Source organism: Anomaloglossus baeobatrachus, chromosome 5, assembly GCF_048569485.1.
Source record: "Anomaloglossus baeobatrachus isolate aAnoBae1 chromosome 5, aAnoBae1.hap1, whole genome shotgun sequence".
In the NCBI taxonomy this organism is placed as follows: Eukaryota; Metazoa; Chordata; class Amphibia; order Anura; family Aromobatidae; genus Anomaloglossus; species Anomaloglossus baeobatrachus.
In genome coordinates, this window is record NC_134357.1 from 409,708,969 (window position 1) to 409,853,147 (window position 144,179).

General features: G+C 49.2%; 1 protein-coding gene across 3 annotated transcripts; it reads left to right on the top strand.

The window, feature by feature from the left end:
• Window positions 1-1,229: 1,229 nt before the first annotated feature.
• On the top strand, window positions 1,230-82,731 carry SLC35B1 (solute carrier family 35 member B1). 3 transcript variants are annotated; one of them, XM_075350227.1, is made up of 10 exons: window positions 1,230-1,372; window positions 14,570-14,785; window positions 18,124-18,227; window positions 35,062-35,195; window positions 46,578-46,608; window positions 49,938-50,098; window positions 52,137-52,263; window positions 79,818-79,924; window positions 80,321-80,474; window positions 82,485-82,731. In XM_075350227.1, the coding sequence occupies exons 1-10, from the start codon at window positions 1,245-1,247 to the stop codon at window positions 82,535-82,537; spliced, it is 1,215 nt and encodes a 404-aa protein (XP_075206342.1). In that variant the 5' UTR covers window positions 1,230-1,244; the 3' UTR covers window positions 82,538-82,731. The 3 variants fall into 3 exon arrangements, with proteins under 3 accessions (XP_075206342.1, XP_075206345.1, XP_075206343.1); XM_075350230.1 differs by having other exon boundaries at window positions 1,290-1,372; window positions 14,565-14,785; XM_075350228.1 differs by lacking the exon at window positions 1,230-1,372 and adding an exon at window positions 14,223-14,462 and having other exon boundaries at window positions 14,565-14,785.
• Window positions 82,732-144,179: the final 61,448 nt, after the last annotated feature.

A 144,179-nucleotide genomic window follows, 5' to 3' on the forward strand; every position in this document is an offset into this window, starting at 1 on the left:
ATATGTGCAACGTATCTCTTTTTTTTAAATATTCCTATAGCAGTAATGCAATACCAGAGTTCTCTTATTCATTGTTAGCATTTTAGAGTGCAGCTGTATGTGTTTTGTATTGTGTTTTCAGCTGGCACCTGTTCACACCTGTTGGATGTGTGGGTCAGTCTTGTTGATATATTTACAATGCATTTCTTTCTGATTGAGCACTCTGCTCTGTAACCAGTTGTTCATTCCCCTTTATAGCTGGATCCTACCTGCCCAGACATGTAGGTTTTTAACCCAGATAAAGGCATTTGAGTTAGGGTCCAGATATATTGAGATACACCTTGTTGCTGGTTACCGGGCTCACATGCATTGGCCAATACATAAGCTAAGTATTTTTTTTTTTTTTAAATATTCCTATAGCAGTAATACAATACCAGAGTTCCTTTATTCATTGTTAGCATTTTAGAGTGCAGCTGTATATGTTTTGTTGTTCCTCTGTCTATGACACAGAGGTTGAACCCCCATCAATACCAAGAATGGGAGTTGGCGCATCCCTGTCTGAATGGAGTAGAGGTGGGCATGCCAAGCTCACCTTAATTTATTGCATAAGAAACTAACAGAAATGGCTGGACGCTCTGCTTCGGTTTCTCCGACAATCCTATAGACAATTAATGGATCAACCACGGTTCCCAGGATCAATGGGGTCCCGGTGGTCACATCATTAATATAATTTCTTTATTTAGAGGTCACTTGTTATTTGTCTAGCTGCCAGGTGCACCGTTTTCCATTACTTATTCTCTGCCAGAATAGAAGATTTCTGAAATCCAAATATGTGGGCATACCCAAATGCCCATTTTATCCCAGCTGCTTATTGTATCCGTATATAAACTTGCTTGGGGTGAAGTCACGGGTTAATGGTTCACATTACGTCCCCTTTGCTCAGCACAGTGATACAAACATCTCCAGCGCCAATTCATGTGTACATAGATTTCCATTTATTCCCGCAGCTTGCTGTTTGCTATTATCTGGTTGGCAAGATATTCTCGCGCCCTTTGTAAACAGGAACAACACTTGCCAAAGAAGAGTTACACAGTGGGTTCTGAACTGGATTCCCGCAGCTAAATAATGGATGGGTTACTGTCTGCAGGCAAATGTTCACCCCCACTCAAATACACTGTTTACTTATCCTCGTGCCTCTATGACTTTCCTTAAAGTTTCCTGGCAAATAATCGGTTAGTTTGAGTGTATATAGAATCCCTGTAATTATGACGGACGGCCTCTTCTCCGGCAGCCGCTGTTCGCTTCCTGTTCAACACGGAAAACACATTTTAGACGGAATGGATGGCAAAGATGTAGATCTGGGAGACTTGGACCCGGCGGGTGGTGATGTGAGGTGAGTGGCTGGTTATCAGCATGACTTGAGTAGCTTTTTAAAAACTTTTAGGGGTTAGATAGCTCAACGGAGCCATTTGTTCTAGAAATCGATAGTAATCCAAGATTATCGACGTCACCAAACCCCTTTAAATTGTTGGAAAGCAGGACTAGGTGCAAACACATGGACATTTCATTGTCCTGTGGGGGGAGTCCGCTCATGACTTTAGTGGGTTCAGGGGATGCAGTTGCACCCGGGCCCTGGCGCCTAGGGGACCCAAAGATAGCATTTGCCCATATTTTTCTACTAAAAGTATTAGACCCAGACATTATTCCACACATCCTCTTGCCTCTATCTCTTTTCTCCATCTGTTCTCCACGCACGTGCGATCTATGGCGTCCCATGGACAAATTCCCTCCCTCTTGTAAATATACTTAATTATATTTGTTCATGTAGCCAACACTGTGTCCCCTGCCCACCGTACCCTCGCCAGCGCTCTGCCTCGTCTTTCCCCCTGAGCTGCCCGAGTTTATCCATGCAACCCACAAAGGCTCAAATCAATTCTCTTGTCAGCGAATTGATATCTGCATGATCCCGCTTTCTCAGGATGTGCATTTCAGTTTCAATTAGACAGCTCCTTAATGTGCCTTCCATGAAATCACCAGGTTTATCTGCTGGCGGCTCACAGATGGCTGCTTAACTACAATGGAATGAAAATTGGTCTAGGCGATGTAACGAGAGACCTTGCGGATTAGAATCGTATTATTTTAATCCAGCGGTGTAGGTGTAAAAGAGGCAGAAGTTGCAGTTATAGTCAGTGATCAATAGGGGGCCCCGGTGTTACATAGCTAGCTAGAACGCTAAGTAATAATGGTAGTAAGAGCCGTCTTCATCCTGTGGATATTATAGATAAAAAATCGATTTGCAGGACTCTGGTTCAGCGGCCCTGTCATTAGTCTGTAGCCCCCAGACAGAAGCTCTGCAAACCTTCTCATACATGCCAGCCTTCCTGATGCCTCTCCTGGTTAGTAGGCCCACCACCAAGTCATGCCTGCATCATCACAGGCCTACTAGCCAGAAGAGGCACCGGAGATGCCATCAGGTAGGACTTGGTCTGCAGGGCGGCCACAAAATATTAACATGTCTACTGGACCAGAGTCCTGAGGCTCGATTTCCTTATCCATAAATGTTTGTGATGGGAATACACCTTCAATGCTCGTACTTGTTCCCTCTACCATTACTCCAGGTATATAAAGTAACACTCCGGTGTCGGCTGAGATAAAAGGACATCTATGTGTACTTTCATAAGCATTCTGATTTTTTTCCTCTGAATCTTTTTTTATCAGTTTAAGGCTACGTTGACATATTGAGTATTTGGTGAGGTTTTACCTCAGTATTTGTAGCCAAAACCAGGAGTGGGTGATAAATACAGAAGTGGTGACGTGTTTCTATTATACTATTCCTCCTACTGTTCCACTCCTGGTTTTGGCTACAAATACTGAGGTAAAAACTCACCACATACTGATTGTGTGATCGTGGCCTAACAATGAAGAAAACGCTAGCATGCTAAAACACTTATAAAATACTCTAATAGATGCCTGGGTGTCTTTCAACCACCACCATGATTTGTATAGTAAAGTACAGAGCAGAAAACACCTGAAGAATGGACAGGTTCTTTTAAAGGGAATCTCTCAAGTGAAAAAATGCTAATAACCTGTCGATATGAGGTTAATCTGCAGTTTAATAGCTTTTGAAACCTGCCTGGTGCCGGCACACTGAACCATGCTGTCGGGAGGAACTGAACTTTATCCCTCCTGGCAGCGTTCAGGTTTTAGTCACGATTATAATAGTGTTTCAAAAAACACTATTATCTTGCAGATATGGAGTTAATCCACTGGCGGATACAGACAAACAGTATATGGGCCTTTTCCAGCGCAATATTTCATGATAATGCACAATTCCACCTGCTTTGGAGGTAGAAGTGACCCCTTCCCTCTTAACGGCCGTAACCGCATCCACGGCACTGACTGACTACCGACTCCTCAGAGCATCTGAGTGACTGAAACTGCTCCGGCCCCTATGACTGAAAGGCCGAAGTTGTCGGAATAATGTTAATTTCCTCCCAGTAGTGGCACTTTAAGCTGGGCAGTTTGGGAACGCTATTAGCCTGCAGTATAACCCCATATCTGCAAATTAATAGCGTTTTTATTAACAGAATTTGAAAAATGGCAATAAAAGCAATTTTTTTTTATTTTATTTTTCAAATTTTAGATATTTTTTACCATTTAATTAAAAAAATCTATACATACCGTATTTTTCAGTTTAAAAGACGCCCTGGATTATAAGACGCACCCCAAATTTAGAGGAGGAAAATAGGAAAAAATAAATTTTAATGTTAAAATGGTTGTCCAGTTTATAATCCTAATATGTCTTAATCCTAATGCTCACTGGGGGGGAGCGGCGGTGGTGGAGCAGCTCAGGAAGGTCAGAGGAGGCAGGGTGAGCGATGTTGCGGGCTCCGAGGAGGGGGTGTTGCGGCTCAGGAGGGTAAGTGGACGGAGGGTTGACGATACTGCAGCCTCAGGGGTGTAACGGCAGCAGGCGCCATTGATCTGTCGGCGTGCTGCAGGGGTGTCACTGCAGTGGAGTGACTCAAGAGGGTCACAGGACTGGGTGTTGGGGTGTCGCTGAGGTGATGACCACCTGATCTGAGTGCAGGTTTCATTGAATTGTCCGCGGTTGACACATTGAACTTCAAGAAAATGAACACAGAGGAGGCGCGTGCGCAGAAAGGCCTCCGCGGCCATTTTCTTGAAGTTCATCGCATCAACCATGGGCAATTCAATAAGCCCGCAGTCAGATCAGGTGCCTGCTGCCTCCTCAACAGTGTAGTGAACCTGCCTCCTATGACTCCGCACCACCACCGCCACCCCGGTAAGCCATATCCGCATTGTAAGATGCATCCCCATTTTAACCCCAGTTTTGGAGGGAAAAAAAGTGCGTCTTACAATCCAGAAAATATGGTATTTGGTACCTGCGTTACTTGTACTGAGTAGTAATCTTGAGAGGTTAGTTTTACTATATAATTAACATGGTAAATAAAAAGCGTAAAAAAAACCCCAAAACCTTGTGGAATTGCACTTTTTTAGCAATGTCAACACACTTGGAGTTGTTTTCCTGTTTTTGTTTTCCATTACAAAATGTGATAGAATAAATGGTTTAATTCAAAAGTGCAACTCATCCCGTAAAAAAAGAAGCCCTCCTATGGCTATGTCAATGCAAAAATAAAAACTAAGTTATGGTTATTGGAAGAAGAGAGGAAAATACAATAACTAAAAATTGGAAAATTGAACGTGAAAGTGTTAAAATCCCTGTAATCGCAGGAGAGTTCCCTACATTCTTTAGATGTTCATGATGGATTTACTAATAAACTAAAAAATAATCATATCTATAAAATTTAATAAGGGTTAGGTACCTCCTTGATTCCTAAATTAAAGAGCTATCAGGCAGGCAGAACTTACAAGGCATTAAGTTCAACATTTCCACTTGTGACCACCCTAGTGACCCCATAACAGCACAACATAGGAAGTGTTTTCATAGGGATTCCGGAACATCAGGATGGTGCGTAAAGGGAATCTGTCACCAGTTTTTTACTCCCCCATCTGAGAGCAGCATAATCTACAGACAGAGACCCTGATTCCAGCGATGTGTCACTTGCTGAGCTGTTTGCTATCATTTTTATATCATCAATGTTTTCTCTGCTGCAGTTATACAGAGCTCATGAATATGCCGGACTACCTAGCAGCAGGTCCAGTAGTCCTCTAATGATAATCTACTGCTGATTTATCAGTGATTTTATCAAAACTACACTAAGCAGCCTAGTCAGTGACACATTGCTGGAATCAGGGTCTCTGCCCCTACTTTATGCTGCTCTCAGATTAGGTGGCAAAAACCTGGTGTAACTTTTTATGTAAAAATAGACTTTAGCATGCATTATATGAATGCTTTGTTGAAAATTAAATTTATCATATTTTCCGGACAATAAGATGCACTGGACCATAAGATGCACCTAGATATTCGAGGAAGAAAATAGGAAAACTAAATGTGAAGTAAAAAATGTTCTAATTACACTGTTATGGGGTATCTGCTGCTGACATTTTTACAGGGGTAATTGTCCAAGTTCTGTACTAATGTCCCCCATATGGCTCTCATCATGGCCCTATCCTGACACATGGCTCCATCTTGGTACATATGGCCTACATCATGGCCTCATTCTGGTACATATGGCCTCATCATGGCCCCATCCTGGTATATATGATCCCCATGATGCCGCACACATTGAAAGCAAAATGATTATAATCACCTTCCCTCCACTCCCTCGCTGCGCGGTGTCCTCCTCTGATGCCGGCAACTGACTTCATCGTGTAAGTGTCGCGAGCGGAGGAGGGGACGCTGCGCTCACCCACTGCTCGGGTCCGGCTACTGCTGCTGCTGCTTGGTGGTGGCTCGAGCGGTGGGCCAGATCCCGGGGACTCGAGCGGCGTTCCTCGCCCGTGAGTGAAAGGGGGGTGGTGTGTGGTTTGGGGATATTGTCCGTGACGCCACCCACGATAGTGGTGAGGTTGTGACACCACCGCTGCTCTGGACGGGGATCTCGGGAGAGATGACAGGGAGCAGCTTGGATGTTGGTTCTCCCCTCCGTGGGTAGGGGGTTGGTTGTCCAGGGGCCCCGGTGAGGGTTTTAGGGATGGCAGGCGGGTTACGGGGCCTGGTGAGGTGCAGGGTCGAGGGGGCAGCGCTGTGCCGCATGGCACGGTGGTACTCACTCAGCCAGTAATTCACACAGAGTCTCTGGTCAAACAAACGGCTGGATGGACGGGTCCCACAGGCGGCTGCGGTTGTTCTCCTCCCGGTAGGTTGATAGTGACTGCCTTTCCCTGCACCTGTGTTGTGTTTACGGTTCCAATGGCTTCCCACCGGTTACCCGCTCCCCAGCTTGGATGGATGCTGAGGAAGCCCCTTTTGCCCGCAGGCTCTGGGCTTGGGAACTGTAGCCTTGGCGGTGACTGTGTTTCCCTCTACGGTGTGAGCTGTTGCCTTCAATCGGGTCTTGACTGCTGGGAAATCCCGGAGGTTCCCTTCGCTAACGTATTTGACCGGTTTTACGGCGACTCCTAGCCTGGTCGGGGTCCGTAGGCCCTGCCGAATGGTGCTGGCTTCTCTTCACTCCCCGATTCGGTACCGGCGGGCCCCAGTCCGTACGGTTCACTCCAATCAGCCACTCCTGCAGACGGCCACCACCGTCTGCCAACCTTGCTGTGTGCCCGGGCCACACACCTGGACACGGTCAGTCTCCGCTACTACCACTTCCCTCTCCAAAACTGTTCTGAAACTCTTCCCGCCTCCAGGACTGTGAACTCCTCGGTGGGCGGGACCAACCGCCTGGCCCACCCCCTGGTGTGGACATCAGCCCCTGGAGGAAGGCAACAAGGATTTGTGTTTGACTTAGGTGTGCCTAGCCGGGGTGTAGGGTGTGTTGGTGTAGTACCTGTGACGACCTGGCTTGTCCATGGTGCCACATAAGCAGCATAGGACATGACGTCACTGTCATGCGCGCCTACTTAAACTGACAACAGCTGCCAGCATGTTCGCTCCTCCCTACGCCTGGGGTTATGGGCGTGGGTAGCAATTAATATTTATTCTCTTTAATAGCAGGCATATGTGATCGGCCAGCAGCTGCACTAAGCAAGAAGCTGGGTGATCACGTGTGCCGCTATTAAAGAGAATGAATATTCACTGCTCTCCACACCCATAATCCCTGCCCACCTCTCTTCACTGAAGCTGGCGTTGAGAGGTGGGCGGGATTATGGTTGTGTAAAGCAGTGAATATTCATTACCTTAAACAGCTGACACACGTGTTCACCCCAGCACCAACTCCTGCCTCCAGTGACCATGCGCCACTGACGCCACCGCCCCCCAACCCCATCCAGCCACAGTTAAGTATGTCCGGATTATTAGATGCACCCCCCACATTCCTACAAAATTTGGGGGAAAAATCGTGCCCAAAAAATACAGTAAGTATATGATCTTTTGAAAATGTTTTTCTTACTGACTCTCCAGTTTATAAAACCTAATTTATTAAACATTTCTAGGTAACTCTAAATTAATATAAGGAGCCCTGTGTTCAAAATCCCCATTTCTTGGTCAGAGTATAAATGGTTATGAAGAACTCTTTCAGTGGAGCTCCCATCCTGTATGACACAGACAGCCCAATGATCTGAATGGACATGTGTGTTTGTCTGAGTTGGTGGTTGTCTAGAATGTATTGTCTCCTGGTGGTGTGTATGTATATATATATATATGTATATATATATATATATATATATATATATATATATATATATATATATATATATATATATATATATATGTAGATATATATATATATATATATATATATATATATATATATATATATATATATATATATATATATATATATGTAGATATATATATATATATATATATATATATATATATATATATTTCTATTTATAAGGACATATGTGTATGTATGTGCTCAGTGCATACATGTGTGTGTTCAGTGTATATATGTGTGTGTGCCTGGTGTATACATGCATGTGTTCTATGTGTGTGCCACATACTGTGTATATGCAGCATCCACATTTATAAATCTCGGCAGAACAGATAAGAGTTCATAAGTATAGACATGTCAGTAATCACCCAACAAACTAGTAAAATGCCTCTTGTTCATCTGGTGAATTGGTTTGTTTATGGCGGAACAAAAATCCTTGTTCTCAGCAGCTCATCGCCCGGAGCAAACTACAGAAGTGCTGCTGATAATATGATACTGTAGGGGGCAGACTGCTCTATTAAGCCATGTGCGCACGTTGCGTACTGTCCCTGCAAAAATTTCTGCAGCGATTTGAACAGCACACGTGCGCTTCAAATCGCTGCAGAAACAAAAGCCGATTCCATGCGCTCTGAGTGCAGCCCCTCTCATAGACAGAGCGGGGACTTCATGCAGAGCGCAGGAAAGAAGTGACATGTCACTTCTTAGAACGCGCGCCTCGGGCAGCAGCCGAAGTGCTGTGCTCTAATACGCCACGTGCACACGGCTCCTGCATAATCTTCATAGATTATGCTGGGAATGCAGGATGCATGCAGTTACGCTGCGGTGCAGATCGCAGCGTAACTGCATGCAATTACGCAACGTGCGCACATAGCCTTAGTGATCGTCCTGTGCCCATCATTCTTTTTAACCTGGTGTAAAAAGGCCGGAAAAAGGACTGAAGAACTTTAATATTGTCGGTCACTCTCATTTACCAATCTGAACGCATAAAAAAATGCATACAAATGTGACCTAAAGGGCTCATGCGCACGTAACTGCTGAATATTCTGCAGCGATTTGACAGCACATGTGCGCGTCAAATCGTTGCAGAAACACTGCATAATGGATGCAGTTTTTTTGTACAAAAAAAGCCGATTTCATGCGCTATGGCTGCTGCCCCCATTATAGACAGAGTGGGAGCTGCATCCATAGCGCACGGAATAATTGACATGCTGCTTTTCTGAGCACACGGATTTGGGTCAAAATTTTAGCAGTCAAATCGCTGCGTTCATAAAAGCAACGTGCGTGCGCACATCTCATGCACAATCTTCATAAAATTGTGCTGGGGACACAGGACGCATGCATTTACACTGCAGTGCTATACGCAGCGTAAATGCATGCAATTACGCAACATGTGCACGAGCCCAAATGGTTGTGTGTGATAGTGCAATACGTCAGTATTAACTTTTGCTTGGGCCCAATTTTGTCTAACACCGGCCCTGTATATATGTAGTGCCCCTGAAGCCATCAGGGAGCTACAAGGTACTGCATCCCCCCAGGAGGCAGGGCCTACCCCCCTAGGGACCCAGTAGACCAGTGCTGGTAACAACCAAACACTCCAGATAATCCCTGTTTTTCGCCAATTCCCCCATAGACTGGTACCAGGCTAGGGTTGGACCAATGGATGGCTGCCTAGAGGTGGAGCCACTCTAGTCCACTAGATGACCAGGTGAGAGGGGCAGACAGTAGACAGTCAGTCTGAGGAGTCAGTGACAGAGAGAGGAAGTGAGCAGACGCACTGACAGGAGTGTGACGGTGACCTGAGGGCCCAGGTGGTTAGTTGCCGGTGGAGTACGGTGGAGTACTCCCGGAACCACAGCACCAACAGGGTACAGAATCCTAGGTCAGACAAACGATACAGGCAGACCTGATAAAATCTGCACAGTCAGGGGGACCATCAAGGACCCCACTGACCTTGAAGTTCGGAACACAGTAACAACAGGAGAACCGGAAAACAGGACCAAAGACCCCGACCTCACAGGGTTCACACTACCGTCATACGGACTACCGTTAAGAGACTACCAGGAGGGGACCCCCAGCCGCTCCAAGCCACGGGGACCCACCAACCAAAGACAGGTGCAGGGAAAAGAAGTCACCAGGTCACTAAACCGGCACTGGGACTAAGTGGACCTGCGGTTGAGACCAGCCGGCCTCGAGTGACCAGTTTCCAGCTTACTATGAGTAAAGGAACCAGTTACACTGCAACCCCTTGTGTGGCCTACCTTCTTTCAACACCCATCTACATCACCTATCCTCTGGGGCCTGGCCCTGCTTGCGGAGGGCCTAGCAAACAGGCTGCCACTAACACCAGCCCCAGTAGCAAGAACTGTGCAGCGGCGGCTCCATCCACATAGCCGCAAACCGCAAGTGGCGTCACGTGATAAACTTTCATTTATTATTCCCTGTAAATATTCCCCTTTTAAAAAGCACCCAGGGCACGGAACCGGGCAACGGCCACCAAGTGACATTTTCCCAGTTATACACTGCCCGGGACTGAGTACCCCATATCCCTGGGCGACACAGCTTTTTCCTGGCGTCACGAACAGGATTGAACTGGACCTGGTTATACCGGGTGACGTGTGCCTTTATAGTATAGACTGTGTTTTATGGACTGTGTTTTACTGCTTGAAAAACCGCCGCCATTGTGGTGTAAAAAGTAACTGCGCCACAGAAGTGAAAAAGGCGCGAACGGGGATCCCGCCTACAACTCCTGTTAGTGCGGGCAGAAGGGGGCAGTAACCTGATTCAGAAGTTCCTGAAGTGCTCCAGTCCCACGAGAGAGTAGTGAGAAACACCAAGGGGCTGCACCATGGAACGAGACAACCCTAAGCGCGCGTGGTGGGAGGTAGATGATCCAGCCGAGGATGAGCAGGTCGTACCAGTCCCCGCCGCCTCTCCTAACTGACTGCCACGCCTCTCCTAACGATTCTTTCCATGCCTGAGATCCTGGAGCCGCTGGAACCAGATGAGGAGCCTACTGCCAACTCCAACAGCATAACATTCCCGACCTACCGCCAGTATGACAACCAGGACACTCTGATTGTGTGTTCAATGGATGTCCAAAAGCCCGAAGCTGAGACTGGTCACAAGGTACAGCTTTACGTGACGGCAGAGATCGCTGCGGAGCCACCAGCCTTCGCTCCCACTACAGCACTAGTTCCCCAGCTGCCACCAGGAGGCAGTAGATATGCACGGGACCAGTGTACCCAGACTGTGAGTGCTGATCTCAGGAGGCCAATTGAACCAGATGGCCCCTTTCCAATACCCTGGTAGCTACCACCTGCTAAGTTACCAGATGTTTATTGTTTTCTTTGTTGACTGTTGCAGTGTGAAATGCAAATGTTTAACTTGATTTTGAGTGTTTGATAAAAATGGACAATAGAAGATAAAAGTTTAAAAATGTTGCCGTAACCAGTTTACATGTTTGATATGAACATGGACCCAGGTTGCAGGACTGGCAGCAGCCAAAAATGTTACTTGTAAATAGTTGCCCCAGTTGTGCAAAACCAGAGTACAAACAGTGGACCCTGTTTAACACCGCCACTAAGGAGAGGTCGGGTGCAGGAAAGGTCTGCGGCAGGGGCGGCCGAGACCTGGTCACCAGAGAAACCGGTAACCTGCCTCCTAGAGGGTTTTGGAACCAGGACCTTTGGGTTCTGGGTGAAGGGAGAGGGGTACTCCAGTTACATAATGTTAAAGTCTGAACCTCCCCTGCGTAGGAAGATTGGTTATGTTTTCTTTTATGATGCAAAAATAAAAGTGTTAACCTGTGTCACTTTGCAGCCCGAAGACGTGCTGGAATTAACCAAGGGGGGATGTAGCGCCCCTGAAGCCATCAGGGAGCTACAAGGTACTACATCCCCACCAGGATGCAGGGCCTATCCCCCTAAGGACCCAGAAGACCAGTGCTGGTAACAACCAAACACTCCAGATAATCCCTGTTTTTCCCCATTTCCCGCATAGACTGGAACCAGGCTAGGGTTGGACCTATGGATGGCTGCCTAGAGGTGGAGTCAATCCAGTCCACTAGATGACTAGGTGAGAGGGGCAGACAGTTTACAGTCAGTCTGAGGAGTCAGTGACAGAGAGAGGAAGTGAGCTGACGCACTGACAGGAGTGTGACAGTGACCTGAGGGCCCAGGAGGAGGTTAGTTGCCGGTGGAGTACTCCAGGAACCACAGCACCAACGGGGTACAGAATCCTAGGTCAGACAAACGCTCCAAGCAGACCTGATAAAATCTGCACAGTGAGGGAACCATCAAGGACTTCACTGACCTTGAAGTTCGGGACACAATAGCAACGGGAGAACCGGGGAACAGGACCAGAGAGTCCAACCCACCGGGTTCACGCTACCGCCATACAGATTACCGTTCAGAGACTACCAGGAGGGGACCCCCAGCCACTACAAGCCATGGGGACCCACCAACCAAAGACAGGTGCAGGGGAAAGAAGCCACCTGGTCACTAAACAGGCACTGGGACTAAGGGGACCTGCGGTTGAGACCAGCCGGCCTCGAGTGACCAGTTTCCAGCTTAGGCTAAGTTCACATTTCCGTTGTTTTGTATCAGTCACATGCGTCGCTTGACGCATGTGACTGATGCGCTGTTCAACGCTGTACAACGGATGACAAAGAACAGAATTCTTTGTCGGATTCCGTTGTGTGCGGGGGACGGAGTTCGGGGGGGAGGGGAGCCGAGCGGGGCCGTGGCACTGAGGACGTCAGTGCCGCAAGGACTGCAGGACAGGTGAGTGAGTGAGTGAGAGAGTGTGTGTGTGTGTGTATACACACATGCAAAGTGCGGGAGGGGGCGGAGCCGAGCGGGGGGCGGGGCCAGGCGCTGAGGATGTCAGTGGAAGTGCTGCGGTCTGCATGGCTGGGGACAGGTGAGTGTATGTGTGAGTGAGTGTGTGTATGTGCATGTATGTATGTATGTATGTGTGTGTGCACATGCAAAGTGCGGGAGGGGGCGGAGCCGAGCGGGGGGCGGGGCCAGACGAGGGTGTCAGTGGCAGTGCTTGTCTGCATGGCTGGGGACAGGTGTGTGTGTGTGTACATACATGTGCGGAGTGCGGGAGGGGGCGGGGCCGAGCGGGGAAGTGTCGGCCTCCCTGCACACGTATCCAGCCTAAATATCGGGTAACAGCAAAGCACCCGATGTTTACCTTGGTTACCCGATATTTACCTTGGTTACGGGCCTACACCGCTTAGCGCTGGCTCCTTGCACCGTAACCAGGGTAAATATCGGGTAACCAACCAAAGCTGGTGACGTGTGCAGGGAGCCAGAGAGCATGCGCAGCGAAATCCGACGGATCTCGCTGCTCAAAAAACGTTACATGCTGCGTTCCCCCCGCCCGGCGGTCAGTCGTTCCACGACTGATCAGTCGGGCGGAGGGTGCAACGCAGCATCATCAGTCACAATCCGCTGCTCATACAAGTCTATGGGAGCAGCGGAATCTGCTAAACGGATTCCGTTGTTTACAAGAGCAGCGGATTGTGACTGATAGATTTTAGCGGAAATGTGAACTTAGCCTTACTGTGAGTAAAGGAACCAGTTACACTGCAACCCCTTGTGTGGCCTACCGTCTTTCAACACCCATCTACATCACCTATCCTCTGGGGCCTGGCCCTGCTTCCGGAGGGCCTAACATCCAGGCTGCCACCAACACCAGCCCAGTAGTAAACATTGTGTAGCAGCGGCTCCATCCACATAGCCGCAACCGTCACGTGATAAACTTTTTTTTATTATCCCCTGTAAATATTCCCCTTTTAAAAAGCACCCAGGGCACGGATTTGGGCAACGGCCACAAAGTGACATTTCCCAGTTATACACCGCCTGGGACCGAGTACCCCATAACCCTGGGTGACACATACACACTGCTAGTCATTTTCCTATACAAACTAACAGAACTATACTATCAATCATTTTGTTGGAGGTTTTTGTGCCAATTTTTTGAGGACACTACAGAAAAGCAGAAAAAGAGGCAGTGTGAACATAACCTTAGGCCATGAGTACATGGTATTTGGTGAGCGTTTAACCTCAATATTTATAGCCAAAACCAGGAGTGGGACAATCAGAGGGAAAGTATAATAGACACACGTCACCACTTCTGTATTTATCACCCACTCCTGATTTTGTCTTACAAATACTCAAGGTGTGTACGTGGCCCCTGCAGGTAGAAAAGAATGGGGCTAAAGCAGCTCATTGTCCACGGAAACATGTCTCCTCTATAGGAGACACCGCGCACTTCGGCCTCTAGTGATTTGTTTCTATCCTCCGTTCATTTGGGATAACAGCCGCTACTGGGGCAGTTGGTTCGTTACACGTGTACCCAATAGCCAATCAGAGCTCTCCACATGCGGTTACGTCACCACACGTCTGAACTGTAGCGGTACGGTCCTGTGATAGGCGGCCATGCTGATGCCTGCTCACTGTATTCTGCTCTATACTATGGGGAATTTGGAGTCAGTCACCACAGCCACAAGTTATAATGACGCTTAGCGCCTCAGGTAGTACAGTGCCAGGCGCCTCACCACATCAGGGGCCACACAAATGGCGCAGCCTTTATATTGTTTGATTAACTTTTACATAAATTTCTCAACTGCCGAGTATACCAATATGGCCGATGGCGGCTTCACAAGCGTGGTTTCACAAAAGGAGTCCCATCATGGCTGCCAGTGTCAGCTTATCTCTGCCTGAGGTAATTTACTCGTCATGGATCCGTGTGAGTTGTGAAATCAGTGATATGTGAGCTGGACTTCATCCCATTGATGTCATCTCCCCTTGTGTTTTCTTCCGGCAGTGCAGTGGGCAGCCCCAGTCGGGTCCTTCCGTGGTGTGGGCACGTTGTGGGTGTATGAGGTCCCCGGCGGCGGAGAGAGATGTGCGGCTGGAGGTGCCGGTGACAGCTGGAGGAGACATGGACGGAGGGGGAGTGCTCGGCCACGGGGGGCTGAGGCTTCTGGCCTGCTTTCTGGGGGTGTTTGTCTGCTACTTCTACTACGGGATCCTGCAGGAGACAATGTGAGTGCCCGGGGCAGTGTACTGTATAGTACCTGAGCAGCAGCGCTCTACTAGAGGGACATCATCTGTCCTGATGACAGTACGGAGCGTATACATTACTTATACTCTTGTGTTATGTACTCCAGAGCTGAACTCTGCCAGGATCAGAAGCTGGTTCAGTGTCTGCACGGAGATTATGGTGCTAATTGTATGTACAGGGCTGAACCAACAGGGTGACTCCACCAGCAGAACAGTGAGTGCAGCTCTGGAGTATAGCACAAATTGTAACTCAGGATATGTAATGTATGTAAGCTGTGACTCCACCAGCAGAACATTGAGTGCAGCTCTGGAGTATAGCACAAATTGTAACTCAGGATATGTAATGTATGTAAGGCTGGTTTCACACTACGTCTTTTTAACATCCGTCCTTAACGTTATTTTAGCGGACAAGCGGATCCAGTGCAAATGCGTTTTCATTTCAATGCATTTGCAATGGACTCGCGTTAACATGCGTTCACCTGCGTTTGCGTGCGTTATAGTGAGGATCCAGCGACTTGCAGTTTTTTAACATGTTTCAAAAACGCTACTTGTAGCGTTTTTGAGCTCCGTCCAAATACTGCAAATTGCTGGATCCTGACTATACAGCACGCAAACGCATGTGAACGCTGCGTGCTGATAGACAGGATCCTGCTTTTGTACTGAGCATGCCCAGAAAGTACTGAGCATGCCCAGAACCAGTCTCGCGTGATCTGTCTATCTCTCTACTCCCTCCCTCACCCTCTCTCTCTCTATCTCTGTCTTTCCCCCTTCCTCTCCCCCACCTGAGAGCTGCGGACACTCGTAACCAAGGTAAATATCGCGTAACCACTTCTCTTAGTTACCCGATGTTTACGTTGGTTACGTGTGCAGGCGGCCCTGCTCCTAGCAGCTGCAGACACTCGTAACCAAGATAAATATCGGGTATCCAAGGCCGATGTTTACCTTGGTTACCAGTGTCTGCAGCTGTCAGAAGCCGGCTCCCAGTCTAGTTCCCCTCACTCCCGATCACATGACTCCAATGCCCGCCCCTAAACATCCAGTGCAGGATCCTGCAAAATAACATATGCGTTTGCATACGTTATTTGCTGTAAAAGCAGGATCCGTACTTCCGCTAAAAAAAACGTTTTCAGCGGATGTTAAAAAGACGTAGTGTGAAACTAGCCTAAGCTGTGACTCCACCAGCAGAACAGTGAGGGCAGCTCTGGAGTATAGCACAGGGTGTAACTCAGGATAGGTCGTGTATGTAAGCTGTGACTCCACCAGCAGAACAGTGAGGGCAGCTCTGGAGTATAGCACAGGGTGTAACTCAGGATATGTAATGTATGTAAGCTGTGACTCCACCAGCAGAACAGTGAGGGCAGCTCTGGAGTATAGCACAGATTGTAACTCAGGATATGTAATGTATGTAAGCTGTGACTCCACCAGCAGAACAGTGAGGGCAGCTCTGGAGTATAGCACAGGGTGTAACTCAGGATATGTAATGTATGTAAGCCGTGACTCCACCAGGAGAACAGTGAGGGCAGCTCTGGAGTATAGCACAGGGTGTAACTCAGGATATGTAATGTATGTAAGCTGTGACTCCACCAGCAGAACAGTGAGGGCAGCTCTGGAGTATAGCACAGGGTGTAACTCAGGATATGTAATGTATGTAAGCTGTGACTCCACCAGCAGAACAGTGAGGGCAGCTCTGGAGTATAGCACAGAGTGTAACTCAGGATATGTAATGTATGTAAGCTGTGACTCCACCAGTAGAACAGTGAGGGCAGCTCTGGAGTATAACACGGGGTGTAACTCAGGATAGGTCATGTATGTATACAGTAACTCCACCAGCAGAACAGTGAGTGCAGCTCTGGAGTATAACACGGGGTGTAACTCAGGATAGGTCATGTATGTATACAGTAACTCCACCAGCAGAATAGTGAGGGCAGCTCTGGAGTATAACACGGGGTGTAACTCAGGATAGGTCATGTATGTATACAGTAACTCCACCAGCAGAATAGTGAGTGCAGCTCTGGAGTATCATACAGGGTGTAACTCAGGATATGTAATGTATGTAAGCTGTGACTCCAGCAGAACAGTGAGGGCAGCTCTGGAGTATAGCACAGGGTGTAACTCAGGATATGTAAGCTGTGACTCCAGCAGAACAGTGAGGGCAGCTCTGGAGTATAGCACAGGGTGTAACTCAGGATATGTAAGCTGTGACTCCACCAGCAGAACAGTGAGGGCAGCTCTGGAGTATAGAACAGGGTGTGACTCAGGATATGTAAGCTGTGACTCCACCAGCAGAACAGTGAGGGCAGCTCTGGAGTATAGCACAGGGTGTAACTCAGGATATGTAAGCTGTGACTCCACCAGCAGAACAGTGAGGGCAGCTCTGGAGTATAGCACAGGGTGTGACTCAGGATATGTAAGCTGTGACTCCACCAGCAGAACAGTGAGGGCAGCTCTGGAGTATAGCACAGGGTGTAACTCAGGATATGTAATGTATGTAAGCTGTGACTCCACCAGCAGAACAGTGAGGGCAGCTCTGGAGTATAGCACAGGGTGTAACTCAGGATATGTAATGTATGTAAGCTGTGACTCCACCAGCAGAATAGTGAGGGCAGCTCTGGAGTATAGCACAGGGTGTAACTCAGGATAGGTCGTGTATGTAAGCTGTGACTCTACCAGTAGAACAGTGAGTGTAGCTCTGGAGTATAACACGGGGTGTAACTCAGGATAGGTCATGTATGTATACAGTAACTCCACCAGCAGAATAGTGAGTGCAGCTCTGGAGTATCATACAGGGTGTAACTCAGGATATGTAATGTATGTAAGCTGCGACTCCACCAGCAGAACAGTGAGTGCAGCTCTGGAGTATAGCACGAGGTGTAACTCAGGATATGTAATGTATGTAAGCTGTGACTCCACCAGGAGAATAGTGAGTGCAGCTCTGGAGTATGTTACAATCTGTAACTTAGGATAAGGCTAGGTCCACACTCTGTACCCAGACACATACACTGAGGAGGTGTGCGCCCAATAGTGGGCACAGTCAGGGTGAATGCTAAGACCTCATCCACAGTAGGGACCCACATGGCACTTTACTGTACAGTTTACAAATGCTATGCAGTCCCTTCCTGGCCAGATGGAGGCCCAAATATCAGTGTCGGCCTCCTTGCAGGGAACGGTCACCTTTGGAGATGATCCAGCATATGTCAGGGAAGGCTCCAGGTGAATATTGTATGCTGTGTACAAACAGTGATTCCAGCTCTGGAGCATAATGCAGGGTGGAAGTCAGGATTATACAATAAGTATTTTACGTACTCCTTTTCCCTTTTCAGTACCCGGAGGACGTATGGTGAAGGCGAGAAGCAGGAGAAGTTTCATTATGCACTGTCACTGGTTTTCGTTCAGTGTGTGGTTAATGGTCTATTTGCTAAGTTATGTAAGTATCGTTGCTACCCACAGCTGTGTCCAGCATCACTGGAGACTACCGAGCGACAAATATATGCTCATAGGGGAGCTGAGAGTTTGCTCTTCTTAAATCATATCCGTTACCGGATTACTCCACACAGACTGCATATGTTATTAAATCGATTTCTTAGACCTGGTGAGGCTGATGTACTTACTGTGAAAATGATGTCACAATTGCAGTATAATCCTCCTTCTATAATGAGCATTTTATTAGTCCAGCTGTAGCGGAAGAGTTTGAGGCCAATTGTACTGTCTCCACCAACCTAGTCTGATGGATAGCTTTCACACTGGATTATACAACCATTCGGACATGGAGTTTCACAATAAATACTCCAGCCTCACCAAGTCTGTGATCGTTCCATATGTTATTATTATTTATTATTATAGCGCCATTTATTCCATGGCGCTTTACAAGTGAGAGAGGGTATACGTACAACAATCATTAACAGTACAAAACAGACTGATATAGGAGGAGAGAGGACCCTGCCCGCGAGGGCTCACAGTCTACAGGGAATGGGTGATGGAACGATAGGTGAGGACAGAGCTGGTTGTGCAGTGATCTACTGGACTGAGAGCTATTGTAGGTTGTAGGCTTGTTGGAAGAGGTGGGTCTTGAGGTTCCTCTTGAAGCTTTCCACGGTAGGGGAGAGTCTGATATCCTGAGGTAGAGCATTCCAGAGTATAGGGGAGGCACAGGAGAAATCTTGGATGTGATTGTGGGAAGAGGAGATAAGAGAGCAGTGGAGAAGAAGATCTTGTGAGGATCTGAGGTTGCGTGTAGGTAGGTACCGGGAGACTAGGTCACAGATGTATGGAGGAGACAGGTTGTGGATGGCTTTGTAGGTCATGGTTATTGTTTTGAACTGGAGTCTTTGGGCAATGGGAAGCTAGTGAAGGGATTGGCAGAGTGGTGAGGGGAGAGATGGATTAGGCGGGCCGCAGAGTTTAGGATAGATTGGAGGGGTGCAAGAGTGTTGGAAGGGAGGCCAGAGAGCAGGAGGTTGCAGTAGTCGAGGCGGGAGATGATGAGGGCATGCACTAATGTTTTTGCTGACTCTTGGTTAAGGAAAGCACGGATCCGGGAGATATTTTTGAGTTGTAGTCTGCATGAGGTGAAGAGGGCTTGGATGTGTGGCTTGAAGGATAGAGCAGAGTCGAGGGTTACTCCGAGGCAACGAGCTTGTGAGACTGGGGAGAGTGAGCAGCCATCAACTTTGATGGAAAGGCTTGTTGGAGGAGTTGTGAGGAAGAGGAAAGATAATGAACTCTGTTTTGTCCATGTTAAGTTTTAGGAATCGCGCAGAGAAGAATGATGAAATAGCGGTCAGACATTGTGGGATTTTGGTTAGTAGAGAGGTGATGTCAGGTCCAGAGAGGTAGATCTGTGTGTCATCGGCATAGAGATGATACTGAAAGCCGTGGGACTCTATGAGCTGTCCCAGGCCGAAGGTGTAGATGGAGAACAGCAGGGCTCCAAGAACTGAGCCTTGGGAAAGTTTTAGTAAAATCTGGTGATAGACCCACCTTTTAGGCTAAGTTCGCACACTGCGTTTTTTTGACGCTGCGTTTTTGGCCGCTAAAAATGCACAAACGCACCAAAAAACGCATGCGTTTTTACCGCGATTTTAGTTTTTGGCTACGTTTTGCTGCGTTTTTGATCTCTGCGTTTTGCTGCGTTTTTCCAATGCATTGCATGGGGGGAAAACGCAGGAAAGAATTGACATGTCAATTTTCTTCGGCGCTCCATTGGGAGACCCAGACGATTGGGTGTATAGCTACTGCCTCCGGAGGCCACACAAAGTATTACACTAAAAAGTGTAAGGCCCCTCCCCTTCTGGCTATACACCCCCAGTGGGATCACTGGCTCACCAGTTTTCTGCTTTGTGCGAAGGAGGTCAGACATCCACGCATAGCTCCACTGTTTAGTCAGCAGTAGCTGCTGACTATATCGGATGGAAGAAAAGAGGGCCCATATAGGGCCCCCAGCATGCTCCCTTCTCACCCCACTTGTGGTTTGTAAGGTTGAGGTACCTATTGCTGGTACGGCGGCTGGAGCCCACATGCTGTTTTCCTTCCACATCCCCCTGAGGGGCTCTGAGGAAGTGGGATCTTACCGGCCCCAAAGCCCTGAGGCCGGGCTCCATCCACAGACCCATTGAACCTGCTGGATGTGGAGCGGGAGTGCCGTTCAGGGACATGGCCCTGCACCATTCAGGTACTCTGTGTCCCCGTACACACAGGCACAGCACACTCCAGACTTGCTGGGTGTGCTAGTGCGCCGGGGACAGTAAAGGGTTACAGTCACTGCAGCCTAGCTGAGTGACTTTATGTATGGGGAACTACCGCGCCGGACGCTCCGGGAGCGGCGGCGCGGCTGGGACTTGTAGTGCGCCGGGGACTTAGCGCCGACCGCGCTTTTACGGCGGCGGCGCTTATAAATCCAGTCCCCGGCTTTTGCGGCCTAGCTCCGCTTCGTTCCCGCCCCCACCCTGTCAATCAGGGTAGGGGAGAGACGCTGTACAATCAGCAGCGCCGAGGGCTGGAGCCTTATTTACATGCTCCAGCCCTCTCACTGGACACTGTGGGACGCTGGTTTCCCGCTCTGACTTGGGGCACGCCCTCGGCCCGCCCCTACTCACACGAGCTGGAGAAGGACGCCGGCAGCCATTCCTGCAGTCCGAGCTGAGAGATCGGACTCTGGGCAACCAGGCACAGGACTAGGGCGACCACACACCCGCTTATAGGCGGGCGGTAAGCGGCACCTGAAGTGCTGACCCCACTAAATACCGCAGTTGTCCATTTGTATTTTTATGCTTACACTGCATAGGTCGCTATCTTTGGCTATATGCCCTCTTAGATGGCGACTCATCAGCAGCAGGAAAGCAGGGGTGCTAAGGCACAGGCTTTCTATACTGCTTGTATTGCATGTACTGAAGTGTTCATGTGTATTTATGCTTGTATGTGATACACTGCACTGTACGGTCGCTAGTCTGGGCTATTTTCGCCTAGAATGACTAGACTACAGCAGCAGAAAAGCAAAGGTGCTGAGGCACAGGTTTTTTCTAGGCTGCTTGTATTGCAGGGGTTGCAGTGTTCATTTGTACTTATGCTTGTATGCTATACATTGCACTGTATGGTCGATATTCTGGGCTATATTCCCCTAGATGGCTAGTCTACAGCAGCAGAAAAGCAAGGGTGCCAAGGCACAGGATTTCTATGCTGCTTGTATTGCATGTGCTGCAGTGTTCATTGTACTTTATGCTTGTATGCTATACATTGCATTGTACGGTCGCCATTCTTGGCTCTATGTCCTAGATGGCTAGTCGGCAGCAGCATATAAGCAACTCAGGCTTTCGATGCTGTTTTTACTGCATGTGATACTGTTCCACGGCACTGAACCCCATTGTGTGCAATGCTCCCCTGGAGCACTTGGTCAGCCAGGGTCTCTACTAGACGTGGCCAAAGGAACCACCTGTCAACCCTGTCCAAGGACAGGGATGGAGTTGCAATGGGATAGAGACTTGCAGTCCGGACAGGCCATGGGCAATCTGGATCATTGCTCCCTGGCCACCCTCATTGGGAATAAAATCGGTGCTCCGGGGGGGGGTCCCAGGAGGCTCTCTGTAGGATGAGGCAGACGTAGCTCATCAGGACTTTGATCCTGACAACGCTCTCAATCCGGATACACCGGATGGTGACGCCATAAGGAATGATCCTATAGCGTCCATCAATGGAATGTTTGATCTTTCTCCCTCAGCTCCCCCAGCGGAGGAGTCAGCTTCACAGCAGGAGAAGTCCCATTTCAGTAGCTCAAACGTAGATTGAGTATTTTTCTGGCCACGCTGACTTCAGAGAAGCAGTCCAGGAACACCACGCTTACCAGATAAGCGTTTTCTCCAAACGTATTAAGGATACACGTTATCCTTTTCCCCCTGACGTGGTCAAGCGTGGGACCCAGGGTCCAAAGGTGGATTCTCCAATCTCCAGGCTTGCGGCTAGAGCTATAGTTGCAGTGGAGATGGGACTTCACTTAAAGATACAGACAGATGGACTCTGGTTGACGTCTGTCTATGAGGCTATCGGCGTGTCGGTTGCTCCGGCATTTACAGCCGTATGGGCACCCTAAGCTTTTCAGCTGTTCTTGCACAGCTGGTCTTGAGCATATGTACATTTGTGCCGCAGGGGCGTCCGTAACCTCGCAATGTCTGCATTGCGACTTACCCTATTAATGCTGTCCTGGAAGGACAGTCGAGGTTTCGGTCCTTCCCAAGCTCGGGCAGGTCCCAATTGTCCTCGTCCAAAAGAGCTGAAAAGCCTCAGAGGGGCTCAGTTTCCGGGGGCTCAATCACGCCCAAGGAAGGCAGCCGGAGGAACCGCTACCAAGGCGGTCTCCTCATGACTCTCAGCTCTCTCATCTCTCCGCATCCGCGGTTGATGGCAGACTTGCTCGCCTTTGCGACATTTAGCTGCCACAGGTCACAGACCGGTGGGTGAGGGACATTGTGCCCACGTGCACAGGACAGGGTTCTGTTCTCGTCCTCCGACTCGATTCTTCAGAACGTCCCCACCTCCCCACCGAGCCGATGCTCTTCTGCAGGCAGAAGGAGTGGTAATCCCTGTTCCTCTTCGGGAACAAGACACGGTTTTCCTCCAATCTGGTTGTGGTGCCAAAAAAGGATGGCTCTTTCCGTCCCGTTCTGGACCTAAAACTGCTCAACAAGCACGTGGAGGCCAGGCGGTTCCGGATGAAACCCTCCGCTCCGTCATTGCCTCAATGTCTCAAGGATATTTCCTAGCATCAATAGACATCAAAGATGCTTATCTCCACGTGCCGATTGCTACAGAGCACCAATGTTTTCTACGTTTCGTGATGGGAGACGACCATCTTCAGTTCGTAGCTCTGCCATTCGGTCTGGCGACAGCCCCACGGGTGTTCACCGAGGTCATGGCGGCAGTGGTAGCAGTCTTGCACTCACAGGGACACTCTGTGATCCCTTACTTGGACGATCTACTTATCAAGGCACCCTCTCAAGAGGCATGCCAACTCAGCCTGAATGTTGCGCTGGAGACTCTCCAGACGTTCGGGTGGATCATCGACTTCTCAAAGTCAAACCTGTCACCGACCCAATCACTATCGTATCTTGGCATGGTGTTTCATACCCTCTCAGCGCTAGTGAAGCTTCCGCTGGACAAGCAGCGGTCACTACAGACTGGGGTGCAGACTCTCCGTCAAGGTCAGTCGCACTCCTTAAGACGCCTCATGCACTTCCTCGGGAAGTTGGTGGCGGCAATGGAGGCGGTTCCGTTTGCGCAGTTTCATCTGCGTCCTCTTATTGGGACATTCTCCGCCAATGGGACGGGAAGTCAACATCCCTGAACAGGAAAGTATCCTTTTCACAGAAGGACTCTCTGCAATGGTGGCTTCTTCCCACCTCATTATCACAGGGAAGATCCTTCCTACCACCGTCTTGGGCGGTAGTCACGACAGACGCGAGTCTGTCAGGGTGGGGAGCAGTTTTTCTCCACCACAGGGCTCAGGGTACGTGGACTCAGCAGGAGTCCACCCTTCAGATCCATGTTCTGGAAATCAGAGCAGTGTATCTTGCCCTACTAGCCTTCCAGCAGTGGCTGGAAGGAAAGCAGATCCGAATTCAGTCGGACAACTCCACAGCGGTGGCATACATCAATCACCAAGGAGGGACACGCAGTCGGCAAGCCTTCCAGGAAGTCCGGCGGATTCTGATGTGGGTGGAAGCCACGGCCTCCACCGTATCCGCAGTTCACATCCCCGGCGTAGAAAACTGGGAAGCAGACTTCCTCAGCCGCCAGGGCATGGACGCAGGGGAATGGTCCCTTCACCCGGACGTGTTTCAGGAAATCTGTAGCCGCTGGGGAAGGCCGGACGTCGACCTAATGGCGTCCAGGCACAACAACAAGGTCCCAACCTTTATAGCACGGTCTCGCGATCACAGAGCTCTGGCGGCAGACGCCTTAGTGCAAGATTGGTCGCAGTTCCGGCTCCCTTATGTGTTTTCCACCTCTGGCACTCTTGCCCAGAGTGCTACGCAAGATCAGATCCGACTGCAGCCGCGTCATACTCGTCGCCCCAGACTGGCCAAGGAGGGCGTGGTATCCGGATCTGTGGCATCTCACGGTCGGCCAACCGTCGGCACTACCAGACCGACCAGACTTACTGTCCCAAGGGCCGTTTTTCCATCGGAATTCTGCGGCCTTGAACCTGACTGTGTGGCCATTGAGTCCTGGATCCTAGGGTCTTCAGGATTATCCCAAGGGGTCGTTGCCACCATGAGACAGGCTAGGAAGCCCACGTCCGCTAAGATCTACCACAGAACGTGGAGGATATTCTTATCCTGGTGCTCTGCTCAGGGAGTGTCTCCCTGGCCTTTTGCATTGCCTACCTTTCTTTCTTTCCTGCAATCTGGGTTAGAAAAAGGTTTGTCGCTCGGCTCCCTTAAAGGGCAAGTCTCGACGCTATCCGTCTTTTTTCAAAAGCGTCTAGCACGACTTCCTAAGGTGCGCACGTTCCTGCAGGGGGTTTGTCATATTATACCCCCGTACAAGCGGCCGTTAGCTCCATGGGATCTGAACAGGGTACTAGTTGCCCTCCAGAAGCCGCCCTTCGAGCCTCTGAGGGAGGTTTCACTTTCTAGACTATCACAGAAAGTGGCTTTTCTGGTAGCGATCACATCTCTTCGGAGAGTGTCTGAGCTAGCAGCGCTGTCATCCAAGGCTCCTTTCCTGGTCTTCCACCAGGACAAGGTAGTGCTGCGCCCCATTCAGGAGTTTCTCCCGAAGGTGGTATCCTCTTTTCATCTTAATCAGGATATATCTTTGCCTTCTTTTTGTCCTCATGCAGTTCATCGGTATGAGAAGAATTTACATTTGTTAGATCTGGTGAGAGCACTCAGAATCTACATTTCCCGCACGGCGCCCCTGCGCCGCTCCGATGCACTCTTTGTCCTTGTCGCTGGTAAGCGCAAAGGGTCGCAGGCTTCAAAAGCCACCCTGGCTCGATGGATCAAAGAACCAATTCTTGAAGCCTACCGTTCTGCTGGGCTTCCGGTTCCATCAGGGCTGAAGGCCCATTCTACCAGAGCCGTGGGTGCGTCCTGGGCATTGCGACACCAGGCTACGGCTCAACAGGTGTGCCAGGCAGCTACCTGGTCGAGTCTGCACACTTTCACCAAACATTATCAGGTGCATACCTATGCTTCGGCGGACGCCAGCCTAGGTAGAAGAGTCCTGCAGGCGGCAGTTGCCTCCCCGTAGGGGAGGGCTGTCTTCGCAGCTCTAACATAAGGTATTTCTTTACCCACCCAGGGACAGCTTTTGGACGTCCCAATCGTCTGGGTCTCCCAATGGAGCGCCGAAGAAGAAGGGAATTTTGTTACTTACCGTAAATTCCTTTTCTTCTAGCTCCTATTGGGAGACCCAGCACCCGCCCTGTTGTCCTTCGGGATTTTTGGGTTTTTTCGGGTACACATGTTGTTCATGTTGAACGGTTTTCAGTTCTCCGATGTTACTCGGAGTGAATTTGTTTAACCAAGTTATTGGCTTTCCTCCTTCTTGCTTTTGCACTAAAACTGGTGAGCCAGTGATCCCACTGGGGGTGTATAGCCAGAAGGGGAGGGGCCTTACACTTTTTAGTGTAATACTTTGTGTGGCCTCCGGAGGCAGTAGCTATACACCCAATCGTCTGGGTCTCCCAATAGGAGCTAGAAGAAAAGGAATTTACGGTAAGTAACAAAATTCCCTTCTTTTTTTTTTTCAAGCTCAAAAACGCAGCTTAAAAAAACAGTTGTGTGCGGACAGCAAAATTGAAAACTCATAGGCTTTGCTGGGGAAGCAAAGTCATGCAGTTTTGAGGCCAAAAACGCCGCGAAAAACGCACTGTGCGCACATAGTCTTATTGTATTCTGATAGTTAAAATAAACAAGTGCTAAATGTCTGATTGCTGGGACCCCCACTTATCACTGAAGTAGAGATAGCTGAAGCAGAGGGTTAATCAGTGAGGGTCTCAGTGGGGTGACCCCCCCCCCCCCCCAGTGCTCAGATACAGATCAACTGTCCCATGGATAAGTCATAAGTGTGATGACAAAACCCCTTTAGGAGGGTGTACATTATTAGTTACCATGTGTGTTTTTGTCCAGAATCTCCACCAAATGTGTCCGTGGCTATGTCCGGTATTGCAGCTCCGCTCCAGTGAAGTAAATAAGGCCGAGCTGCAGTACCTTTCTCAGCCTTATAACAGATGTGGCACTGTTTGCAGAAAAAGTAGTAAAAGGGAACCTGTCAGGTGCAATATGCACCCAGTACCACGAGCAGTTCTGGGTGTATATAGCTAATCCCTGCCTAACTGTCTCTGTATACACTAGATAGATAAAGGGATCTTTAGAAAAGTATTTCTAAAGATCTTATATCATATGCTAATGAGCGCGGGGACTAGTCAGAAAGGCATTACTTCCCCTGGCTAGTCGGCCCACATAGCATGTTAGTACACCCCTGTGGGTGTGCTGCCGTATTAAGAGGCTGAACTAGTCGGGGGATATAATGGCATTAGCATACGATATAAGATCTTTAGAAATACTTTTTCTATAGATCTCTGCTAGTGTATACAGGGACGGTTAGGCAGGGATTAGCAATATACACCCAGAACTGCTCGTGGCTCTGGTGTATATTGCACCCGACAGGTTCCCTTTAAACACTGGACATTTCCTTTACCAGCTGTAGGGGTTGTAGTAGTAGTATAGTAACCAGGGCCTGTGATTAAGAACCACTACAGGGGCTCGAAAGGTGTAAGACATTTTACATTTTTTTTGGATGTCCTACCTACATGTTTGTTGGCTTCTAATATGAATAAATAGTTTTTTATTTATGAGACGTAATTGGTTTTTTCTTCAGCGCTCTATTGGGAGACCCAGACGATTGGGGTATAGCTACTGCCCTCCGGAGGCCACACAAAGCACTACACTAAAAAGTGCAAGGCCCCTCCCCCTCTGGCTATACCCCCCCGTGGTATCACGGGTTCTCCAGTTTTAGCTTTGTGTGCGAAGGAGGTCAGACATCCACGCATAGCTCCACAGATTTTAGTCAGCAGTAGCTGCTGACTATTTCGGATGGAAGAAAAGAGGGCCCATATAGGGCCCCCAGCATGCTCCCTTCTCACCCCTGGATGGTGTTGTAAGGTTGAGGTACCTATTGCTGGTACGGCGGCTGGAGCCCACATGCTGTTTTCCTTCCACATCCCCCTGAGGGGCTCTGAGGAAGTGGGATCCTGCCGGCCTCAAAGCTCTGACGCCGGGCTCCATCCACAGACCCATTTGAACCTGCTGGATACGGAGCTGGAGTACCGTTCAGGGACATGGCCCTGCACCATTACAGGTACTCTGTGTCCCCGTACACACAGGCACAGCACACTCCAGACTTGCTGGGTGTGCTAGTGCGCCGGGGACAGTAAAGGGTTACAGTCACTGCAGCTTTGCTGAGTGACTTTGTGTTTTGGGAACTACCGCGCCGGACGCTCCGGGAGCAGCGGCGCGGCTGGGACTTGTAGTTCGCCGGGGACTGGGCGCCGACCGCGCTTTTACGGCGGCGGCGCTTATAACTCCAGTCCCCGGCTTCTGCGGCCTAGTGCCGCTTCGTTCCCGCCCCCTCCCTGTCACTCAGGGAAGGGGACAGGCGCTGAGCAATCAGCAGCGCCGAGGGCTGGAGCCTTTTTACATGCTCCAGCCCTCTCACTGCACTCTGTCGGACGCCGGATTCCCGCTCTGCCTTGGGGGCACGCCCACGGCCCGCCCCTCCTCACACGAGCTGGGGAAGAAGCCGGCAGCCATTACTGCAGAGCTCGGACTTTCGGCTCCAAGGCAGGACGGTGGCGATACACCCGCTTATAGGCGGGCGGTAAGAGGCACACATAGTGCTGACCACGATATAACTGCAGTGTATACATGTGTTGTTTTTAACTACATAGGTCGCTATATGCCCGCTTGGGGAGCGACACATCAGCAGCAGGAAAGCAGGTGTGCTAAAGCACAGGCTTTCTAGGCTGCTTGTTTTGCACGACTGAGGTGTTCATTTGTGTTTATGCTGATATGCTATACATTGCACTGTACAGTCGCTAGTCTTAGCTATATTCTTCTGGAATGGCTAGACTACAGCAGCAGAAAACCAAGGGTGCTGGGGCACAGGTTTTTTTCTATGCTGCTTGTATGCATGGGCGGCAGTGTGCATTTGTACTTGTGCTTGTATGCTATACATTGCACTGTATGGTCACTCTTCTGGGCTATATTCCCCTAGATGACCAGTCTACAGCAGCAGAAGAGCAGAGGTGCCAGGGCACAGGCTTCTATGCTGCTTGGATTGCATGTGCTGCAGTGTTCATTTGTACTTGTGCTTGTATGCTATACATTGCACTGTAGGGTCACTCTTCTGGGCTATATTCCCCTAGATGACTAGTATACAGCAGCAGAAGAGCAGGGGTGCCAGGGCACAGGCTTCTATGCTGCTTGTATTGCTTGTGCTGCAGTGGTCATTTGTACTTTATGCCTGTATGCTATACATTGCAATGTACGGTCACCAATCTTGGCTATATACTTCTAGATAGCTAGTCGGCAGCGGCAAAAAAGCAACACAGATTTCAGTGCTGTTTTTACTACATGGGATGCTGTTCATGACACCGTCCCATTGTGTGCATGCTCCCCTGTAGCACGTCGTCTGCCGGGGTCTCTAGCACTTCGTCTGCCGGGGCTCTACTAGTTGTGGCCAAAGAAACCTCCTGTCAACCCTGTCCATGGACAGGGACGGAGTAGTCATAATATAGAGACTTGCACCCATGGGCAATCTACTTGACCAAAAGGCAGCTCTTCAGGGCTTTGATACTGACATCGCTCTCAATCCGGATACACCGGGTGGTAACGCCATTCGGAATGATCCTATACCGTCCATCAATGGAAGGTTGGATCTTTCTCCCTCAGCTCCCCCAGTGGAGATAGGAGACGAACAGGAGAAGTTCCTTTTCAGTGTCTCACGCAGATATTGAGTATTTTTCTGGCCACGCTGACTTCAGAGAAGCAGTCCAGGAACACCACGCTTACCAGATAAGCGTCTTCTCCAAACGTTTTTAGGATACACGTTATCCCTTTTTTCCCCTGACGTGGTCAGCGCTGGACCCAGGGTCCAAAGGTGGATTCTCCAATCTCCAGGCTTGCATATAGAGCCATAGTTGCACTGGAGATGGGGCTTCACTTCAAGATGCCATTCACAGACAGATGGACTCTGGTTGAAATCTGTCTAGGAGGCTATCGGCGTGTCGGTTGCTCCGGCATCCACAGCCGTATTGGCAACCTAACCTTTTCTGCTGTTCTTGCGCAGCTGACCTTGAGCAGGGACATCTGTACCGCAGAGGCGTCCGTAACCCCGCAATGTCTGCACTGCGACTTACCCTGTTAATACTGTCCTAAAAGTACAGTCGAGGTTTCGGCCCTTCCCAAGCTCCGGCAGGTCCCAATTGTCCTCGTGCAAAAGGGCTACAAAACCTCAGACGGGCTCAGATTCCGGCCGGGCTCAATCTCGCCCAAGGAAGGCAGTCGGAGGAACCGCTACCAAGGCGGTCTCCTCAGGACTCTCAGCTCTCTCTCTCTCTCTCCGCATCCGCGGTTGATGGCAGACTCCCCCGCCTTTGGCGACATTTAGCTGCCACAGGTCACTGACCGGTGGGTGACGGACATTGTGCTCACGTGCACAGGACAGTGTTCTGTTCTCGTCCTCCGACTCCATTCTTCAGAACGGCCCCACCGCTCCACCGAGCAGATGCCCTGCTGCAGGCGGTGGACGCTCTAAGAGCAGAAGGAGTGGTGATCCCTGTCCCCCCTCAGGAACGAGGGCGAGGGTTTGTACTCCAATCTCTTTGTGGCTCCAAAAATGGACGGTTCCTTCCGTCCTGTTCTGGTTCTGAAACTGCTCAATGAGCATGCGAACGCCAGGCGGTTCCGGATGGGATCCCTCCGATCCGTCATTGCCTCAATGTCTCGAGGAGACTTCCTTGCCTCAACAGACATCAAAGATGCCTATCTCCACGTGCCAATTGCTACGGAGCACCAACGTTTTCTACGTTTTGTGATAGGAGACGAACATCTTCTGTTCGTAGCTCTGCCATTCAGTCTGGCGACAGCCCCACGGGTGGGCACCAAGGTCATGGCAGCAGTGGTAGCAGTCTTGCACTCTCACGGACACCCGGTGATTCCGTACTTGGACGATCTACTCGTCAAAGCAACCTCCCTCGAGGCATGCCAACGCAGCCTGAATGTTACGCTGGAGACTCTCCAGACTTTCGAGTGGATCATCAATTTGGCAAGGTCAAATCTGTCTCCGACTCAATCACTAACGTATCTCGGCATGGAGTTTCATACTCTATCAGCCATAGTGAAGCTTCCGCTGAACCAGCAGCGTTCACTGCGGACAGAGGTGCAGTCTCTCCTTCAAGGCCAGTCGCACCCCTTAAGGCGCCTCATGCACTTCCTAAGGAAGATGGTGGCAGCCATCGAGGCAGTTCTCTTTGCGCAGTTTCATCTGCGCCAACGGCAATGGGACATTCTCCGCCAATGGGATGGGCAGTCAACCTCCCTGGACGGGAAGTCTCCCTTTCCCTGACGGCCGAGGACTCTCTGCAATAGTGGCTTATTCCCACCTCATTGCCATAGCCCCCATCCTGGGCAGTGGTCACGACAGATACGAGTCTGTCAGGGTGGGGAGCAGTTTGTCTCCGCCACATGGCTCAGGGGACGTGGACTCAGCAGGAGTCCACCCTTCAGTTCGATGTGCTGGAAATCGGGGCAGGGTATCTTACCCTATTAGCTTTCCAAAAGTGGATAGAAGGGAGCAGATCCGAATCCAGTCGGACATCTCCACAGCGGTGGCATACATCAACCACCAAGGAGGGACACGCAGTCAGCAGCCTTCCAGGAAGTCCGGCGAATCCTCATGTGGGTGGAGGACACAGCATCCACCATATCCGCAGTTCACATCCCGGGCGTAGAAAACTGGGAAGCAGACTTCCTCAGTCGCCAGGGCATGGACGCGGGGGAATGGTCCCTTCACCCGGACGTGTTTCAGGAAATCTGTTGCCGCTGGGGGGGGGCCGGACGTCGACCTAATGGCGTCTCGGCACACCAACAAGGTCCCGGCATTTATGGCACGATCGCGCGATCACAGAGCTCTGGCGGCAGACGCCTTAGTGCAAGATTGGTCGCATATGTGTTTCCACCTCTGGCACTCTTGCCCAGAGTACTGCGCAAAAATCAGATCCGATTGCAGCCGCGTCATACTCGTCGCACCAGACTGGCCGAGGAGATCGTGGTACCCGGATCTGTGGCATCTCACGGTCGGCCGACCGGGGTCACTACCAGACCGACCAGACTTACTGTCTCAATGGCCGTTTTCTCCATCGGAATTCTGCGGCCCTGAACCTGACTGTGTGGCTTGTGTGTCCTGGATCCTAGCGTCTTCAGGATTATCCCAAGGGGTCGTTGCCACCATGAGACAGGCTAGGAAGCCCACGTCTGCTAAGATCTACCACAGAACGTGGAAGATTTTCTTAATCTGGTGCTCTACTCAGGGAGTGTCTCCCTGGCCATTTGCATTGCCTATCTTTCTTTCCTTCCTACAATAGGAGTTAGAAAAGGGCTTGTCGCTAGACTCCCTCAAAGGGCAAGTCTCAGCACTATCCGTGTTTTTTCAGAAGCGTCTAGCACGTCTTTCTAAGGTGCGCACGTTCCCGCAGGGGGTTTGTCATATCGTACTCCCGTACAAGCGGCCGTTGGATCCATGGGATCTGAACAGGGTTCTAGTTGCTCTCCAGAAGCCGCCTTTCGAGCCTCTGAAGGAAGTTTCCTTTTCTCGCCTGTCACAGAAGGTGGCGTTTCTCGTTGCGATCACATCGCTTCGGCGAGTGTCTGAGCTGGCAGCTCTGTCATCCAAGGCTCCCTTCCTGGTGTTTCACCAGGACAAGGTAGTGCTGCGCATCATTCCGGAGTTTCTCCCTAAGGTAGTATCCTCGTTTCATCTTAATCAGGATTTCTCCTTACCGTCCTTTTGCACTCATCCGGTTCACCGGTATGAGAATGATTTACGTTTGCTAGATCTGGTGAGAGCACTCAGAATCTACATTTCCCGCACGGCGCCCGTACGCCGTTCCGATGCCCTTGTCGCTGGTACGCGCAAGAGGTTGCAGGCTTCTAAAGCCACCCTGGCTCGATGGATCAAAGAACCAATTCTGGAAGCCTACCGTTTTGCAGGGCTTCCGGTTCTTTCAGGGCTGAAAGCCCATTCAACCAGAGCCGTGAGTGCGTCCTGGGCGCTACGACACCAGGCTTCGGCTCAACAGGTGTGCCAGGCAGCTACCTGGTCGAGTCTGCACACTTTCACCAAACATTATCAGGTGCATACCTATGCTTCGGCGGATGCCAGCTTAGGTAGAAGAGTCCTGCAGGCGGCAGTGACATCCCCGTAGGGGAGGGCTGTTTTGCAGCTCTAACATGAGGTATCTCTTTACCCACCCAGGGACAGCTTTTGGACGTCCCAATCGTCTGGGTCTCCCAATAGAGCGCTGAAGAAGAAGGGAATTTTGTTACTTACCGTAAATTCCTTTTCTTCTAGCTCTTATTGGGAGACCCAGCACCCGCCCTGTTGTCCTTCGGGATATCTTGGTTGTTTGCGGGTACACATGTTGTTCATGTTGAACGGTTTTTCAGTTCTCCGACGTTATTCGGAGTTAATTTGTTTAAACCAGTTATTGGCTTCCTCCTTCTTGCTTTGGCACTAAAACTGGAGAACCCGTGATACCACGGGGGGGTATAGCCAGAGGGGGAGGGGCCTTGCACTTTTTAGTGTAGTGCTTTGTGTGGCCTCCGGAGGGCAGTAGCTATACCCCAATCGTCTGGGTCTCCCAATAAGAGCTAGAAGAAAAGGAATTTACGGTAAGTAACAAAATTCCCTTCTTTTCCTAACCAGGGCCTGTGTATTCCCCATTAGGTGATACTACTCATTTACTTGCTATTCTCCCAAGTTTAGTCCTTTACAATTGTAGGTATTGAGCACCGTTTCTTGATCCTACAGCACCCAGATCGGGAAGGGACAGGGTGGCAGATCTGTCCCCGCGGCTTCCTAGTCTGTGACCTCTACAACATTGTATTACAGGATTTTTCTCTAAGTCTCCACAATGATAAGGTTATTCATACTGGTCCCCTAAGCGAAATGATTTCCCTAGGTGGGAATAACCCTTGAATGGAGCAGCAAAAAACATGTCATGGCCACTGGGTGACCCCAGCATAAAATAGTTTAACCTATATTTAAAGTGACTGTATTGTCTTAGGGTACTTTCACACTTGCGTTATTTTCCTTCCGTTACAATCCGCCCTTTTGGGAAACAGCGAAATCCGTTAACGGATTCCGCTGTTTCCCATAGACTTGTATGGTTGACGGATTGTACCAAAAGGAGCTGCGTTGCTTCCGCTGGGCGACGCTCCGTTGCTTCCGCCCAGCGGGAGGAACGCAACATGTAACGTTATTTTGAGCAGCGGAATCCTCTGGATTTCACTGCGCATGCTCTTTTTTTTTTTTTTTTTTTTTTTTTTTTTTAAATCAAACTTTATTTTGGCTCGCGGTGGCCGAACGTTCAGCTGAGCGCCCGGCCGTCGGCAAGCGACAGCGCTCAGCTGAATGACCGGCCACCAGCATGCCCGGCCGCCGGCAAGTCACAGCGCTCAGCTGATCACCCGGCGGCCGGCTGCAGGGAGCGATCAGCTGATCACCCGGCGGCCGGGAGCGATCAGCTGATCACCCGGCAGCCGGCTGCAGGGAGCGATCAGCTGATCACCCGGCGGCCGGCTGCAGGGAGCGATCAGCTGATCACCCGGCGGCCGGCTGCAGGGAGCGATCAGCTGATCACCCGGCGGCCGGCTGCAGGGAGCGATCAGCTGATCACCCGGCGGCCGGCTGCAGGGAGCGATCAGCTGATCACCCGGCGGCCGGCTGCAGGGAGCGATCAGCTGATCACCCGGCGGCCGGCTGCAGGGAGCGATCAGCTGATCACCCGGCGGCCGGCTGCAGGGAGCGATCAGCTGATCACCCGGCGGCCGGCTGCAGGGAGCGATCAGCTGATCACCCGGCGGCCGGCTGCAGGGAGCGATCAGCTGATCACCCGGCGGCCGGCTGCAGGGAGCGATCAGCTGATCACCCGGCGGCCGGCTGCAGGGAGCGATCAGCTGATCACCCGGCGGCCGGCTGCAGGGAGCGATCAGCTGATCACCCGGCGGCCGGGAGCGATCAGCTGATCACCCGGCGGCCGGGAGCGATCAGCTGATCACCCGGCTGCAGGGAGCGATCAGCTGATCACCCGGCAGCCGGGAGCGATCAGCTGATCACCCGGCGGCCGGCTACTGGGAGCAATCAGCTGATCACCCAGCGGCCGGCTGCAGGGAACGATCAGCTGATCGTTCACTATAGTCTGCCGCTGGTAAAACCGGGAAAAAAAAAAAAAAAAATCAAAACGAATTGCGTTGTTTTGCAGCATCCGTTGCATCCGTTGTGTCACTATATGCAACACATCCGTTGCATCCGTTACACAACGCAATGCAACGGATACCGTTCAACGCAAGTGTGAAAGTAGCCTTAGAAAGACAAGTCTCCTCTCCCTCAGTCTGAATATAGCTGTCATACCAGAAATGGCCATAGGACAATGTGGCGCTGTGCCATAGGTTTGCACTGACTTGTGTTCTGCTCTTTTGCAGTGATTCGATTCCTTGACTCCAAGGCTAAGCCTGACCGCACACAGAGCTGGCTCTATGCTGTCTGTTCTCTCTCCTACGTAGGGGCCATGGTGTCCAGTAATTCAGCACTCCAATATGTGAACTACCCCACACAGGTGAGTTATGGCTTATTCTAGTCCACCAGAGAAAGAGCTTCACTTGCCAAGTTGCTTTCCGCTCTGGCTCATGACATGCATGTGGCAAGACCCCTCCTGTAATCAGGAAGCTGGAACTGCATATACTCAGTGAAAGATTAGTGACAGAGCGTTCTTTGAAGGACAGCATGATGTAGGGGTTAAAATGCTGAATTCAGTGATGTCGCTTGTTAATCTGTGTGCTGTTTACTTAAAAGGAACTGGTCACCAGGTTTTTGCCACCTAATCTAAGAGCAGCCTGATGAAGGAATAGAGACCCTGATTCCAGTGATGTCATTTACTTGTCTGCATAGTGTAGCTTTTATAAAATCACTGTTTAATTAGCAGGAGATTATCATTAGAGGACTATTTGGCCTGCTGCCAGGTAGTCCAGCAGCTGCATGAGCTGGTTATAACCCTGCTCTAAATTCAAATAATTGCTAGATCTGCAGCAGAGAAAACAGATTGATTTTATCAAAACAGCTCAGTAACAGAAACATCACTGGAATCGGGGTCTCTGTCTCTACATTATGCTGCTCTCAGATGTGGGAGCAAAAACCTTGTCACAGATATCCTTTAAAATTAAGGTTTTATTACCAGGTGATTATCAGTGCCCAGACTACAGCTTATGCGACTGTTAGACCTCCCACGCCCCCTCCTCTGATAAGCAGCTCACTGTCAATACACTGTATGCAGAGAGCTGTTGTGTGGGCGGGGTTAGCTTTCTAAGCTCTGGTACATTTAAGAACTGTCACAGCTGCTGCAGCCAGTAAACTAAGTGACGCATCCCTGGAATCAGGGTCTCTGTCCCTACATCATGCTGCTCTCAGATGAGGTAGTAAAAATCTGCTGACCGATTCACTTTAAGATGCTTGTTTCCGGATAATCATTCAGTGTAACCAGGCTGCCAATCATTCAATGAAGGGGTGAAATGTTCATTACATAAAATCATCGTTCTTGATGGTCCATTGTCTTGTGTAACCAGCACTCGCACTGGCTAGGACAGTGCAAGTAGTATAATGGTCTTGTCGCACACAACGACAGTGACGACGACGTCTCTGCTAAGTCACCATTTTCTGTGACGTAGCAGCGACCTTGCTAGCGATGTTGCTGTGTGTGACGTCCAGCAACAACCTGGCCCCTGCTGTGAGGTCGCTGGTTGTTGCTGAATGTCCTGGACCATTTTTTGGTTGTTGCTCTCCCGCTGTGAAGCACACATCACTGTGTGTGACAGCGAGAGATCGACGAACTGAATATGCAGGGAGCCGGCTTCTGCAGACGCTGGTAACCAAGGTAAATATCGGGTAACCAAGCAAAGGCTTGGTTACCCGATATTTACCTTCGTTACCAGCGTCCACAGCTTCTTGAAGCCGGCTTCCTGCTCCCTGCACACGTAGCCAAGGTACACATCGGGTAACTATAAGTAAAGCGGTTTGCTTATTAACCTGATGTGTACTCTGGCTACGAGTGCAGGGAGCCAGTGCTAAGCGGTGTGCGCTGATAACCAAGGTAAATATTGGGTAACCAAGCAAAGCACTTTGCTTGGTTACCCGATATTTACCTTAGTTACCAAGTGCAACATCGCTTCCACGCGTCACTGCTGGCTGGGGGCTGGTCACTGGTGAGATCTGCCTATTTGACAGTTCACCAGCAACCATGTAATGACGCAGCAGCGATCCTGATAAGGTCAGATCGTCGTCGTGATTGCTGCTGCGTCGCTACGTGTGACCTAGGCTTTACTGTGGAAGAAAGCGCAATAGGGTTTTATTCGGGTGATAAATCAAATCCCACAGGGGATAGATTGCACTCACCTATTCAGGTTGTGAGAGTCACGACCCCTTTAAGCACATGTGATGATGGTATCAGCAGCAGCCCCGAAGTAGAACGTATAATAAATGGAAGAAGAAATCGAGTCTATACTGCGCTAACACACCGTGACAATATTCAGTAAAATATTCCTTTATTGTACAGTTCTACGTGTTTCAGATAGATCCATCTCCTTCATCAGTATCATACTGTTCCTTTCTTTGTCGCTCCATTGGGAGACCCAGACAATTGGGTGTATAGCTATGCCTCCGGAGGCCACACAAAGTATTACACTAAAAGTGTAAAGCCCCTCCCCTTCTGCCTATACACCCCCCCGTGCTCACGGGCTCCTCAGTTTTTATGCTTTGTGCGAAGGAGGCAGACATGCACGCATAGCTCCACAACTTAGTCAGCAGCAGCTGCTGACTAGGTCGGATGGAAGAAAAGAGGGCCCATAACAGGGCCCCCAGCATGCTCCCTTCTCACCCCACTTTGTCGGCGGTGTTGTTAAGGTTGAGGTACCCATTGCGGGTACACAGGCAGTAGCCACATGCTGTTTTCCTTCCCCATCCCCCTTAGGGCTCTGGGTGAAGTGGGATCTGGATCGGTCTCCAGGCACTGGGACCGTGCTCCCTCCGCAGCCCCTGGGAATCTGCTGGATAGGAGCCGGGTATCGTCAGGGACAAGGCCCTGCTACTGTGAGGTACTCTGTGTCCCCGTGGGGACAGCGCATGGAGCGCTGGTGCCACAGACATTGCAGCACTGCTGGGTGTGTTAGTGCGCCGGGGATTATCGCTCATGCAGCACTTGTGCCATACACTTTCCAGCACTGCTGGGTGTGTTAGTGCGCCGGGCATGGAGCGCTTGGGCCAGACACTTTCCAGCGCTGCTGGGTGTGTTAGTGCGCCGGACATGGAGCGCTTGTGCCAGACACTTTCCAGCGCTGCTGGGTGTGTTAGTGCGCCGGACATGGAGCGTTTGTGCCAGACACTTTCCAGCACTGCTGGAGGTGTTAGTGCGCCGGGGGACTACCGCGCGGCCGCGCTTATAACTTTAGTCCCCGGCTTCTGCGGCCTAGTGTCGTTTCTTCCCGCCCACAGGCCTGCCAGTCAGGGGAAGGGCGGGACGCTGTACAGATCGTCAGCGCCGAGGGCTGGAGCATACATTTGTATCCTCCTCCCTCCTCACTCAGTACACTGGGGCACTAGATTCCCGCACTTTTCTTGGGCACGCCCACGGTCCCCTCCTCCCCACAGAACGCCGGCAGCCATTCCTGTCAGCGATTCAGACGCTGGAGAGGAGAGACAACACAGGGAGACCCAGGCAGGGAATCTGGTGATCACACAACCGCTCTCAGCGGTCGGTAAGCAGCACCTCTGGTGCTGGCCCCACTGAGTACCGAAGTGTATATATATGTATAGGCTTATAGGCTATACATTTGCACTGTACGGTCGCTCTGTTGATTTTTGGCTATATACCCTCCTGGTTGTTCTCACAGGAGACAACATGTCAGGACGGAGTTTGCAGCCTTTGCTGACAAACTGTCTGAGAGTATGGATAAATGGTCTGCTAAAATACTGGAAGCATTGCAGTCCAGACCGGTGATTCAGGCCCCGGGCACTGTCCAATCCTTGAACCCTGGTCCCCCTCATTTGGAACAGCAAAATGCCCCTGGGGTAACCCATAGGTCACAGGTTGAGGTCTCTGACACGGACCGCAGTCCCAGGCCGCCCAAGCCGCTCTCAACCTAGATACACCTGAAGGTGACGCCATAGTGAATGACCTTATAGCGACCATCAATCAGGTGTTGGATATTTCTCCCCCAGCTCCCCCAATTGAGGAGTCTGCTTCTCAGGAGAAATTCCGTTTCAGGTTTCCAAAGCGTACCTTAAATATGTTTCTGGATCACTCTGACTTCAGAGAGGCAATCCAGAAAAACCGAGACTGTCCAGACAAGCGTTTTTCCAAGCGCCTTACGGATGCACGTTATCCCTTCCCCCCCCCCCCCCGAGGTTGTTAAGGGCTGGACTCAGTGTCCTAAGGTGGATCCTCCAATCTCCAGACTGGCGGCTAGATCCATAGTTGCAGTGGAAGATGGGGCTTCACTCAAAGATGCCACTGACAGACAGATGGAACTATGGTTGAAATCCATCTATGAAGCTATAGGCGCGTCTTTTGCTCCAGCATTCGCAGCCGTATGGGCACTCCAAGCTATCTCAGCTTGTCAGGCGCAGATTAATGCAGTAACACGTACATCTGCCCCGCAAGTGGTGTCCTTAACCAATCAGGCGTCGGCGTTTGCGTCCTACGCCATTAATGCTATCCTGGACTCGGCGAGATGTACGGCGGTGGCATCCGCCAATTCGGTGGTACTCCGCAGGGCCATGTGGCTACGTGAATGGAAGGCAGACTCTGCTTCCAAAAAGTTCTTAACCGGTTTGCCATTGTCTGGCGACCGCTTGTTTGGTGAGTGATTGGATGAAATCATTAAACAATCCAAGGGAAAGTATTCATCCTTACCCCAGTCCAAACCAAACAGACCTCAACCACGGAAGGTACAATCGAGGTTTCGGTCCTTTCGGACCGCGGGCAGGTCTCAATTTTCCTCGTCCAAAAGGACTCAGAAAGGTCAGAGGAACTCCGATGCATGGCGGTCTAAGTCACGTCCTAAAAGACCGCCGGAGGAACCGCTCCCAAAGCGGCCTCCTCATGACTTTCGGCCTCCTCAAACCGCATCCTCGGTCGGTGGCAGGCTCTCCCGCTTTTGCGACACCTGGCTGCCACAAGTAAAAGACCGATGGGTGAGAGACATTCTTTCTCACGGTTACAGGATAGAGTTCAACTCTCGTCCTCCGATACGTTTCTTCAGAACATCTCCGCCCCCCGACAGAGCCGAGGCTCTTATGCAGGCGGTGGGCACCCTGAAGGCGGAAGGAGTGGTGATCCCTGTTCCTCTTCAGCAACGGGGTCACGGTTTTTACTCCAACTTGTTCGTGGTGCCAAAAAAGGACGGATCCTTCCGTCCCGTTCTGGACCTAAAACTGCTCAACAAGCATGTGAAAACCAGGCGGTTCCGGATGGAATCGCTCCGCTCCGTCATCGCCTCAATGTCCCAAGGAGATTTCCTGGCATCAATAGACATCAAAGATGCTTATCTCCACGTACCGATTGCACCAGAGCATCAGCGCTTCCTGCGCTTCGCCATAGGGGACGAACACCTTCAGTTCGTGGCACTGCCTTTTGGCCTGGCGACAGCCCCACGGGTCTTCACCAAGGTCATGGCAACAGTTGTGGCAATCCTCCACTCTCAGGGACACTCGGTGATCCCTTACTTAGACGATCTACTTGTCAAGGCACCCTCTCAAGGGGCATGCCAACACAGCCTGAACATTGCTCTGGAAACTCTCCAGGGTTTCGGGTGGATCATCAATTTTCCAAAGTCAAATCTGACACCGGCCCAATCACTGACATATCTTCGCATGGAGTTTCATACTCTCTCAGCGATAGTGAAGCTTCCGCTGAACAAACAGCGTTCACTACAGACAGGGGTGCAATCTCTCCTTCGTGGTCAGTCACACCCCCTGAGGCGCCTCATGCACTTCCTAGGGAAGATGGTGGCAGCAATGGAGGCAGTTCCTTTTGCGCAGTTTCATCTGCGCCCACTTCAATGGGACATTCTCCGCAAATGGGACAGGAAGTCGACGTCCCTCGACAGGAACGTCTCCCTTTCTCGGGCAGCCAAAGCTTCCCTTCAGTGGTGGCTCATCCCCACTTCTCTGTCGAAGGGGAAATCCTTCCTGCCCCCATCCTGGGCGGTGGTCACGACGGACGCGAGCCTGTCAGGGTGGGGAGCGGTCTTTCTCCACCACAGGGCTCAGGGGACTTGGACTCAGACAGAGTCCTCCCTTCAGATCAATGTCCTAGAGATAAGGGCAGTGTATCTTGCCCTAAAGGCGTTCCAGCCGTGGCTGCAAGGCAAGCAGATCCGAATTCAGTCGGACAACTCCACAACGGTGGCATACATCAACCACCAAGGTGGGACACGCAGTCGGCAAGCCTTCCAGGAAGTTCGGCGGATTCTGCTGTGGGTGGAAGCCACAGCCTCCACCATATCCGCAGTTCACATCCCGGGCGTAGAAAACTGGGAAGCAGACTTTCTCAGTCGCCAGGGCATGGATGCAGGGGAATGGTCCCTTCACCCGGACGTGTTTCAGGAGATCTGTTGCCGCTGGGGCATGCCGGACGTCGACCTAATGGCGTCCCGGCACAACAACAAGGTCCCGACATTCATGGCACGGTCTCAAGATCACAGAGCTCTGGCGGCAGACGCCTTAGTTCAGGATTGGTCGCAGTTTCGACTGCCTTATGTATTTCCTCCTCTGGCACTGCTGCCCAGAGTGTTACGGAAGATCAGGGCCGACTGCCGCCGCGCCATCCTCGTCGCTCCAGACTGGCCGAGGAGGTCGTGGTACCCGGATCTGTGGCATCTCACGGTCGGCCAACCGTGGGCACTACCAGACCGACCAGACTTGCTGTCTCAAGGGCCGTTTTTCCATCTGAATTCTGCGGCCCTCAACCTGACTGTGTGGCCATTGAGTCCTGGATCCTAGCGTCTTCAGGATTATCTCAAGAGGTCATTGCCACTATGAGACAGGCTAGGAAACCAACGTCAGCCAAGATCTACCACAGGACGTGGAGGATATTCTTATCTTGGTGCTCTGATCAGGGTTTTTCTCCCTGGCCATTTGCCTTGCCCACTTTTCTGTCCTTCCTTCAATCCGGATTGGAAAAGGGTTTGTCGCTCGGCTCCCTTAAGGGACAAGTCTCTGCGCTTTCTGTTTTTTTTTCAGAAGCGCCTAGCCAGGCTTCCACAGGTACGCACGTTCCTGCAGGGGGTTTGTCACATCGTTCCCCCTTACAAGCGTCCGTTAGAACCCTGGGATCTGAACAGGGTGCTGATGGTTCTTCAGAAACCACAGTTCGAGCCGATGAGGGATATCTCTCTCTCACGCCTTTCGCAGAAGGTGGTTTTCCTAGTAGCAGTCACTTCACTTCGGAGAGTGTCTGAGCTAGCAGCGCTGTCATGCAAAGCCCCCTTCCTGGTGTTTCACCAGGACAAGGTGGTTCTGCGTCCGGTTCCGGACTTTCTCCCTAAGGTGGTATCCCCCTTTCATCTCAATCAGGATATCTCCTTACCCTCTTTTTGTCCTCATCCAGTTCACCAACGTGAAAAGGATTTGCACTTGTTAGATCTGGTGAGAGCACTCAGATTCTACATTTCTCGTACGGCGCCTCTGCGCCGCTCGGATGCACTCTTTGTCCTTGTCGCTGGCCAGCGTAAAGGGACACAAGCTTCCAGATCAACCCTGGCTCGGTGGATCAAGGAACCAATTCTCGAGGCTTATCGTTCCTCGGGGCTTCCGGTTCCCTCAGGGCTGAAGGCCCATTCTACCAGGGCCGTGGGAGCGTCCTGGCCTTTGCGGCACCAGGCTACGGCTCAGCAGGTGTGTCAGGCGGCTACCTGGTCGAGCCTGCACACTTTCACGAAACACTATCAGGTGCATACCTATGCTTCGGCAGATGCCAGCCTAGGTAGGCGAGTCCTTCAGGCGGCGGTTGCCCACCTGTAGGACGGAGCCGGTTGCGGCTCTATTATGAGGTATTATTTACCCACCCAGGGACTGCTTTTGGACGTCCCAATTGTCTGGGTCTCCCAATGGAGCGACAAAGAAGAAGGGAATTTTGTTTGCTTACCGTAAATTCCTTTTCTTCTAGCTCCAATTGGGAGACCCAGCACCCGCCCCTGTTTTTTGTGTACACATGTTGTTCATGTTGAATGGTTTCAGTTCTCCGATATTCCTTCGGATTGAATTTACTTTAAACCATTTTATAATTTTTTCCTCCTTCTTGCTTTTGCACCAAAACTGAGGAGCCCGTGAGCACGGGGGGTGTATAGGCAGAAGGGGAGGGGCTTTACACTTTTAGTGTAATACTTTGTGTGGCCTCCGGAGGCATAGCTATACACCCAATTGTCTGGGTCTCCCAATTGGAGCTAGAAGAAAAGGAATTTACGGTAAGTAAACAAAATTCCCTTCTTTTATGTCCTGATGAAGGAGATGGATATCACTGAAACACGTAGACCTGTCCAATAAAGGAATATTTTACTGAATATTGTCACGGTGTGTTAGCACGGTATAGACTCGATTTCTTCTTCCATTTATTGTACTGCTTAGGACAGTGGCAGCCTGTGAGCACTGAGCTATTTATATAGATCACTCAGTGCGCATCGTTTACTTTGGTCTGACTGTGTAAACAGGTTATTAAACAATCACCGATCGGTAAATGTTTACTGATCAGCGGTCGTATAGTGCCGCTGCCGGCGGTCGACTACTGGGAAAATATGACAGTATAGGAACTCCGGCACACTCACTATCACCCTTAGAGACACAGTAAATAGGAAAACGTGAAGTTGATGTCAAAATCCTTTTCTTTTTATTTTGTAGTGAAAAATGTGCAAAAAGTGCTGTACAATAGTCCGCCAATCACAACGTTTCGGCCAATATGGCCTTCTTCAGGTCGGACAGGCTTAAGAATAGAGGGACACAAAGTGGATGAATATACACAGGACACTATTGCTTGACCAATGCTGGGATGCTGTATGGATCAAGAGATGCAAGATAGTCAATTTCGGAATGCACTATAGGTAGAAGGTGGCACTGTTATAGAAAAACGCATCAATCCCAGACATTGTACTTAATCAGTAGTATGGTGGTGCATGGTCATGAACAAAAGGGTCTGAATTACATCGGAGCCAACACCTCAGTGATCTATAGTATGTGGATAAGTCTCTGACGTAATCGGAAGCCTAAGATGGCCTGTGGCATGCGGTGATTCCTGGAGTAATGTGCAGGGGCCAAGGGTAAGAGGCCACAATGTGGTCACAAATGATCAACAATTGGAAGAAAATGGATGCTGATTCAGGTAACTACCTGACTGAGACTCCACTGGTATTTGATCTGGATAGGGGTCCTTGAAATGTAAGTGGTAGGAGTCCGGGTAGCATGTGCCTGCGTGGTGTCAGGGGTGAACCGCACGGTCTATGGGAAAATATGGCTGATATCCAGACTGTATTTATTGTATTATTGCTCTCTATCCTAAAACGTCGGGGTTGTTTTTTTGTTTTTTTTTATTTTGTCAGAGGTGCAGTTGAATTCTTAGGGTATGTGTGCACTAGGCGTTTTTTTCACGCGTTTTTATGTGCGTTTTTGTCTAAAAAAAAGCACCCGCGGCTAAAAAACGCGGCAAAAACGCATGCGTTTTTGCCGCGATTTGGTGCGTTTTTTGCTGCGTTTTTGCTCACTGCGTTTTTAATCAGTGCACAATGCCATTAAAGATTGTTGATGAAAAAAAAAAAAAAAAGGTCTGATGTCATTTCCTTCTTCAAAATGTTCATTGTATGCAGGAGAGCAGACAGCAGCTGCAGAACTACAAGTCTCAGCATCCTCCATTCACTAGTGTATGCAGGAGAGCAGACAGCAGCTGCAGAACTACAAGTCTCAGCATCCTCCATTCACTAGTGTATGCAGGAGAGCAGACAGCAGCTGCAGAACTACAAGGCTCAGCATCCTCCATCCAGGACTGTATGCAGTTTTTTGCCCAAAAAGAAAAAAAAATGACATGGGCTTCGCCATATTTTTGTATGCTAGCCGGGTACAGCAGGCAGGTACGGGCTGCCCCCAACCCCCAGCTGCCTATTTGTACCCGGCTGGGAACCAAAAATATAGAGAAGCCCTTTTTTTTAATTATTTCATGAAATAATTAAAAAAAAATGACGTGGGCTTCGCCTAATTTTTGAGTCCAGCCGGGTACAACTAGGCAGCTGGGGATTGGAATCCACAGTGCAGGGTGCCCATGCTTTCTGGGCACCCCCACTGCGAATTGCAGTCCGCAGCCACCCCAGAAAATGGCGCTTTCATAGAAGCGCCATCTTCTGGCGCTGTATCCAACTCTTCCAGCTGCCCTGAAGCCGGGTGGCTAGCCGGGTAATAATGGAGTTAGGGCTAGCTGTATATTATCAGCTGGCCCTAAGCCCGAAATTCATGGTGTCACGCCAATATTAGACATGGCCACCATGAATTTCTAGTAATGATAAAAAAAAAACACAACACACAGAAAAATATTTTTATTAGAAATAAAACACAACACAATTAGTGACTCCATCTTTATTGAAATAAACCACCCTCCGCAGTAATCCTGGGTCAGGGTCCCGCGCCGTCCAATCAGGATCCAATATCATCTGATTGGTTTGCTGGAAGGCAAAGCGATCAGATGATGTCAGGTTAAACTACGTGAATCACATCACACATCAGCTGATTGTATAAAAGCCGATTATACAATCAGCTGATGCATCAGTAGAAAAAAAAAAAATAAATAATACTCACTTATGTGCTGTGCTGATTACCGGGAGCTCCTGGAGCGATCGATTGGACAGGAGTCTGATCCCGTCCGATCGCTGCCGGAGCTGCCGGTAATCAGCTGATGAAGTCCCCTGACGGCAGGATCAGCTGATAGCCGGCCGCGAAAAAGCCGGCGAGACTACGATCAGCTGATGCGTCAGGTGACTGCATCAGGTGATCCACCGCCAGGTCCTGCAAGCAAGGTCCTGCCCCGGGGAGACTGCACACAGCCAGAGCGGCGGTACCGGGAGGAGCTGGGAGCGGGCATGGCACCGGGACCCTGCAGACAGGTGAGTATATATGACATTTTTTTTTTTTTCTACTGTTCACTTTGGTTTTCGCCGCTGCCTCCACCTCCCGCCCAGACATGGCGCCGCACGGAGCTGACATGCACAGGACGGGAGGTGGACGCAGCGGTGGCGGTACCGGGAGGATTCATGCTTCTGTGTTTACCAACAGAAGGAATCCTCTTCCTGTACACGTCACTGTAGTACCCACCACTTGCGTTTATAGCTGCGTTTTTAGTCATAGAAACGCGGCTATATGCGTTTTTCATTGCGTTTTTAACATCTCATTGAATTCAATGGGTGAAAAACGCAGTGAAAAACGCAGAAATAATTGACATGCTGCGTTTTTGTGGTCACCACAAAAACGCAGCTAAAAAAAAACGCTGTGTGCGGACAGCACTTATGAAAACCCATAGAGATTGCTGGGGAAGCAATGTCACTGCGTTTTCAGCACAAAAACGCGGTAAAAAATGCCGCTAAAAACGCGGCAAAAACGCCTAGTGCGCACAAGGCCTAAATGTATAAAATTGAACATCGGTTGATTTCTGTGTCCTGGAGTAAAATCGTGGAAACTGACAAAACCCTGTTCGGTGAAAAGTGTGTACTCTTATCACATTTAAAACGTAATTCTTCTACGCATTGGATGTTGCTGAAGCCTGTAATTCACATGGTGTGGGCCGGAAGGGGTTAATGGGCGGCGACTCCTCTCAATAATGAGATTAGAAGCAGGCACTGTAACATGCATAGCAATTTTTCTTCTCCCCCGGCATAATGACGTCCATAATGTATACCTAGTAATGTTCTTTGTCTTGTAGGTGTTGGGGAAATCCTGTAAGCCCATCCCAGGTAAGGTGACCCGCTCCCATGTAGGATAACCTTCAGTCCTCCGCAGAGCCGCCGGCGCTGACCATCTGCCCTTTAGGGGATCTGCCTGGTGTAACCCAACACCCGCTTCTTGCCTGTCATCCTAAAGTCAATACATTCCTTGTGACCTTTGCCAGAACATGTGCGGCTGTACTAAAATAAACCTCCCATGGCTACACACGTACCACCGCTACATGCTGCTACCTGCTGCAGGCTTCTATGTGCAGCTGTATAGATACTATATGCCATCAAGGCACGCCGCCATTACTGACTGCAACAAAGAAAATCACACAATGCTTGTCTGCCAGAGAATTATTTTTTTTTTTCCTTGTATGCTTAACCCCTTAGTGACAGCCAGTTTTGATCAACGTCACTTTATATAGTAATCACTCTGGAATGCTTCATCATATTCCAGTGATTCTGACACTTTTTTTTTTTTTTTCTTCCTTGCTTTACTGCATTTACACAGTAGAAACGATATTTTACAAAAATTGATCTTTTTTTTTTTTTCTCGTATCACAATATTGAGATATCGAACTATTTTGTGTTTTTTGGGTTTTTTTTTGCATTGCGGAACAATGGGACATTTTGATTGCTACCAATTTCTTTTGGATCACTTTTTAGTCAATATACTTTTGTGTGTGTCCGTGGTGAATAAGCTAGATTGTTTTGTTTGTTGTTGTTTTTTTTTTTTTTTTTTTTTTAAAAAAACTGCATTTGCTGTACGGAGTAAAGAAGTTGACATGTTTATAGTACGTGATTTTTCTACCTCATTAATGCCAATTATGTGTACATTTATTCATTTTGCTTTTTTACACAAAAGCTGCATTTTTAAAGGGAACCTGTCAAGTCAAAAAAGCGTTCTGACCAACAAGCAGGAGCCTGTGTGCTACCGTGTTTTTCCAAAAGTAAGACCTCCCCCAAAAATAAGTCCTAGCAGGGATTTTCAGCATTTTCGGAGAAAGGCTTAAATATAAGCCCTCCCCCGAAAATAAGCCCTAGTCCCGGATCAATAATGAAGTGTCCGTGCAGCTAAAAAAGTTAGATACTGCAGGACACTTCATTATACACAGCGGCACCCGGCAATTACTCACCCGACACTGAGCGGCAGGACCTGCAGTGATCTCACACACACACACACAAACACACAATCAGATCTCACACACATACACAATCAGATCGCACACACAGATCGCACACATAATCAGATCGCACACACAAACATCGGATCACACGCAAACATCAAATCACATACACACACACACACACACACACACACAAACATCGGATCGCACACAAATCGGATCGCACACACACTCACCTCATCCATTGACACCGATCTCTTCTCGCCCGGAGAATCCTGAGAGGCAGTGCAGTGCAACGAACAGGACCTGCGGCCGGACATGTGACTTGCTCTCATTCCCTGCGGCCGTAAGTGCTGGATGTGATGTGATGTGGTGTGGTGTGTGTGTGTGTGTGTGTGTGTGTGTGTGTGTGTGTGTGTGTGTGTGTGTGTGATCTGTGTGTGTCTGCGTTCGGCTGTGTGTGTGTCTGCGTTCGGCTGTGTGTGTGTCTGCGTTCGGCTGTGTGTGTGTCTGCGTTCGGCTGTGTGTGTGCCTGCGTTCGGCTGTGTGTGTGCCTGCGATCGGCTGTGTGTGTGCCTGCGATCGGCTGTGTGTGTGCCTGCGATCGGCTGTGTGTGTGCCTGCGATCGGCTGTGTGTGTGCCTGCGATCGGCTGTGTGTGTGCCTGCGATCGGCTGTGTGTGTGCCTGCGTTCGGCTGTGTGTGTGCCTGCGTTCGGCTGTGTGTGTGCCTGCGTTCGGCTGTGTGTGTGCCTGCGTTCGGCTGTGTGTGTGCCTGCGTTCGGCTGTGTGTGTGCCTGCGTTCGGCTGTGTGTGTGCCTGCGTTCGGCTGTGTGTGTGAGATCTGCTGTGTGTGTCAGCGTGTCAGCTAGCAGCAGGGGAGGACGGCGTGCAGCACCGACCGGAGATTACAGGAGGACCTGGGAACCACGCAGACGTCCTGGTCTGGTGAGTATGAGTCTCCTGGGAAGTGGGGGGGGGTCTTATTTTTTTGGGGGGTAAACTTACCCCCAACCGTGTTTCTCCAAGAATAAGACCTCCAAAAATAAGCCCTAGTGCTTTTTTGGGGGGGCCAAAAAAAATATAAGACAGTGTCTTATTTTTGGAAAAACACGGTAGTAACCCCTTCCTACCCACCCCTGTGTTATATTGTGTAATATGAAAGTGATAAAATCTGTTTTATTACTTTCATATGCCCTAAGTAAATAGCAGAGCTCGTCGCCCCATGGGCGTCTCATTGCCCTGTGGGCGTTTGCATACTTTCCATGGTATCACGCCCCTGTGGGTGTGATACCATGGATTTACATCAGTGACGTGACCGTCGCTACTTCAGAATCATACGTGCGCGTACTTACCATTCTCGCCGCCTCATCCTGGTGTTTGCTTCTCGGCTTCTGACGCACACTGCGCAGCGCATGACCGGTACCGCAGGCGTCTTCTGAGCATGTGCAGTGCACGTCAGAAGCAGACAAGCAACCAGGATGAGGGGGCGAGAATGGTAAGCGCGCACGCAAAATTCTGAAGTAGTGACGGTCACGTCACTGATGTAAATCCATATCATCACACCCACAGGGGCGTGATAACACGGAAAACATGCAAACTCCCACAGGGGCGTGATACCATGGGAAGCATGTAGACGCCCACAGGGCGATGAGACACCTATGGGGCTAGAGACCTGTGCTATTTACATAGGACATATGAAAGTAATAAAACATATTTTATTACTTTCATATTACACAATATAACACAGGGAAGGGTAGGAAGTGGTTAGCAGCTCACACAGGCTCCTGCTTCTAGGTCATAACGCTTTTTAGACCTGACAGGTTCCTTTTTAAGGTGTTTTTTTTTTTGTGTTTTTTTTCTTTACGTCTTTTGTGACGAAACTGCTTTTTGAGACTTTTTGTGTGCTTCTTTATGTTGGCGTTTTAGTTTTACACATTTCATTTTAGACTTTTTTATTTTCTTTTTTTTTTTTACCACTGTGACACGAATATTTTTAATTTTGATCTCTGGTCTCATACACTTCACTTCCCATGTACTACAGTGTATGAGACCTGTCAGTTATTCATTGATACAGCCTGTTAGACCCTGCCTATACAGTTATCTGTGGTGCAGCCTGGCAGTATCTCCTGCAGCGCTGCTGGAGCATACAGGCTCCAGTGCAGGGTATTTTGTATATTATTCCTCCATCTATACAGGTGACGTTCTCTTCTTTGTGTCTCTCCAGTAATGCTCTTAGGAGTCACCGTCCTCCGGAAGAAATATCCACTGACCAAGTATTTGTGTGTCCTGCTCATAGTGGTGGGAGTAGCCCTATTTATGTACAAGCCCAAGAATACCAGTCCAGACGGTGATGACCACGTGTTCGGCTATGGAGAGATGCTGCTGGTAGGGTATGCTTTATGGGTATGGAGCGATGAGCTTGGAGATATGGCGACTTGTACCATTTAGTACAATATTCATTGGTTTGATCTTAGTAACTGGGGAAAAAAAGACAACAGACTAGCTAGTCCAGATGAGAAATATATAAACTCAAATGGGGCACAGGGTGTGGATCACTCAATAAAATAGAAACGCATACCAAATTACATATAATGGTGAACACAGAGTGTAAGTGCAGTGTAATGGTGGTAGAAGGCATTTATTTGTGGTTTTTTACATTTAATACAATAGCACTAAAATTCAAGTCGTCTTCCTCTATTAAAAGGCTACAGTGCTGGCCAAAAGTATTGGCACCCCTGCAATTCTGTCAGATAATACTCAGTTTCTTCTTGAAAATGATTGCAATCACAAATTCTTTGGTATTATTATCTTCATTTAATTTGTATTCAAGGAAAAAAATAAAAATTTGTCATAAAGCCAAATTGGATATAATTCCACACCAAACATAAAAAGGGGGTGGACAAAAGTATTGGCACTTTTTAAAAAATCATGTGATGCTTCTCTAATTTGTCTAATAAACAGCACCTGTAACTTACCTGTGGCACCTAACAGGTGTTGGCAATAACTAAATCCCACTTGCAGCTAGTTGACATGGATTAAAGTTGACTCAACCTGTGTCCTTGTGTGTACCACATTGAGCACGGAGAAAAGAAAGAAGACCAAAGAACTGTCTGAGGACTTGAGAATCCATATTGTGAGGAAGCATGAGCAATCTCAAGGCTACAAGTCCATCTCCAAAGACCTGAAAGTTCCTGTGTCTACGGTGCGCAGTGTCATCAAGAAGTTTAAAGCCCATGGCACTGTGGCTAACCTCCCTAGATGTGGAAGGAAAAGAAAATTTGACAAGAGATTTCAACGCAAGATTGTGCGGATGGTGGATAAAGAACCTCGACTAACATCCAAACAAGTTCAAGCTACCCTGCAGTCCCGAGGGTACAACAGTGTCAACCCGTACCATCCGTCGGCGTCTCAATGAAAAGGGACTGTATGGTAGGATACCCAGGAAGACCCCACTTCTTACCCCGAGACATAAAAAAGCCAGGCTGGAGTTTGCCAAAACTTACCTGAGAAAGCCTAAAACGTTTTGGAAGAATGTTCTCTGGTCAGATGAGACAAAAGTAGAGCTTTTTGGGGAAAAGCCATCAACATAGTTTACAGGGAAAAAAAGAGGCATTCAAAGAAAAGAAAACTGTCCCTACAGTCAAACATGGCGGAGGTTCCCTGATGTTTTGGGGTTGCTTTGCTACCTCTGGCACTGGACTGCTTGACCGTATGCATGGCATTATGAAGTCTGAAGACTACCAACAAATTATGCAGCATAATGTAGGGCCCAGTGTGAGAAAGCTGGGTCTTCCTCAAAGGTCATGGGTCTTCCAGCAGGACAATGACCCAAAACACACTTCAAAAAGCACTAGAAAATGGTTTGATAGAAAGCACTGGAGACTACTAAAGTGGCCAGCAATGAGTCCAGACCTGAATCCCATAGAACACCTGTGGAGAGATCTCAAAATGGCAGTTTGGAGAAGGCCCCCTTCAAATCTCAGGGACCTGGAGCAGTTTGCCGAAGAAGAATGGTCTAAAATTCCAGCAGAGCATTGTAAGAAACTCATTGATGGTTAGCAGAGGCGGTTGTTCGCAGTTATTTTGCCTAAAGGTTGTGCAATCAAGTATTAGGCCAAGGGTGCCAATACTTTTGTCTGGCCCATTTTTGGAGTTTTGTGTGAAATGATCAATGATTTGATCTTTGTTTCATTCTCTTTTGTGTTTTTTCATTGCAAGCAAATTAAATGGAGATTGCAATCACAAATTCTTTGGTGGTATTATCATTTTCAAGAAGAAACTGAGTATCATCTGACAGAATTGCAGGGGTGCCAATACTTTTGGCCAGCACTGTATGTGCATATACACAGTGGTACATGTGGGGGTGACACACTTATCACAATCCTAGGGGTTAATGTTGTCTTCCTGTACTGTCTTCCCCCAGTTGCTGTCTCTCACCTTGGATGGACTGACCGGAGTCTCTCAGGATCACATGCGGGCACATTACCAGACTGGCTCCAACCAAATGATGCTTCATATCAACGTTTGGTCCAGTTTATTTCTAGGAGCAGGTAAGACTGAATTTTCTAGGTTCAATGGCCATTTCCATTCACTGGCCAACGATTATCACCTACTGTTGAAACCAGAAGTTTACATCCACTATCTAAAAATACACATCTGCATGTTTCTCTCACTATCTGACAAATCAGAATAAACCTTTCCTGTTTTAGGTCAGTTAGGAACCAAAATTATTTCTATTTGTCAAATGCCAAAATGAGAGAGAGAATGTTTTTTAAGGCATTTTTATTACTTTCTGCAAAGTCAAAAGTTTATATACATTTCATCAGTATTTGGTACCATTGCCCTTAACCTGTATGATTTGGGTGAAATATTTTGGATCTCCTTCCACAAGCTTCTCACAATAATTGGTAGGAATTTGAGCCCATTCCTCCTGACAGTATTGGCGTAACTGAGCCATGTTTGTAGGTCGCCTTGCTCATATCGGCCTTTTCAGCTTTGCACATAAGTTTTCAGTAGGATTAAGATCGGGTCTTTGTGATGGCCACTCCAAAACATTGACTTTGTTATGCTTAAGCCACTTTGTAACCAGTTTGGCAGTATGCTTCGGGTCATTGTCCATTTGGATGACCCATTTTCACCCAAGCTTTAAGTTCCTGGCTGATGTCTTGAGATGTTGCTTCAGTATTGCCACATAAACCTCTTTCCTTATGATGCCATCTATTTTGTGAAGTGCACCAGTCCCTACTGCAGCAAAACAACCCCACAACATGATGCTGCTACCCCCGTGTTTCCCAGTTGGGATGATGTTCTTAGGCTTCAAAGCCTCTCCCTTTTCTTTATCGTTCCTTTGGGAGACCCAGACCTTGGGGTGTTTAGCTTCTGCCTCCGGAGGACACACAAAGTACTACACCTAAAAGTGTAGCTCCTCCCTCTGAGCTTATACACCCCCTGGTGAGCCAGTCACAGCTAGTTTTATCGCTTTGTGTTCAGGAGGCATACATCCACACATGCATTCTCATATGATTTTTTGGAAAAAGATTGATGCTGGTCCGCGTCTGGACTTCCGGCATGTCCCTTCTCACCCCACTGTGTCGGTGGTGTTGTAAGGTTGATTTGCAAGGCTGGAGCCTTACATGCCGTGCTCCTTCACCATCCCTCCTGGGCTCTGGATTGAAGTGGGAGCCAGCGCGGTCTCCATGCCTGGCAGGAGACCGGTCTCCATCCACAGCCCCTTGAGGACTCTGCTGGACCGGAGCACTCATCCCCAGGGACCTGGCCCTGCGTCTCAGCAGTTAAGTACCTGAGACGTTCATATGTTGGGGGTCCATGTCCTTTATTGTATGGGAAGAGTGTGTTTGCTGTATTTGTTTTGGCATTTCTGGCTTTCGCACGAGAACCGCGCCGATGGTGCCTGCGCGTCGGCCTCGCTGCTCAAATTTAGGCCCCGGCTTCGCCGGAGGCCTAGTTTCTGTTACCTGCCCTCGCATGTCACTCATGCAGAGGGACAGGCACGGCTTCTCCCGGCGGTCGTCCTGCACAGGGGAGGGACACTCCCCACTGCTTGTGCGTGACTCCTCCCCTGCAGGTCTCTATGGCCCTCCAGTTCCCGCTTTCCTACAGGGTTGCCCCCGTCCCGCCCCCTCTCTTCGCTCCGGCGGCCATTTTCTTAGACAAGGTTCACTCTGCGCTGGGCCATCCTGCACTCTGCATCCCTGCTGAGGTGCTGTGCTCTGGGGGTCCGGGCTTCGGGATCTGGAGGGCACACAACACCGCTTCCAGCGGTCTGGTAAGCCACAGCCGGTCTCTGGTTGTGGACCTCTGAATATACTCCCTCGGGTTCATTCTCTTTGTAGAAGCTGTTTTCCCCACTCCAGCAGCATGTCTCACACAAGGAGCAAGGCTCCAAAGCTTTATACTGCATGCTCTGCATGTAAGCTCCTGCTGCCTGAACCGAGCACCTATCCACATTCTGATGTCTGCTCTAACTTGGAGGTGCCACAGCCTGGAGTCTCACCCCCAGTGGTCTCTCAGGCTGCTTCTGCACCTGTGGCTGAACCCCCGGCCTGGGTAGAGTCCTTCTCTAGGTCTATCTCCCAGTCATTTGCTGAGTCCATGGGACTTCTGTCCAGAACTTTGATGAATATGCATCAGCCCCCTTCACAGGGTGCCTCTAGTGCTCTTGCTAAGGGTCCTTTAGGATCCCTATCCTCTGACCTCCGTCCACTGGAACTCACAGAGGATTCATCATCAGGGCTTTCATTCATCATCAGGGTTTCCCCCTCCCTCCTCATCCCGCGGCTCTGATTCAAGAGCTGACTCGCAGGATGAGGAGGATGCCTTTACAGGGGGTTCGGAGGCTAACTCCATGTGCCCCATTGATCTTTCCGAGGGTGACTCAGAACTTAGTGACTTGATTGCTTCCATTAATTCTGTACTGGATCTCAATCCACCAGTATCAGAGGAGCAACCCTCTCTGGCAGAAAAGCACCAGTTTACCTCGCCTAAGAGAGTGAAGAGTGTGTTCTTTAACCACTCCAGTTTTCAGACCGCTGTGACCAAACCCAGGGCCTGTCCTGACAAACGCTTCCCAAAGCGTGGTTCTGATGACTGTTTTCTTTGTCGCTCCTAATTGGGAGACCCAGACAATTGGGTGTATAGCTACTGCCTCCGGAGGCCACACAAAGTATTACACTTAAAAGTATAAGGCCCCTCCCCTTCTGGCTATACACCCCCCCCCCGTGGGATCACGGGCTCCTCAGTTTTATGCTTTGTGCGAAGGAGGTCAGACATGCACGCATAGCTCCACTGTTTAGTCAGCAGCAGCTGCTGACTATGTCGGATGGAAGAAAAGAGGGCCCATACGGGGGCCCCCAGCATGCTCCCTTCTCACCCCACTTGCGGTCGGCGGTGTTTGTTAAGGTTGAGGTACCCATTGCGGGTACGGAGGCTGGAGCCCACATGCTGATTCCTTCCCCATCCCCATTAGGGCTCTGGGTGAAGTGGGACTTGACCGGTCTCCGGGCACTGAGACCGTGCTCCATCCACAGCCCCTGGAGGATCTGCTGGATACGGAGCGGAGTTTCCTCAGGGACAGGACCCTGCTTCATTAAGGTACTCCGTGTCCCCGTGCTTACCGCACGCACACTGCAGCATTGCTGGGTGTGTTAGTGCGCCGGGGTAAACAGCGCTGCTGCGCTTGTGCCGTTACTCACTACAGCTCTGCTGAGTGAGGAGACTTAGTACGATCGGCCGATCCAGGCCGCTGGGGTCAGTGTTTACTGTGTCGCGGCTGGGATTTGTGGTGCGCCGGGGACTTCCGCGCTGGCCGTGCATATATGACGGCCGCGCTAGATTACTACAGTCCCCGGCTTTTGCGGCCTAGTTCGTATCGTTCCCGCCCCCAGACCTGCCAGTCAGGAGGAGGGCGGGACGCTGTACAGACCAGCAGCGCTAAGAGCTGGAGTCTGTTTTACATACTCCAGCCCTCACACTAGGCACAGTGGGACGCAGTTTCCCGCACTTTTGTTTGTGGCACGCCCACGGTCCGCCCCTCTTCACAGGACGCCGGCAGCCATTCCTGCCTGCACGCTGAGCTGCAGAGGGGAGGCTGGGAGACCCAGACAAGGGATTCTACGACCTCACACCCGCTTTTCAGCCGGCGGTAAGCAGCCCTCAAGGGCTCTCCCCCACTTGTGCCATAGTGTACTTTGTATTTTGTGCTGGCAATACTTTACACTGTACGGTCGCTGGTGATTTTCTGCTATATACCCTCCTTAGATTTCTCAAGGAGACAACAGCATGTCGTCCGCAAAAAGCAAAAGTGCCAAGGCACGGACTTTATGTGCTGCCTGTACCGCATGTGGGGCTGCTCTACCGGCAGGTTCCACTGACCCCCATTGTGTGCAGTGCTCGGCCCCTGTGGCAATTGCTCAGCCGGGGCCTCTGCTAGAGGTGACCCAGGGAGAACCACCTGTGAATGCTGTCCAGGTGACAGGGACGGAGTTTGCAGCTTTTGCTGACAGATTGTCTATGACTATGTCTAAAACTCTTGAAACATTGCAGTCTAGACCAGTAACTCCGACCATGGGCACTGTTGGTACATTGCCCCCTGGTCCCCCTCAGCTGGAACACTTCCTAGCTCCGGGGGTGTCACATGCACCCCAGGGTGACGGCTCTGACTCGGACGACAGTCCCAGACAACCTAAGCGGGCTCGCTATGAGCGACCCTCAACTTCATCACACTGGTCAGGGTCCCAGCGGGACGACTCTCTGTGTGATGAGGCGGATGTAACTGATCAGGATTCTGATACTGGGGCCGCTCTCAATCTAGATACCCCGGACGGTGACGCCATAGTGAATGATCTTATAGCGTCCATCAATAAGATGTTAGATATTTCTCCACAAGCTCCTCCTGCGGAGGAGGCAGCTTCACAGCAGGAGAAATTCCATTTCAGGTATCCCAAGCGTAAATTAAGCACTTTTCTGGACCACTCTGACTTTAGAGACGCAATCCAGAAAAACCACGCTTATCCAGATAAGCGTTTCTCCAAACGGCTTAAAGATACGCGCTATCCTTTTCCCCCTGACGTGGTCAAGGGCTGGACACAGTGTCCCAAGGTGGACCCTCCAATCTCCAGGCTTGCAGCCAGATCTCTAGTTGCAGTGGAAGATGGGGCGGCACTTAAAGATGCCACTGACAGACAGATGGAGCTCTGGTTAAAATCCATCTATGAAGCTATTGGAGCGTCGTTGGCGCCAGCATTCGCAGCCGTATGGGCACTCCAAGCTATTTCAGCTGGCCTTACACAGGTCGACACGGTCACACGTACATCTGCTCCGCAGGTGGCACCATTGACCTCTCAAATGTCTGCATTCGCGTCTTACGCGATTAATGCTGTCCTAGACTCTACGAGCCGTACGGCGGTGGCGTCAGCCAACTCCGTGGTTTTACGCAGAGCCCTGTGGTTGAGAGAATGGAAGGCAGATTCTTCTTCCAAGAAGTGCTTAACCAGTTTGCCTTTTTCTCGTGACCGATTGTTTGGTGAGCGTTTGGATGAAATCATTAAACACTCCAAAGGTAAGGATTCATCCTTACCTCAACCCAGACAAAACAAACCCCAACAGAGGAGGGGACAGTCTGGTTTTCGGTCCTTTCGAGGCTCAGGCAGGTCCCAATTCTACTCGTCCAAAAGGACTCAAAAGGATCAGAGGAGCTCAGATTCTTGGCGGACTCAATCACGCCCAAAAAAGCCAGCCGGAAGAACCGTTACCAAGACGGCTTCCTCATGACTTTCAGTCTCCTCTCTCCGCATCCTCGGTCGGTGGCAGGCTCTCCCGCTTTGGCGACATTTGGCTGTCACAGGTCAAAGACCGTTGGGTGAGAGACATTCTGTCTCACGGGTACAGGATAGAGTTCAGCTCTCGTCCTCCAACTCGTTTCTTCAGAACTTCTCCACCACCCGACCGAGCCGATGCTCTGCTGCAAGCGGTGTCCGCTCTAAAGGCGGAAGGAGTGGTGACTTCCGTTCCTCTTCAGGAACAAGGCCACGGTTTTTACTCCAATTTGTTTGTGGTGCCAAAGAAAGACGGGTCGTTCCGTCCCGTCCTGGATCTAAAGCTGCTCAACAAACACGTAAAAACCAGGAGGTTCCGGATGGAATCTCTCCGCTCCGTTATCGCCTCAATGTCTCAAGGAGATTTCCTAGCATCAATAGACATCAAGGATGCTTATCTCCACGTGCCGATTGCACCAGAGCATCAGCGTTTTCTACGCTTCGTTATAGGAAGCGAACACCTGCAGTTCGTAGCTCTACCTTTCGGGCTGGCGACAGCCCCTCGGGTCTTCACCAAGGTCATGGCAGCAGTAGTAGCAGTCCTGCACTCGCAAGGTCACTCTGTGATCCCGTAATTAGACGATCTACTTATCAAGGCACCCTCTCAAGAGGCATGCCAACACAGCCTGAACGTGGCACTGAAGACTCTCCAGAGTTTCGGGTGGATCATCAACTTTTCAAAGTCAAATCTAACCCCGACCCAATCACTAATATATCTTGGCATGGAGTTTCATACTCTCTCAGCGATAGTGAAACTTCCACTGGACAAACAGTGCTCGCTACAGACAGGGGTGCAATCTCTCCTGCAGGGCCAGTCGCACCCCTTGAGGCGCCTCATGCACTTCCTAGGGAAGATGGTAGCAGCAATGGAAGCAGTTCCTTTTGCGCAGTTTCATCTGCGTCCATTACAATGGGACATTCTCCGCCAATGGGACGGGAAGTCGACGTCCCTCGACAGGGAGGTCTCCCTCTCTCAGGCAGCCAAGGAATCTCTCCGGTGGTGGCTTCTTCCCACCTCATTGTCAAAAGGAAAGTCGTTCCTACCCCCATCCTGGGCGGTGGTCACGACAGATGCGAGTCTATCAGGGTGGGGAGCAGTGTTTCTCCACCACAGGGCTCAAGGTACGTGGACTCGGAAAGAGTCCACCCTTCAGATCAATGTTCTGGAAATCAGAGCAGTCTATCTTGCCCTACAAGCCTTCCAACAGTGGCTGGAAGGCAAGCAGATCCGAATTCAGTCGGACAACTCCACAGCGGTGGCATACATCAACCACCAAGGGGGAACACGCAGTCGGCAAGCCTTCCAGGAAGTCCGGCGGATTCTGACGTGGGTGGAAGACACGGCATCCACCATATCCGCAGTCCACATCCCAGGCGTAGAAAACTGGGAAGCAGACTTTCTCAGTCGCCAGGGCATGGACGCAGGGGAATGGTCCCTTCACCCGGACGTGTTTCAGGAGATCTGTCGCCGCTGGGGGATGCCGGACGTCGACCTGATGGCGTCACGGCACAACAACAAAGTCCCGGTTTTCATGGCACGGTCTCACGATCACCGAGCTCTGGCGGCAGACGCCTTAGTTCAAGATTGGTCGCAGTTCCGGCTACCGTATGTGTTCCCACCTCTGGCATTGTTGCCCAGAGTGCTCCGCAAAATCAGGTCCGACTGCCGCCGCGCCATTCTCGTCGCTCCAGACTGGCCAAGGAGGTCGTGGTACCCGGATCTGTGGCACCTCACGGTAGGCCATCCGTGGGCACTACCAGACCGTCCAGACTTGCTGTCTCAAGGGCCGTTTTTCCATCTGAATTCTGCGGCCCTGAACCTGACTGTGTGGCCATTGAGTCCTGGATCCTAGCGGCCTCAGGTTTATCTCATGAAGTGGTTGCCACCATGAGACAGGCTAGGAAGCCATCCTCCGCCAAGATCTACCACAGGACGTGGAGGATATTCCTATCTTGGTGCTCTGCTCAGGGAGTTTCTCCCTGGCCTTTTGCATTGCCTACTTTTCTTTCCTTCCTGCAGTCTGGGTTGGAAAAAGGTTTGTCGCTTGGCTCCATTAAAGGTCAAGTCTCCGCGCTATCCGTATTTTTTCAGAAACGCCTGGCGCGACTTCCTCAGGTACGCACGTTCCTGCAAGGGGTTTGTCATATCGTCCCCCCTTACAAGCGGCCGTTGGAGCCCTGGGACCTGAACAAGGTTCTAATTGCTCTCCAGAAGCCGCCTTTCGAGCCTATGAAGGAGGTTTCCCTTTCTCGTCTTTCACAGAAAGTGGCCTTTCTAGTGGCGGTCACGTCTCTTCGGAGAGTGTCCGAGCTGGCGGCGTTATCATGCAGATCTCCATTCCTGGTGTTTCACCAGGACAAGGTAGTTCTGCGTCCAATTCCAGAATTTCTTCCCAAGGTGGTATCTTCCTTTCATCTCAATCAAGATATCACTTTACCGTCTTTGTGTCCGCATCCAGTTCACCAATTTGAAAAGGGTTTGCATTTATTGGATCTGGTGAGAGCACTCAGGATCTACATTTCCCGCACGGCGTCTCTGCGCCGCTCGGATGCACTCTTTGTCCTTGTCGCTGGTCAGCGTAAAGGGTCGCAAGCTTCCAAATCCACCCTTGCGCGGTGGATCAAGGAACCAATTCTTCACACCTACCGTTCGGCTGGGCTTCCGATTCCATCAGGGCTGAAGGCCCATTCTACCAGAGCCGTGGGTGCGTCCTGGGCATTACGGCACCAGGCTACGGCTCAGCAGGTGTGCCAGGCGGCTACCTGGTCGAGTCTGCACACTTTTACCAAGCATTATCAGGTGCATACCTACGCTTCGGCGGATGCCGGCCTAGGTAGACAAGTCCTTCAGGCGGCGGTGGCTCACCTGTAGGAAAGGGCTGTTTGACGGCCCTATCACGAGGTATTCTTTTACCCACCCAGGGACTGCTTTTGGACGTCCCAATTGTCTGGGTCTCCCAATTAGGAGCGACAAAGAAGAAGGGAATTTTGTTTACTTACCGTAAATTCCTTTTCTTCTAGCTCCAATTGGGAGACCCAGCACCCGCCCTGTTTTCTTAGGAAGTTTGTTTTTTTCGGGTGCACATGTTGTTCATGTTGAACAGTTCAGTTCTCCGAGGCTGTTTCTCGGGTTGAATTTGTATTTAAAACAGTTATTGGCTTTCCTCCTTCTTGCTTTTGCACTAAAACTGAGGAGCCCGTGATCCCACGGGGGGGTGTATAGCCAGAAGGGGAGGGGCCTTACACTTTTAAGTGTAATACTTTGTGTGGCCTCCGGAGGCAGTAGCTATACACCCAATTGTCTGGGTCTCCCAATTGGAGCTAGAAGAAAAGGAATTTACGGTAAGTAAACAAAATTCCCTTCTTCCCTTTCCACCTGAGGTGGTCAAGGAGTGGGCTCACTCCCCAAAGGTAGACCCTCCGGTGTCTAGGCTCTCATCCCGGACCGTTGTGTCGGTGGCTGATGGCACTTCCCTTAGGGATGCCACTGACCGTCAGATTGACCTTCTGGCCAAATCCGTGTATGAAGCGGCGGGGGCCGCGTTTTCCCCAACTTTTGCAGCAGTGTGGGCCCTCAAAGCCATCTCTGCTTCTCTAGAGGAGATGCATTCCCTCACCAGAGAATCTATGCCCGAGATGGTTGCCTTAACTTCTCAAGCTTCAGCTTTTTCTTCTTATGCCATGTCTGCCATGCTAGAGGCTTCTCACCGCACTGCGGTGGCTTTGGCTAATTCCCTCGTTATCCGCAGGATCTTGTGGCTTCGAGAGTGGAAGGCAGATGCTTCTTCAAAGAAGTACCTTGCTGGGCTCCCTTTTGCTGGTTCCCGGCTGTTTGGTGAACAGCTGGATGAAATTATTTAAAGAAGCTACTGGCAGGAAGAGTACTTCCATGCCTCAAAACAAGACCAGGAAACCTGCCCAGGGTAGGTTTCAGTCGAGGTTTCGCTCCTTTCGTTCCTCCAACTGGTCGTCCTCTAAGCCCTTCGCCTCGTCCGCTAACTCAGCTAAGGACCAGAAATCCAACTGGCGCTCAAAAGCGCGTCCACAGAAGACCACAGGAGGTCCTGCCACTAAGGCAGCCTCCTCGTGACTCTCTGACCACTCAGCAACGTCCTTAGTCGGTGGCAGGCTCTCCCACTTTGGCGACGCTTGGTTTCAACAAGTCTCCGATCAGTGGGTGAGAGACATCATATCTCACGGCTACAGGATAGAATTCTCTTCCAGCCCGCCAAACAGATTTTTTTTCTCTCAACTCCCCCCTGCACCAAGGCCGCCGCCTTCTCACAGGCCGTGGCAGCCTTGCAGGCCAACGGAGTAATTGTACCGGTTCCCGCCCGGGAACGGTTCAGAGGTTTTTACTCAAACCTCTTCCTAGTTCCCAAAAAGGACGGTACCTTCTGACCCATCCTGAATCTCAAGCTTCTCAACAAGAATGTTCGGGTGCGGCACTTTCGCATGGAGTCTCTGCGATCAGTCATTGCCTCAATGACCCAAGGGGATTTCCTGGTGTCAATCGACATCAGAGATGCCTATCTACATGTGCCAATTGCAGTTTCACACCAGCGTTGGCTACGCTTTGCAATAGGAGAAGATCATTTCCAATTCATGGCTCTTACCTTCGGGTTAGCCACGGCCCCTCGGGTATTCACCAAGGTCATGGCAGCAGTGATTGCGGTTATGCACCTCCAGGGGTTGGCAGTGCTCCCTTACCTGGACGACCTTCTAGTCAAGGCTCCATCCAGCGTAGTGTCTCGCTCACTCTCGCCACTCTAGCCCAATTCGGGTGGCTTGTCAATCTTCCCAAATCCACTCTGACTCCGACCCAGAGTCTCACGTACCTAGGGATGCAGTTCGAGACTTTGCCGGCACTTGTGAAGTTGCCCTTAAACAAACAGCTGTCACTCCAGTTAGCGGTGCGCTCTCTCCTGAGGCCCCGCCGTTATACCCTCAGGCGTCTGATGCAGGTGCTGGGTCAAATGGTGGCATCCATGGAGGCTGTTCCCTTTGCCCAGTTCCATCTGCGCCCCCTGCAGCTGGACATTCTCCGCTGCCTGGACAAGCGGCCTTCCTCCTTACTCAAGTTAGTGGCTCTGTCGCCACGGACCAAGAGCTCTCTTCAGTGGTGCCTTCGGCCCCTCTCCCTGTCCCAAGGGCGCTCCTTCCTGGCCCCGTCCTGGGTGATTCTCACCACGGATGCCAGTCTATCCGGCTGGGGAGCAGTTTATCTCCTCCACAGAGCACAGGGCACATGGACTCCGTCCGAGTCAGCCCTTTCAATCAATGTGCTGGAAATCAGAGCCGTGCTTCTAGCTCTCCTAGCATTTCACCACCTGCTGGCGGGCAGGCACATTCGAGTCCAGTCAGACAATGCGACAGCGGTTGCCTACATCAACCATCAAGGCGGGACATGCAGCCGCCTGGCAATGATGGAGGTACAATGCATTCTTCAATGGGCGGAGGACTCCAGGTCCACCATATCCGCAGTCCACATCCCAGGCGTGGACAACTGGGAGGCAGATTATCTCAGCCGTCAAAGCGTGGACGGTGGCGAGTGGTCCCTGCACCTGGCAGTGTTTCAGTCGATCTGCCGCAAATGGGGCACTCCGGACGTGGACCTAATGGCATCCCGTCACAACAACAAAGTTCCTGTTTACGTGGCTCGCTCCCACGATCCTCAGGCCTTCGCCGCGGACGCTCTGGTTCAAGACTGGTCCCAGTTTCGTCTGTCCTACGTGTTTCCCCCTCTAGCTCTCTTGCCCAGAGTCCTGCGCAAGATCAGAATGGAGGGTCGTCGAGTCATCCTCATTGCACCGGACTGGCCCAGGCAAGCTTGGTATCCGGACCTGCTCCAACTGTCCGTAGAGATGCTGTGGCATCGTCCAGACCTACTCTCGCAAGGTCCGTTTTTCCGCCCGAATTCTGCGGCCCTCAAATTGACGGCGTGGCTCTTGAGTCCTGGATTTTGACGGCTTCTGGTATTCCCCCTGAAGTAATCTCCACTATGACTCGGGTCCGCAAGTCTTCCTCCGCTAAGATCTATCACAGGACTTGGAAAATTTTCCTGTCCTGGTGTCGCTCTACCGTCCATCCTCCTTGGCCTTTCTCTTTGCCGACTCTTCTGTCTTTTCTACAGTCCGGTCTGCAGCTAGGACTGTCCCTCAACTCTCTCAAGGGACAAGTTTCGGCTCTGTCAGTTCTGTTCCAGCGGCGTCTCGCTCGGCTGACTCAGGTCCGCACCTTCATGCAGGGCGAGTCTCACATCATTCCGCCTTACCGGCGCCCCTTGGACCCCTGGGACCTTAACTTGGTTCTCACGGTCTTGCAGAAACCCCCCTTTGAGCCTCTTAGGGAGGTTTCTTTGTATCGTCTTTCACAGAAGGTGGCCTTTCTAGTTGCCGTAACTTCTCTCAGGAGAGTCTCTGATTTGGCTGCGCTCTCCTCGGAGTCACCTTTTTTAGTCTTTCATCAAGACAAGGTGGTTCTCCGTCCGACTCCGGACTTTCTTCCTAAGGTGGTCTCTCCCTTCCACCTTAACCAGGACATTACCTTACCTTCCTTCTGTCCGGCCCCTGTTCATCGCTTTGAAAAAGCTCTACATACTCTGGATCTGGTGCATGCTCTCCGGATCTGTGTCTCGCACCGCTGCGCTTAGGCGGTGCACCTCTCTTTTTGTGCTAACCACAGGTCGGCGCAAGGGTCTCCCTGCTTCTAAGCCGACCTTAGCCCGTTGGATTAGGTCGACCATTTCGGACGCCTACCAGAGTACGCAGGCGCCTCCCCCGCCGGGGATTAAAGCACACTCGACCAGAGCTGTCGGTGCCTCTTGGGCTTTTAGGCACCAGGCTACGGCTCAACAAGTCTGTCAGGCTGCCACTTGGGCTAGCCTGCATACCTTCTCGAAGCACTACCAAGTGCATGCTCATGCTTCGGCAGATGCGAGCTTGGGCAGACGCATCCTTCAGGCGGCGGTCGCCCATTTGTGAAGTTAGGTTCTGCCTACTTCTTAGTTTTTTCTGTTTATTTCCCACCCAGGGACTGCTTTGGAACGTCCCAAGGTCTGGGTCTCCCAAAGGAACGATAAAGAAAGAGAATTTTGTTTACTTACTGTAAATTCTTTTTCTTATAGTTCCGTCTTGGGAGACCCAGCACCCTCTCTGTTGCCTGTTGGCAATTTCCTTGTTCCGCGTGTTTTCACCGGCTGTTGTCGTGGACAGAGTCTCCGGTTGTTCCGGCTCTTACTCTGTTCTACTTGTGGGTGGCTATTCTCCTTCAGCTTTTGCACTAAAATGGCTGTGACTGGCTCACCAGGGGGTGTATAAGCTCAGAGGGAGGAGCTACACTTTTAGGTGTAGTACTTTGTGTGTCCTCCGGAGGCAGAAGCTAAACACCCCAAGGTCTGGGTCTCCCAAGATGGAACTATAAGAAAAAGAATTTACGGTAAGTAAACAAAATTCTCTTTTTTCCTCCAAACGTAATGATTGTCATTATGGCCAAACAGTTCAATTTTAGTTTCGTAAGACCACAGGACATGGCTCCAAAAATTAAGGTCTTTGTTGCCATGTGCATTTGAAAACCAAACATTAATCTGGCTATGTTTCTTTTGGAGTAATGGCATCTTCCTAGCAGAGTCTCATTTCAGGCAATGTTGATACAGTACTTGTGGATAATGACACAATCTTACCAGCTTCCGCCAGCATCTTCACAATATCTTTTTTTCTTTGTCGCTCCATTGGGAGACCCAGACAATTGGGTGTATAGGCTATGCCTCCGGAGGCCGCACAAAGTATTACACTAAAAGTGTAAAGCCCCTCCCCTTCTGCCTATACACCCCCCGTGCTCCCACGGGCTCCTCAGTTTTTTGCTTTGTGCGAAGGAGGCAGACATGCACGCAAGCTCCACAGCTTAGTCAGCAGCAGCTGCTGACTATGTCGGATGGAAGAAAAGAGGGCCCTTAACAGGGCCCCCAGCATGCTCCCTTCTCACCCCACTCTTGTCGGCGGTGTTGTTAAGGTTGAGGTATCCATTGCGGGTACGGAGGCTGGAGCCCACATGCTGTTTTCCTTCCCCATCCCCCTTAGGGCTCTGGGTGAAGTGGGATCCTAATCGGTCTCCAGGCACTGAGACCGTGCTCCATCCACAGCTCCTGAGGACTCTGCTGGATAGGAGCCGAGTATCGTTCAGGGACATGGCCCTGCTACTTGGAGGTACTCTGTGTCCCCGTGGGGACCGCGCACAGCAACACTCCAGCATTGCTGGGTGTGCTAGTGCACCGGGGACCGCGGCGCTGACTGCGTTTGTGCCATTACACACTGCAGCGTCGCTGAGTGTGTTAGTGTATGGGGACTGCCGCGCTGACCGCCGCTGCCATTGTTATCACTGCGGCGCGGCTGGGACTGTTAGTGCGCCGGGGACTTCCGCGCCGACCGCGCTTATACGGCGGCCGCGCTTATAACTCGAGTCCCCGGCTTTTGCGGCCTAGTCTCTTTTTCTTCCCGCCCCCAGCCCTGCCAGTCAGGGGAAGGGCGGGACGCTGTACAGGACGGCAGCACTGAGGGCTGGAGCATGCTTTGCATACTCCTCCCCCCTCACTGTGCACAGTGGGGCACCAGTTCCCGCACTTTCTGGGTCACGCCCACGGCTCCCTCCTCTCCTCAGGACGCCGGCAGCCATTCCTGTCAGCTCCTCTGACGCTGCAGAGGGGAGACAAGCTCTGGGGGACCCAGGCAGGGATTCTGGTGGCCACACAACCGCTTTAAGCGGGCGGTAAGCAGCACCTGAGGTGCTGGCCCCACTTGTGCAGAAGTGTAATTATAGATTATATGTTTATAGGCTATACTTTACACTGTATGGTGCACGGTTGATTTCTGGCTATATACCCTATTGTGTTGCTCAGGGGAGACAACAGCATGGCGCCCACAAGAGGCAGGGGTGCCAAAACACAGGCTTACTATGCTGCCTGCGCCGCATGTACGACCTCGCTACCGGCAGGTTCCACTGACCCTCATTGTGTGCACTGCTCGGCCCCTGTGGCACTTGCTCAGCCGGAGCCTCTGCTAAGGGGGGCCCAGGGGGAACCACCAGCTAACACTGTCCAGGTGACAGGGACGGAGTTTGCAGTTTTTACTGACAGACTTTCTGAGACTATGGCTAAGATTCTAGAAGCTTTGCAGTCCAGACCGGTATCTCAGACCATGGGCACTGTGGAATCATTGCCCCCTGGTTCCCCTCAGTTGGAACAACAATGTTCCCCCGGGGTGTCTCATAGATCCCAGGGTGAGGTCTCTGACACGGACCGCAGCCCCAGACCGCCTAAGCGAGCTCGCTGGGAAATCCCCTCGACCTCATCACATTGTTCAGGGTCTCAGAGGGAGGACTCTCTGTATGATGAAGCGGAGGTAGCTGATCAGGATTCTGATCCTGAGGCCGCTCTCAACCTTGATACTCCTGATGGTGACGCCATAGTGAATGATCTTATCGCGTCCATACATCAAATGTTGGATATTTCTCCCTCGGCTCCTCCAGTGGAGGAGTCAGCCTCTCAGCAGGAGAAATTCCGTTTCAGGTTCCCCAAGCGTACGAGTATGTTTCTGGATCACTCCGACTTCAGAGAGGCAGTCCAGAAACACCGAGTTTGTCCAGATAAGCGTTTTTCCAAGCGCCTTAAGGATACACGTTATCCCTTCCCCCCTGACGTGGTCAGGGGCTGGACTCAGTGTCCCAAGGTGGATCCTCCAATCTCCAGACTGGCGGCTAGATCCATAGTTGCAGTTGAAGATGGAGCTTCGCTCAAGGATGCCACTGACAGACAGATGGAGCTCTGGTTGAAATCCATCTATGAAGCTATCGGCGCGTCTTTTGCTCCAGCATTCGCAGCCGTATGGGCACTCCAAGCTATTGCAGCGGGTCAAGCGCAAATTGACGCACTCACACGTACGTCTGCGCCGCAAGTGGCGTCCATAACTTCTCAAACGTCGGCATTTGCGTCCTACGCTATTAATGCTGTCCTGGACTCTGCGAGCCGTACGGCGGTTGCAGCCGACAATTCGGTGGCAATACGCAGGGCCTTGTGGCTACGGGAATGGAAGGCAGATTCGGCTTCCAAAAAGTGCTTAACCGGTTTGCCATTTTCTGGCGACCGTTTGTTTGGTGAGAGGCTGGATGAAATCATCAAACAATCCAAGGGAAAGGAAACATCCTTACCCCAGGCCAAACCAAAATTACCCCAACAGAGGAGGGGACAGTCGAGGTTTCGGTCCTTTCGGGGTGCGGGCAGGTCCCAATTCTCCTCGTACAAAAGGCCTCAGAAGGATCAGAGGAACTCCGATCCATGGCGGTCTAAGTCACGCCCTAAAAAGACCGCCGGAGGTGCCGCTACCAAGGCGGCTTCCTCATGACTTACGGCCTCCTCACACCGCATCCTCGGTCGGTGGCAGGCTCTCCCGCTTTTCCGACATTTGGCTGCCACAGATAAAAGACCGTTGGGTGAGAGACATTGTCTCACGGTTACAGGATAGAGTTCAGCTCTCGTCCTCCGACTCGATTTTTCAGAACATCTCCGCCTCCCGAGCGAGCCGATGCTCTTCTGCAGGCGCTGGGCACTCTGAAGACAGAAGGAGTGGTGGTCCCTGTTCCTCTTCAGCAACAGGGTCACGGTTTTTACTCCAACCTGTTTGTGGTTCCAAAGAAGGACGGGTCTTTCCGTCCTGTCCTGGACCTAAAACTGCTCAACAAACACGTAAAGGCCAGGCGGTTCCGGATGGAATCCCTCCGCTCCGTCATCGCCTCAATGTCCCAAGGAGATTTCCTTGCATCGATCGATATCAAAGATGCTTATCTCCACGTACCGATTGCTCCAGAGCATCAGCGCTTCCAGCGCTTCGCCATAGGAGACGAACACCTTCAGTTCGTGGCACTGCCGTTCGGCCTGGCGACAGCCCCACGGGTTTTCACCAAGGTCATGGCTGCAGTAGTTGCGGTTCTCCACTCTCAGGGTCACTCGGTGATCCCTTACTTAGACGATCTGCTGTTCAAGGCTCCCTCTCAAGAGGCATGCCAGCACAGCCTCACCGCTACTCTGGAGACTCTCCAGAGTTTCGGGTGGATCATCAATTTTCCAAAGTCAAATCTGACACCGGCCCAATCGCTGACATATCTTGGCATGGAGTTTCATACCCTCTCAGCGATAGTGAAGCTTCCGCTGAACAAGCAGCGTTCACTACAGACGGGGGTGCAATCTCTCCTTCAAGGTCAGTCACACCCCTTGAGGCGCCTCATGCACTTCCTGGGGAAGATGGTGGCAGCAATGGAGGCAGTCCCTTTCGCGCAGTTTCACCTGCGTCCTCTTCAATGGGACATCCTACGCAAATGGGACAGGAAGCCGACGTCCCTCGACAGGAACGTCTCCCTCTCTCAGGCAACCAAAGCTTCCCTTCGGTGGTGGCTTCATCCCACTTCATTATCGAAGGGGAAATCCTTCCTACCCCCATCCTGGGCGGTGGTCACGACGGACGCGAGTCTGTCAGGGTGGGGAGCAGTTTTTCTCCACCACAGGGCTCAGGGTACGTGGACTCGGCAAGAGTCCTCACTTCAGATCAATGTTCTGGAGATCAGGGCAGTGTATCTAGCCCTAAAAGCGTTCCAGCAGTGGCTGGAAGGCAAGCAGATCCGAATTCAGTCGGACAACTCCACAGCGGTGGCTTACATCAACCACCAAGGAGGAACACGCAGTCGGCAAGCCTTCCAGGAAGTCCGGCGGATTTTGATGTGGGTGGAAGCCACGGGCTCCACCATCTCCGCAGTTCACATCCCGGGCGTGGAAAACTGGGAAGCAGATTTTCTCAGTCGCCAGGGCATGGACGCAGGGGAATGGTCCCTTCACCCGGACGTGTTTCAGGAGATCTGTTGCCACTGGGGGATGCCGGATGTCGACCTAATGGCGTCCCGGCACAACAAGAAGGTCACGGCATTCATGGCACGTTCTCACGATCACAGAGCTCTGGCGGCAGACGCCTTAGTTCAGGATTGGTCGCAGTTTCAACTCCCTTATGTGTTTCCTCCGCTGGCACTGTTGCCCAGAGTGTTACGCAAGATCAGGGCCGACTGCCGCCGCGCCATCCTCGTCGCTCCAGACTGGCCGAGGAGGTCGTGGTACCCGGATCTGTGGCATCTCACGGTCGGCCAACCGTGGGCACTACCAGACCGACCAGAGTTGCTGTCTCAAGGGCCGTTTTTCCATCTGAATTCTGCGGCCCTCAACCTGACTGTGTGGCCATTGAGTCCTGGATCTTAGCGTCTTCAGGATTATCTCAAGAGGTCATTGCCACTATGAGACAGGCTAGGAAACCAACGTCCGCCAAGATCTACCACAGGACGTTGAAAATATTCCTGTCATGGTGTTCTGATCAGGGTTTTTCTCCCTGGCCATTTGCCTTGCCCACTTTTCTGTCCTTTCTTCAGTCCGGATTGGAAAAGGGTTTGTCGCTTGGCTCCCTTAAGGGACAAGTCTCTGCGCTCTCTGTGTTTTTTCAGAAGTGCTTGGCCAGACTTCCACAGGTACGCACGTTCCTGCAGGGGGTTTGTCACATCGTCCCTCCTTACAAACGTCCGTTGGAACCCTGGGATCTGAACAGGGTGCTGATGGTTCTTCAGAAACCACCGTTCGAGCCAATGAGGGATATTTCTCTCGCACGCCTTTCGCAGAAAGTGGTTTTCCTAGTAGCAGTCACTTCACTTCGGAGAGTGTCTGAGCTAGCAGCATTGTCATGCAAAGCCCCTTTCCTGGTGTTTCACCAGGACAAGGTGGTTCTGCGTCCGGTTCCGGAATTTCTACCTAAGGTGGTATCCCCTTTTCATCTCAATCAGGATATCTCCTTACCCTCTTTTTGCCCTCATCCAATTCACCAATGTGAAAAGGATTTGCACTTGTTAGATCTGGTGAGAGCACTCAGACTCTACATTTCTCGTACGGCGCCCCTGCGCCGCTCGGATGCACTCTTTGTCCTTGTCGCTGGCCAGCGTAAAGGGTCACAGGCTTCCAAATCAACCCTGGCTCGGTGGATCAAGGAACCAATTCTCGAAGCTTACCGTTCTGCTGGGCTTCCGGTTCCCTCAGGGCTGAAGGCCCATTCTACCAGAGCCGTGGGTGCGTCCTGGGCTTTGAGGCACCAGGCTACGGCTCAGCAGGTGTGTCAGGCAGCTACCTGGTCGAGCCTGCACACTTTCACGAAACACTATCAGGTGCATACCTATGCTTCGGCGGATGCCAGCCTAGGTAGGCGAGTCCTTCAGGCGGCGGTTGCCCACCTGTAGGACGGAGCCGTTACGGCTCTATTATGAGGTATTATTTACCCACCCAGGGACTGCTTTTGGACGTCCCAATTGTCTGGGTCTCCCAATGGAGCGACAAAGAAGAAGGGAATTTTGTTTACTTACCGTAAATTCCTTTTCTTCTAGCTCCAATTGGGAGACCCAGCACCCGCCCCTGTTTTTTTGTGTACACATGTTGTTCATGTTGAATGGTTTCAGTTCTCCGATATTCCTTCGGATTGAATTTACTTTAAACCAGTTTATAATTTTTTTCCTCCTTCTTGCTTTTGCACCAAAACTGAGGAGCCCGTGGGAGCACGGGGGGTGTATAGGCAGAAGGGGAGGGGTTTTACACTTTTAGTGTAATACTTTGTGCGGCCTCCGGAGGCATAGCCTATACACCCAATTGTCTGGGTCTCCCAATTGGAGCTAGAAGAAAATTAATTTACGGTAAGTAAACAAAATTCCCTTCGTTCTTGGGTTGCTATGCATGTCTGATGAAAGCACATTCATCTCTGGTACACAGAACCTGTCTGCTTCCTGAGCAGTATGATGGCTCGACATTCTCATCTTGTTTGTACTTGTGTATAATTGTTTGTACAGATGAATGAGGCACCATCAGGTGCCTGGAAATTTCACCCAAGGATGAACCAGACTTGTGCAAGTCCACAATTCTCTTCCTGACAGCCTGACTGATTTCTTTTGATTTTCCCATAATGCTACACAAAGAAGCAGTGTGTTTCAGTGTTACATTAAAATACAACCACAGGTGTGTTTCTAATTCTCAGATGTTGCCAATAAACCTATCAGAAGCTTCCAAATACATGACATCATCATATGGGCTGCCCCACATTGTTTAAAGGCATAGTACTCTTAGTGTATGTAAACTTTTGATTTTTGCAGGAAGTAATAAAAATGCCTTAAATCATTCTCTTGCTCATTATTATGGCATTTGGCAAATATAAATAATTTTGGTTCCTAATTGACCTAAAATGGGAGAAGTTTATTCTGATTTCATGTTAGATATTGAGAAAAAAACATGCAGATGTGTCTTTTTAGAGAGTGGATGGAAATGTCTGGTTTCAACTGTAGCTTTTTGGGTTGTTTTCCATTGCTGTTTGTTGTAGAGTGGAAGTAGCACTTAGCTCATAACTCCCATAGATGTTACTGGAAAAGGGAAATGTGTGACCCTCTACTTTGATTCACAATTGTCACTTTTTAGATGGAAAGCACTGGTGCGCGAGCTGTATCCACCATGTATAGTGAAGGGTAGATGCATCCTTATGAGCAAGGGCTAAGCTGCAATACCACACACCTCCTGTAGACAAGAATGGCACTATTGAATAAGACCGACAAACATATTTTACCTCTTTATTTAGGCATTTGGGATGTATCATCCCTGCTGTATTTTTGTGGTAGCCAGCGTGTTTTTTTTTTTTTTTGTGTGTGTGTGTGTGTGTGTATATATATATATATATATATATATATATATATATATATATATATATATATATATATATATATATATATATATATATATATATATATATATATATATATATATATATATATATATATATATATATATATATATATATATATATATATTATGCCTACAAGTAGTATTCAACCCCCTGCAGATTTAGCAGGTTTACACATTCGGAATTAACTTGGCATTGTGACATTTGGACTGTAGATCAGCCTGGAAGTGTGAAATGCACTGCAGCAAAAAAGAATGTTATTTCTTTTTTTATTTATTTTTTTTAAATTGTGAAAAGTTTATTCAGAGGGTCATTTATTATTCAACCCCTCAAACCACCAGAATTCTGTTTGGTTCCCCTAAAGTATTAAGAAGTATTTCAGGCACAAAGAACAATGAGCTTCACATGTTTGGATTAATTATCTCTTTTTCCAGCCTTTTCTGACTAATTAAGACCCTCCCCAAACTTGTGAACAGCACTCATACTTGGTCAACATGGGAAAGACAAAGGAGCATTCCAAGGCCATCAGAGACAAGATCGTGGAGGGTCACAAGGCTGGCAAGGGGTACAAAACCCTTTCCAAGGAGTTGGGCCTACCTGTCTCCACTGCTGGGAGCATCATCCGGAAGTGGAAGGCTTATGGAACTACTGTTAGCCTTCCACGGCCTGGACAGCCTTTGAAAGTTTCCACCCGTGCCGAGGCCAGGCTTGTCCGAAGAGTCAAGGCTAACCCAAGGACAACAGGGAAGGAGCTCCGGGAAGATCTCATGGCAGTGGGGACATTGATTTCAGTCAATGCCATAAGTAACGTACTCCACCGCAATGGTCTCCGTTCCAGACGAGCCCATAAGGCACCTTTACTTTCAAAGCGTCATGTCAAGGCTCGTCTACAGTTTGCTCATGATCACTTGGAGGACTCTGAGACAGACTGGTTCAAGGTTCTCTGGTCTGATGAGACCAAGATCGAGATCTTTGGTGCCAACCACACACGTGACGTTTGGAGACTGGATGGCACTGCATACGACCCCAAGAATACCATCCCTACAGTCAAGCATGGTGGTGGCAGCATCATGCTGTGGGGCTGTTTCTCAGCCAAGGGGCCTGGCCATCTGGTCCGCATCCATGGGAAGATGGCTAGCACGGCCTACCTGGAGATTTTGGCCAAGAACCTCCACTCCTCCATCAAGGATCTTAAGATGGGTCGTCATTTCATCTTCCAACAAGACAACGACCCAAAGCACACAGCCAAGAAAACCAAGGCCTGGTTCAAGAGGGAAAAAAATCAAGGTGTTGCAGTGGCCTAGTCAGTCTCCTGACCTTAACCCAATTGAAAACTTGTGGAAGGAGCTCAAGATTAAAGTCCACATGAGACACCCAAAGAACCTAGATAACTTGGAGAAGATCTGTATGGAGGAGTGGGCCAAGATAACTCCAGAGACCTGTGCCGGCCTGATCAGGTCTTATAAAAGACGATTATTAACTGTAATTGCAAACAAGGGTTATTCCACAAAATATTAAACCTAGGGGTTGAATAATAATTGACCCACACTTTTATGTTGAAAATTTATTAAAATTTAACTGAGCAACATAACTTGTTGGTTTGTAAGATTTATGCATCTGTTAATAAATCCTGCTCTTGTTTGAAGTTTGCAGGCTCTAACTTATTTGCATCTTATCAAACCTGCTAAATCTGCAGGGGGTTGAATACTACGTGTGTGTGTGTGTGTGTGTGTGTGTGTGTGTGTGTGTATATGTATATATATGTATATATGTATATATGTATATATGTATATATATATGTATTTCTTCAGCGCTCTATTGGGAGACCCAGACGATTGGGGTATAGCTACTGCCCTCTGGAGGCCACACAAAGCACTACATTAAAAGTGCAAGGCCCCTCCCCCTCTGGCTATACCCCCCCCCCGTGGTATCACGGGTTCTCCAGTTTTAGCTTTGTGTGCGAAGGAGGTCAGACATTCCATGCATAGCTCCACAGATTTTAGTCAGCAGTAGCTGCTGACTATTTCGGATGGAAGAAAAGAGGACACATATAGTGTCCCCAGCATGCTCCCTTCTCACCCCTGGATGGTGTTGTAAGGTTGAGGTACCTATTGCTGGTACAGGGCTGGAGCCTGACATGCTGTTTTCCTTCCACATCCCCTGGTAGGGCTCTGTGGAAGTGGGATCCTGCCGGCCTCTCAGCTCTGACGCCGGGCTCCATCCACAGACCCATTAGAACCTGATGGAGACGGAGCAGGAGTACGATCAGGGACAGGCCCTGCATCATACAGGTACTCTGTGTCCCCGGCAGGCACAGACACACTCCGGGCTGGCTGGGTGTTGTAGTGCGCCGGGGACCGCAACGTTGGAGTTAGTGTCCCTACAGATTACTGGGGGATTTTTTGTGTATGGGAACGCAGCGCCGACCCCCTCTGGACCGGGCGGCGCTGCTGTGACTTGTGGTGCGCCGGGGATCCGCCGTCCGCGCTTTTACGGCGGCGGCGGTTATAAATTGAGTCCCCGGCTTTTTGGGCCTAGGACGCCGGCAGCTCCGATTCGTTCCCGCCCCCACCCTGTCATTCAGGGTAGGGGAGAGACGCTGTTCGCTAGCAGCGACGAGGGCTGGAGCCTGATTTACATGCTCCAGCCCTCACACTAGGCACAGAGGGAAGCAGGCTTCCAGCTCTTAGCCAGGAACGCCCAGGGCCCGCCCCCCTTCTCTCTCAGGACGCCGGCAGCCATTACATGCAGTCTGGCTGGAGGAAGGACGCAAGGCTCTGGGAGACCTGGACTAGGGGCTATCTGGCGACCACACACCCGCTTTTTAAGCGGGCGGTAAGCGATTTTTCTGTGCTGGTCCCTCTAGTGCCTCACGGTGTATCGGTGTACTGTGTAGGATATAGAGATATTGTATTTCTTGCACTGTGAGGTCGCTTCTGGCTGCATCTCCCAGATCCCTCTGTGGAAGCAACAACATGCCATCCTCAAAACGCAAGGCTGCCAAGGCTAGGGCTGTGTATACTGCGTGTGCTGCATGTGGGGCTAATCTACCAGCAGGCTCCGATGACCCCCATTGTGTGCAATGCTCCGACCCGGTGCTGCTTCGCCAGCCGGAGTCAGGAGAGGTAGTGACCCAGGCTGAGACGCTTGTAAGTTCTGCCCCGGTGACAGGGACAGACTTTGCAGTTTTTGCTGATAATATGTCTGTGTCTATGGCAAAAATCCTTGAAACCTTGCAATCTATGCATGGGGCTCAGTCTTTGGGCACGGCGAGGCCTCTGCCCTCAGGTCCCCCTCACTTGGAATTAATCCAGCCCACAGGGGGGTCCCCGGCTTCACAGGCCGAGGATTATGACTCAGATGATAGCCCCAGACACCCTAAGCGAGCTCGCTGGGAAAGACCCTCGACGTCATCACACTGCTCAGGGTCTCAGCGCAATCAGTCTCCCTGTGATGTGTCTGATGAGAGTGATCAGGAATCCATTCCTGGAACCCCTCTCAACCTGGATACCCCTGATGGGGATGCCATGGTAAACGACCTTATCTCAGCCATCAATAGGCTGTTGGATATTTCTCCCCCAGCCCCTTCAGCAGAAGAGGCGGCTGCGGAGCAGGAGACGTTTCGTTTCCTTTATCCCAAGCGTCATTGCCTCAATGTCCAGAGGAGACTTCCTTGCCTCAATAGACATCAAAGATGCTTATCTCCACGTGCCAATTGCTACAGAACATCAACGTTTTCTACGTTTTGTGATAGGAGACGACCATTTTCAGTTCGTAGCTCTGCCATTTGGTCTGGCGACAGCCCCACGGGTCTTCACCAAGGTCATGGCGGCGGTGGTAGCAGTCTTGCACTCTCAGGGACACTCGGTGATCCCTTACCTAGACGATTTATTGGTCAAAGCTCCCTCTCAAGAGGCATGTCAGCACAGCCTGAATGCTACGCTGGAGACCCTACAGTCTTTCGGATGGATCATCAACTTTCCAAAGTCGATCCTATCACCGACTCAATCACTAACGTATCTTGGCATGGAGTTTCATACTCTAGCAGCGATAGTGAAGCTTCCGCTGAACAAGCAGCGGTCACTACAGACAGGGGTGCAATCTCTTCTGCAGGGCCAGTTGCATCCCTTGCGGCGCCTCATGCATTTCCTAGGGAAGATGGTGGCAGCCATGGAAGCAGTTCCCTTTGCGCAGTTTCATCTGCGCCCACTTCAATGGGACATTCTCCGCCAATGGGACGGGAAGTCAACGTCCCTGGACAGGAAAGTCTCGCTTTCCCAGACGGCCAAGGACTCCCTACAATGGTGGCTCCTTCCCACCTCATTGTCTCAGGGAAGATCCTTCCTGCCCCCATCCTGGGCAGTAGTCACGACAGATGCGAGTCTGTCAGGGTGGGGAGCAGTATTTCTCCACCACAGGGCTCAGGGGACGTGGACTCCGCAGGAGTCCACCCTTCAGATCAATGTTCTGGAGATCAGAGCAGTGTATCTTGCTCTACTGGCCTTCCAACAGTGGCTGGAAGGAAAGCAGATCCGAATCCAATCGGACAACTCCACAGCGGTGGCATACATCAACCACCAAGGAGGGACGCGCAGTCGGCAAGCCTTCCAAGAAGTCCGGCGCATTCTAATGTGGGTGGAGGACAGAGCATCCACCATATCCGCGGTTCACATCCCAGGCGTAGAAAACTGGGAAGCAGACTTCCTCAGTCGCCAGGGCATGGACGCAGGGGAATGGTCCCTTCACCCGGACGTGTTTCAGGAAATCTGTCGCCGCTGGGGAGTGCCGGACGTCGACCTAATGGCATCCCGGCACAACAACAAGGTCCCGGCATTCATGGCGAGGTCGCGCGATCAAAGAGCTCTGGCGGCAGACGCCTTGGTTCAAGATTGGTCGCAGTTTCAGCTCCCATACGTGTTTCCGCCTCTGGCCCAGAGTGCTACGCAAGATCAGATCCGAGTGCAGCCGCATCATACTCGTCGCTCCAGACTGGCCGAGGAGGTCGTGGTATCCGGATCTGTGGCATCTCACGATCGGTCGACCGTGGTCACTGCCAGACCGACCAGACTTACTGTCCCAAGGGCCGTTTTTCCATCAGAATTCTGCGGCCCTGAACCTGACTGTGTGGCCATTGAGTCCTGGATCCTAGCATCTGCAGGATTATCTCAAGGAGTCGTTGCCACAATGAGACAAGCTAGAAAGTCGAATTCGGCTAAGATCTACCACAGAACGTGGAAGATTTTCTTATCCTGGTGCTCTGCTCAGGGAGTGTCTCCCTGGCCATTTGCATTGCCCAAGTTTCTTTCCTTCCTGCAATCGGGGTTAGAAAAGGGCTTGTCGCTCAGCTCCCTTAAAGGGCAAGTTTCGGCACTATCCGTGTTTTTTCAGAAGCGTCTAGCACGTCTTTCTAAGGTGCGCACGTTCCTGCAGGGGGTCTGTCATATTGTGCCCCCGTACAAGCGGCCGTTAGATCCATGGGATCTGAACAGGGTACTAGTTGCTCTCCAGAAGCCGCCCTTCGAGCCTCTGAAGGAAGTTTCCTTTTCTCGGCTGTCACAGAAAGTGGCGTTTCTTGTTGCGATCACATCGCTTCGGCGAGTGTCTGAGCTGGCAGCTCTGTCATCCAAGGCTCCCTTCCTGGTGTTCCACCAGGACAAGGTAGTGCTGCGCCCTATTCCGGAGTTTCTCCCTAAGGTCGTATCCTCTTTTCATCTTAATCAGGATATATCCTTGCCTTCTTTTTGTCCTCATCCGGTTCACCGGTATGAAAAGGACTTACGTTTGCTAGATCTGGTGAGAGCACTCAGAATCTACATTTCCCGCACGGCGCCCATGCGCCGTGCCGATGCACTTTTTGTCCTTGTCGCTGGTCCGCGCAAGGGGTTGCAGGCTTCTAAAGCCACCCTGGCTCGATGGATCAAAGAACCAATTCTAGAGGCCTACCGTTCTGCGGGGCTTCCGGTTCCTTCAGGGCTAAAAGCCCACTCAACCAGAGCCGTGGGTGCGTCCTGGGCATTACGTCAGCAGGCTTCGGCTCAACAGGTGTGCCAGGCAGCTACCTGGTCCAGTCTGCACACTTTCACCAAGCATTATCAGGTGCATACCTATGCTTCGGCGGATGCCAGCTTAGGTGGAAGAGTCCTGCAGGCGGCAGTGACACCCCCGTAGGGGAGGGCTGTTTTGCAGCTCTAACATGAGGTATTTCTTTACCCACCCAGGGACAGCTTTTGGACGTCCCAATCGTCTGGGTCTCCCAATAGAGCGCTGAAGAAGAAGGGAATTTTGTTACTTACCGTAAATTCCTTTTCTTCTAGCTCTTATTGGGAGACCCAGCACCCGCCCTGTTGTCCTTCGGGATGTTTTTTTGTTGTTTGCGGGTACACATGTTGTTCATGTTGAACGGTTTTTCAGTTCTCCGATGTTATTCGGAGTTAATTTGTTTAAACCAGTTATTGGCTTCCTCCTTCTTGCTTTGGCACTAAAACTGGAGAACCCGTGATACCACGGGGGGGGGTATAGCCAGAGGGGGAGGGGCCTTGCACTTTTAATGTAGTGCTTTGTGTGGCCTCCAGAGGGCAGTAGCTATACCCCAATCGTCTGGGTCTCCCAATAAGAGCTAGAAGAAAAGGAATTTACGGTAAGTAACAAAATTCCCTTCATATGTGTATATATATATATATGTGTGTATATATATATATGTATATATATATATATGTATGTGTGTATATATATATATATATATATATATATATATATATATATATATATATATATATATATATATATATATATATATATATAATGTCTTCACAGTTATACTTGCTGTATAACATTAATCTACCTTCCAATGCGAACAAACAAGATGTATTTTTACACTTTCTAGGTATAGACAGGTAACATATGCGGCCAGAAGGTGGCGCAAGTGCTCACCCCATTTCTCTACATAGTCTCTATTTCTTATTCATTTTACTCCGCTATATAGCTCCATTAATTCCTCAGTGCTTTACAAATCCCATCATCACTGTCCCCATTGGGGCTCACAATCTAAATTCCCTATCAGTATGTCTTCAGAGTGTGGGAGGAAACCCATGCAAACACAAGGAGAGCATACAAACTGCTTGTAGATGTTCTCCTTGGTGGGAGTTGATCCCATGACCCGAGTGGTGCAAAGCAACAGTGCCGTGTGTATTTGGAAGCCCATCTGTGGAATTGCGTAACTTGCCAGGAATTTCCCTTTTTATGAAATGCTTTGTGACCTGCTGTACCTGATCCTGGAGCTCCATGCTGCGGCTCTCCAGACGTTGCGTTCCCAGTATATGCTGTGAGTTGGGTTATCCGCAGATGTTGAGCTGCAGGTTGGCCATCACTGCCTTATCCTTATTCTCCTGCCCTGTGCCGTATCTTGTAGGCAGTAGCGAGGTGATCCATGACAGTGTAAGAATATTACTGTAAATCCAGACCATAACTGGTGTTTCTCCACCACAGGAATTATATTTACAGGAGAAGTATGGGAATTCATAAGCTTCACTGAACGGTACCCAAGTATCATCTACAACATTCTGCTCTTCAGCTTGACCAGCGCCTTAGGACAGGTAAGTGTATTGTGCCATCGAAATCTAGGGAGTCGTCTTGTGATCCAGCATCTTTCCCGTCAAACGCCCCACCACCATGTCTCCTTTACTCAAAGAAAGATGCTTGGGGGGGGGGGGGAATATTGTAGTGTTCATATGTAACCTTGCTATCGACACCAAACCCCATGACTAGTTTCCATGTCGTGCGCAAACACTGCTCGTTGAAGGGGTTGTTCAGAAATAGATCAAAGGGTTTTCTTTTCTCCAGAATCGGCTCCACTCTTGCCCCTGAAGGCTGTGTCTGGTATTACAGCTCAACCCTATTCACCTTCATATGAGGGAGCTGCGACCCCCACATACAGCCTGTGTACCAGAATGGCACTACATCGTTGTGGTCTTCTTTACTTTTTCCTCTAGACCTTCATCTTCATGACCGTGGTTTACTTTGGTCCGCTCACCTGCTCCATCATCACCACCACCCGGAAGTTCTTCACCATCTTGGCCTCTGTAATTCTGTTTTCTAATCCGATCAGTGGCTTGCAGTGGGTTGGCACCATGTTGGTCTTTTTAGGTGAGTAGCAGAATCCTGAAAGTGGGAGCAGGCTTAACAGGCAAAGTGTCCAAAACTAAGGCTACTTTCACACTTTTGCCCTTAGGATGTCGTCTCATGGACAGGTGCTAACTTCCCTATCGCTGAGAGTCTGAACGCGGGAACCCCATTGATTCTGGGTGCACAGTGTGAATAGAGCAGAGGTCGAGCTTGCACACCTCTCTATACCACTAGAGGCACCCGAGCTCTGCATTTGGCTCGTCTCCGGCACACCCATTAGAAATAAATGGAGTGGGGGGTCTTCAGAGCCCTGATCTCAGAATGGGTGAAGGTCCCATGGTTTGGACCCCATCAATCAGAAAGATGACCTCCTATCCTTATGGACAAGGGACTTCCAAACTTGGGATAACTCTTTTAAATGGAAGCATCGAGAATATGGCCAACGTGTACCTTGTTATTAGATCATGTTATCCGATGCCATACGTTTATCTATCACCCATAGGAATCCCATGTAAAGCAATTATTTTATGTAATGCCGCTGCACTGGTCTATAACAGGCAACATAGAGACCCTGGCCGATACAATCTAATGGCCCCCCAAATTAGCATTTATTCAGTGAACTGGGGTCTGTGCGTCTTTGTACCATACTAGGAACTTTCCAGGTCCATATGATTCTACATAAAGAGTGTCTGAAAGACGCCAAGCAATGTTCACTCATGAGTGCCACATATGTGACCCCAGCCTAGAGATTACAGAATCTTATCTGCAATTTCATCTGCCGACACTAGGTGGCAGTGTAGAGCAGGGGAACTGCAAATTTCTAGCGGATCGATGAATGACTTCATGCTGATTTGTGATGGTTTATTTTAACGTATGGATCAGGACGCTGCCCTGATATTGCAGGAACTTGTGTCTTGATATCTGGAAATTCCATATCAGAAATAACACCAGTTAAAGGATATCTTCATCTTTAAAATCATTATAGATCGGTCATTCTTGTAATTATAGCATAGAGCAGCTTTCTGAATCTAACTGGTTAACTGAAATGGTCAGTAAGACACTAGCTTAAGGGGGTATTTCCATCTCCTATATACTATCCCAATACGTAATAGGTGTTTTAATCTAACCAAATACCTCTAATTAGAAATGTAGTATAGTTCTGATGTAACCATGTCTTTTACCTCATGTGCAGGACATTGCAGCTTCGGTGTCCATGGTTACGACCACAAGCAACTGTCACTGAGTGGTTGTAACCATGGATACCTAAGCTGCAATGCCCTGCACATGAGGTAAGTGACATGGCTATATCAGGATGACTATACTACATTTCTAATTGGAGGGATTTGCTATTAATAATTATTATTATGAATAATTAATATTATTAATTATTATTATTATTATTATTCCTACTACATATTGGGACAGGATCTTGGAATTGTGAATAACCCTTTAATTGAGAGACAATTCAGCAGACCATCTTAATATTATTACTATTATTATTTATTTATTATTTCTATTATTATGCAAATGCAGTAATTAAATGCAAATCACCAGAATAAGTTCTGAGGAGATACTGAATAAGCAGGTACTGTCAGAAGATTGCAGGGCAAAAAGACATGTGCAGAGTTTAGTATCCTGGTCCCTTTAATCCCTGGACTCCAGTCATTTTCCTATATATGACAGGCATTACAGGCTGTAGCTTTTTTGTATGCAGTATTAGATAATTATCGTTCCTCTGCCCCCCCACCATGATCTGCTGGAAGCTGTGATGCTGAGCCAGCTGCTGAGCGGTGCCAATGTTTGACCTGACCCTGGTGACTTAACACCGGCAATGCTCCGTCCTCATCATGCTGCTGCTTAGTAATGTGGAGAGGAGGTGGTGGGGGGTTAGGCATGCGTTGTCAGCCGGACTTGGCACACACCAGCCCACAATGAGCCGCCAGCACACACTCATACTATATGACAGTATAGCTTGCGCGCTGTGCCCACTCTCTTCCTGCCACGCTCACCGCTCTGTTTTGTTTTCCACAGGTCTAGGACTCGATGCCAAATTTGGCAAAGGACCCAAAAAGCCATCCCACTGATACCCTTTTTACAGGAGCCTTCAAATGACGTATTCAGACCTCACTCACTGTTTGTCTATAGAAATATATGTATGTTTCATTTTTTAGGTTTATTTTTTTTTTCTTTTCTATTTTCTGATATGTGAAACTATTTTATTAATGACAGGCTGAAATTTTAAGCTGAGCGAGTGGGAGTATTAAATGTGAGATGGGAACGCGTCTCTTTGCCTTTTCCTTCTGCTTGGGTTAACTATTGTGGAGCAGATCCTCCATTCCCAGATGCCCAAGCAGTGCCCATCTATAGCAAGTCTCCAGCCTATCCCCTTTAATAAAAGATCTGATGAATATTACAATGCGGAGACGCCAGGCTCCAGCTTGGCTCTGAATTGTACTATTTGCATAACTGCGGCTTCAAAGTTGGAGAATCGGGCCCTCCGCAGACTTCACCCACCACACATAAAAGCAGAGGGAGCAGCTGTGTAGAGTTTTCCATCTGGTGCCAACAGCCTTCATCCCTATCCCAGCCCCTGGATCTCATTAATACCCAGGACTGGCACAACTAGGCCGGGGACCAGTTTGGCTGCTGGCGGTGGAACGCGACCAAGGACAAGAAAGATTTAGAAGAAATAAGAGCCGAAGGAATATTAATAGACAAGCTGATGTTTTTATTATGGCTGTGACCGAGAGGAGCCTGGCGGGTCAGGACTGGCATGGGCATTTATATAGATGCGGATGTATAGATTTGGCAGCGGAGCTGGACCTTGAGGTGACCCTCTCGCCTTTGCAGTGAAAATTGGCATAATACACAAAGAAAGCGTCAGAAGCCATTATTAATTTTTGAAATGCACAACACATTTTTAAAGGGGGGATGGCTAATCAGCCACTTACTCAATTATTTATAGACTGGCACCACTTTTTGGGCACAACATACTATTGTGTATATACAATAGCCATTTGGTGACGTTAAATGCGAACGGTCGCGCCCAATATTTATGCGGCATTTTAATAGAACGGCTATAGAGAGATTCTGGGAAATTGTGCAAAAGAAAATAGAACAGTTGCCTATAGCAACCAGTGACATTCCAATCTAATTTATTACTGGACTATTTAAACATGTAGCACACTGGTTGCTATGGGCAATAGGTTAAAAATGTAGCAAACTGGACTGGTTGCTAAGGGCAACAGATGTCCTTAATCCCCCCCACCCCTTAAGCAACAGGTGTCCGCCCCCCCCCCCCCCCCTCCCCTGCACTAGTATTCAAAAATGCTTTCCCCAACAAGGTGGCGCCACCTGCTGTACATAGGGGTTAAACGTGTACTGTAGGACCAGCCACATTTTTTATTTATTTTTATTGCATTCTGTGAAGGGCTATCCTAAAAAGGAGACGCACAAAGGTTGTAATCATTCCTACATGGGTAAAAGGGAGGACGATGACATCACTGTTGGTCGGGAAAGCAATAATTGATATTAATAAACCTAATTAATGGCAGTAATGTTGTACCCGTGTAGAATTTGTTTTCCACATTATTCTACCAGTAGCCTATCCCCCACTATGAGAGCCTTTCTGCCGCAGTGTCCAGCGAGGTTCAGATGGGCTTATTTACAGGTCTGCAATACTTGGACCGACTGCGTTTCCCCTGACCAAACTTAAGGGTACTTTACACGCTGTGAGATCACTAGCGTGCGTACCCGCCCCCCGTCGGTGGTGCGTCACGAGCACATTGCTGCCCGTGGCATACAACATCGCTAGGAACAGTCACACATACATACCTGCCTAGCGACGTCATTGTGACCGGCGAACCGCCTCCTTTCTAAGGGGGCGGTTCATTCTGCGTCATAGCAACGTCACTAAGCGGCTGCCCAATAGAAGCGGAGGGGCGGAGATGTGGGGGACGTAACATCCCGCCCACATTCTTCCTTCCTCATTGCCGGTGGACACAGGTAAGGAGATACTCCTGCGGTGTCACACATAGCGATGTGTGCTGCCGCAGGAACGACAAACAACATCGTTACTGCACTTACAACGATATTTGGTGTTTGAACGACCTCTCCAAAACCAACGATTTTTACCACTTTTGCCATCGTTGAAGGTCGCTCGTATGTGTCACACGCTGCGATATTGCTACCAGCGCCGGATGTGCACCGGATTAACACCGTGACCCCGACGATAAATCGTTAGCGATGTTGCAGCGTGTAAAGTACCCTTTAGAGCTGTAACATCACCATAAGTGATTTGTTCCACCAGACGGGTCTAAAGTGTATGTGTTTCTTCTGCCTTCGTCTGGTTGGCGTGTTCTTGCATACCGTTTAACTGTATTGGAAAGCATAGCAGACTAGATATTCCGATACAGAAGGCCACTGCAAAGAAACATAAACCCTTGCTTTACAGTGCCTCCTTTTGGTGAACAAATGCCTTGACATTCAACCTGACTGTGCCCACTGTCGTGCACAGAGTGGGGGAAAAAAAGTATTTATTCAGCCACCAATTGTCTGTAATTGCCATCATAGGAAGACCACAACTATGAGAGACAAAATGAGAGAACAAATCCAGAAAATCATCTTGTCTGATTTGGCAAGATTTTTTTTTTTTTGCAAATTATGGTGGAAAATAAGTATTTGGTCAATAACAAAAGTCCATCTCAATATTTTGTTATATATCCTTTGTTGGCAATGACAGAGGTCAAACGTTTTCTGTAAGTCTTAATAAGGGTGGCACACCCTGTTGGTGGTATGTTGGCCCATTCCTCCATGCAGATCTCCTCTAGAACAGTGATGTTTTGGGCCTGTCGCTGGGCAACACTGACTTTCAACTCCCTCCAAAGGTTTTGTATAAGGGTTGAGATCTGGAGACTGGCTAGGCCACTCCAGAACCTTCATATGCTTCTTGCAAAGCCACTCCTTCGTTGCCCTGGTGGTGTGCTTGGGATCATTATCATGCTGAAAGACCCAGACACATTTCCTCTTCAATAACCTTGCTGGTGGAAGAAGGTTTGCACTCAAAATCTCAATACATGGCCCAATTCATTCTTTGATGTACACGGATCAGTTGTCATGGTCCCTTTGCAGAGTAACCACCCCAAAGCATGATGTTGCCACCCCCATGCTTCACAGTAGGTATGGTGTTCTTTGGATGCAACTCAGCATTCGGTCTCCTCCAAACAGGACGAGTTGTGTTTCTACCAAACAGTTCTACTTTGGTTTCATCAGACCATATGACATTTTCCTAATACTCTTCTGGATAATCCAAATGCTCTCTAGCAAGCTTCAGACGGTCCCAGACATGTACTGGCTTAAGCAGGGAAACACGTCTGGCACTGCAGGATCTGAGTCCCTAGCGGTGTAGTGTGTTACTGATTGTAGCCTTTAAGGTGGTCCCAGCTCTATACAGGTTATTCATTAGGTCCTAACGTGTGGTTCTGGCATGTTTTACTCACCATTCTTGTGATATTTTAACCCCATGGGGTGAGATCTTGCAAGAAGCCCCAGATCAAGAGAGATTATCATTGGTCTTGTATGTCTTCCATTTTCTTATTATTGCTCTAACAGTTGATTTCATCACACCAAGCTGGTTGCCTATTGCAGATTCAGTCTTACCAGCCTGGTGCAGGGCTACAATTTTGTTTCTGGTGTCCTTTAACAGCTCTTTGTTTTTTACCATAGTGGAGGTGGACTGTTTGAGGTTGTGGACAGGTGTCTTTTATACTGATAACAAGTTCAAACAGGTGCTATTACTACAGGTAATGAGTGGAAGACAGAGGAGCCTCTTAAAGAAGAATTTACAAGTCTGTGAGAGCCAGAAATCTCGCATGTTTTTAGATGAATAATTACTTTTCTAAAATGATTTGTAAAAAAAAAAAATCTTGCCAAATCAGACAAGGTGATTTTTTTTTTGGATTTGTTTTCTCATTTTCTCTCATAGTTGTGCTCTACCTATGATGTCAATTACAGGCGTCTCATCTTTTTAAGTGGGAGAACTTCCACAATTGGTGGCTGACAAAATACTTCACCCCCCACCCCCCGTACTTCCTGAGTGTTTGCACCCAACAGTAGGCACAGAGTGTGGACGATGCCTAACTCCACTTTCCCCATTGGGCATGCCTATAAACGTCTTTGGGTCAACTAATTTCTAGATTTTGGTTCTCGTATATTTGACCATAACATGGCTGTCAGTTTTGTAGACAGAGTGGACTCTTTCCTGCAAAATGAAGGATATGATCACCTTCAGGGTAATTATATTTTCTTAAATGCATTTATTTTGGGCAAAAAATACAGGAAAATATTCAGACTCCTTTTTTAAAATTTTTCTTTGTTTCATTGCAGCCATTTGTTAAATTCAAAAAAGTACATTTTTTTTTTCCTCAATGTACACTCTGCACTCCATCTTGACAGATTATGGAGGCCACTGTGCTCTTAGGAAACTTGAGTACTGCAGAAATTCTTTTGTAACCTTGGCCAGATCTGTGCTTGCCACAATTCTGTCTCTCAGCTCCTTGGGCAGTTCCTTTGACCTCATGATTCTCATTTGGTCTGACATGCACTGTGAGCTGTGAGGTCTTATACAGACAGGTGTGTGCCTTTCCAAATCAAGTCCTATCAGTTTAATTAAACACAGCTGGACTCCAATGAAGGAGTAGAACCATCTCAAGGAGTATCACAAGGAAATGGACAGCACACGACTTAAATATGAGTGTCTGAGCAAATGGTCTGAATACTTATGACCATGTGATATTTCAGGTTTTCTTTAATAAATTTGCAAAAATTCCTACTTTTCTGTCCAGATGGTGTGCATTTATGAGAAAAAATGAACTTTTGTAATTTACCAAATGGCTGCAATGAAAGAGTGAAAAATGTAAAAGGGTCTGAATACTTTCCATACCCACTGTAGTTTTTGCAATTGAGTTTCATTAAATATTTTCTAGTTTCCTTCAGTGTTGTACTGTCTATTGCTGGCTGCAGAATGAGTAAACAAAGAATCCACTAGTGAGCTCGTTTTAAAGGGTTGAGGGTTTTTTTTTTTCTTAAATAATCTTTAGCTCTTTTTACTTACCACATGAAAGTTGAGCTGAATTTTGATGTGGTTATAAATTTGTACAAAAGAGGCAAGAAAAACATAAGGCTGTGCACACGTTGCATTTTTATCATGTTTTTAAGTGCACTTTTGTCACACAATCTGAAGGGAATCCTGGCCCCAGCTTAGTCCTTGAGAATCCTCATGCACATGTTAAGTATTTCTTCCTTGCAGATTTGGTGCTTGAATAAATCTGCAGAATGTAAATTCTTTCAGCCTTTTTGCTGCAGTCACCCATACTAATGAATGGGAATAATCTGCACCAAAAAACACGACAGAAACGCAGTGAAAACACCTGTTTTTTTTTTAATTGCATTTTTACTGCCAGAAGATGCAAAAATTGTGTAGAAATTTCTGCACAAAATTCTAAATGTGCGCGCAGACCTTAAGGTGTAACACATTCCTGTCAGTTTACAATTTAATTTTGCATCCAGCAATATCCAGGGAAATTTAATGTTTTTTAAAAAGTAAACAGTACAATGTTTGATAAAATTTTCAAAAGGGGTTTTTTTTTTTAATTTTAGTAAAAAATGTCCCCAAACAGTGTCAGCAGCTCAGATGTTTAGGTTTTGAAACCCAAGAGAGTAAAGTTTATAAAATCGGCAGCTTCTTGAGTGACAGCAGCTGAGGATCAGATATCTGGGGGGTATTCATAGATATCCCCTCCCCCTGTTAGAATTAGCATAAATATTATACAATCGATGTAACTTTTCACTTCCAGGACCTGTGGTGAGTTGATACTCATGTGACCAGAAGGGGCAGGGCCTCAGCCAACAGAAAAATGTTGCTTCCTGGTATCCGCTTTGTTGGCTGAGGCCCCGCCCTGTCTTGTAACATGGGTATGACCTCAAACAGGTCCTGCTAGTGAAAAGTTACATTATGGTATAATACTTATGCTAATTCTAACGGGGGAGGGGATAATTATGAATTCTCCCCCACTCCAGATATTATCTGCTCCTCAGCTGCTGTCACTCAAGAAGCTGACGAATTTTATAAACTTTACTTTTTTGTTTTTCAAAACCTATACAGCCGAGCTGACCACTACAGGTATATAGAGAATCAGCCCAATTGGGCCAGTATAGCACTGGCCTTAGGTTACATACAAAAATCCTGGTTATTGGTTCCCTTTAAATGGGGTTTGTGACTCTCACGAGTGGCATCATGCCTGTTGTTAATTCATGAGAGCTTTTTAAAATAGGGTGTCAAAAATGTTATCTATCTAGGGATTTTTTGATTATGCATTTTATAATCTACTAGCTAAAGTACCCGGGTGTTGCTTGGGATAGTAACTGTCTGTCTCTCTCCCAGTCTGTCTGTCGCTCTCTTTCTCTGTCTCTTTCCAGGTCTGCCCGTCTGTTTCCCCACTGACATCATATTACCTCACACATAGGCTTCTTATACTATGAATGTCTTTCATTCCTATAGCAACCAATCAGAGCTGCTAATAATAACCTGTGGCTTCCATCCCCATTGACTCTAATGGAGGCAGGATTTTTGGATAGTAACTGTGAAGCGCGGGGTTAAATTTCTTTATCGTTCCTATGGGAGACCCAGACAATGGGTGTATAGCTTCTGCCTCCGGAGGACACACAAAGTACTACACTCAAAAGTGTAGCTCCTCCCTCTGAGCCTATACACCCCCTGGAGAACCAGATCTAGCCAGTTTATCGCTTTGTGTTCAGGAGGCATACATCCACACATGCATTCTCATCTGATTTTTGGAAAGAGTTTGAAGAAAAGCGGGTCCAAGCCTGGACCCCCGGCATGTCCCTTCTCACCCCACTGTGTCGGCGGTGCTGTTAAGGTTGATTCCAAGGCTGGAGCCTTACATGCTGTGCTCCTTCACCATCCCTCCTGGGCTCTGGCTTGAAGTGGGAGCCAGCACGGTTCTCCATGCTTGGCAGGAGACCGGTCTCCATCCGCAGCCCTTCAGGATCCTGCTGGACCGGAGCACTCATCCCCAGGGACTTGGAACCCTGCGTCTCAGCAAGCTAAGTACCTGAGACATTTATATATTGGGGGTCCCTGTACTTTATTGTTGTGGGAGAGTGTGCTGAGTGAGTTTTATGAAATTTCTGGCGGGTTCTCTGCCTGTCGCCTGAGAACCGCGCCGAGAGTGCCTGCGCGCCGGCCGCACCGCTCAAATTTAGGCCACGGCTTCGCCGGAGGCCTACTTTCGGTTTCACTGCCCTCGCATGTCATTCATGCAGAGGGACAGCGCGGCTCCGCCCAGCGGCCGTTCTGCACAGGGGAGAGACACTCCTCACTGAGTACATGTCTCCTCCCCTGTAAGTCTCTATGGTCCTCCAGATCCCGCTCCCAGAGTAAGTCCCGCCCCCTCTCTTCGCTCCGGCGGCCATTTTCTCAGTGTTTTCCCTGCGATCAGCACTGGTCTGCAGCATCCCTGCTGAGGTGCTTGGGGGTCCGGGCTTCGGGATCTGGAGGGCACACAACACCACTCCAGCGGTCTGGTAAGCCACAACCTCTGGTTGTGGACCTCTGTATATACTCTCTGGGGGTCATTCTGGCAGAGCCCCCACTCCAGCAGCATGTCTCACACGAGGAGCAAGGCTCCAAAGCGGTATTCAGTATGCACTGCATGTAAGCTCCTACTGCCTGAACCGAGCACCTATCCACATTGTGATGCCTGCTCTAACCTGACGATGCCTCAGCCTGGAATCGCACCCCCAGTGGTCTCTCCGGCTGCTCCGGCTCCTGTGGCTGAACCCCCGGCTTGGGTAGAATCCTTATCTAGGTCTATCTCCCAATCTTTTGCCGACTCCATGGGACAGCTGTCCAGGACTTTGCTGAACATGCATCAGCTCCCTTCACAGGGTGCCTCTGCTGCTAGGGCTCTCTCAGGACCGGAGCTCACAGAGTATTCATCATCTGGTCCCAGACCCTGTCCTCCTAAGAGGAGACGCAGGGCTCCCTCTCCTTCCTCGTCCCGCGGCTCTGTTTCAGAAGCTGACTCGCAGGACGAGGAGGATACCTTTACAGGGGGCTCGGAGGCTAACTCCATGTGCGCCATTGATCTGTCCGAAAGTGACTCAGATGTTAGTGATTTGATTGCGTCCAGTAATTCTGTACTGGATCTCAATCCGCCAGTATCAGAGGAACAACCCTCTCTGGCAGAAAAGCACCAGTTTACCTCACCTAAGAGGATGAAGAGTGTGTTCTTTAACCACTCCAGTTTTCAGGCCGCTGTGACCAAGCCTAGGGCCTGTCCTGACAAACGCTTCCCAAAGCGTGGTTCTGAGGACCGTTTTCCCTTTTTACCTGAGGTGGTCAAGGAGTGAGCTCATTCACCAAAGGTAGACCCCCTGTGTCTAGACTCTCAGCCCGAACTGTTGAATCAGTGGCTGATGGCACCTCTCTTAAGGATTCCACTGACCGCCAGGTTGACCTTCTGGCCAAATCTGTATTTGAGGCGGCAGGGGCCTCGTTCTCCCCGACTTTTGCAGCAGTGTGGGCTCTCAAAGCCATCTCTGCTTCTATAGAGGAGATGCATTCCCTCGCCAGGGAATCTCTGCCCGAAATGGTTACCTTAACTTCCCAAGATTCAGCTTTTTCATCCTATGCCATGTCTGCCATGCTGGAGGCTTCTCACCGCACTGCGGTGGCTTCGGCTAATTCCCTCGCTATCCGCAGGATCTTGTGGCTTCGAGAGTGGAAGGCAGATGCTTCTTCAAAGAAGTACCTTGCTGGACTCCCTTTTGCTGGGTCCCGGCTGTTCGGTGAACAGCTGGATGAAATTATTAAAGAAGCTACAGGCGGGAAGAGTACTTCCATGCCACAAACCAAAACCAGGAAACCTGTCCAGGGTAGGAATCAGTCGAGGTTTCGTTCCTTTCGTTCCTCCAACTGGTCGTCCTCTAAGCCCTCGCCCTCGTCCACTAACTCAGCCAAGGACCAAAAATCCAACTGGCGCACAAAAGCGCGTCCACAGAAGACCGCAGGAGCTGTTGCCACTAAGGCAGCCTCCTCTTGACTATCTGACCGCGCCAGCAACGTCCTTAGTCGGTGGCAGGCTCTCCCACTTTGGCGACGCGTGGTTTCAACACGTCTCCGATCAGTGGGTGCGGGATATCATCTCCCACGGCTACAGGATAGAATTCTCTTCCAGCCCGCCAGACAGATTTTTTCTGTCAACTCCCCCCTGCTCCAAGGCCGCCGCCTTCTCTCAGGTCGTGGCATCCTTGCAGGCCAACGGAGTAATTGTACCGGTTCCCGCCCGGGAACGGTTCAGAGGTTTCTACTCAAATCTCTTCCTAGTCCTCAAAGGACGGTTCCTTCCGGCCCATCCTGGATCTCAAGCTTCTCAACAAGCATGTTCAGGTGCGGCATTTTCGCATGGAGTCTCTGCGGTCAGTCATTTCCTCAATGACCCAAGGGGATTTCCTGGCGTCCATCGACATCAGAGATGCCTATCTGCATGTGCCAATTGCAGTTTCACACCAGCGTTGGCTACGTTTTGCAATCGGAGAGGTACATTTCCAATTCGTGGCTCTTCCCTTCGGGTTAGCCACGGCCCCTCGGGTATTCACCAAGGTCATGGCAGCAGTGGTTGCGGTTCTGCACCTCCAGGGGTTGGCAGTGATTCCTTACCTGGACGACCTTCTAGTCAAGGCTTCATCCAGCGCAGACTGTCAGCGGAGTGTCTCGCTCACTCTCGCCACTCTAGCCCAATTCGAGTGGCTTGTCAATCTGCCCAAATCCACTCTGACTCCGACCCAGAGGCTCACGTACCTAGGGATGCAGTTCGAGACTCTGCTGGCACTTGTGAAGTTGCCCTTAATCAAACAGCAGTCCCTCCAACTGGCGGTGCGCTCTCTGCTGAGGCCCCGCCGTTATTCCATCAGGCACCTGATGCAGGTGCTAGGTCAGATGGTGGCGTCAATGGAGGCTGTTCCCTTTGCCCAGTTCCATCTGCGTCCACTGCAGCTGGACATTCTCCGCTGTTGGGACAAGCGGCCTTCCTCCTTACACAGGTTAGTGGCTCTGTCGCCACAGACCAGGAGCTCTCTTCAGTGGTGGCTTCGGCCCCTCTCTCTGTCTCAGGGACGCTCCTTCCTGGCCCCGTCCTGGGTGATTCTCACTACGGATGCCAGTCTATCCGGCTGGGGAGCGGTATGTCTCCACCACCGAGCACAGGACACTTGGACTCCGTCCGAGTCAGCCCTCTCGATCAATGTGCTGGAAACCAGAACCGTGCTTCTGGCTCGCCTAGCTTTTCACCACCTATTGGCGGGCAAGCACATCCGAGTCCAGTCAGACAACGCGACAGCGGTTGCCTACATCAATCACCAAGGCGGGACACGCAGCCGCCTGGCAATGTTGGAGGTACAACGCATCCTTCAATGGGCGGAGGACTCAAAGTCCACAATATCCGAAGTCCACATCCCAGGCGTGGAAAACTGGGAGGCAGATTATCTCAGCCGTCAAACCGTGGACAGTGGCGAGTGGTCCCTGCATCCGGCAGTGTTTCAGTCAATCTGCCGCAAGTGGGGCTCTCCGGACGTGGACCTAATGGCATCCCGTCACAACAACAAGGTTCCGGTTTACGTGGCTCGCTCCCACGATCCTCAGGCATTCGCCGCGGACGCTCTGGTTCAAGACTGGTCCCAGTTTCGTCTGGCCTACGTGTTTCCCCCTCTAGCTCTCTTGCCCAGAGTTCTGCGCAAGATCAGAATGGAGGGCCGTCGAGTCATCCTCATTGCTCCGGACTGGCCCAGGCGAGCTTGGTACCCAGACCTGCTCCATCTGTCCGTAGAGGTGCCGTGGCATCTTCCGGACCGTCCAGACCTTCTCTCACAAGGTCCGTTTTTCCGCCAGAATTCTGCGGCTCTCAGATTGACGGCGTGGCTCTTGAATCCTGGATCTTGACGGCTTCTGGTATCCCCCTGAAGTCATCTCCACTATGACTCGGGCCCGTAAGTCTTCCTCTGCCAAGATCTATCACAGGACTTGGAAAAGTTTCCTCTCCTGGTGTCGCTCTTCCGGCCATCCTCCTTGGCCTTTTTCTTTGCCGACCCTTCTGTCCTTTCTACAGTCCGGTCTGCAGCTGGGACTGTCCCTCAACTCTCTCAAGGGACAAGTCTCGGCTCTGTCAGTGCTGTTCCAGCGGCGTATCGCCCGGCTGGCTCAGGTCCGCACCTTCTTGCAGGGCGCGTCTCACATCATTCCACCTTACCGGCGGCCCTTGGATCCCTGGGACCTCAATTTGGTTCTCACGGTTTTGCAGAAACCCCCCTTTGAGCCTCTTAGGGAGGTTTCTTTGTTTCGTCTTTCACAGAAAGTGGTCTTTCTAGTGGCCATAACTTCCCTCAGGAGAGTCTCTGATTTGGCTGCGCTCTCTTTGGAGTCACCTTTTTTGGTTTTTCATCAAGACAAGGTGGTTCTCCGTCCGACTCCGGACTTTCTTCCTAAGGTGGTCTCTCTTTTCCACCTTAACCAGGAAATTACCCTACCTTCCTTTCTTCGGCGCTCCATTGGGAGACCCAGACGATTGGGTGTATAGCTACTGCCTCCGGAGGCCACACAAAGCATTACACTAAAAAGTGTAAGGCCCCTCCCCTTCTGGCTATACACCCCCAGTGGGATCACTGGCTCACCAGTTTTCTGCTTTGTGCGAAGGAGGTCAGACATCCACGCATAGCTCCACTGTTTAGTCAGCAGTAGCTGCTGACTATATCGGATGGAAGAAAAGAGGGCCCATATAGGGCCCCCAGCATGCTCCCTTCTCACCCCGCTTGTGGTTTGTAAGGTTGAGGTACCTATTGCTGGTACGGCGGCTGGAGCCCACATGCTGTTTTCCTTCCACATCCCCCTGAGGGGCTCTGAGGAAGTGGGATCTTACCGGCCCCAAAGCCCTGAGGCCGGGCTCCATCCACAGACCCATTGAACCTGCTGGATACGGAGCTGGGTACCGTTCAGGGACATGGCCCTGCACCATTCAGGTACTCTGTGTCCCCGTACACACAGGCACAGCACACTCCAGACTTGCTGGGTGTGCTAGTGCGCCGGGGACAGTAAAGGGTTACAGTCACTGCAGCCTAGCTGAGTGACTTTATGTATGGGGGAACTACCGCGCCGGACGCTCCGGGAGCGGCGGCGCGGCTGGGACTTGTAGTGCGCCGGGGACTTAGCGCCGACCGCGCTTTTACGGCGGCGGCGCTTATAAATCCAGTCCCCGGCTTTTGCGGCCTAGCGCCGCTTCGTTCCCGCCCCCACCCTGTCAATCAGGGTAGGGGAGAGACGCTGTACAATCAGCAGCGCCGAGGGCTGGAGCCTTATTTACATGCTCCAGCCCTCTCACTGGACACTGTGGGACGCCGGTTTCCCGCTCTGACTTGGGGGCACGCCCACGGCCCGCCCCTACTCACACGAGCTGGAGAAGGACGCCGGCAGCCATTCCTGCAGTCCGAGCTGAGAGATCGGACTCTGGGCAACCAGGCACAGGACTAGGGCGACCACACACCCGCTTATAGGCGGGCGGTAAGCGGCACCTGAAGTGCTGACCCCACTAAATACCGCAGTTGTCCATTTGTATTTTTATGCTTACACTGCATAGGTCGCTATTTTTGGCTATATGCCCTCTTAGATGGCGACACATCAGCAGCAGGAAAGCAGGGGTGCTAAGGCACAGGCTTTCTATGCTGATTGTATTGCATGTACTGAAGTGTATTTATGCTTGTTTGCTATACACTGCACTGTACGGTCGCTAGTCTGGGCTATTTTCGCCTAGAATGACTAGACTACAGCAGCAGAAAAGCAGGGGTGCTGAGGCACAGGTTTTTTCTATGCTGCTTGTATTGCAGGGGTTGCAGTGTTCATTTGTACTTATGCTTGTATGCTATACATTGCACTGTATGGTCGATATTCTGGGCTATATTCCCCTAGATGGCTAGTCTATAGCAGCAGAAAAGCAGGGGTGCCAAGGCACAGGCTTTCTATGCTGCTTGTATTGCATGTGCTGCAGTGTTCATTTGTACTTTATGCTTGTATGCTATACATTGCATTGTACGGCGCCATTCTTGGCTCTATGTCCTAGATGGCTAGTCGGCAGCAGCATATAAGCAACACAGGCTTTCGATGCTGTTTTTACTGCATGTGATACTGTTCCACGGCACTGAACCCCATTGTGTGCAATGCTCCCCTGGAGCACTTGGTCAGCCGGGGTCTCTACTAGACGTGGCCAAAGGAACCACCTGTCAACCCTGTCCAAGGACAGGGATGGAGTTGCAATGGGATAGAGACTTGCAGTCCGGACAGGCCATGGGCAATCTGGATCATTGCTCCCTGGCCACCCTCATTGGGAATAAAATCGGTGCTCCGGGGGGGGGTCCCAGGAGGCTCTCTGTATGATGAGGCAGACGTAGCTCATCAGGACTTTGATCCTGACAACGCTCTCAATCCGGATACACCGGATGGTGACGCCATAAGGAATGATCCTATAGCGTCCATCAATGGAATGTTGGATCTTTCTCCCTCAGCTCCCCCAGCGGAGGAGTCAGCTTCACAGCAGGAGAAGTCCCATTTCAGTAGCTCAAACGTATATTGAGTATTTTTCTGGCCACGCTGACTTCAGAGAAGCAGTCCAGGAACACCACGCTTACCAGATAAGCGTTTTCTCCAAACGTATTAAGGATACATGTTATCCTTTTCCCCCTGACGTGGTCAAGCGCGGGACCCAGGGTCCAAAGGTGGATTCTCCAATCTCCAGGCTTGCGGCTAGAGCTATAGTTGCAGTGGAGATGGGACTTCACTTAAAGATGCCAGACAGATGGACTCTGGTTGAAATCTGTCTATGAGGCTATCGGCGTGTCGGTTGCTCCGGCATTTACAGCCGTATGGGCACCCTAAGCTTTTCAGCTGTTCTTGCACAGCTGGTCTTGAGCATATGTACATTTGTGCCGCAGGGGCGTCCGTAACCTCGCAATGTCTGCATTGCGACTTACCCTATTAATGCTGTCCTGGAAGGACAGTCGAGGTTTCGGTCCTTCCCAAGCTCGGGCAGGTCCCAATTGTCCTCGTCCAAAAGAGCTGAAAAGCCTCAGAGGGGCTCAGTTTCCGGGGGCTCAATCACGCCCAAGGAAGGCAGCCGGAGGAACCGCTACCAAGGCGGTCTCCTCATGACTCTCAGCTCTCTCATCTCTCCGCATCCGCGGTTGATGGCAGACTCGCTCGCCTTTGGCGACATTTAGCTGCCACAGGTCACAGACCGGTGGGTGAGGGACATTGTGCCCACGTGCACAGGACAGAGTTCTGTTCTCGTCCTCCGACTCGATTCTTCAGAACGTCCCCACCTCCCCACCGAGCCGATGCTCTTCTGCAGGCAGAAGGAGTGGTAATCCCTGTTCCTCTTCAGGAACAAGACACGGTTTTCCTCCAATCTGGTTGTGGTGCCAAAAAAGGATGGCTCTTTCCGTTCCGTTCTGGACCTAAAACTGCTCAACAAGCACGTGGAGGCCAGGCGGTTCCGGATGAAACCCTCCGCTCCATCATTGCCTCAATGTCTCAAGGATATTTCCTAGCATCAATAGACATCAAAGATGCTTATCTCCACGTGCCGATTGCTACAGAGCACCAATGTTTTCTACGTTTCGTGATGGGAGACGACCATCTTCAGTTCGTAGCTCTGCCATTCGGTCTGGCGACAGCCCCACGGGTGTTCACCAAGGTCATGGCGGCAGTGGTAGCAGTCTTGCACTCACAGGGACACTCTGTGATCCCTTACTTGGACGATCTACTTGTCAAGGCACCCTCTCAAGAGGCATGCCAACTCAGCCTGAATGTTGCGCTGGAGACTCTCCAGACGTTCGGGTGGATCATCGACTTCTCAAAGTCAAACCTGTCACCGACCCAATCACTAACGTATCTTGGCATGGAGTTTCATACCCTCTCAGCGCTAGTGAAGCTTCCGCTGGACAAGCAGCGGTCACTACAGACTGGGGTGTGCAGACTCTCCGTCAAGGTCAGTCGCACTCCTTAAGACGCCTCATGCACTTCCTCGGGAAGATGGTGGCGGCAATGGAGGCGGTTCCGTTTGCGCAGTTTCATCTGCGTCCCCTTTTATTGGGACATTCTCCGCCAATGGGACGGGAAGTCAACATCCCTGAACAGGAAAGTATCCTTTTCACAGAAGGACTCTCTGCAATGGTGGCTTCTTCCCACCTCATTATCACAGGGAAGATCCTTCCTACCACCGTCTTGGGCGGTAGTCACGACAGACACGAGTCGGTCAGGGTGGGGAGCAGTTTTTCTCCACCACAGGGCTCAGGGTACGTGGACTCAGCAGGAGTCCACCCTTCAGATTCATGTTCTGGAAATCAGAGCAGTGTATCTTGCCCTACTAGCCTTCCAGCAGTGGCTGGAAGGAAAGCAGATCCGAATTCAGTCGGACAACTCCACAGCGGTGGCATACATCAATCACCAAGGAGGGACACGCAGTCGGCAAGCCTTCCAGGAAGTCCGGCGGATTCTGATGTGGGTGGAAGCCACGGCCTCCACCGTATCCGCAGTTCACATCCCCGGCGTAGAAAACTGGGAAGCAGACTTCCTCAGCCGCCAGGGCATGGACGCAGGGGAATGGTCCCTTCACCCGGACGTGTTTCAGGAAATCTGTAGCCGCTGGGGAAGGCCGGACGTCGACCTAATGGCGTCCAGGCACAACAACAAGGTCCCAACCTTCATAGCACGGTCTCGCGATCACAGAGCTCTGGCGGCAGACGCCTTAGTGCAAGATTGGTCGCAGTTCCGGCTCCCTTATGTGTTTCCACCTCTGGCACTCTTGCCCAGAGTGCTACGCAAGATCAGATCCGACTGCAGCCGCGTCATACTCGTCGCCCCAGACTGGCCAAGGAGGGCGTGGTATCCGGATCTGTGGCATCTCACGGTCGGCCAACCGTCGGCACTACCAGACCGACCAGACTTACTGTCCCAAGGGCCGTTTTTCCATCGGAATTCTGCGGCCCTGAACCTGACTGTGTGGCCATTGAGTCCTGGATCCTAGGGTCTTCAGGATTATCCCAAGGGGTCGTTGCCACCATGAGACAGGCTAGGAAGCCCACGTCCGCTAAGATCTACCACAGAACGTGGAGGATATTCTTATCCTGGTGCTCTGCTCAGGGAGTGTCTCCCTGGCCTTTTGCATTGCCTACCTTTCTTTCTTTCCTGCAATCTGGGTTAGAAAAAGGTTTGTCGCTCGGCTCCCTTAAAGGGCAAGTCTCGGCGCTATCCGTCTTTTTTCAAAAGCATCTAGCACGACTTCCTACGGTGCGCACGTTCCTGCAGGGGGTTTGTCATATTGTACCCCCGTACAAGCGGCCGTTAGATCCATGGGATCTGAACAGGGTACTAGTTGCCCTCCAGAAGCCGCCCTTCGAGCCTCTGAGGGAGGTTTCACTTTCTAGACTATCACAGAAAGTGGCTTTTCTGGTAGCGATCACATCTCTTCGGAGAGTGTCTGAGCTAGCAGCGCTGTCATCCAAGGCTCCTTTCCTGGTCTTCCACCAGGACAAGGTAGTGCTGCGCCCCATTCAGGAGTTTCTCCCGAAGGTGGTATCCTCTTTTCATCTTAATCAGGATATCTCTTTGCCTTCTTTTTGTCCTCATGCAGTTCATCGGTATGAGAAGAATTTACATTTGTTAGATCTGGTGAGAGCACTCAGAATCTACATTTCCCGCACGGCGCCCCTGCGCCGCTTCGATGCACTCTTTGTCCTTGTCGCTGGTAAGCGCAAAGGGTCGCAGGCTTCCAAAGCCACCCTGGCTCGATGGATCAAAGAACCAATTCTTGAAGCCTACCGTTCTGCTGGGCTTCCGGTCCCATCAGGGCTGAAGGCCCATTCTACCAGAGCCGTGGGTGCGTCCTGGGCATTGCGACACCAGGCTACGGCTCAACAGGTGTGCCAGGCAGCTACCTGGTCGAGTCTGCACACTTTCACCAAACATTATCAGGTGCATACCTATGCTTCGGCGGACGCCAGCCTAGGTAGAAGAGTCCTGCAGGCGGCAGTTGCCTCCCCGTAGGGGAGGGCTGTCTTCGCAGCTCTAACATAAGGTATTTCTTTACCCACCCAGGGACAGCTTTTGGACGTCCCAATCGTCTGGGTCTCCCAATGGAGCGCCGAAGAAGAAGGGAATTTTGTTACTTACCGTAAATTCCTTTTCTTCTAGCTCCTATTGGGAGACCCAGCACCCGCCCTGTTGTCCTTTGGGATTTTTGGGTTTTTTCGGGTACACATGTTGTTCATGTTGAACGGTTTTTCAGTTCTCCGATGTTACTCGGAGTGAATTTGTTTAACCAAGTTATTGGCTTTCCTCCTTCTTGCTTTTGCACTAAAACTGGTGAGCCAGTGATCCCACTGGGGGTGTATAGCCAGAAGGGGAGGGGCCTTACACTTTTTAGTGTAATGCTTTGTGTGGCCTCCGGAGGCAGTAGCTATACACCCAATCGTCTGGGTCTCCCAATAGGAGCTAGAAGAAAAGGAATTTACGGTAAGTAACAAAATTCCCTTCTTTGTCCGGCTCCTGTTCATCGCTTTGAAAAAGCGTTGCATACTCTGGATCTGGTGCGTGCTCTCTGGATCTATGTGTCTCGCACCGCTGCTCTTAGGCGGTGCACCTCTCTTTTTGTGCTAACCACAGGTCGGCGTAAGGGCCTCTCTGCTTCTAAGCCGACCTTAGCCTGTTGGATTAGGTCGACTATTTCGGATGCCTACCAGAGTACTCAGGTGCCTCCCCCGCCGGGGATCAAGGCACACTCTACCAGAGCTGTCGGTGCCTCTTGGGCTTTCAGGCACCAGGCTACGGCTCAGCAAGTCTGTCAGGCTGCCACTTGGACTAGCCTGCATACCTTTTCAAAGCACTACCAAGTGCATGCTCCTGCTTCGGCAGATGCGAGCTTGGGCAGACGCATCCTTCAGGCGGCTGTCGCCCATTTGTGAAGTTAGGCTCCGCCTACTTCTTAGTTTTTCTGTTTATTCCCACCCATGGACTGCTTTGAGACGTCCCATTGTCTGGGTCTCCCATAGGAACGATAAAGAAAAAGAGAATTTTGTTTACTTACCGTAAATTCTTTTTCTTATAGTTTCGTATTGGGAGACCCAGCACCCTCCCTGTTGCCTGTTGGCAGTTTCTTGTTCCGCGTGTTATCACCGGCTGTTGTCGTGGACAGAGTCTCCGGTTGTTCCGGTTCTTGCTCTGTTTTTACTTGTGGGTGGCTATTCTCCTTCAGCTTTTGCACTAAGCTGGCTAGATCTGGTTCTCCAGGGAGTGTATAAGCTCACAGGGAGGAGCTACACTTTTGAGTGTAGTACTTTGTGTGTCCTCCGGAGGCAGAAGCCATACACCCATTGTCTGGGTCTCCCAATACAGAACTATAAGAAAAAGAATTTACGGTAAGTAAACAAAATTCTCTTTTTTCCAGTCAAAACATAGTCTATGATGTTCCCTGAGTCACATGGAGTGTCTGCAAAATTTCGCGATTGTAAATGCGACAGTGCGGATTCCTTTAGTGGACACGCACACACCCACACCATATATTAGATGTAGAATAAAAATAATGTTTTGAAATGATCGTTGCCCTTTAGCAGGTCAGTCTGATTCTGGGATCAGGGCTAGCTGCCTGATTGTTAATGGTCGGCTGATTGTTCCTGTATTGGTTGGTGTGCTCCTTCCAGAGTCGTTGGGGGTCCTGGCATTTTGTGCATTTAATGGATACATGGACAAGCTATTGATCTTAATGTAAACCATGTATTGCGTCATCTTGCCTGTGATGGCACTGCAGATTGTACACTCGCCTCAAGGCTCAGGATATGACCAGGTTATTTTCAGGAACTCTACAAGTGAGTATAGTGGGACGTGTGCTGTCTGGTTTTATACTCAGCAGCTATTAATCTTTTACAGAACCATTTACAGTTTCCCATCTTAGAGAACTGTAATGTATCCATAAAACTCGGATACCATCCATATGGCATCCATTTTTTTTTTCCCCCCTCACGTTTATTGATTTTGAAGTCAAATCCCAGCAGGCTGCAATTGTCTCATACCAAACATAACGGAGAAAAAAACAACCCAAACCACTCACATATCTGCACTGCCTTATTGTATAACAATGGTCTGAGTTTTTTTTTTTTAATTGCCTTGCACTCTTCCTTTTTATATGCGTGTGTGAGCGATGCCTAACTTGTATTTCATTTTATTAAAGGGAACCTGTCACCTACTCACCGGCGGGGCGGTCTGATATGTTCCAATCCTATGGGCCTTGCTGCTCTCGGGTCTGGTACTTCCTCTATCCTTGAGATCTTCGTCCTCCTTGCTTTGTGTGGCTAACGCGTCCTATGTCATCCACACAGTGTCCTCCATTGCACACTTTGATCTGCCCTGCTGAGGCCAGAGCAAAGTGTTGTAAGGCGCAGATGCGGGGAAAGAACGCCTGCGTATTATGCCTAAAACACATGGCATGAAAATCGGTGCGAGTGGAGTGTGATAAACCATTGCATTCCACTTGGACCAATATTAGCCTGTGTGTCCGCCTCCATGTGCGATTATTTTCTCAGCCCTAATCGGACCGAGAAGACAATCACAGCATGCTGTGACTGTAATGCGATCCTTGTTTCTCTCGCACCCATTCAAGTCTATGGGCGAGAGAAAAAGTACACTGCACTTGCAGTACAGCGGTGTCTGCGAGTGCAGAGCAAGAATGGCAATAGCCGGCTACGGAAGAGAGAGGGAGATAAATCCCTCCCGCCCCTCTTCAGCGCCGTCCCGCCCCCGCAGCTGAGGCCTGATCGCATGATTGGACCTCAGTCACAGTGACACTCGCATGACACTCTGCTCCCGCTGTGCTGCCAGCGTGAGCCAAGTGTCATGCGAGGATTACACTAGTGCCCCGTGTGGTCCTGGCCTAAGTCATTTGCTCTGCCTTCCGCAGGGCAAGGCAAAGTGTGCATACGCAGAAGCGCAATGGAGGAAACTGTGTGGATAATGTAGGATGCATCATCCCCATAAAGCAAGAAGGAGAACAGCGATCGCAAGGATAGAGGGGGCGCCAGACCGGAAAGTATCACACTGCCCCGTAGGTGATGAGTTCCCTTTAAATACCTGGAGTCTGTTTGCATATGAATCAAGTGATCAATCCTGCTAGTGATGACAACTATCACATGCACTATGCATCTACAGAGAAGACTGTCACTGAATAGGAGCACTCACTGGACTCGTATAAAAACTGATTTTAATCCGTAAAACATTTGCTATAAGAACGTCTATCAATCTGATCAGCTCCTGCTAATCCTGCCTGCAGATCTGTTACCATTTTATCCCGACAGGTTACCTTTTAAGATATCTTATCGACTTGTTATTAGAGTACATTTTCTGGGTTATTTTCTGTAGGTAATGTTTCAGTCAGTCGGCACATCCACCATTAATTTACACTGAACAAGAAAATACAAACGCAACCCTTGTTTTTTCTCCCATTTTTCATGAGCTGAACTAAAAAAAAATCTAGGACTTTTTCTCAAAAACATTATTCACAATTTTGTCTATATTTGTGTTAGTGATCACTTCTCCTTTGCTGAGATCCATCCACCTCACAGGTGTGGCATATTAAGATGCTCGTTAGCATGATTATTGCACAGGTGTGCCTTAGACTGGCCACTCTAAAATGTGCAATGTAAGGCTATGTGCGCACGTTGCGTAAATACATGCAGTTACGCTGCGCTTTGTAGCGCAGCGTAACTGCATGCGTCCTGCGACCCCTGCATAATCTATGGAGATTGTGCAGGGGCCGTGCGCACGTGGCGTCTTAGAGCGCAGCGCTTTGGCTGCTGCCCGAAGCGCGCGTTCTAAGAAGTGACATGTCACTTTTTCCATGCGCTTTGCCGGCAGCCCCTGCTCTGTCTATGGCAGGAGCTGCATGCAGAGCGCACGTTCTCTGCCGGCACCATGCGCTTCAGAACGGAGATTTTCAGCTGCGCTCTGAAGCGCACCTTTTAGGTGCGGTGCAGAGCGCACACGTGCGCACATAGCCTTACAGTGTTCGGGAGGTCTGGTATGGTCCGAAAACCAGTCAGTATCTGGTGTGACCATCATTTGTCTTACGCAGTGTAACATATCTCAGTCGCATAGAGGTGATTAGGTTGTTGATTGTGGCCTGTGGGATGATGGTCCACTCCTCTTCAATGGCTGTGCAAAGTTGCTGTATATTGGCAGGAAATTAAACACACTGTCGTATACGCCGATCCAGAGCATCTCAAACATGCTCAATGGGTGACATGTCTGCTGAGTATGCTGTCATGTGAGAAATGGGATGTGTTCAGCTTCCAGGAATTGTGGACAGATCCTTACAACATCGGGCCATACATTATCATGCTGCAACATGAAGTGATTGCCGTGGATGCACAACAATGGGCCTCAGGATCTCATCATGGTATTTCAATAAAATGCACCTGTGTTCACAATATACACCTGCATATACCTTAACCCCACCGCCGCCATGGGCCTCTCGCTTCAAAACGTTGACATTTTGCAAACTACTCACCTGCATGACGCCATCCACATAGTCTATCTGTCCTGTACAGTGAAAACTGGGATTTATTTGTGAAGAGAACACCTCTCCAATGTGCCAGATTCTATCAAATGTGAGTATTTGCCCACTCAAGTCAATTCCGACAACGAACTTCAGTCAGGTGGAGACCCCGATGAGGATGACGAGCAGCAGATGAGCTTCCCTGAGACGGTGTCTGATAGCCAAAGAATTTCTGCACAAACTATGTCAAACTTATTGTTGCAGCAGCTGGCCGGTCTCAGACGATCTTGGAGGCGAAGATGCTGAATGTTGAGGTCCTAGGCTGGTGTGGGTACACGTGGTCTGCGGTGGAGAGGCCGGTTGGATGTACTTCCAAATTCTCAGAAACGCCTTTGGAGATGGTTTATGGCAGAGAACTGAACATTCAATTCATGGGCAACAACTCTGGTGGACATTCCTGCCGTCAGCATACCAAGTGCACGTTCCATCAAAACTTTCCACATCTGTGGCATTGAGCTGTGGGATAAAACTGTACTTTTTAGTGTGGCCTGTTTTTGTGGCCAGCCTAAAGCCTGCTTTACACGTTGCAATTTCGCATACGATATCGTATGCGATTTGCAACACCCCCATCGTATGTGTGGCACGTTAAATTTGTTGAACGTGTTGCACAAGCGATTAACCCCCCGTCACACGTACTTACCTTCCATACGACCTCGCTGTGGGCGGCGAACGTCCACTTCCTGGAGTGGGAGAGACGTTCGGCGTCACATCGACATCACGCGGCAGCCGGCCAATAGAAGCGGAGGGGCGGAGCTGAGCGGGACGTAAAACTCCCGCCCACCTCCTTCCTTCCGCATTGTGGGCCGGGAGCCGCAGGACACAGGTAAGATCTGTTCATCGTTCCCAGGGTGTCACACACTGCAATGTGCGCTACTCCGGGTATGATGAACAATCTGATGTGCAATTCTAGAGAAAGGTACGACGTGCGTGCGATGAATGTTTTACCGTTCATTCGCAATCGCACGCAGCTGTTACACACTGCAATGTAACTTACGATGCCGGATGTGCGTCACTTACGACGTGACCCCGCCGACACATCGTAAGATACATTGCAGCGTGTAAAGCAGGCTTAAAGCACACCTGTGCAAAAATCATGATGGCTAGCTTAAAGCACACCTGTGCAATAATGATGGCCAGCCTAAGGCACACCTGTGTAATAATCATGCTGTTTAATCAGCATCTTGATATGTCACACCTGTGAGGTGGATGGATTATCTCGGCAAAGGAGAAGGGCTCACTACACAGATTTATACAATTTTGTGATCAATATTTGAGAGAAAAAGGCCTTTTGTGCACATAGAAAAAGACTTAGCTCTTAGAGTTCAGCTCATGAAAAATGGGAGCCAAAACTAAAGTGTTGTGTTTATATTTTTGTTCTGTGTGTGTTATGAAGCGGTGCAGATGGCATTCCCTTCTTTCTGCTTATGCTAATGAAACGCACCTTCCTCCACGCTGTTGAGACCTGTACGATTGTTCCAGACCTCTGCAAGGCAAGCACCTCTGTGCACACCGCTCTCCTGAGAAGCCTTCTTTCCAAAGCAGATGCTGGGATTGTATGTGCTGAGGAGCGCCGGTATATTAGTAACTGCCAGTACGCAGGTGCCTGTGGGCAACCCCTACCACGACTCATAAGTGCTGATCTAATATGGCTTTGATTTATAGGCAGCCATGGCTGGAGGTGGCAGGCCTTTCATGCTTAGGAAACCCTTTAGAATGCAAATGGATGTGGGGTATTAATACTCATTAGAAGCTGCCAAAAAGACCCCGCTTCTCCATGTCACGTTACTCCTCATTAGTTTCCCAAGTGCAGTAACCTGGATAGAACAAATTAATTGATGCTGAAGGTAACCTGTGTTCATTAACCAGCCTAAGGTTATTGGGATTGGAAAATCAATGGGGACAGGAGGAGTATGGGGCTGCTGAAAATGCTCGGAAATCAGGAATTACAGCAAATGCTCAGAATTGTCTGGCTCATGGCATTTCCCCTTTACATTGAAATCTTCTGCAGTGTAGCAACTAGCTGTAACGGGCAGCCGGGGGCAGGCAGCGGTAGTAGTGGTGTATTCAGGGGATACCAGGCCGCAGCACAGCCGCTCAGTAAGGCCTAAGCCACACTGCAAGAAAAACGGTGCGAGTGGAGTGCGATAAAAAATCACATTCCACTCGGACCAATATTAGCCTGTGTGTCAGTGCACCTGAGCGATTATTTTCTCAGCCCTAATCGGACCGAGAAAACAATCGCACAATGCTGCGACTGTAATGCGAGACGCTTTCTCTCGCACCCATTCAAGTGTATGGGGCGAGAAAAAAAAAAATCGCGGTACACCGGTGTACAGCGAGTGCAGAGCGAGAATCGCAATAGTCGGCTATAGAGGAGAGAGAGAGGGAGATGAATTCCTCCCTCCCCCCCTCAGTGCCAGCCCGCCCCTCGCAGCTGAGATCCGCTCGCACAGTTGGACCTCGGTCGAAGAGACATTGCGTGACACTCGGATCTGCTGTGCTGCCAGCGTGAGCTGAGTGTCATGCGAGGATCGCACTAGTGCCCCGTGTGGCCCCGGCCTAACCCCTCGCCTCCCGGTTGCCGCGTTACTACAAGGATGGCTTCCATACAGTCCATTCTCACACTGAGGCAATAAACTGCACGCAGTAGTAGTCTTTTTAAACAACAGAACCTTACTAGGTTTCTTCTCCATAACACATACAGGGCTCATCTTCTGCTCTTTATTTCTGGCCTGCTTAGCATTTACAACAGTTATCTTCTCAGCCCTCCTTCTCATCTGTTCAGTAGCTGCAACATCTAACTTCCTCACTATCCGGGCACCGTCCCTGGTCCCATTAGGGTTCCTTCTAAACTCTACTGCATAATTCAATTTGATGGCCGACCGCCTTCCTGGCACCTGGGCTCTTGACGACACCCACTAGACCCTTCATTCTCCCGGCTAACATGTCACTGTGCCACCGACTCCACTAGTCCTAGGATCTTTCCCTTTCTAGACAGGGGGCCACTGACCTGTAGTCCCGCCGGGGACGTCTTAGGATATTCATATCCAGGAAATGGACACCTTGCCTGCCATTCGGACTATACCCCGCTTCTAGGGCCATGATTACACAATCCTAAACGTGCAAGATTCCGTGGGTCTGTATACACAGGGGTGGCACCCCTTGGGTCAGTAGATTAGGTGATAAATATGGGCAAAAGAGAGGTTTGGGCTTCCTCCCTGTAGCCACTGCTGGGCCCTTTCCTGCTACTGTGTTTTTATAAGCTCTCTCTCCTCCTTTTCCTTAACCCATGAACTGCCTACCCAGGTGCTAGGACTGCTGTCCTTGAGCCACACTGCAACCTGGTGGCCCCTTAACACAATCCACATCCTGACAACATATTACACTCTAACAATAGTGCGCCGGCCACTTCTGCAGGGGTGGCCATAACTCTGACCACCGCAGCCAAGGTGGTGGTATAATCAGCAAAACGTGGCGTGGGGTCCTGCATTATAGGTTTTATATGTTTCAAGCTGCTTGACTGGTATATATTCCCTCATGCCATAAGTATATGTACATAAGCCCCAAGGATGTCCAATATTCAGGGCCAGGACAAAGTATTTTGGTGTCCTAGGCAGAAAAAAAAGCTGATGCCGCTGCCTCAATGAACCCTCAGCCCACAAACAAAGAAATGTGTCAGAGACTAAGGTAGCAGGGCACCTAACAGACCTCTCCCTCTGATGCATCAGGTAACAACTTCCAACAGATTTGTTACCTTTTTAACAAAAAAATAGCAGCAAAGGTAAAAAAAAAAAGTGGTGTACTTGTCGCAGGCGGAGGAGGGGACGCTGCGCTTTCCCACTGCTCGGGTCCGGCTGCCGCTGCTGCTGCTCGGTGGCTCGAGTGATGGGCCGGATCCCGGGGACTCGAGCGGTGCTCCTCGCCCGTGAGTGAAAGGGGTTTGATTTTTGGGATTGTTTATTGTCCGTGACGCCACCCACGGTTGTGGTGATTGTGTGGACACCACCGCTGCTCTGTATGGGGATCCCGGGAGCGGTGACAGGGAGCAGCAAAGTTGTTGGTTCTCCCCTCCGTGGGTAGGGAGTAGTTGTCCCGGGGCCCAGTGATGAGGTGGGTGATGAGGGATGGCGGGGCCGGTGCAGGGCTTGGTGGGGTGCAGGGACGCGGGGGCAGCGCTGTGCCTCACGGCACTGTGCTACTCACTCAGCCTGAGACGGGGACACAGTTCTTGGTAAAACACACGGCTGGAAAGACGGTTCCCACGGATGGCTGCAGTTGCTTTTCCCCAGTAGTTGACGGTGACTGTCCCTTTTTCCTGCACCTGAGATGATGATGGTAGCGATGGATTCCCACCGGTAACCCGCTCCCCGACTTGGTTATGGGTCGGAGGAGCCCTACTTTGCCCGCAGGCGCTGTCCCTGAGAAACTGGTGCCCTGGCGGTGGCGGTGTCTCTCTCCAACGGTTGGACTGTTGCCTTCAATCGGGACTTGGTTGTTGGGAGACCCAGAGGTCCCCTTCACTGACGGATTTGGCAAATTCACGGCGACTCCTAGCCTTGCCGGGATCCAAAAGGCCCCTGCCAATGGTGCTGACTGCTCTTTGTATACCGCTTCGGTACCGCCGGGCCACCACCCGCCCACGGTCCTTCCAGCAACCTCCAAGCAGCCTCTCCTGCAGACAGTCACCGCCGTCTGCTGACCTTGCTGTCTCAGTCCGGGGCACACACTCGGACCAACTTCAGGCTTTCTCAACTGTCACTTTTACTGTCACTACTCTCACTGTCCTCCTTCTCCTTCCTCTCACTTTGAACTCTTCACTTAATCTCCTCTAGCTTAACTGCCTGGTTTTCCTGCCTCCAGGGCTGTGAACTCCTCGGTGGGCGGAGCCAACCGCCTGGCCCACCCCCTGGTGTGGACATCAGCCCCTGGAGGAAGGCAACAAGGATTTTTGTGTAGCTTTGGTGTACCTATCTGGGGTGTAGGGTGTGGTGGTGTCATAACCTGTGACCCCTGGCTTGCCCAGGGCGTCACATACTCATTGTTTGCTGATCATTTACATAATACAACGAGCAAATAGCGATATTCATTCCTGACATCCATTATAATATGTCAGACCCAAGGATAGTTATGGAAACTAATATAGCTATTCTAAAATGTGGGCCGTTTGGTTTCAATGAAGGTTGTCCAGCATTTGCTTTATACCCTAGTGCAGGGGTGAGGAACCTCCTGGGCCGTATATGTCCCGCCATGTCCTTTTATGCGGCCCCCGGGCAGATTCCCGGGGGCAGCAGTGCTCGAGCCGCCACCGCCATCTTGTGGGCCGCCGGCCCTTTAAATCTGCACATGTGCACCTGTGCATACCAATGCGTTCTCCCGCTGGCCAGTGCCAGTGAGAGAGGACTTACTTTGTGGGCGGGTTTAGTGCTCTGCATTGTCCGCCCCTCGGCCCTCTGAGCTGCGTGCCCACCCCCGGCCCTTGGAACTGCGTGCCCGCCCCCGGCCCTCAGAGCTGCGGTCCCGCCCCCCGGCGCTTCGTGCCCGCCCCCCGGCCCTCAGAGCTGCATGCCCGCCCCCAAGCCCTCGGAGATGCGTGTCTGGTGCCTGCTCTCCGGTGCTGTGAGTCCGGTGCTGTGAGTCCGGCGCTGCTGTGTGCCCAGTGCCAGCCCTCTGAATGCTGTGTGCCCTGTCCAGTGCTTTGCAGCCCCACTTCCCTCAGTGCTGTGTGCCCCCCAATTCTGTGTATCACCCCATTGTGTGTCCCTCCTCCCCCCACTGATGTCAGGGCTCCGCAAGTGATATCTGTGCCCACCCCCAGTGGTGCCTGCGCCCCAGCCCCTCTTGTGTGGCGCCTGCGCCCCAGCCCCTCTTGTGTGGCGCCTGCGCCCCAGCCCCTCTTGTGTGGCGCCTGCGCCCCAGCCCCTCTTGTGTGGCGCCTGCGCCCCAGCCCCTCTTGTGTGGTGCCTGCGCCCCAGCCCCTCTTGTGATGTGCATGTCCCCAGCCCCTCTTGTGATGTGTATGTCCTCGGCGTCTCCTGTGACTTATACATTACAGGAGGGGCTGGGGGCATATACATGTATGTTTATACAGCAGTCCCAGTGTCTCCTATGTTTTATATGTGCCTCCAGTGTCTCTTGTGATGTATATACAGCGTTTGTTATGTGATGTATATGATTTACCAATCTTATCACAAAGAGTTGACTGTGCTCCAGACCCAGACAAAAATGAAAAATCAGCTGTGAGAAGAAACATGATTAGTATCACCGAACATCACAGCCACACCAAAGAGAAGCCGCTCCGGCCATCATAGTAGGGGTGAGTTAATTAATTGTTTGACCAAATATAGCAGGGTCATTGTCACATTTATAATTTTGTGCGGCCCCCGAAGGTTGGCAGAAATTTCCAAATGGCCCCTGGCTGAAAAAAGGTTCCCCACCCCTGCCCTAGTGTAAACTAAATAGACCCCATTATAGATAAAGGGATACGTATGATCGTTTTTGTATCTGTCATGCGCCAAATACAGCTTGCAACAAAATTGATGGTGGTTCTGATGTCATGTTCCTGTACAGATAGTGGTTGTAGTCATGTATTCATGTAGTGATGGTGGTTCTGGTGACATATTCATGTACTGATGGTTGTTATGGTGCTGTATTCATCACCAGAACCATCATCAGTACGTAAATATGAAACCAAAGTAATTATGAGTACATAAATAAAACACTAGAGACATAAATAGTACATAAATACTCACAAGAACCATCATCAGTAAATAAATAGGTCACTAGAACCACCATCAGTATATGTATACATCACCAGAACCACCATCAGTACATAAATGCATCACCAAAGCCACCATTAGTACATGAATACAGCACCAGAACTACCCTAAGTACATGAATACAGCAACAGAACCACCATCAGTGTGTGACTACATCACCGAGCATAGTACAGCAATCAATTGTAATGTCAAGTCAGCCCCATATACATTTGCATGAACCTACAACTCCCAGTGTCTGTCCTTAATAATGGTAAGGAAATGCTGGGAGTTATCAGTCATTATCAGACTGCTGACCATACGGGAACCACAGTACTGATGAGACATAATATCAAAAAGTAAATAATTACATCCAGTTATCACAGAGATGACATCTCCTCTTAGTTGTTCTTTCATTTTGTCTCCATCTGTTCCAGATACCAGGATGACTTTTCACATTTGCAGCTCGTCTCTGCAGACTTCCATGTTTTCTGTTCTTCTGCAGCACATCTCCACGTTGCCCTTAAAAATAAGTGCAATTAATATGCCCTCTGCATAAAAATATCTGTCCATACTGTGCCCTAAATAAGCCTTCCTGGGTATATGGGCTCCACATGGTCTGCCCTTATGAACTACACTTGCCAGATACCGTCCGCCCTTATGAACCCCAATCTATATCATGGCTGTCCCATCTCCACTGTTTTCCCTTACACTCTCTATATCTCCACACACTCTGCATACTGTGCCACACATTTCAGGGTGCCCCATCTCCATAGGTCACAAAGTGGATATCTTAACGCTATACCCTCATACTCTCCACCACGTTGTCCTCTCCAAACTGTACCCCTTCCATAAACTGTACCACTACACAATATGATGATAACCACAGCCGCCCATACAGTATATCTACAACAGCCCCTCCAATATACACTATAATGTCCACCACAGCTCCCGGCACAGTATATCCACTACAACCTACTAATATACACTATGATGTCCACCACAGCTCCCGGCACAGTATATCTACAACAACCTACTAATATACACTATGATGTCCACCACAGCTCCCGGCATAGTATATCCACTACAACCTACTAATATACACTATGATGTCCACCACAGCTCCCGGCACAGTATATCCACTACAACCTACTAATATACACTATGATGTCCACCACAGCTCCCGGCACAGTATATCTACAACAACCTACTAATATACACTATGATGTCCACCACAGCTCCCGGCATAGTATATCCACTACAACCTACTAATATACAATATGATGTCCACCACAGCTCCCGGCATAGTATATCCACTACAACCTACTAATATACACTATGATGTCCACCACAGCTCCCGGCACAGTATATCCACTACAACCTACTAATATACACTATGATGTCCACCACAGCTCCCGGCACAGTATATCCACTACAACCTACTAATATACACTATGATGTCCACCACAGCTCCCGGCAAAGTATATCCACTACAACCTACTAATATACACTATGATGTCCACCACAGCTCCCGGCAAAGTATATCCACTACAACCTACTAATATACACTATGATGTCCACCACAGCTCCCGGCACAGTATATCCACTACAACCTACTAATATACACTATGATGTCCACCACAGCTCCCGGCACAGTATATCCACTACAACCTACTAATATACACTATGATGTCCACCACAGCTCCCGGCACAGTATATCCACTACAACCTACTAATATACACTATGATGTCCACCACAGCTCCCGGCACAGTATATCCACTACAACCTACTAATATACACTATGATGTCCACCACAGCCCCCTATACAATATGGTTACCACAGGCCCGTTAACAGTATGATGTCTCCATAACCCATAGTATAATGCCCCACACAGCTACTCTTGTGATGGCCCCTAATGGCCACTTTTGTGATAGCCCCTCTTCTGCTAGCCCCCCAACATCCTCTCTTATGATGCCCCACCAGCCCCTTTGTGATAGCATAATAATAAAAAATACTTTTACAAAGGTTTATACTCGCCTAAACCAGGCTCCTCTTCTTTCTGATACAGCAGTGGGTACTGGATGGCGCAATGAGGTCATTGCATGGCGCCATCCAACGTCCACTGCATGTGCCAACTCTGACATGGCACAGGCCGGAAGTGACGTGTTTTCTAATGGAGTTTCCCGCGGAATAGGGAGCAGATTACAGCTCCTCTGCTCCTCTCCCGAGTGGCGTTCCCATTAGTTGTATTCACATCTTAGAGATGTAAATATAATTGAGAGCGGGAAAAGACGAACTGGTGGAGAGGGATGACATCCGGCTGCAGGTATTCAGCAATCTCAATTTTAACTCCCACAGTGCGCCCCCCTCAGGGTGGAAGGAGTTAAAGCCCTAGGAGGGTGCATACTCTGCCTACCACTCATCTCGGCCCTCCTATGTGTGCCCCAATAGCCCCAGCAAACAACTGTCCTTAGGTTCCGTCTGGTAGGAGTAAGTAGGATGGCAGATATATAATTGGCATAATGGGGAAAAAATCTACGGGGGCCTTAAAGTCAATCTGTCACCAGGTTTTTTCCAAATAATCTGAGGGCAGCATGATGCAGAGGCCAAGACCATAATTTCAGTGATGTGTCACGTACTAGGCTGCTTAGTGCAGTTTTCATAAAATCCCTGGTTTATCAGCAGGAGATTCAGTAGAGGACTAGCAAACCTGCTGCCAGGTAGTCCAGCATATTCATGGTCAACTCTTACTCAGCCGTTTGCTGTTATTTTGATGAAATCCCTGTTTTCTCTGCTGCAGATGTAGTAGTTCTCTGAATGATGAGCTCAGTATAACCCCACCCTCATCATCGATTAGCAGCTTTCTGCCCAAATACATTGTACACAGAAAGCTGACAATCAGTGGTGTGGGTGGGGCTATACTGAGCGTATCATTCAGAGAACTGCTAGATCCACAGCAGAGAAAACAGGGATTTTATAGTAGTTTGCTAGTAGGTAGCTACCACAGGTCAAATGAAGTATTTCAAAATGTCTTTCAAACCAATGTCCTAGGTTCTCCAGAATGAAAAAGTTGTAGTCACTAATAGATGTTAGGCTCCATTCATGATTGCATTTCCACCAATTTTTTGGGGGCACAAATTCCTTTTAATTAGTGATTTCTTTTTATTTGCGACAAAATCATGTCATGATTAGCACCTTTCTTAATCTTGTCTTTTGTTGTTTAATATAGGGACTTTGTCATCAGGTTTTTTGCTCCCCCATCCGAGAGCAGCATAATGTAGAGACAGAGACCCTGATTCTTGTGATGTGTCACTTAGATTACTGGCTGCAGCAGTTGTGACACAATCAGAGTTCTTAGATGTACCAGATCAGAACGCTAACCTCACCCACACCACACCTCTCTGTGTACATTGTGTATTGGCAGTGAGCTGCTTATCAGGTGAGGGCGCGTGATGGTCAAGCAGTCGCGTGAGCTGTAGTCTGGGCACTGAATCAATCACCTGATGATAAAACCTTCATTTTAAAGGGAATCTGTAACAATGTTTTCTCTGCTGCAGATCTTGCAGTTATACAGAGATCATGAATATGCTGGACTACCTGGCAGCAGGTCCAGTAGTCCTCTAATGATAATCTACTGCTGATTAAACAGTGATTTTATCAAAACTACACCAAGCAGCCCAGTAAGTGACATATAGCTGGAATCAGGGTCTCTGACCCTACCATATGCTGCTCTCAAATTACGTGGCGACAACCTGGTGACAGATTTCCTATAAGTTTTCTGATTTTTACATAAAAGTGGCTTTTATGAATGTCAGTTCTTTTGGTGCATTCTTTTGAAATATGCGACTTTTTGTGCTAAAAAGTTGCAAAATGAATCAAATGGAAAAAAAAAGAGATGACGTAAATAACGAACGTAGTAGACATGTGTCCCTGTCATTGAGATTTACCCTTCACCTATATATAAGACCTGTGACAATGTGGGCAATGATCTCTCTTCTTCTATAAACCCCCTGATAGAGATAGAAAAGGCGCCATAATAAAGCTGTAATCCCATCGCACTGTACCCGGGCGTCCTTGGGTGATGTCTGATATTTCCACCATGCTTTCTGGGGCTCACCTCACCTGCTGTCTACCCCTCCCCCCCCCCATTGCCCCCTCCCCAGTCTCAGCCGTCTGTGCTGCTGTTTAATATCTTTTCCTCTGGAGTCAGCGGCTGCTGATCGGATTTCTGTTCCCTTGTAAAGGTCGTGTGATTAATAGCCGCCGCCAGCAATGCCCCTGTATCAGCTCCTTCTGAGATTGCTGAGTGTTAATCTGCCAAACAGGCAGCTGCCTCCCAAGAGGGGACACCGGGGAAGACAGGCATATCTGTGCCCCTTGTCACCTGTAATATGTCGTACAGGGCCTCCGCTGACCTCACCAAACCGATTTGTAACTGCCCCGCCATGACTGACACATACGTGCTATGGTCTCTTTCCGGGCCTGGTCTTGTTGACCCCAGGATAATATGTAATTAATACGAGAAATAAGTTCGGCCATGGCATGACATGACAAATAGGAATAACGTTTGGAACACCATTCTAAGTCCGAACTGGGTGCAAAAACCTAAAAAAACATCACTATAGGGAGATAAGGTATGTGTGGCGCCCCTGACCTGGTCAGGCACCACTGAGTACTGCACCCATGCTGGGGGCAGTACAATACAGGTAATCCAGAAGGCTGACCGAGGTGTGACTACACAGGCGCATAGTGATCAGGTCTCACACATGTACCTTTGGGAGGACCCCTGGAGATCCCAGGAGGGGGCAAAGCCTTCACCTCCACTGGAATAGTGGAGGGGGCCAAAAGCCTCCATCTCCACTCAAGGGGTGTGGTAAGAGAGCCTGGTTGCTAGGTGGCGTAGGCAAGAACAGGAGAGGAGGAGCAGTGAGCCGGTTTAGGGCAGGAGTCCAGGGAGCTCCGAGGAGAGCAGACCCCTGGGGCTGTTGCAGTCTAACAGCGCCCGCGCAGTGGCTACCGACGGGGGAGAACGGTCACCTAGGAGTGCTACCCGAAATCCATCTTCAGCTAAAGAGAGAGCACGGAGTGGGAAGTAAGGAGACTGCTAGGGAGTACCAGGCCCAAACGGGCGGCAGATCCCGGAGCGGGGATAGATCTACCTTTCCTCGCTAAACCTGCCGGTGTGGGGCCCTCAAAGCCCACACCACAACACCCAAAAGCCGCAGCCACGTAGCCACAGTTAGGGCCCATAGTTCACAGGAGGCAAGCAGCTGGAGTGATCTGGTCCAGGCGACAAGCAAACGGCAACCAAACGAAGGGGAGAGAGGCTTCAGCAACTTCCCTGGGTGACCCCCATAGGGACTAAAAGTCGGGGTTACCCCAAACCACCAAGGGCTAAGGAAGGCGAGTCGGTAGTCACCATCATCAGTCAGCCTGAAGGATACCTGGTTCCAGCCTGGTTCAGCCCAGCTACGCCCGGGTTACTCACCCTGCCATCAACTGTGAGTAAAACCCCTGAAAGACATCCTGCTTGTGTGGAGTTATTCTGCGCCTTGTGGTTCTACACACCTACACAGGGCCCTGGGGCTTGCCTCACTCTCAGGAGGCTATTACAACTAACTGCACCCACCATCAGCCCCAGGCGTCCCTTAACCTGCAGTGGCGGTCCGCACTGACCGCAATTCTGAGAGTGGCGTCACGACAATCCTACAAGAAGGTTTCCTACCTGTGACCAGACTGAGCCAGTGGAGTCCCTGAAGGTAATGCACCGACACTGCACTTGTGGGGCTTCACATCTGCACACCAGTGACTATGCAAGGGGAATACATGGAATAGCAGAAACTGCTGTGTGAATACTGACTTGAAAAATCCAATAGCTATATGTAAGAATGAAAATGTGAAAAATGGAATCTGCATTACTGCATTATTCCCCTTACATAGTCACTGGTGTGCATACCTTATCTCCCCATAGTGATGTTTTTTTAGGTTTTTGCACCCAGTTCAGACTTAGAATGGTGTTCCAAACGTTATTCCTATTTGTTAGTAGTTTTTCGTTTGTGAACCCTCCCCAACCACACCTATTGCCAATCCATATCATACGCATAAATAGCCTGGGTCTCAGCTTCCCATACACGGTAAGTTTTTTAACTGCATGAGAGGACACACACAAGCTAGGGACCCCAACGTAGAGAAATACTTTGGCGTAGTGTTGGGGCTCTATTGCATTGATCAATTCAGTAGCTAAATTTCTCTTTATTCATATATTCATGGCAGTAATGCAGGTTCCATTTTTCACATTTCATTCTTACATATAGCTATTGAATTTTTCATGTCAGTATTCACACAGCAGTTTCTGCTATTCCATGTATTCCCCTTACATAGTCACTGGTGTGCATACCTTATCTCCCCATAGTGATGTTTTTTAGGTTTTTGCACCCAGTTCAGACATAGAATGGAGTTCCAAACGTTATTCCTTATTGTTAGTAGTTTTTTCGTTTGTGAACCCTCCCCATACACACCTATTGCCAATCCACATCGTATATATAGCCTGGGTCTCAGCTTCCCATACATGGTAAGTTTTTTAACTGCATGAGAGGACACACACAAGCTAGGGACCCCAACGTAGAGAAATACTTTGGCGTAGTGTTGGGGCTCTATTGCATTGATCAATTCAGTAGCTAAATTTCTCTATTCATATATTCATGGCAGTAATGCAGGTTCCATTTTTCACATTTCATTCTTACACATAGCTATTGAATTTTTCATGTCAGTATTCACACAGCAGTTTCTGCTATTACATGTATTCCCCTTCCATAGTCACTGGTGTGCATACCTTATCTCCCCATAATGGCATGACATGACGGCTGCCATCTGGTTACTCTTTTGTACATAATGCCAGTCCAATGGAGTAATTTATCATTGCTTGCTATGGATGTCTATTTTACATGCGGTTGCCATGCAAAATGTGTATAGCAACCAGTCTGTCTCAGATGACACATATCTGTGGCTAAACGGCCACTAAGCTGAGGAGACAGACAAGGCAAAAAGTGTGAACTGTCATGATTCTCCAGCACCAGCAGCGGGCGGTCATGTAATGTGATTTGCATACTTCTGGCCACATTCCAACTAGACGTGTCCGGCCTCACACAATTCACTCGTATTAAGCAAGGCCGCGCATGTCTAGTTGGTATGTTAGCATGTAAATTGTACATTTGTGGTCACACGCCCGCCTGCTCCTGACACTGGAGAATCTTGACAGTGTGCATTGTGAGGATTCACAAGTCTGCTGTCACTATATAAAGACTTAAAGGGAATCTGTCACCAGGTTTTTGCTCCTCCATCCAAAAGCAGCATAATGTAATGACAGAGACCCTGATTCCAGCGATGTTTCACTTACTGAGCTGTTTGCAGTTATTTTGATAAAATCACTGTTTTCTTTGCTGCAGATCTAGCAGTTAGGCCAGAGTCACACTTGTGAGAGACTCGCATCACATCACCTGGCACGGCCTGTCACTCTCAGGACTGGAGCGTCTCAGCTTCATAGAAGTACATGCAGCCGACCTGCTCCTGTCAGGAGAGTGTACGGCCGGGTGATGTGATGTGAGACTCACGCGAGTCTCTCACAAATGTGACTCCGACTTTATACAGTGCTCATAAATATGCTGGACTACCTGGCAGCACGCCAAGTAGTCCTCTAATGATCTACTGCTGATTAATCAGTGATTTTATCAAAACTACACTAAGCAGCCCAGTAAGTGACACATCGCTGGAATCAGGGTCTCTGCCCCTATATTATGCTGCTCTCAGATTAGGTGGCAAAAACCTGGTGACAGATTCCCTTTAGGCGGGCTTTGCACGCTGCGACATCGGTAACAATGTGTTACCGATGCTGCAGCGATAGTCCTGCCCCCGTCGCACGTGCAATATCTAGTGAAAGCTGCCGTAGCGATTATTATCGCTACGGCAGTTTCACACGCACATACCTGCCGTGCGACGTCCCTCTGGCCGGCGACCCGCCTCCTTCCTAAGGGGGCGGGTCGTGCGGCGTCACAGCGACGTCACACGGCAGGCGGCCAATTGAAGTGGAGGGGCGGAGATGAGCAGGATGTAACCATCCCGCCCACCTCCGTCCTTCTCATTGCAGCCGGAGGCAGGTAAGGTGAAGTTCCTCGCTCCTGCGGCTTCATACACAGCGATGTGTGCTGCCGCAGGAGCGAGGAACAACATCGTACCTGTCGCGGCACAGGCATTATGGAAATGTCGGAGGCTGCAGCGATGATACGATAACGACGCTTTTGCGCTCGTTCATCGTATCATCTAGGATTTACACACTACGACATCGCAAGTGACGCCGGATGTGCGTCACTTTCGATTTGACCCCACCGACATCGCACCTGCGATGTCGTAGTGTGCAAAGCCGCCCTTAAGCCTCAAACCTGGACAACCCCATTATTGTTCTCTCAAATCTGCAGATGAAGAGCAATGGCTTAAAAATATCGCATTTCACTTGCACCATTGTTAATCAATGAGTCGGTGTTTATCTGCAAGCTTTTTCTCAGCTGGAATCTGGTTGAGGAAAAAAAATGCATATGGGTGCATAAAATGACAAAGACTCACCAATGCAAGTCTATGGGTGCAAGAAGAAAAACGCACAGAGCATGGACCATTTTTACAGACATATTACTATTCTGTAGCATAGAGCACTGTACATGGTCCTGTAAATAATTGTGGAATAAATAGCTGCTGAAAAAGCAAGCGCATGTCATGCGGGTGGGAGGCGAGAAAAAAAATAATCGCACACTCGCACAGCAGTCGCATGACATACAGACTACATAACAGATTTCACTCGTCCCACTTTTCTAGATGAAGATCAGTGCTAATTTTTATACACAGATGTGAGGAACCCTTAATGAGCTTGTGCATTAGTGAGACAACACCTTCCATTAGCGGATCGAACCGCTCAGATCCGGGGGTGGTGTCAGTTCGTGGCTCAAGGGTCTCTGGACCCGGGGGCTTAGGGGCCACACTCTAAAGTAAAAGGGGATATTTACAGGGGAGTTGTTGTTCGTGACGCCACCTGTGGTGTGCGGTAATTGGGAGTACCGCCGCTGCCGTTGTTGGGAGTACCCAGGGTGATGGATTGGAGCAGCAAGGTGTTATTACCCTCCACGGGTTGGGGTATGGCCCGGGACTCTGGATGGTGATGCGGGGACACAGTGCAGGAGGTCACTCATGTACTCACTCAGCCAATAAGCAGACGCTGACAACCGGGTAAATCAAGTCTCTAGGTGCCGCTGCCTCTCAAGGGGAGCTTGTCCGGGTCCCATCCCCTGCAGTGCTGCCTGATGTACTGTGACCTGCCTCCTGGCACAAAGTTGAGATTTTACTGAAGTGACCCGGTAGTTTGGAACTTGCCGGGCCCTGCTCCCCAATGTGGCTAAGTGTGGGAGCCCGTTTGGGATCTTGTGGGCTGCGTATGTGGAAAGCCCTATCCCCCTCGTTGCGCTAGTACCCCGATTCTGGAGCTAGGGGGAACAGTCCATAAAGGCGCCGCTCTCCGCAGGTTAATTGCCGGGTTGCCTGAAGCTTTTCCCCGACCCCTAGGGTCCATGTACCCTGCCATGCCTTCGGTCCCGGACCGGAGATAGGACCAGGCTGCTGACCGTCCTCTTGACAGGTCCAAGGCACCTCGTCTCAATCCCCTGCGACTGGGGGTCCGACTCCTCTAGGCCCAGACACCGCCTGCAACCTAGACAGCTACAGTTAGGTCCAGAAATATTTGGACAGTGACACAATTTTCGCGAGTTGGGCTCTGCATGCCACCACATTGGATTTGAAATGAAACCTCTACAACAGAATTCAAGTGCAGATTGTAACATTTAATTTGAAGGTTTGAACAAAAATATCTGATAGAAATTGTAGGAATTGTACACATTTCTTTACAAACACTCCACATTTTAGGAGGTCAAAAGTAATTGGACAAATAAACCAAACCCAAACAAAATATTTTTATTTTCAATATTTTGTTGCGAATCCTTTGGAGGCAATCACTGCCTTAAGTCTGGAACCCATGGACATCACCAAACGCTGGGTTTCCTCCTTCTTAATGCTTTGCCAGGCCTTTACAGCCGCAGCCTTCAGGTCTTGCTTGTTTGTGGGTCTTTCCATCTTAAGTCTGGATTTGAGCAAGTGAAATGCATGCTCAATTGGGTTAAGATCTGGTGATTGACTTGGCCATTGCAGAATGTTCCACTTTTTTGCACTCATGAACTCCTGGGTAGCTTTGGCTGTATGCTTGGGGTCATTGTCCATCTGTACTATGAAGCGCCGTCCGATCAACTTTGCGGCATTTGGCTGAATCTGGGCTGAAAGTATATCCCGGTACACTTCAGAATTCATCCGGCTACTCTTGTCTGCTGTTATGTCATCAATAAACACAAGTGACCCAGTGCCATTGAAAGCCATGCATGCCCATGCCATCACGTTGCCTCCACCATGTTTTACAGAGGATGTGGTGTGACTTGGATCGGGTGCCGTTCCCTTTCTTCTCCAAACTTTTTTCTTCCCATCATTCTGGTACAGGTTGATCTTTGTCTCATCTGTCCATAGAATACTTTTCCAGAACTGAGCTGGCTTCATGAGGTGTTTTTCAGCAAATTTAACTCTGGCGTGTCTATTTTTCGAATTGATGAATGGTTTGCATCTAGATGTGAACCCTTTGTATTTACTTTCATGGAGTCTTCTCTTTACTGTTGACTTAGAGACAGATACACCTACTTCACTGAGAGTGTTCTGGACTTCAGTTGATGTTGTGAACTGGTTCTTCTTCACCAAAGAAAGTATGCGGCGATCATCCACCACTGTTGTCATCCGTGGACGCCCAGGCCTTTTTGAGTTCCCAAGCTCACCAGTCAATTCCTTTTTTCTCAGAATGTACCCGACTGTTGATTTTGCTACTCCAAGCATGTCTGCTATCTCTCTGATGGATTTTTTCTTTTTTTCAGCCTCAGGATGTTCTGCTTCCCCTCAATTGAGAGTTCTTTAGACCGCATGTTGTCTGGTCACAGTAACAGCTTCCAAATGCAAAACCACACACCTGTAATCAACCCCAGACCTTTTAACTACTTCATTGATTACAGGTTAACGAGGGAGACGCCTTCAGAGTTAATTGCAGCCCTTAGAGCCCCTTTTCCAATTACTTTTGGTCCCTTGAAAAAGAGGAGGCTATGCATTACAGAGCTATGATTCCTAAACCCTTTCTCCGATTTGGATGTGAAAACTCTCATATTGCAGCTGGGAGTGTGCACTTTCAGCCCATATTATATATATATAATTGTATTTCTGAACATGTTTTTGTAAACAGCTAAAATAACAAAACTTGTGTCACTGTCCAAATATTTCTGGACCTAACTGTACTTTTGGGAGGCACCGCTCCCTGCTTCCTCCACCTCCCAACTTCTTCACTTCTCTTCACTTCACTGACACTCTCCTGACCCATTTTCCTGACCCCTAGGTGGGTGACCCTATTCCGCTCAAGCCGCCCACTGGTGTGTCTGGTGAGTGTGGTGCAGGGTGTTCATAGGATTTGATTTGCTGTTGGAGGCAGCAACGCAAGATGGGGACCCAGAACCATGAGGGATTTGAATACTGCACTAAGGTAACAGAGCGTGCAGTACCCTGTGACGACCTGATAGTCCAGGGGCGTCACAACATTGCTATATCATCTTAGCAGTAGAGACAATCAATGCTCACTAATGAGCTGCTTCAATCACATTTCCTTTAGGCGGACGTCAGATGTTCAAAGGACATCTGAAAATTAAAGCCCCTTAATAGCTTTAGCTCTTACATGCCATAGCAATGTCACCTGGCTACGGCATTGTGGCACACCTGAGGCTTCAGTCGCCACAGAGTATTGCACTTAATTTAAGGTGTAATGCTTAACCCGGATCCTGAGGAGTTCAGTACCGGTTTCACCACATACACACTCAAATACACAACCAAGTTGCCCTATCCAATGGGAAGCGGGCTAGGATAGGGTCTTAAAGTAGTCTTCAAACATGGGGGGCACCACCCACTAGTGACAGGGACCCGGGGGAGGGGCAGCCACGAGGGGGAGTTAAGAGCCAACAAAACAGTTAGACGTTCTCCAGCAGGAGAGGAAAGGAGGAGATGTGCCTCACCATTGCTCTGGTAGGACACATGAGGAGTTCCCGCGGTTGCCGAGGGGAGAGCTTCATTGCTCCCTCAGAACCGGCACCACACTCAGGGTGCAGGACCCTAGGGAAGATCACACTCCAAGTTGGTTTTCCAGAATCTGCCGAGATAGGGAGGTTTCAAGCTTCCCTGGCCACAAAGAGCCCGAAAGCACAGTACCAGAGAGGATCTTGGGCCTTGGACTGGACCAGGTCCCATTGTGGAGCCGTGATACCTGCAAATAGGGACAAGAGTACTACTTGAGACGAACTGGGGTCCCCAAGTAGCTTTAAGCCACGGGGGTCCAACACACATGGCGCTAGGAGGAAGGAACCCACTGAGCACCAAACCGGACTGACCTCTAAAGGGATTCGGGTTCGACGGAGCCCATCACAGCGGGTGATCAGTACTAACTGGGCGAGCAGCACAAAGAGTGAGTAAAGACACCTGGAACCGCAGCTATTGACTCATACTCTTATTACAGTCGCCGCGCCTCGGTGCCAAAGGCAAACGCCATCACTACTCCCCTCATCATCCTCCCCGGGTCCTGCTCCACCTGTGGGGAGCGATACCATCCCTGGCTGCAACTACCCCAGAGGACAGTGACAGCTAAAACCCTGGCTGCATACCATAGGTGGCATCACAACATTCATCCTACTACTACCCTCATCATCTTCCCTCCTTATTGGTGTACACCTCGGAGCAGGAAGCCGGGCAAGCCACCGCGACATCCCAGATCATCACACCAGCCTGGTGATGAGTAACGCAGGTACGAGATTCCCCGTGCCTGACATCACCCTGCCCCCTGGATGCTACAACATCGCTGGAAAGATGATTCTTTTTGTGAGGTAAAACATTTTCCTGCCTGTTTCTAAATATGTTTTTTTCTCAAAGAAAGAATAATTTGCGATCCATTGCTGTAATGTCTTTATACTCTTTTGCATCCTCCCCAGCCCAGGAGATGTGGTATGATCAGTCCATGTCTCTGCACGGTCAGACACAACCATTACACAGTACATAGCAAGGGAACTTTGTGAAAAAAAACCTTTAAGTGTTTACTGCATATTGTTCATACTTTGAACATAATAATAAATCTTTTGCAGTAAGCTCCCACTAGGGTTGTGGCTATCTACGGGGTTTTGGGAGTTCTGTAGCAAATAAAACCAGTTCCTTTCTTGTTTGCTTTGTACTCGCTGCTATTTTTAGAGCTACATTCTTCAAAATCTTTCACACGGTTCATGAATTTTGTGCAAAGTCAAAAATGGTCTTTATTTTTGTGCAACTATTTAGGGCAAAAAGTCACGTTTAGCAAATTGTTTGAAAAAATACCCAAAAATATTTTGGTGTACATAAAATCACCCCAGATGGAGAATGGAGAACATTTTGAACACATTTTATGACTTTAAGAAACGTTGCAAATGATGAATCAAGTGAAAACATCTGGAAATCTTAAACACTTACCACAATGATGAATCTTAAAAAACAATAAAACAGGCAAACATGCAAGAAAGAATTTAAAAGAATCTGCAAATGGAAAGAAAAATATATTGAAAATGAAAAACAGGTGAAAAACATAATTAGAGCTTGTCTGAGATTAGAAGAAAAGGAACAATTAAGCCTCTTTCACACATCCGCGTAAAACACACATGTGATTCAAGGTCTGTGGTACAGGTGTGTGTGTTCCGTGTGCTGTCCCTGTGCTATCTGTGTGACATCCAGACAGCACACGGACAGCATGAGCTGGTATACTTACCTGTCCCCAGCGCTGCTCTTACTTCCGGGTCTGCGCTGACTGCAGTGAATATACAATGAGCATAATAAACGGGCCCGGAAGCAACAGCAGAGGCAGAGACAGCAGCACTGGAGACTGGAAAGTATAAACATTCTTTATTTTTATGTCACCTGTGTTTTCTCCAGTACGTGTCACACTGATGTCACACGGATCCCATTAGTGTGCGGTCCGTGTGACATCTGTGCTGCCGGAGAAAAACAGACATGTAGCCGTGTGGAGCAAATGGACATGCGTGTGCACCACATGGACACACGATCCTTGTGAAAACACGGATGTGTGCGCAGACGCATTGATTTTAATGGGCCTACGTGTGTCCGTGTTTCCGTGTGTAAAGGACGCCTTAGAAATAGTCAGGCTGTGTCTGGTACTGCAGCTTATTCCATTCTAGTACATTATACTGTAAAAGTGTTCCTGTTCCTGAAAAATATACAACCTTTGGGCTCGTTACACGAGCGTAGAGCGTATACATTGGACGAGTGCTATCTGATGTTATGTCAGATAGCACTCGGCCCAATGTTATATAATGGGGCAGTACCGATCACTGATTTTTTTTCATGTGGATTTAAGGCCCATTTACACAAAGCGATATCGCTAGCGATGCCGCTGCCGAACGCCCCCGTCGTTTGTGCGTCACAGGCAAATCGCTGCCCGTGGCGCACAATATCGCTAGGCCCCGTCACACATACTTACCTGCCTAGCAACGTTGCTGTGGCTGGTGAACAGCCACTTTTCTAAGGGGGCGGGTCGTACGGCGTCACAGCGACGTCTTACGGCAGGCGTCCAATAGAAGCGGAGGGGCGGAGAGCAGCCGAAAGAAAGACACGCCCACTTCGTTGCCGGAGGACGCAGGTATGGTGTTGTTCGTCGTTCCTGGGGTGTCACACGTAGCGATGTGTGCTGCCTCAGGAACGATGAACAACCTGCGTCCTGAACGAGCAACAATATTATGAAAATGAACGACGTGTCAACGATCAGCGATTAGGTGAGTATTTTTGATCATTAGCGGTCGTTCGTAATTAAAAACACAAAAATACTTTATTGAAATAGACACTTCCCAAAACATTCCCTCATTCACCCCTTTATTAAAAAAAAAAAAATCCCACACAGGTTCACCGTAGTCCAGGAAACCCGACATAGTCCAGCTAATCCGACGTATCTCACAAATGGAAATCGGAAAAAAGTTGAAACATAAAAACTCAGAGAAATGAAACAAAACACGTACTCTCGTTCACCACTCGTTTACTAGGGGGCTTCAAAAGGAAGCAAAATGGGGTAAGAGCAGGACAATTGCCCTGTAAACAAATGTGGATAGGGAAATGACTTAAAATGACAAATGACATAAAAATAAATTAAATAACATAACATAAATACATACGGTACATATTTTTTTTTATTTTAGGTGGCCTCAAAACATTGTCAAATAGAATGAAAAAAAAATTGTATAACAATGGTTGGATGCAACTGGTATAGTTCTCTAGTCAGCCAGAGGTATGGACAAGTCATGCGTAGGCAGATGCACCTGTCTGTGATCACACCCCCTGCTGTGCTAAGCACACATTTCCACAGTGCACTTGCTGCAGGGCAGTCCAGCACCTCCAAGACGTAAAGGGTAAGCTCAGGCCATGTGTCCAATTTGGAGACCCAGAAGTTTAATAGGGCAGATCCGTGAAAACGTGTGCACACATACTCTTCCACCATGTTGTTGAAACGCTGCCTCCTGTTGATACAGATGGTATCACATGGTGGTGCCAGATGTTGTGCCGGTACCCCAGCTGTATTGGTGACTTCTTCTTCCATCTTATTCTTCCACTGAGCCCCCGCTGTCAGATGAGAATGCCATCAGTAGCGCATCTAACAGCGTGTACTTGTATTCCTGCATTCTCTCATCCCGCTCCAGTTATGGAATAAAGGACAGCACGTAGTCCTTGTAGCGGTGATCCAGCAGAGTCGCCATCCAGTAATCAGCACTGGTAAGAATCCGGGTAACTCGGCAGTAGTTACGCAGGCACTGCAGCATATATTGGCCCATGTGTGCCAGACTACCCAGTGGCCAAGACATATGAAGTGAAAGCTGCACACCAAATTCAGAGAAATATGAACAAACATAACTGCTTTAAGATACATAAGGAATGAAAAATACAATTAGCCATATGAAAAATGGAAAAAAAATTTAAATGTGACTTTGAATGACTGCTGAGGATTATTTGAAAAGAAGAGATATTTAGCTAATGTATTGATCAATTCATTACTGCTCCATAACCAACTTCACGGTAATTTCTTATTTATGGGGTCCCTAACCAAATGTTACCTCTATATGCGGTTAAAACCTGCTTGTGTGCATAGGTACCTAACCAAATGTTACCGCTATATGCGGTTAAAACCTGCTTGTGTGCATGGGTACCTAACCAAAGGTTGCCTCTATGTGCGATTGAAACCTGCTGTGTATGGGAAGCAAGGGACCTGGCCATATAGGAAGTTGAATAATCATGGCTAAAGGACGAGACTGGGTTCTCAGACAGAAAAAAACTGCATAACAATCAAAATGACTGATGGAACCATACAATAGTGTTCCAGCAGTCATTTTGATTATCAGTGGCCAAGACAAGCTGTCCTCGGTAGGAGGTGTGTGGGCTGGGTCGTCTGTAAACCACCAGCCACACTCCACTGATGCTCATGAGCTGCTTTGTGTACCACCCTGCTGTAAACACAGTTCCTCCTCCTCCACATTCCCTAAAGCTGTTCAGTGGCTGGACAGTTGTATACCTAGCCGCTGTTGGTACAGGAACCCACCCTCCGAGCCACGGGTGAATGACTTGCTTGATAATGGTGTGAATGGTCCCTGTTCCTCCTCCTCTTCCTCCTGTGCCACCACCTCATCCATCATCACCTGAAGATTTTTTTCAAGTAGGCATACGAGTTTGATAGTAACCATGCCTCGTTGTTTTTTTTCAATAAGAACATGTGTAACCTTTTATTTATTTTTAAATGGGACTGCCTTTCGCTTTTGTTTCTTGGATCTTGTATTGTAAATTGAGCAGACAAGCAATGGGATTAAAACCCGAGTATTCAGAAACAATACCGCTAGTAATAGGATTTTGAGGGCAGATTCTTGCCATCCCAGACATGTTAAGATTAATATACCCACTGGAGAGATGTTGAGTGCTAAATGGAATTGTACCGATAATGATCAGTTTGTATGTCTCTTTCAGCTTGTGTGTCTCTTTTAGCTTGTGTGTCTCTTTCAGCTTGTGTGTCTCTTTCAGCTTGTGTGTCTCTTTCAGCTTGTGTGTCTCTTTCAGTTTGTGTGTCTCTTTCAGCTTGTGTGTCTCTTTCAGCTTGTGTGTCTCTTTCAGCTTGTGTGTCTCTTTCAGCTTGTGTGTCTCTTTCAGCTTATGTGTCTCTTTCAGCTTGTGTGTCTCTTTCAGCTTGTGTGTCTCTTTCAGCTTCTGTGTCTCTTTCAGCTTGTGTGTCTCTTTCAGCTTGTGTGTCTCTTTCAGCTTGTGTGTCTCTTTCATTTTATCCCCCAGTCTTATATGTCAAGAAAGATCTTTCATAAATAGGACATGGCTTACACCTCTGGGATTTCACAGGTGCGGTATGAATAAATGCATTCCTTGTAAATTTACACAAGGTAAGAAAGTTTTGAACTAAGTGTATACAATGATGTCTGTAGAAAGGAATAGAAGATACGACAATTCATTAATTATAACACTAGATTTGTTGTTTACTGCATTATTTGTGAGCTTTGTGACATTAATTCTCTTCCATAACTTTCTAGTAGTGCACCCGATGTATTTAATGTACATGTGAGATACTCTGTTAATAGAGAAGCCGCAAATCCGTCTCAAGATATTTTTTGTATACCTACGATGAAGAAACTGGGCGTCTAAAGGTATTTAAAGAATCAACTCATCTCAGAGAGGAGAAGATGGGAGGAGGTTATTGCTGAACGAGAGGCCTTTTGGATCCTGATGCTGGATACATCTTTTTCCAAAGATGTAATCCAGAAAAAAGATCCAGCAACCAAGTCCAGGGAATAATAGATATAAAATTTGTAATTTTATTCTAAATCCTTAAAAAGTCCATCATTAGGTCATCCAAACATATTCACAGAGTACGCGTTTCGAGCATAATTGCACTTATACCTTCTCCTTGAAACCCCCCCTTTTTATCTTTTCCCAAAGTTCTCAACAAGCGTACGAATTAGATTCTCCATTACTGAGTTATTAAGAGGTTAAATTGTACTTATGCAGTGGGTGTTTAATTAAGTGATAGATGGAGGGCCCTGGGAACCTCTAGCTGTGCCCCCAACTTAACAGAGTGATGTTACCACTGATTGTTGTAGCTCAGTTTCTGCCTGAAATCCGCAGCAGGCGATTATGTACTATGTGCCTTCAGTAATGTAGGATCGTCGTGGTACCTCGTGTGGAATATGTTGGACCTTCAGGGGTGTTTTGGAGGAAAGAGTGTGCTTTTTGTCTTTTTTGTTATTTCAAATAAAGGATTTTTTTGGTGTTTGTGTTGATTTACTTTCACTTACAGATTAGTGATGGGGGGTCTCATTGATGCCTTCCATTACTAATCTACTGCTTAGTGGCAGCTGTGGGCTGCGGTTAACCCCTAATTACCCCAATTGCCCCCGCACCAGTTTAATCGGAAAGAGCAGGATAAAATGCCGGGATTGTCGCATCTAATAGATGCGACAATCCTGGGTGGCTGAAGGTTGCTATTTTTAGGCTGGGTGAACCCAATAAGCATGGGTCTCCCCAGTGTGAGAATACAAGCCCCCAGCTGTTGGGCTTTACCATGACTGAGTATCAGAATTGGTGGGACTGCATAATGTTTTTAAAATATTTTATTTAAATAATAATAAAAATAAATAACTTTTAAAAAATCTGCATGCGCTAACTCTTATTTTGATACACAGCCAAGACAAGTGGTGGCTGGGGGCTGCAGCCTGTAGCCATATGCTTTATCTGTGCTGGTATCATAATATGAGGGGACTCTACACCATTTTATTTTTTTAATTAATTTATTTTTACTATACAATAAAGACTCACAGATCGGCTCTATGATTGGAAACAGTCAGCTGACACGCTGTCACCCAGCATTGGGGTGCGCCTGACTGCAACCAATCACAGATGCCGTTGAGCTTGGAAAACAGTGCATATGCAATGAAGTGAATGAGCAGCCATGGAAGCAGTTATAGCCTCGCCGGTAACTCTGTAAGTATAGTGCGCTCGTTTTATTATTTTTTTCTTTATTTTTCCTTTATTTTTTTGTATTACCTGAGTGCCGGATACGGATCAATACCCAGAATTCCCTGAGAATTCCGGGTCCTCCCATCACTAGTTAAATAATTTATATTTATTCAGAATATAAGTATTTAATAAAACAGACACGTTGGGTGAGGTCACAGCTATTTTTTTTCAAAGATGTGCTAGTTTTGACGCCAATATTATGCTATGAGCTGTTTATGTTCATCATCCATGAGATGCTGTACGGAAAAGATTTATGTCTTACATGATTAGCGCATTACAGCAATTATGCTTTGCCACATTCACATTTCCATATATTTTGTGCCGCTAGTAATAAACTTTTTACAATGTATTTTAAACCCCTGCATACGATTATTTGTATGATATACAGTATATAATTCAGCACAATAACTATTAGAAGGGGTATATAAATAAGCACGCAGCCTAGTAAAGTTCTGATCTCCTTGTTGACAGCATATAAATAAATGATTGGCATTTAACGACTCTATTGTGCTCCAGGATTAGCCGACCTCGGTTCTAGATCTTTTCAGTTAACCCTTTAGTGACGGAGCTAATTTTCACCTTAATGACCAGACCAAATTTTGCAATTCTGGCCAGTGTCACTTCATGAGGTTATAACTCTGGAACGCTTCAACGGATCCCGGTGATTCTGAGATTGTTTTTTCGTCACATATTGGACTTCATGTTAGTACCAAATTTAGGACAATATTTTTTGTGTTTATTTATGAAAAAAATTGAATATTGGCAAAAATTTTGAAAATTTAGCAATTTTCAACTTTTGAATTTTTATACCGTTAAACCAGAGATTTCTGTGACACAAAATAGTTAATAAATAACATTTCCCACATGTCTACTTTACATCAGCACAATTTTGGAAACAAAATTTTTTTTTGTTAGGAAGTTAGAGGGGTTCAAAGTTTATCAGCAATTTCTCATTTTTACATCAAAATTTACAAAACCAGTTTTTTAGGGACCACATCACATTTGAAGTGACTTCAATAGGCCTAGATGACAGAAAATACCCAAAAGTGACACCATTCTAAAAACTGCACCCCCCAAAGTACTCAAAACCACATTCAAGAAGTTTATTAACCCTTCAGGTGCTTCACATGAACAAAAGCAATGTGGAATGAAAAAAAGCAAAAATTAAATTTTACCTACAAATGTTGCTCTAACCCAAATTTATTCACTTTTAGAAGAAATAACACAACAAAATGGACCTCAAAACTTGTTCCCCACTTTCTTATGAGCGCGCCGATACCCCACATGTGGTCAGAAACCTCTGTTTGGACAAATGGGAGGGCTCGGAACAGAAGGAGCAATATTTGAATTTTGGAAAGCAAATTTGGCTGAAATAGATTGCGGGCACCATGTTGCATTTACAGGTCCGCTAAGGTACCTAAACAGAAGAAACCCCTCACAAGTGACACCATTTTGGAAACTAGACCCCTCAAGGCTTCTATCTAGGGGTATAGTGAGCATTTTAGATCCACAGGTACTTCACAGATTTTGTTAACGTTACGTTGTCATATTGAAAATTTTAATAATTTTCTCAAAAATGTTGCTTTAGCATCAATTTTCTCACTTTTTCAAGAGGTAATTCCAAAAATGTGACCTCAAGGTTTGTTAACCACTTTTTTATGAGCGCGGTGATACCTCACATGTGGTCTGAAACCTTTGTTTGGACAAATGGGAGGGCTTGGAACGAAAGGAGCAATATTTGAATTTTAGAAAGGAAATTTGGCTGAAAAAGATTGCGGGCACCATGTCGCATTTGGAGGTCCCCTAAGGTACCTAAACAGCAGAAACCCCGCACAAGTGGCCCCATTTTGGAAACTAGGCCCCTCAAGGAATTTATCTAGATGTTTGGTGAGTACCCTGAACCCTCAGGTGCTTCACAGAATTTTATAACGTTGAGCCATGAAAAAAAAAAAATAAAATTTTACCACAAAATTGTTATTTCAACCAGGTAGCTTTTTTTTTTACAAGAGTAAAAGGAAAAAATTCAGCATAACATTTATTGTGCAATTTCTCCTGAGTTTGGCGATACCTTATATGTGGTGGAAATCAACTGTTTGGGCGCATGGCAGGGCTCGGAAGGGAAGGAGTGCCATTTGACTGCAAAATTGGCTGGAATCAATAGCGGACGCCAGGTTGCATTTGGAGAGCCCCTGAGGTGCCTAAACAGTGGCGGTCCCCCACAAGTGACTTCATTCTGGAAACAAGACACCTCAAGGCTTTTATCAAGGTGTATAGTGAGCAGTTTGAATCCACGAGTACTTCACAGAATTTGATAAGCTTAGGTTGCCATATTGAAAATTTTCATTTTTTTCACAAAACTGTTGCTTTAGCATCAAATTTCTCACTTTTTCAAGAGACAACAACAAACCGTGGACCCCACAGGTTGTTATCCAATGTCTTATGAGCACAGGGATACCCCACATGTGGCCAAAAACCTCTGTTTGGATAAATGGGAGGGCTTGGAATGGAAGGAGCACCATTTGAATTCTGGAAAAGTTGAAATAAATTGCGCGCACCATGTCACATTAGCAGGGCCCCTTGGGTACCTATACATCAGAAAACCCCCACAAGTGACCCCATTTTGGAAACTGGATTTTATTCAGGAGTATAGTAAGCATTTTGAATCCACAGGTACTTCACAAAAATGTTGCTGTAGCAACAAATGTCTCACTGTTAGGCTCTGTGGCCATGATCCAGCGACACGGCATCTAGTACACAGTGTCAGCCTCCTGCAGAGATGTGAGTGTTGTCCACGGGAGAACGCAGCTGCCCATGCCCACGATTTGGGTTCAGGCCGCTGTGGAGCTCTATGCTACCTGCAGAGAACACTCATCTCCGCAGCATAAATTGACATGCTGAGGCTCGGGAAGCTGCGCCACAGGTCGGTTTATGCTGCGGAGAAAAGAAGCACATTGGGCATGGGATTTCTAAAAATCCTTCCACTGTGCTTCTACTGCACAACGCAGCATTATGGACACAAGGAAAACACTCTGCGCCCAAAACACTGCAAACCCTGATTGTGGGCACACAGCGTAAAATGCTACAATGGATGAATGGATAGATGTCAAACAAATATAACGTCCCATTCCCCTGCATATTCTAAGCTGGCGCCCTTTAGTGCCTTTCATGTGGCACTAAAGGGTGCCTAGCCTTGTATTTAGCCCCCCAAAAAATTAATAATTAAAATAAACGACGTGGGGTCCCCCCTATTTTTGATAGCCAGCTAGGGTAAAGCAGACAGCTGTAGCCTGCAAACCACAGCTGACAGCTTCACCTTGGCTGGTGATCAATTTGGAGGGCTCCCCAGGCGTTTTTTTTAAAAAAAAAAAAACGTGGGGTCCCCCCCAAATTAGATCACCAGCCAAGGTGAAGCGGACAGCTGGGGTCTGGTATTCTCAGGGTGGGAAGAGCCATGGTTATTGGACTCTTCCCAGCCTAAAAATAGCAGGCCGCAGCCGCCCCAGAAGTGGCGCATCCATTAGATGCGCCAATCCTGGCGCTTCGCCCCAGCTCATCCCGCGCCCTGGTGCGGTGGCAGACGGGGTAATATATGGGGTTGATACCAGCTGTAATGTCACCTGGCATCAAGCCCTGGGGTTAGTGATGTCACGGCATCTGAACAGATACCCGACATCACTAACCCAGTCAGTAATAGAAAAAAAAAAGACAAAAAAAAAATTTATTTGAAAAAACACTCCCCGAAACATTCCTCTTTTACCAATTTATTGAAAATAAAGAAATTCCGGTCGCTGTAATCCATTTTGGAGGTCCCGCGCCGACTCTGGATCTTCTAGAATATGGGGGGCACGTTCAGGGAACGTATCCCCCATTTTCTGGAAGAGCAAGCTCTCCATGAGCAGTGTGGGTGCAGTAATCTGAGAATACTGCACTCACACTGCCCCGGTCCAACCTAGGGCAGAGTGACCTGCAGTAACCTCATTCCAGAGTATGAGGGGCACGCTCACAGAACGTACCCCCCATTTTCTGGAACAGCAGCCTCTCCATGTGAGGAGTGTGGCTGCAGATCACTGCACTCACCCTCCCCCGGTCCACAGTGGAGCCTGTGCATCAGCGACGTCAGCAGGATCCCTGCTTGCAGGGATCCAGCTGACAGCCGCTGTCTGCGCATGCGCCGCCAGGATTGAAGAAGGAGGCGGCGATCGCGGGCCCGGAGCGGCAGACAGGTAACGTATAACCGGGGGCTTGGGGGGGGGGGGTGACGGGGGGTGACCTAGTGGGACCTGGGGACACCTTTCTGCCGCATGTGACGTGTCACATGCGGCAGAAAGAGCAGAATGAAGGCGGCCGCGCGCTGTGCGCCGCCATCTTCCACGCTCCGGAGGGGGGAGGGGGGTGGTGGCTCTGGAGAACCGGAGGGGGCTCCGGTGACCAGAGGGCTCCGGTGGACCGGAGGAGGGGTCAGGGGGAGGACATTTCCCTCCGATCTGAAATGTTTGATCATTTCAGATCGGAGGGAAATGACTGCAGAGCCGGCGCCGGCGGCAGTTTTCTGTGCGCTTCGGCGCCATTTTGGATGTCCGGTGGGGGTAGGGGTGGGGGTGGGGGGACTCTCCGGTACCGGGGGCTTTGGGGGCACTAGGGGGTTAGATTTCTTTCTCATCTGACATGTTTGATCATGTCAGATGAAAAAGAAATCAGTTTTACCGGCCATTTATTTTTTTTTCATGTGTTCGTCGGTATACGGTGTATACCGGCGATCACATGGTCGGGGTCCAAAAAAAACACCCCGATTCATAATCTGGGGGGTCTCAGCTACCCCCGGTAGCTGAAACCCCCGAGATTTTCGGTCGCTGGGGGGCGCTACAGGGTTTTTTCGGGCCGCCGCTTTAAAGCGGCGGAACAGAATAAGTACCCTGTTTTGCCGCCGCTTTAAGTCGTACGGCCGTCGTTATGAGGTTAAAAATGCCATACAAGAACTGCCTTGTGTTAATATGGCCACTAGGGGCAGCATTCTACCATCCAGTGATGAACTGATGATATACTGTATTATTATTCTCTGCCAACTGATCAATATAACAACACCCTCGTGCTAAAACAGTCATCATGAGAAATACGTTTATTTGCAGAAAAAAAAATATTATCTACATATTTAACCCCTTCAAGTCAAATAAAATGCTGGGTCAGTAACACCATTAAGGGTATGTGCGCACGTTGCTTTTTACCTGCTTTTTACCTGCTTTTTTGCTGCTTTTTCTTCTGCGCTGTTTAATGCCAAAATGGATGTGTTCTTCTATTCAAGCAAAGTCTATGGGAATTTGGGTTTCTTGTTCACACTATGTTGTTCAAAATGCTGCCTTTTTGTGGCAGAACTTTGGTCAAAAACTCAGCTTTTCAAAGAAGCAACATGTCAATTGTTTTTGCCATTTGGGTTTTGCACTGCAAAGCTGAGTTTTTGACCAAAGTTCTGCCACAAAAAGGCAGCATTTTGAACAACATAGTGTGAACAAGAAACCCAAATTCCCATAGACTTTGCTTGAATAGAAGAACACATCCATTTTGGCATTAAACAGCGCAGAAGAAAAAGCAGCAAAAAAGCAGGTAAAAAGCAGGTAAAAAGCAACGTGCGCACATACCCTCAGATGGCTATTATAATGTTTTCCTGAAGACCAGAGGGAAGAATTCTTATTGCAGAAATTGCAGCTTCATTGAATTGTCCGGACATATAATATCCTTAGGATAGGTCATCAATATCATAACTGTGGGGGTCTGACACCTGGCTGGCACCCCCACCGATCAGTTATTCTTTGTTTTCGGTTGATCAGCAGTTGTACAGTGAACAGAGCTAAGCTTTCCAAGCTGTGTTTTATGTACATCTGGCTAAAACACCTTATTGGTGAGGATAGGTGTGTATCTGGGGGGGGGGGGGGGGGGGGCATGCGGGGTAGGGGGCGTCATCAGGCCAAGGTGTCTCCCTGGTGGCTACTTTTTGCTGATGTCATTCTACGGTGCCACATAGGGACAAAGAAGCTTGGTGTGATAAACACTCCCATGGAGCAGAAGACAGTAAAGATTTATTGTAATTGGGTAATTGGAGGAGGGGGGGGATTTGAGGACCCAGTATGGGAAGCAAGGGGGGATGGGTGTGTGCACAGTATGGAAGTAATGGGGGGAAATTTAAGGACACATTATGTGGTGCAAGAGGGGGTGAATGTGTGGCGCCCCTGAGGCTTCCGTCGCCACAGGACATTGCACCCCATCCAGCGGTGTGATGCCCCATTCTGGGTGAGGAGAGGAGTGAACGCCGGTCCCCTGGTAAATCTACACAACACCCATTGTTAGGTACACACTGGGACCAGGGATAGTGGCAGCAACCCTCCCATGCTGCATGCTGGGAGGGGCCGTAAGACCCATCCCTGCTCCTATAGGGTACAGCTTAGCAACTGGGCAGGTGGGAGGAGCCACCAGAGAGCAGTCAGAGAAAGGAAGGTCAAGTTTGAGTAGTCTGAGAGAGAGTGGGGAAGGAGGAGGAGGTCTGCTGGAGGCAGACGAGAAGGAGAGAAGGAAAGACAGCTCTAGTCAGTCAGGAGCTAAGAAGAAGGAGACGCTTCCTGGTGAAGATCCTGGGACTCAGAGGGTCCAGGTGACACCAAGCAGAGGAAGAGAAGGGATTCCAGGGCCACGGATAGCTGTAGAGCTGTGGTGGCCTGTTCCACAGGAACATCGGTGGAGGGATCAAGCTGCAACAGGGGACGGTCACTAGAAACCGGAGGAGTGCAAAATTATCTCCAAACAGTAAAAACCGAGGCCCAGGGAAAGTTGTAAACTCCCCAGGCCACAGCCCACCGCAGAAACTTTAGAAAGGGGATAATCAACCGACAGGTGACCCCCCAGCCTGGAGGCTGTAGTGGAGGCCGAGCAGGTTCATCCTAAAAGAGCTAGGCTTAGGAAGACAGCTGAAGACAGAGACACCTTAGAGAGAAGGGTACCGGTTTTCACTCCAGGAATCACCCAGAAACGGCGGAGGTCCCTGACAGTGGGTTCCAGTCGTCTGAGGGCACCAGTGTGCGCATACCAGGATGTTTGAGTAAACAACTTGAAACTGCACCCTTGGTGTTGCCTCTGTTATTCCGTCTACTTAGACTTCCACTACACCATAGACTCTCACGAGCACCAACTGTGCCCCGGGGCACCGCTCCACCTGTGGGGAGCAGTACAACCATTGCTGCCATATCATCACCCCGGAGGCCTCACACAGCAGCAGCGGCTTAATAGCCGCATACCACATGTGGCGTCACGAACACAAACCCCAAGTAACCAGCCATATTTAACTGACACCACCAGGGCCACGGAGTCGGGCCCCGCCACCACTGACTACCTCCGGACTAGTCCGGCCCGGCACCGGGTGTCCCATAGCCCTGGGGTGGGCGAGTCAAATGCAGACACAGTGTAGGGTGTGGCAAAAATATCAGGACCCGAGTGTGGGGAGGGAGAGGTGTATTTGGACATAGTATGGGCAACAAGGGGGGATGATGGGTGTGGATGCAGTAGGGGAGCAAGGAGGGATGGTTGTAGCTCCAGTATGAGGACCAAGTGAGAGGGATGGGTGCTGACTCAGTATGAGAAGCAAGGGAGGGAAATGCATGTAAACACAGTATGAGAAGCGAGGAGGTGGGGATGAGTACAAACACAGTATGGTGAGTGAGGGTGGGATGGGTGCGGACAAGGAATGGGAAGTGAGGGGGATGTGCGCGCACAGTATGGGGAGCAAGGCGGATTTATGAGGAAACAGTATGAGGAGGGGGTGATGGGTTTGAACACAGTGTGTATAAGGGTGGTATAGAAAAAGGATAACATGGGTGACAGTGTGAAGTCGTGGCAAGGAGGGGACAGTATTCTGAGGAGTGGGAGTGTGATGAGGAGGCATAGAATAGAGGATGGACAGTATAGGGGGAACACTGTTAAAGAACATTATAAAGATAGCGTGGAGGGCATGTACCATAAAAGGGACAGTGTGTGGGTCATATTTTTCGTAGGGAACACAGTGATGGGCAATTATTCATTCAGGAGTACAGCATAGGCAGATATTTTTATTTAGCAGCATTATAAGGATACTGTTATTTTTTACTGCATTGTGTGGGGATGTGTTGCAGAAGACCAGAAAACATGGAAGTCTGCAGAGATGAGCTGTGGATGTGAAAAGTCATCCTGTCATCAGGACAAGATGAAGAAAGGAAAAAGAATGACACCAATCAGAAATGACATCATCTGTAAGATACCTTGATTTTAATAGTTATTTGTGGAAAATTATTTCTGGAAGAGACAAAGAAGGCACACATGGTGTCTAATCCAGGTAGAAAATAAGATAATATGCACAGGAGCACTCACCTAGGGTAGTTGTGTGGGTCACAACTACCAACAAAGCAGAAATGATCACCACCATGGCTGCAGCAGACCCAGGAAATTAATCAGTATACGTGGAGTGAAAAGAAAGGGTTAATCCGCGCTGCCTTGCAGATAGAGGAAATCACTCGGGAGAGGTAATCTTCGTGATTTTATTATTCAACGCGTTTCAGAGTCTATACAACTCCTTCACGAATTGAAATCACTGATGTACATCAAGAGTCGATACAGAGGAAACCCTTATATACAGGACTTTTAAATTTGAAAAAGGCACGCAGGCAATACATCTCATGAATACTGTGGTTTGTTGTGAATGTTAGTTATGTTTTGGCTGCTGGGAGGCTCCCTCTGGTGGCCAGGAATGGTTTGGACTTGGACCAGGTGTGTTGTGCTATGGGTGTTTCCTTTGCTAACTCTCTGCTTATTTAAATCCTGGTCTGATTGCAGGCGGTGCCGGATGTCATTTGTTCTTTGTATCACCAGCCTGCTTCATCCTGCTCCACACCACATCTACCCCAGATAAGTGCTTGCTCTTTATTTATTGTCTGGTTCTTTTGCTTATCTGGGTTTGTCATTTGCTGTGGTTGTTTTCAGTTGTTTGCATGCAGGGATCATTCCCCTTAGTCTTGGCTGGGGAACTCCCTGCAGTTCTGTGTGGAGTATAGCCCCCTTGGGTCCATGTGTTTGTGGCTTGTTGAATTTGGTATGATTCTTGTTTTCTGTTCATTGGTATGACAAGGGCACCTGGTATAGGATGGAGTTCAGATCGTGCGATCTGAGGGCCTTTTTGTACTATCAGGAAGTTGGTATTTTGCAGGGTTTTTCTCTGGCCACCATCAGTCCCTTTCCTGTCCTTTCCTATTTTAGTCAGTGGGGGCCTCACCTTTTGCTAATCCTGTCATCTATCTGTGTATTGTGTTTTTCCTATATCACCGCAGTCTTTTAATGTGGGGGGCTTGCTATTCTTGTCTATTTTCTGAGGCAGAGAGTTATTCATCTTTCCTACCTTTAGGATAGTTAGTTCTCCGGCTGGGTTCGCGGTGCACAGGATGTTAGTTCACCCCTCGGCTACTTCTAGTTGTGATGGTTAGTAAGGGGATGGCGGCCAGATTAGTTGCCAATCCTCTTCTCACCTTTTACCAATGATTTGTGGTGGTCTTCCATGGTTCCGGATCATAACAGTGGTTCTTGTATGGTCAGAAGTCTGATGACTGATAACAGCACCAGTATCTCCTTACCATTTTTAATGAGTATATCCAGAACTTTTAAAAAAAAAATAAACATAGTGAAATGCGCCTAAGAACTAAAAGTAATTTTCTAACTAAATGCCTGGTGTGCCCAGAGTCGTTGATTCCACTGCTTCATCAACAGAGCAGCGTATTCATTTCCAGCTCTGCTGTGCTGACAGGGTGGGACTGATGATGTTATGCTGATTGACAGCTGGCTCCACGCTGCCTAACTAGGGGAGACGGTTGCCAATCAGCATGACATCAGCAATCCTGCCCTGTCAACAGAACAGAGTGGAAGAGAAGCCTACGATCTCTGCCAGCGAAGAATGGTATAGGGCACAACAGCCAGGTAGTTAGCAACTTACTGCCTGTTAGTGTTAGGCAGATTTTTTTTTCTACAAAGTTCTGCATATCTCCTTTAAGGAGTAAGTTGCAGGTTTTTGCGATACAAATGTATATGGGTTTGACCTGACAGTGCAATTGATGTACCATGTACCGATGGTGGTTTTGATGCTGAATTCATGTACGGACAGGAGTTCTAGTGATGTATTGCGGCACTGATGGTGGATCTGGTGATGAATTTCTGTACAGATGGTGGTTCTGATGAGGTACTCATGTACTAATGGTGGTTCTGATGATGTATTCCTCTACTGATGGTGGTTCCTGTACTGATGATGTGGATGAATTTTAATGCACACCTGAAACACACTACTTCTTTGTGTACCGTCATGGGAAAGTCAAAAGAAATCAGCCAAGATCTCAGGAAGAGAATTGTGCACTTGCACAATTCTGAATCATCCTTCAGTGCAATTTCCAGATACCTGAAAGTTACTCGTTCATCTGTACAAACAATTAAATATGAGTACAAACAAGATGTGAATGTCCAGCCATCATACCACTCAGGAAGAAGATGGGTTCTGCGTACCAGAGATGATCATGCTTTGGTCAGACATGTGCATATCAACCCAAGAACAAAAGAAAAAGACCTTGTGAAGATGCTGGCGGAAGCTGGTAAGATTGCGTCATTATCCACAGTGAAACAAGTGCTGTATCAACAAGGCTGCTCTGTCAGGAGGAAGTTATTACTCCAAACGAAACATAAAAAAGTCCAATTAATGTTTGCAAATGCACACGGAAACAAAGACCTTAATTTTTGGAGACATGTCCTGAGGATTGACAAAACTAAAATTTAAATGTTTGGCAATAATGACCATCATTATGCTTAATGGAAGGAGGGAGAAGCTTTGAAGCCTAAGAACACCATCACAACTGTGAAACATGGGGTTGGCAGCATCATGTTGTGGGGTTGTTTTGCTGCAGGAGGGACTGGTGCACTTCACAAAATAGATGGCATCATGAGGAAAGAAGATTATGTGGCAATACTGAAGCAAAATTTCAAGACATCAGCCAGGAACTTAAAACATGGGCAGAAATGGGTCATCCAAATGGACAATAACCCGAACCATACTGCCAAACTGGTTACAAAGTGGATTAAGGATAACAAAGTCAATGTTATGCAGTGGCCATCACAAGCCCTAATCTCAATCCTATTGAAAATGTATGGTCAAAGCTTAAAAGGCAGGTGCAAGTAAAGCAACCTACAAACATGGTTCAGTTACACCAGTTCTGTCAGGAGGAATGGGCCTACATTCCTATCAACTATTGTGAGAAGATTGTGGAAGGATATCCAGTACATTTTACCCAATTATACAATTTAACGGCAATGGTACCAAATATTAATGAAATGTATGTAAACTTTTGACTTTGCAGAAAGTAATAAAAATGCCTTAAAACATTCTCTCTCTCTCTCTCTCTCTCATTATAAATAATTTTGATTCCTAATTGACCTAAAACGGGAAAGATTTATTCTGATTTAATATCAGATTGTGAGAAAAATATGCATATCTGTCTTTTTAGATAGTGGATGGAAACTTATGGTTTCAACTGTATAAAATTAAGCCCTGTAGCATGTCCAGTCCTAACAGTGTTAGTGCATGACCTGGCTATGGAGGAGTAGACACTGCACTCCTGCCTCAGGATTTGTTTCAGGCCTGGCCTAAAGCGTAATTTTCGGCCTAAGCTCTTCCAATCCTGGCAAGAAGGAGGAAGACCACCTCACTGACCAGCGGGCACCCTCCTTTGAGTTCTCAAACCGGCATTTCCTGATTTCTCAGGAGCTCCTCTATATCTCTCTCCGTGCCTGCATCTTCCAAGATGGCACTGATTCACATGATCTGTGCTCCATGTCTCCAGCTGTACTGCCAGTGTCTCTACACTGCTCTGCTTCTCCTCTGCAGGTATGCCGACTTACTCACCGCCGCGGCTGGACTGCACCATCCTGCTTGCCTCCCCATGGTCCTCCACGTGTAAGTCTCCTTCCTCATGCTCTCAGGGCCTGTGCACACCGCACAGGTCCCCCGGGAGTGCTCTTAGGCCATTTGCCCACGGGGACAGTGTCCTGCAGGACATTCCGCAGGAGCTCCCAGGAAACTGCACCACAACTTTTGTCTGTTTCCATGCTGCTGAATGTCCTGCAGATATGGTGCGGGCATTCTGCATTGAGGATACAGTACCATGGCTTCGGCACTGCATCCTCAATGCAGAACAAGTGCTGCAGTGATCGGGTGTTCATACTTACCTCCATCATGCAGCACCTCGCTTTCTGGCGACCGTGTCACTCTGTCATCGTCTGCTGCACTGTGCAGGAGAAGGTGGGCGGGCCTGAACTAGCTCCGGCTGTCACATGACCGGAGCTCGTGCAGGCCCCACCCACCTCTTCCTTCCTCTACCTGGATCCACTGCGCTGCTGTACACCGGACGGAGAAAGTGACCCGGGTGTCTGCTATCAAGGCAGGTAAGTATATGGGACCCTGCGGAGAAATCCGCAGGAATAATTGACATGCTGCTGATTTTTCCGCAGGGAAATCCGCATTCTTTCCGCTGCGGAAAAATCCACAGCGTGGGCACAGCAGTTCCCAAATGCCATAGAAATGGCTGGGGAGTAGCTGTGCTGCAGATTTTTGAAAAATCCGCGGATTTTCCGCGAAAAATCCGCGGCAAATTCCACTCATTTTCCACAGCGTGGGCACATAGCCTTAGAGCTCGCACATTTATGATCTCTCTCTTAAAAGGCCAGAGCACCTATTCCCAGAAGTACCTCTCAGCCTATGGCTGAGGGGCACGAGATACTTAAGGCACCCTCGCACTAGGGCATATTGAACCTGTCAGGTTCCCTTTAATGAGGGAATAGCCCATGCAGGGCAATAAAAAGCTTTTGCGATAATTGTCCAATTATTTTTGGTCCCTTTAAAAAGAGGCAGTTACAAATTAAAGAGCTGTAATTACAAAACCCTTACTTCAATTAAGATGTGAACACCCTCAAATTAGAGCTGAGAGTCTGAGTCTGCACTTTCAGCCCATATTGATTATATAACCTGAATATGTTTTGATAAACCTGTGTCACTGTCCAAATGTTTCTGGATTTAAATATATATATAATATATTAGCTGTAGTACCCGGGCGTTGCCCGGGATAGTAACAGTATCTCTCCCAGTCTCTGTCTGTGTGTCGCTGTCTGTCTGTCTCTCTGTCTGTGTCTTTCTTTGTCTGTCTGTGTATATGTCTCTGTCTGTATTTGTATCAGTTTATCTGTCTCCATCTCTGTGTCTGTCTGTCTCTCTCTATCTCTGTCTCTATATGTGTGTTTGTCTGCCTCTCTCTTTTCCCGCCGTCTGTCTCTTTCCCCATCTGTCTTTGTCAGTCTCTTTCCCCATCTGTATCTTTCCCCATCTGTCTCTTTCCCAGTCTATCTCTTTCCCCGTCTGTCTCTTTCCCGGTCTCTTTCCCGGTCTGTCTCTTTCCCGGTCTGTCTCTTTCCCGGTCTGTCTCTTTCCCGGTCTGTCTCTTTCCCGGTCTGTCTCTTTCCCGGTCTGTCTCTTTCCCGGTCTGTCTCTTTCCCGGTCTGTCTCTTTCCCGGTCTGTCTCCTTCCCGGTCTGTCTCTTTCCCGATCTGTATCTTTCCCGGGCTGTCTCTTTCCCGGGCTGTCTCTTTCCCGGGCTGTCTCTTTCCCGGGCTGTCTCTTTCCCGGTCTGTCTCTTTCCCGGTCTGTCTCTTTCCCGGTCTGTCTCTTTCCCGGTCTGTCTCTTTCCTGGTCTGTCTCTTTCCTGGTCTGTCTCTTTGCCCGTCTGTCTCTTTGCCCGTCTGTCTCTTTGCCCGTCTGTCTCTTTGCCCGTCTGTCTCTTTCCCGGTCTGTCTCTTTGCCCGTCTGTCTCTTTGCCCGTCTGTCTCTTTGCCCGTCTGTCTCTTTGCCCGTCTGTCTCTTTGCCCGTCTGTCTCTTTGCCCGTCTGTCTCTTTGCCCGTCTGTCTCTTTGCCG

Bases quoted from the DNA above. Each gene is read 5' to 3' on its own strand.
- SLC35B1 (XM_075350227.1), top strand. From the start codon at position 1,245: ATGACGGACGGCCTCTTCTCCGGCAGCCGCTGTTCGCTTCCTGTTCAA. The intron at 35,196-46,577 runs GTGAGTTATGGC...TTTGTCTTGTAG, and splicing joins ATGTGAACTACCCCACACAG to GTGTTGGGGAAATCCTGTAA. The intron at 46,609-49,937 runs GTAAGGTGACCC...GTGTCTCTCCAG, and splicing joins ATCCTGTAAGCCCATCCCAG to TAATGCTCTTAGGAGTCACC.